The sequence below is a fragment of the Dendropsophus ebraccatus genome, chromosome 5 (assembly GCF_027789765.1).
Source record: "Dendropsophus ebraccatus isolate aDenEbr1 chromosome 5, aDenEbr1.pat, whole genome shotgun sequence".
Lineage (NCBI taxonomy): Eukaryota > Metazoa > Chordata > Amphibia > Anura > Hylidae > Dendropsophus > Dendropsophus ebraccatus.
This window is the reverse complement of record NC_091458.1, coordinates 46,826,017-46,937,649: the sequence shown is the minus strand read 5'-3', so window position 1 is coordinate 46,937,649 and position 111,633 is coordinate 46,826,017. Positions and strand designations below refer to the sequence as shown.

Sequence of the window (111,633 nt, the reverse complement as noted above, 5' to 3'; positions counted from 1 at the left end):
TCCCGAGTCCCAGGCGCTCCTCCAGCATCAGGGTGGCCTGTCTCGGCTGACAGGCCACTCGGCCAATCACTGTCCGGGACCGCCGCGGCCAGTGATTGGCTGAGCGGCCTGAGCTGAGACAGGCCACCCTGATGCTGGAGGAGCGCGTGGGACCCGGGGAGAAGCAGGAGATGAGGAACCCTGCATAGGTAATGAAAATCGTCAGTCGCCGGCCCCGCACCGCTATTCCACGTAGCGGTGCGCGGTCGGTGCCCGACAAATATAGGTCCTAACCTGTATCAACGATCAGCCGGTGACAACGATCATCGGCTGATCGTTGTCTCTGTTCCACGGAGCGATAATCAGCCAAATCGGGACTATTATCGCTCTGTGGAATAGGGCCCTTACACTCAGGTTGCAGATAAGCATAAGTTGCATACCAACACAGTCCACACGTTCCATGCCACCACTTATCACATACAGGCAATAAGACCAGACACACACAAGCACTGCTTTCAAGCAGTTAAAGGGTTAAATACAGAATACAATAGGCAAACTTATTAAGTTTTAATCTTTATTATAGAAGTACAATGCTTAAAAATTACAAAAAGACGCAATAAAATGATACATGAACATGCAATAACTGTATAAAATAAAAGGAAAAAATAAGCAGAAAATGCCTAACTCATACAGTATATCTAGCTTTCTTTTCTCCCCTGGGAGAAAACAAAGGTCATTCAGACTTTATCTGCATATTTAATTGTAGTTATTGGCAATTTCAGTGATAAGAGGGAGAGATCCGTGAATAGGAATTGTATAGACTTTCTTCCAGATGTCAACTCTTGTGTGGCCAGAGACATATTTTACACCCTTTTCCTTACAGTTGTAATGCAGCTACTTTTTGTGTGCATGTGAGTGTTGTTGCCGTCACTATTCTAAAACAAAGCTAGAAATGAACTTGATGTGTCAATGTTGCTTTCAGTGTGAACGCATAGTTGAGGAATATGAAGATGAGCTAATAGAATTCTTCTCTCATGAAAATGAAAATGTGAAGGACAGACTCTGCAGTAAGCGGACAGGTAACTTATTCCCTGCTATAAATAGAAGTATTGCATGTAGATGGCTTTAATTGTGTGGTAGTTGCAAAATGTTCTTTTGTTCACCACTTAAGTTATTTTGCCAGGATTGTAGGGTGAAGTCAAACTTGCTTTAACTTGAATCCTGACACTCGCCCAAGTAGATTGTTGCATATTTATTCAATGATGCAATTCCTAAATGGGCAACAAGGATGACACATTTTGGCCCAGTGGCCTACATCAAGTTGAAGTTGATGAAGGCCACTGGATCCAAAAAAATTCCTTGTTACCTGCTTCTCTGATCAGATAAAGCAATAATCTACTAGTAAGTGCTGGGATTGTTTTCTACACCATACCAGTAGTAGCAGTGACACAGACACAAGGTACTACATGCTGCCATATTGACTTGAATGGGACAACTCTGAGGTGCCTTGCATCATTGCGGTTAATATTAGGGCAATTGTAGGTCCGAGCATTTGTAAACCTAGGGGGATGGTGAGCATTGAACCTCCCTGATCTAGTATTGATGGCCAATCTTAGGGATAGGTCATCAGTTGTAAAACCTCAGATAGCCTCCTTGGAGGTTTTGTGGCAATTTTCCAGTCTTTGAGCCAAACCTAGAAGTGAATTCAAAAGCACTGGGGAAAAAAGAACATTTATTTCCTACATGGGAGGGATAAGCCAGAACCAGACACAACTCTGGCACAGGCTTATCACTCTGAGAACAGTTGAGGTCAGTGGGACCCTCCTCTCCACTAACATTATATGTCAGTGGACAGTAAGGAGGGTCACCATTGGAGGCTTTTTTTGTATGGGCTGATGTTTAGGTCGATTAATACACCTAAAAACACTTGAACAATCATATGTTCAGTTATTCTCCTTCCAATGATTGGCTTGTGAAAATAAGCCTTCCTTCCTGGACTTAATATACCCTTGACTAGCACTTGTCACAGGCAATTCCTCTGTCCCTATAAGTAGGATTTTAGTTAGCATTCTGAAGGTCAATGACAACAGAGCTTCTGTTTTTAGACAACAATGGAAACAACAATGTAGCGTCTGTATCTTCATTATGGTGTTCAACTTCCAGCCACTTTTTCACCCCATATACCTTTGTAAACACATACCTAATAATTAGAGGGTAAGTAATACAATGACATTGTGTGGCTGTCACATGTTACTCACTTTGACATGTGGGACCCAGCCGATTCTTCTCAGGTCCTGTGAACCAGTTGTTATAATCACAGCCAGGTCAAGTTGTCACCTGCTCCTGCAGCATTGTTCCTTGTACAACCATCCACTGGTTCCCTACAGCCTGCTCCTGCTGCTTTACCTCTAGATCATTGAGGGGATAAGAGGGCAGTGTGACGTCACTATTCTCTCCTTCTCATAGTTTCTAACATGGCTTTCGGCCTCTAAATGACCACCTAGATAATCAATAATTGCTATAATGAATATAGCAATTAATGCTATATTCCCTATCGTCCCATTGGCATCACAACAGATGGGGGTTAACTCGCCCCTGCGAGCCCATGGGACGAAGGAATATTTAATGAACATAATTAGCCTAAGCTTTTAATCCCCTCCTACGGAAGTATAAGTAGGCCCCGCCTCCCCAGTATCACCTCGCCAGGTGTCTCTTCGGACACTCATGAGATTTCTGGGCCTTCTCTCCTCAGCTGCAGATGCGGTGCCATGGGCCCTATGGCATATGAGATACCTGCAGCAAGAGGTTCTAAAGACGTGGAATCGCAGTTTGGAAGATCTGGATGCCCTTCATGTACTGTCCACGGAAACAAGGCAGTCTCTAACCTGGTGGAGACAGGTCAGACATGGAGTCTCTATAATCGAGCCTCAATGGATTACGATCACAACCGACGCCTCAGGCACAGGTTGGGGTGCTCATTTGGAGGAGAGGACGATCTCGGGAACATGGAACGTGCAGGAGTCGACGCTCCCGTCGAACGTTCGGGAGCTCAGAGCTATCTATCTAGCTCTTCTACATTTTTCACCAATACTATCCCAGAAAGCGGTAAGAGTCAGGACGGACAACACTGCTTGTGTAGCTTACATCAACAAGCAGGGAGGTACCAGATCATCTCTACTTCTCAGAGAAGTGGAATGTATCTTCAGATGGGCAGAACCCAGAGTGTCCAAGTTAACTGCCATGCACATCAGGGGCATTCACAACACTCTGGCAGATCGGCTGAGTCGAGGATTGACGGTTCCGGGAGAATGGTCTCTGTCGAGAACAGTATTCATTCAGTTAACCCGGAGATGGGGACTTCCTCAAATAGATCTTATGGCATCAGCAGAGAATGCCAAACTGAGGAATTTTTGTTCCCTGTACACAGCAGACAGACCGTCAATCGTGGATGCAATGTCAATTCAATGGAATTTCAGACTAGCATACATCTTTCCCCCAATCTCCATGATTCCGAGGGTTCTCATGAAGATCAGGTTGGACCAGACATCGGTGATCATCATCACACCTTTCTGGCCGAAGAGAGCCTGGTTCACCCTCCTCATGAATATGAGCAGGGGGGAATTCTGGAAACTTCCTTTGAATCCAGACCTAATTTCGCAGGGACATCACCTTTGCCAGGACCTAGCCAGTCTCAGTCTCACAGCATGGAGGCTGAGGGGACCTTATTAGGATCAGAACAATTTTCTGCTAGTGTATTACGTACACTATCTCACGCTAGAAGTACTGCTACTAACAAATCCTATAATCGTATATGGAACATTTTCCAATCATGGGGTTCTGCAAGGCAGATTGATACTCTGAAGCCTTCTACTGCACACCTGTTAGAGTTTTTTCAGCAAGGATTTGACAGAGGCTTGACGCCGAGTTCCATCAAAGTCCAAATCGCAGCTTTATCAGCTCACTTAAATTCTAGACTATTTCAGTTTCCGGAAGTAAAGAACTTCGTGAAAGCAATTACAAGATTAAGGCCAAGAATAACCAGACAAGTGGATTCATGGGACCTCTCATTTGTGTTGAGGCGCCTTTGTCTTCCGCCATTTGAACCATTGGAGGAGGTAGACTTGAAATTTCTCTCTTTCAAGGTTACTCTGCTGTTGGCTGTAACTTCAGCCAAACGAGTAAGGGAGCTTCAAGCCCTTGGCTCAGTCCCTCCTTACATTACTTTCGCAGAAGACAAGGTAACCCTCAGATTTTTACCGGGATTTCTACCTAAGGTACCATCATATGTGAACCTGAATGAACCAGTGGTCCTTCCAGTTTTTTCTCCCACAAGTCATTCTCAAGATGAGTTGGATCTATCTCTATTGGATGTCTCTAGAGCAATTAGAATTTATCTGTCTAGAGTGGCAGATTTTCGTAAGGATGAAAATTTGCTGGTCTTGTTTGCTGGTAGAAACAATGGGAAGAAAGCCTCAAAGCCCTCCATATCTCGCTGGATTTGCGATGCAATTGGATTATGCTATTTGTCGGCAGACCAAACTCCTCCAGAGTTCACAAGAGCGCATTCCACAAGAGCGGTTGCTTCCAGCTGGGCTGAAAGATCATCTGTACCCTTGGAAAGCATCTGCCAGGCCGCCTCCTGGTCGGCTCTATCAACATTTGTCAAGCATTATAGGTTGAATACAAAATTTGAAGCCAGAACAGCCTTCGCCAGATCTGTGCTCAGTGCCGCTGCTCTGGAGTAACCCACCCTGGGGATATCTTGCTAGTTCCCCATCTGTTGTGATGCCAATGGGACGATAGGGAAGCAAAAATTATTAAGTTAATTTGTTTTCCCTGAGACCCATTGGCATCACAAGGCTCCCTCCCTTTTTCTTTTTTTGGTGTTCTTGTCATTAGACTGATGATACTGGGGAGGCGGGGCCTACTTATACTTCCGTAGGAGGGGATTAAAAGCTTAGGCTAATTATGTTCATTAAATATTCCTTCGTCCCATGGGCTCGCAGGGGCGAGTTAACCCCCATCTGTTGTGATGCCAATGGGTCTCAGGGAAAACAAATTAACTTAATAATTTTTGCTTCATGCTATTAATGAATTATAGCTATAGTGAATAAATGCTATAATTTATAGATTGTAAGCCCTCGTGGGCAGTGTCCTCTTCCCCCATGTACCAGCCTGTCTTTTGCCTTCACGTAATGTGTCCTGATCTTGTACGGTTCCTGCTTGTTACCCCTATCTATTGTATAGCGCTCTAAAATTAAATTAATAATAATTCATTCTTTCCTCTCTGTAGATTTGTGTGACCATGCAGTGCACATTCCCCACGATGAACTCTGACCTGCTCCCTCTACCTCTTAGATGGTTCATAAAGCTTCATAAAAGAAGAAAAAAAAATGCAATGTGAATAAGGGCTTAGTACATTTTGTTTCTTAAATATTTTTTACATTAAAATAAAAATTAGTTACTTTTGTCAACATGTGCTGTGTGCATTTAGTTTATTTACTTTTACATTGTACCCCAATCTCTAGACCTAAAAGAAAAGAAAAGGGTTCTATTACATAGAGCAATATGTGGCCAATCAGGCAGAATTGGGAAGATATCGTCCTATGTAATAAAGACAATGATCAGCTGATCATTGTCTTTTAGCATTCTAAAAAACAAACAAACACTGGCTGCACATAATAGGTGGTGTGTGGTCAGCGGCTTATTAACCCCTTAAGGACAGAGCCTGAAATGGCCTTAATGACAGAGACAAATTTTATGAATATGACCTGTGTCATTTTATTCATTAATAACTTCGGGATGCTTTTACCTATCCGTCTGATTCTGAGATTTTCTCGTGACATATTGTACTTTACATTTCTGGTAAATTGGAGTCGATACTCATAACGAATCTTTATGAAAAAACCCCAAATGTGAAAAATGTGAAAAAATGCATTTTTCCAACTTTGAAACTTTTTTGCTTATACAGAAAGTGGTTATACCACATAAATTATATATTAAATAGCATTAGCAACATGTCTACTTTATGTTGGCGGCATTTATTAAACGCTTTCATTTTTTTAGACAATAGAAAGCTTAAAACATAAGCAGTAAAATTTCAAAATCAGATATTTTTAGGGACCTGTTCAGGTTTAAAGTGTATTTGAGGGGCCTGTATGTTAGAAAGCCCCACAAAGCACCCCATTTCAGAAACTGCACCCCCACACTCTGCAAAAGCATATCCAGAAAGTTTTTTAACCCTTTAGGGGAGTCACAGAAATAAAAGCTAAGTGTGTAAGAAATGTGAAAATTTTAATTTTCTGTGCAGAGATTTTATTGTGATCCAATATTTTTCATAATTATAAACCTATTACCAGAGAAATGCACCCCAATAATTACTGCCCCATTTCTGCAGTTTATAGAAATACCCCATATGTTGCCCTATTGCGCTATTTGACACAACCACAAGCCTCAGATATAAGGGAGCGCCTAGTGAATTTCAATGGCTCCGTTATATTTGGTCATTTCTGACCGTACCACTTCAGGTTGGCAGAGGCTCTGGGGTGCCAAAACCTAAAAAACACCCCTAAAGGGACACCATTTAGAAAACTACACCCCTCAAGGAATGTAACAAGGGGTGCGGTGAGCATCTGGACCCCACAGGTGCTTCACACATTTTCCGAACAATATGGTGTGAAAAAAGAAAAAAAACATTTTTTACACTAAAACGTTGTTCTAGCCTTCAATTTTTCATTTTCTTAAAGGGATAAGAGGGAAAAAAAAGACACAAAATGTGTAGCGCAGTTTCTCCAGAGTACGGAAATACCCCACATGTGGCGATTAAGCGCCAAGGGGGTGCAGCAGCCGGAAGTAAACGAGTGCCTATCTCATGGATCTCTGCAGCATATCTATGCTGCAGAGATCTCAATGAGAGATCAAAGCACTTATACTAGAAGTCCCCCAGGGGGGCTTCTAGTATAAGTGTAAAAGTAAAAAAAAAAAGTATTATTAGTAAAAAGCCCCCTCCCCTAATAAAAGTCTGAATCACCCCCCTTTTCCCAGGTTATAAATAAAAGTAAATAAATAAACAAACATGTTTGCTATCGCCGCGTGCGTAATCGCCCGAACTATTAATCACGTTCCTGATCTTGCACGGTAAACGGTGTCAGCGCAAAAAAATCCCAAAGTGCAAAATTGCGCATTTTTGGTCGCATCAAATCCAGAAAAATTGTAATAAAAAGCGTTAAAAAAAGTCGTATATGCGCAATCAAGGTACCGATAAAAAGAACACGTCATGGCACAAAAAATGACACCTCACACAGCCCCATAGACCCAAGGATAAAAGTGGTTTTAAGTGACGTATATTTGTTGGCAATGGTTTGAATTTTTTACAGGCCATCAGATACAATATAAGTTATACATGTTATATATCGTTTTAATCGTAACGACTTGAGGAACATATATAACAAGTCTGTTTTACCCCAGGGCGAATGGCGTAAAAACACATCTCCCCCAAATAAACAAAATGCGTGGTTTTTTTTTCAATTTCACCACACATTTATTTTTCTGGATTCGCAGTGTACTTTATGCAAAAATTCAGCCTGTCATTGCAAAGTACAATTAGTGACGCAAAAAATAAGGGCTCATGTGGGTTTCTAAAAAAAATGCAAGTGCTATGGCCTTTTAAGCACAAGGAGGAAAAAACGAAAATGCAAAAATCGAAATTGGCTCTGTCCTTAAGGGGTTAATAGTTACGTTTAATGTGCACAATAACGTAGTCAACCAAAAAAGAAAGAAATGCTTTTTTTTTTTTTTTTTTTTTTTTTATGGAAGTCAATGGAAAAACTGATCCAAACAGATTGCACACAATTACATCCGTTTTTCTTTTCATAAAACATATACATTAAATGGACTGCAAAAACGCAGTGTAAACACTGCCTTGGCGAGCGCCAGTCTAGCATGGTCCAACCTCAGTTTCATCCCCTCAGTCTTTCCCTGTACATGGGTCTTCCTCTGTGCAGGAAGAATCAGTACAGCAGCACCTTCTTTTTAGCATTGGTGGGGGTCCCCGAGGCAATACCCCTTTAAAAAAAGGCCCACAGATCAGTTTATGTGCCTGCTGTACGGACAAAGGAGCAGTATGTATATAAACTGTCGCCTTCTGGCTAATTAGCTTCTATCTGTACACTGGTCGCGCCTTCTGTTGTCTCTTCTGTTAGAAATGAACAGTTTAACAGCTATAGGCTATTCACCTGTGTAACCTGTTTCTCATAAATCTTGGTCAATGTTACACAACCTACTGCGTTCTATTATATTATGTATACACTAAGGTGTGTACTGATCAGGTAAATAATGTGAGGCCATTGTTTGATGTAGATCACAATGTTGTACCATGGAGATATGATCTTTAAGTTGAATGCAACAAATGTGGCAGTGGTGCTAGATGTTTGACATTTCTCTTTCTACCACCTCTTCATAGGCTTCAATGGAGTGTCCCTGTCCCACAAAACTTGTATATATGGCATAAAAAAAATACTCACCTGCACCTGCTGCATCAGTCCTGATGGTGCCCGACCTTAGGCACCATCCTATGTCTGACTGAGACTTTGGTGGGGTTCTATATTGTGCTTCACAACAACCTGTAAGGGAAATCCTTGTTAGTGGTTACGAGCGAATTTACAGTAATAATGACGCAACGCGCTTTATCTCTGCAATCTGCTCATCAGCCTGCTGCCTTGTAACTCACTGCTGCTCCTCCCTGGGTGCTGGGAAAAGCTGGATACAGAACTGGGAGAAGTTTCCCAGGACTGAATCCAGCTTTTCCCAGCACCTGGGAAGGAGCGGCAGCAGGCTGATGAGCGGATAACAAAGCGTTTTGCTATTACTATAAATTCGCTCATCTCTACTTGTAAGTCATTTTTAGTTTTTGTTTTGTAAATAGATTAAACAATTAGTATAACAACAAAAAAGGGAAACAAATAGACTAGGGTTTTGTTCCAACATTTGCATGTTTGTTGCATTTCTTTTACATAATGAGAACTTGTTTAGGCTGCAATGTGATTAGCAATTTCAGGCCTAATTAGGTCATTTAGGTCAAAGAGAGACTTCTTAATGGGTGCGTTCACACTTAAAGGATCAATGGCAGGTTTGATGGCATAGTATAGGCTGTAAGGCAGGGGTGTCAAACTTGTGTCCCTCCAGCTGTTGCAAAACCAGGGCTGTGGAGTTGGTAAGCCACAGCTGACTCCTGACCCTTCATAAATGGCCAGTCAGACATCAGGGGACACCACTGGTGTAAAGTAGAAGTAACTCAGTGGCTTCTTCCTAATTTCCTACATGATCCTGGGACCTCTTCTGAGTAGATAAGGCAAAGATAAAAAGAGCTTCTCTCCCGTGTGTGGATGCAGCTAGTCTCCAGCCATCATGTCCTGAACAACTCAGAACTAACTAATATTCACCATACACAAAGGAGAACTGCAAACTATGCCAGATACCTGTGATATAGAGTGGTCAGCCATAGTGATATAGAGTTCACACATAGGCCCAGATTTATCAGTGGGGCCATGACGTCACAGGATTGGGAGCCTGTCGGGGCACCATGAGCCGTGATGTTGTACTATGGGGACGGGTAAATAGACCTTCTTTATTATGATCCCACCACCCCTCCTTTTAATTTCTGCCTCTCTCTGAAACACACACACAACCACAGCACACTGATGAAAACACACTATCTTCTCCTAGAGAGAAAACGGCACACTGAGGACAGAGGCTACTGCTACACTACTTATGGCTTCTCCTCCTGCTCTATATTACACAGGATATCTTCATATTACACTGCTGCTCATATACAGTCATCCAGCATCCAGGAAGAGAACAGCACAGATCTCCCCCCACACAATGGACTCTTCCAGCTCAGAAACAGACTGCCAAATAGTGACCGACAACATTTCCCCGACCCCCTTATCTAATAGGTCCAGTGCTTTATTACTGATATATGGAGGAAACTAAATGTATGGGATAAAGTTTTTAGACTGATAGAACATAAAATATATTGATGAGGAACATTTATAACATTCGTATCAAAACTTAATTACTACATTTTTAAAGATTTTTTTTTTTCAAAGCAGGAGTTGGAGTTAGTACATTTTTTTTTTCCCCCACTCAAGCCAAAACTAGTTCCAACTCCACAGCCCTGTGTAAAACTACAAATCCCATCATTCCCAGACAGCCAAAGAGTTAGCTTTAGCTGTCCAGGCACGATTAGAATGGGAGAACTATGAATTTGACACCTGTGCTGTAGGAGCTCTAGTTCTGACTACTATAATAATAATATAATATTTATTTGTATAGCGCCAACAGATTCCGCAGCACTTTTTAAAAAAATATATATGTACAATACAAGTAATATTTATAATACATTATACAATCAATAAATTTAAATAAAAACAATACAAACAATTAGAGACCTGCTCATGGGAGCTTACAGACTAGGATGACTGGAGGTGACACAAGAGGCAGTAAGTGCTTTATTTTGGACAATGTTCAAGTCATTGTACACGCAAAGTGCCTATAGGTGATTGGGTGAGCCAGTCAAATACCATTGTCTGAGTTCAGGTTGAAAGTACATGGCACTAAGGAGGTTATAGAGTAGGGATAGCAGAGAGGAAGACTATATTAGGGAATGTTATAAGTGCGCCTGAAAAGATGAGCTTTCAGGGCACGCTTGAAACTGGGAGTTGGAGATAGAGATGAGCAAACCGGCTGAGGTTCGGGTTCGTATGAACCTGAACTCTCGTCTTCTGATTCCCGCTGTCTGCCCGCTCCGTGAAGAGGGTGGATACAGCCTGAGGACCGCCTAGAAAACTGGGATACAGCCTATAGCCGGTTTGCTCATCTCTAGTTGGACATAAGTCTGAGGTCTTTTGGACCACAATGCCTCAAGTGCAAGACACACCTTCCCCAAGATCCTATTAGGCAGAAGAAAATTAACTCGTAGCCTTCTGTTCCCATTGCCAATCTAGACAGGATATTTTCTTCCCGAATATACAGATTGTCATGTCCCTGTTCTGCAAAAACAGGGATGTTTGAAAGGCATGTTGTGTGTTTCTACTGTCTATTATACACAAACATAACATAACTTCTACTGCAGAATCTGTCACTACAACACCTTGTAGATTGTTTGTCCTGTCTTATGATTATCTTCTGGCCAAGCTGACGGCCCCTGTCAGTCTGTCAGGGGTTGCTCGGTGACTAATGGTAACTATGCACATCTGATTCAGTTTGTCCATTGTCTGAGCCACAGGATTTTATGGACTGTCACAGGCTAGAATTGACTTCTAATGATATGCTTGTTCAGTGGTAATGTCCGTATCTAAAGGCAAAAAATGTTTGCATTACTATGGTGATTAAAGTGTCTGTATAGAAGGAGGGAATGTGTTGTGTATATGAGAGTTATTTGCCACCGTAACTGCTTATTCATCCCTTCCCCATCACTCCTTAAAACCTCTCTTGTCAGGCAGGGATTACCACGTGGTAGGTACACAGAGCCCCATCCTGTCAACCACTTGGCAGTGGATAATGTTAGAAGAATTTGTACTAAGCAAGACCTGAGCATACCAGTCAGATGTGGGCTCATAAATCCAGTGGAGCAGTCCACCAAAGGGCAAAAAATGCACTTAAAAGGGTTATCCAGGGCTACAAAAACATGGCCACTTTTCCCCCTCTCTTGTCCCAGATTGGGCGGGGTTTCAAACTCAGTTCCATTGAAGTAAATGGAGATTAATTGCAAACCACACCTGAACTGAAGACAAGAGAGGGGAAAAAGTGGCCATGTTTTTGTAGCGCTGGATAACCTCTTTAACATGAGCAGAGCTGCAATTACAGACCCAACTGATTCCAGCTCTATTCTCTTTGCAAAAGACGGTACCAAGTGTTGGCATTGCATCGGGCAGTGATTGATGGCCTATCCCCACTTCATTGGGTGGTTTAGGTTGATATTTTAGTGAACATGTTATCCTTTGTCTATAGTCCATGTTACTGTTTGACCAGTAATGCAAGACAAGTATTCTCAGCATTTAGGAAAACCGGACAGGTATATGGGCTGGACAGTGCTGGTCTGAGAGGAAGACAGTTAGAGAAGTTTAAAGCTATTTAATGATATGAACTTTTTTCTTTAACTTAAATCAGTATCTATTAGGCTCACTGGCAGAATTCTCTGCCACGGGATCCCGCCAGCCTCCGTGACATACTGGTAGTCTATGTGAGACTTGCGGGCCTCCACGCTGGAGAATTGACATGTCCATTCTTCCGCACGGAGAGAGAAGGTGCGCGAGCCTCCCATAGACTACCAGTATGACACAGAGGCTGATGGGATCCAGTAGCAGAGAATTCTGCCAGTTTTACTCCGTGTGAAGGTAGCCTTAGGGTATGTTCACACTAAGAAATAGACAAGGAATATGCTGACATAGATGTGAGCTATTTATCTACAGCGCTCCACGACGCGTTAGCATTATATCAACTACAAAAAATAAAATATAAATATTAACAAACCAAAAACTTTACAGATTAGAAAATTTCAAGCAAAGACTGGATTTACATAAAACTCCTGTAAACTGCACTGAAAACTTAAAATGCTCCAAAAAAAAACCTGAAAAAAAGTTTGTTAGTGAGGCCCAGCTGAGGAGCCAGTTTTCACAAAGTAACTGATTTGCACAGTCCTTTTGTTGATCGCAGAAATTTGTTTTAGGGGACAAACACACTTGCCGGATCTGCAGCGAGTCCCCTTGCTGCGTATTTGCAGCGAGACTCGCTGCGGATACTGGCCCTATGCTTTCAATGGTAGACAAAAATCAAAAAGTTCGTCCCCAGCCTGCCCCGTTAACCGCCGGAGCATATGCTTTACCTGATCCCGGCTCCGGCTTGCTTCGGCGGTTTCCAGAGTCTTCAGCAAGCCGGAGTCGTGATCAGGTAAAGTATATGCTCGCTCCGACCGCCCCCAGCAGCCCCGGCCGTCTGATCACCCCCCGCGCAGCCCCGATCGCCCCCCCCCCAGCGAGTTTCTGCTACGAGCCGAGGTCCTGGAAGGCCCCTATCACTACATACAAGCAGTGGTCTGAAAGACCGCTGCATGTATGTAATGCAGCCGCCCTCTTAACCCCTTCGCTGTCTCCATACATTACCTGGCTCTGGCTGCACGGGGTCCCGGGGTCCTGCTCTGCCGCCCAGTTATGTTAAGCGGTCTTTCAGACCACTGCTTGTATGTAGTGATAGGGGCCTTCCAGGACCTCGGCTCGTAGCAAAAACTTTGCTGCGAGTCGGTATGTGTGAAGGCACCCTTAGGGTATAAACCCACACACCGTATACGTAGCGTATTTACTGCTGCGATATGCAGCAAATAGGCAGCAGATAAGATCTTAATAATTGAACACAGCATCAAATCTGCACCATCAAATCTGCTGCGTATTTGTTGCGTATCTGCTGCGTATACGGTGTGTGGGTTTGTACCCTTAGGGTATAAACACACACACCGTATATGTTGCGTATTTACTGCTGCGATACGCAGCAGATTAGATCTAAATAACTGAACACAGCATCAAATCTGCACCCTTACTGTACAAACACACACACCGTATACGCAGCAGATACGCAGCAGATTTGATGCTATGTTCAGTTATATAGATCTAATCTGCTGCGTATCGCAGCAGTAAATACACAGTGTAGGGTACAAACACACGGCTTATACGCTGCATATTTACTGCTGCGATACGCAGCAGATAAGACCTAATTAACTGAACACAGTATCAAATCTGCTGCGTATCTGCTGTGTGTGTTTGTACCCTAAGGGTACAAACACACACACCGTATACGCAGCAGATTTGATGGTGCAGATTTGATGCTGTGTTCAGTTACATAGATCGTATCTGCTGCGTATTGCAGCAGTAAATACGCAGCGTATACGGTGTGACAATCTGGGGGTTACTCACTTGCTGGGATCGCCATCTCCTGGGCCTGAGACGGTTGGCACATCGCAAATTGCAGTCCAGTCAGCGCTGTACAGTTTTATACTGACCTCAGTCAGCTTTATTTATCAGTTCAAAGAAAACACAAGACATAGGCAACACTGCCAATAAAATAAAACCTAGGCCGTCTAGCCACTGACTAACACCACAGCTTCCCTAGCTGTCACTTATGAGCCTAATGCCTAATATCACCAGCTCCACTGGTCTCACCCAGACTTCTTGTCTGTAGCTCCCACAGGCCTAGCACTGCCTGTGTTCTCCCACCCTGGAAGTCTTCACCTGGGAGCCCTCACCTGGAAAGCTCTGGAGTCTCTAATAGAACTCCACCAGGTGGTTTCAGAGCCTCATTAGCTCTAAGGGCCCTTGTACACTGAGCAATTCTCGCGGAATTCCGCCCGAATTCCGCCATAAAAAGCGGGCGGAATTCCACGCGTGTAAATGCAACATTGCTCCTTCCATAGAGAACAATGCGATTTCCGACTGCCCGTGCACACAGAGTAAATTTCCGTCCGGAATTCCGCGCAGAATCCACATTCCGCCCAAAGAATGTACATGTCAATTCTTTGGGCGGATTCCGCTAGAGGAATCCTATAGAAGTCAATGAGGTTTGAATCCTGCTGGTAATTCCGCTTGCATTCCGCTTGATTTCCGCTCGAATTCCGCTTAAATTCTGCCAGAGCAGAATAGGCGAGGAATTTCAAGCAGAAATCTTTCAGCTACAATTCATCGAGAATTGCTCAGTGTGCAAGGGCCCTAAGGCTAGAGTGGAGTATCTGGAGCAGGAGCTCCACCTTAACTCCAATTCCCACTCCAGAGGCATAGAACTGCCTCTTACAGCCCCACCATGCCACAACGGTTTGTGTGTTTGTACCCATAGCAACATTATTAATTTATTTAGTACTTGCTTTATTAGTATATAGAGCTTGGGAGATGGGTGAAAGGTAGCCCTAGCATTATTTTCAGCTTTTAAATGGACTTTTGCCACAGATGGTGAGGTCCAGGCATTGCGTTGGTCTGTTGGATGAGGCTCCAGTAGAAAAAGTTTGAGAAGCACTGCTTTTATCTATTGAGTTGCATTAAAACAGCCCTTTGTTTATACACACATTATTTCTGGACCGTAAAATTATATGCACCAAGTGCATTTTATTGCTAAGTGTTTTGGTCTATAAAAGCCCAAAGTATGTCCCTGAAGAAAATAGCATTTTTTGACCTATAGCCTGCAGCCTAAAAACTACAAAACAATGGCAAAAAATCAGCCAAATAAAAAAAAAAAGTGAAAAAAGGGCTTTAAGGGTATAAACCCACACACCGTATACACAGCGTATTTACTGCTGCGATACGCAGCGAATACGCAGCAAAAACGCAACAAATACGCAGCAAAAACGCAGCAGATTAGATCTAAATAACTGAACTCAGCATTAAATCTTCACCATCAAACTGCTGCGTATTTGCTGCGTATTTGTTGCGTATTTGTTGCGTATACGGTGTGTGGGTTTGTACCCTAAATGCATCTATTTTCAGCAGTTTTTTTACACCTCACTAAGTGGTGTGAGAACATACTGTAGTCTGAAAATTCAAAGCTAATTTTGCTTGTCCATGAAATTAGCCCCAGTACGTCTGAGGTTTTTGATCACTATACGCTGAGCTATTTATCTACAGCCCTCCACAACACGTTAGCATTATATTAGCATTGAACCAAAAACTTTGCAACACTATGCCTAATGCCCCTATTCCACGAGTCGTTTGGAGGAGCAAACGAGCGCTATTAGCGCTCGTTTGCTCCTCGTTCTCCGCTCGCTATTCAACGCGGCTGCAGCGAGCGGGTGAGTGCGGGAGGGGCTGCTCGGAGGATCGCTGATATATGGGAGGCACGCGCTGCTGTTCTCACAGCGACTCTCCGCGCTGAAGAATGAACATGTTCATTCTTCAGCGCAGATAGAGCAGGAGCGCGCGCCTCCCATAGACTGCCATTATGAGAGGGAGGCTAACGGCATTCCGGAATTCCGCTAGTTTTGCTCAGTGTGAACCCTGCCTAAGGTAACAGGTTCATTCTTTGGACGGAGGGAGGAATCCGCCCATGCATAGAATGGAGTCTATAACACGGGCATAAATGTGAAACATTTTTTTTCATCACCATTCCGTAGTGTGCATGTACTCTTACAGAGGAACTCGCTGCTGATCAGGGAAGTGCCCAACCAGACAGGTACACTTTAAGGTGTAAGAGAGCTGTCTTCCCTTTAGAATACTCCAGAAAGCTATGTGGGGGATTTATCAAGCAGCTTTTCTTTGTTGCCCATAGCAAGCAATCAGCTCTGGTAAAATGAAAGCTGAGCTGTGATTGGTTTCTATAGACAACAAAGTACACAATACTCCAAGACAGCTAGATAAATTGCTCCTTATGTGTGAACATAGCCTAAAGGCCCTATTCCACAGGCCGACTGAGAGGAGCAAACTAGCGCTATTAGCGCTCGTTTGCTCCTCGTTCCCCGCTTGCAGCAGACGCTATTCCACGCGGCAGCAGCGAGCTGGTGAGTCTGGGGGCAGGCTGCCCGTGATCCCTAGATCGTCCGGGCAGCCCATAGCATGCAGCGGTCTGCTGCCTCCGTTACTATTCCACAGAGCGACGGCAGCAGATCATTGCTGTTTTGCTTGGCTTCCAACACGTTTGGAAGACAAACGATGCAATGATCAGCCGACATGATCGTTGCTGTAACGGCCGATAATCGTTCCGTGGAATAGGGCCTAAAGGGTCCATTTACACAAAGATTATCTGCCAAAGATTTGAAGCCAAAACCAGGAATGGATTTGAAAAGAGGAAAAGTCTCAGTCTTTCCTTTATGCACACATATAGTATTTGTGACATGATAGGAGTAGTAGTTCACAGTATATGTAGCTATCAGGACACGACAGGAGTAGTTCACACACAGCAGACCTTTAACCTCTTAAGGACCCATGACGTACCGGCACGTCATGGATCACTGTCACTTAAGGACCCATGACGTGCCGGTACGTCATCCCTTTAAATGGGCGCCGCGGCCGGCCGGGTCCCGATCGGGGGAGATAGCCTGCTATAATACATAGCAGGCCATCTCTCCCTGTCAGCATGGAGGGTTGTTAACCCCCCCCATGCCGACGATCGCCGCTATTGGCTGATAAGCCCATAGCGGCGATCGGAACCTTTCCGGGCCATCGGTGGCCCGATGACCCGGAAAAAAATGGCGGTCGGTGCTGTCCGAGGACGGCACCGACCGCCATTACTGTAAAAAGTAATGGTGGTCACGGTACCACCGTCCCGATCGCCGTGAACGGCCGGCCAGCCGGCCGGCCGTTCACGGCGATCAAAGTCCCCACAAGTAATAAATACCTGCTCCGGACCCCTCAGCTAGGTAGCTGAGGGGTCCGGAGCAGGTATTTGTACATTACTCACCTGTCCCGGGGTCCTGATCGGCGTCTTCCGGGTTCCCGGCGTCCACTTCCTCTTGTTGGGACTTCGGCTTCTTCCGTGAGTCCCGATCGTCTCTTTCCGGCTCCAGCGTCGTCTATTTTCGTATTTTTCCGGCTCCAGCGTCGTCTATTTTCGGATCTTGCGCTCTGCTGCCCCCTAGCGGCTGATAAGTGTAATACACGTATCAGCCACTACAGGGATGTTCAGAATGTAGTAAAAAAAAAAAATTTTTTCCCAATTTTTTTTTTTTCTATTTTCCGCACCCTATCGCCGCTGAGTGTTGATCAGCATCGCACGAAAGTGCGCTGCTAATCAGCAACTCCTCCTTTTTGGCGTAGGGTGTTTTTTTTTTATATCCTACTGCCACGGTCTGCTTATAAGTGCCGAACATAAGTGCGGCATTCATCAGCAACACCATTTTTGGCGTAGGTTTTTTTTGTATACTTACTGTAAAAAACACGTAAAAAAACACTACATTACACCACACTACATTGAATAAAGTTTTACACTACACCACTACATACCCCATATACCAATCCCCATATAAAGATGGCCCCCCAGGGTGTTTTCGGTATCGGACGCATACATTATTATTGCCTCCGACACCGAAACAGCCAGTGAGGATGAATGGGGGGATCCTTCTTTCCTCCATTCATCCTCATCCTCCTCATCATCCAGTGACGTGTCTGGGAGTAGCGTAGCGTACGCTGCCCCCCAGACACGTCTTTTCCGCCAGTACCGTCCCAATAAGAGATGACGGTATGGCGTGAAATTCTACAAACTCTGTGAGAGTACCTCAGGGTACACTTACAGATTTAGGGTACGTGCACACTGCGGAATGGCGAAGGATAACCCTTCGTGCATTCCGCAGCTGGCACCCGCCGGCGGACTGATGCAGGGGCGCGTCTCCGCCTGTGTCATAGACTCTATCCTATGCATGGGCGGATTCCATTATCCGTCATTCCATCAACACGTTGGACGCAGAGCGGAATCCGCCCGTGCATAGAATGGAGTCTACGACACGGACGGAGACGTGCGCCTGCATCAGTCCGCCGGCGGGTGCCAACTGCGGAATGCACAAAGGGTTATCCTTCGCGATTCCGCAGTGTGCACGTACCCTTAGAGTGTATGTAGGAAGGGACACCCGAATCCAGCCCCCAGATGCCCCCTCCCCCCCCATCCTCGGAGTTAGTGGGGAGATCGTCCGGGAACTGATCTTCCCACTGCTGGATAAAGGTTACCACCTGTACGGGGATAACCTTTATACCAGCACCCCCTCTTCCGGTCCCTCGCTGCCCGAGCTACTGTAGCTTGCGGCACGATCCGAACATATCAGAAGTAGTAATAGAGCCCTAATATTTAGCAGCCATGGAGCGGACCCAGCGCTTCTGGATATGAGGGACCCCGTATCGCACCAGGACAACATTTTCCAGGTGACGTCCCCCACACTGGAGAACAGGAGACCCCAGAAGAAGTGCAGAGTGTGGGGTAACAGGGGGATCAGGAAGGACACCATTTACCAGTGTGACACCTGTCCTGATCCCCCCGGCCTCTGCATACTGGATCGCTCCAAGGCGCACTACACGTCATTGGGGTTCTACATTATCTAAATTCTGTCCCTTATTCCTATTTCAGGGGTCACGTTGATCCAGGGATTATTCTGATCGCCATTATGGAGTCGGGAAGGAATTTTTCCCCTGTGATGAGGCTACTGTCGTCTGCCTCACGAGGGGTTTTTGCCTTCCTCTGGATCAACACAGGTTGAATTTGATGGACACCTGTCATTTCCAACCTTATAAACTAATAATTGGCCGAATACCCCCAAATAAATTAGAATTGTCCCTTTTCCCCAGCTAAATAGGTATGGCCGCCATTCCCATTAGAGGATGCCATGATGCAATTACAAAGCCTCTGTGCGGCCAGGACAGTAGAAACCCCCCACAAGTGACCCCATTCTGGAAACTACACCCCATAAGGAATCTAACAAGTGGGGCAGCGGGGATATGGCCCCCTGGTGACGGCCACATTTGGGACGTGAAAATGAAAAAAATGGTATTTTTTATTTTCACGGCACATGTCCTACACATGTGCCCATCACTAGTGGGGTCCATATGCTCACTGCACCCCTTGTTAGATTCCTTATGGGGTGTAGTTTCCAGAATGGGGTCACTTGTTGGGGGTTTCTACTGTTCTGGCAGCACAGGAGCTTTGTAATTGCGACATGGCCTCCATCCCCCATTCCAGCCTCTAAATGGCGCTCTGTCCTTTTGGTGACTTGCCCTGTGCCCATATGGCAAATTATGTCCACATGTGGGGTATTTTCGTACTCAGGGGAAACTACCCTACACGTTTTGTGTTCATTTTCTTTTTTAACCCCTTGTGGAAATGGAAAAAAATCAAGGCTAGACCAACATTTAGTGTAATTTTTTAAAATTTTTACTCTAAATCATTGATCTTGTCTTGATTTTTTCATTTTCACAAGGGGTTAAAAGATAAAAAAAAAACACAATGTGTAGAGCAATTTCCCCTGAGTACGGAAATACCCCACATGTGGACATAAAGCGCCATGCGGGTGCAGGGTAAGCCTCCAAAGGGAAGGTGCGCCATTTGGTTTTTGAAGGCTGGATTTGGATGGAATGGATTTCGAGGGGCCATGTTGCATTCAAAAGGCCCCTGTGTTGCCAAGACAGTTAAACCCCCCACAAGTGACCCTATTATGGAAACTACACCCCTCAAGGAATGTAACAAGGGGTGTAGTCAGCATATGGACCCCACTGGTGACGGGCACAAATGTGGAACAATGTGGCGTGAAAATGAAATATTAAATTTTTTACACTATAATGTTGGTCTAGCCTTGAATTTATCATTTTCACAAGGGGTTAAAAGAGAAAAAAACACACAAAATGTGTAGAGCAATTTCCCCCGAGTCCGTAAATACCCCACATGTGGACATAAAGCGCCATGTGGGTGCAGGGCAAGCCTCCGAAGGGAAGGAGCGCCATTTGGATTTTAGAGGTTGGATTTGGCTAGAATGGATGATGAACGCCATGTCGCATTTACAGAGCCCTTGTGCTGCCAAAACACTGTAAATCCCCCACAAGTGACCCCATTCTGGAAACTACACCCCTCAAGGAATCTAACAAGGGGTGCAGTGAGGATATGGACCCCTGGATGACGGGCACATTTGTGCCATGAAAGTGAAAAAATGAAAATTTTCACTTTCACGTCACATTTTTCCACATTTGTGCCCGTCACCAGTGGGGTCCATATGCTCACTGCACCCCTTGTTAGATTCCTTGAGGGGTGTAGTTTCCAGAATGGGGTCACTTGTGGGGGGTTTCCAGTGTCTTGGCAGCACGAGGGCTCTGTAAATGCGACATGGCCCTTGAAATCCATTCCAGTGAAATCCAGCTTCCAAAAGCCAATTGGCGCTCCTTCCCTTTGGAGGCTCGTCCTGCGCCCGCTTGGCACTTTATGTCCACATGTGGGGTATTTCCGTACTCGGGAGAAACTGTGCTACATGTTTTGTGTTTTTTTTTTCCTTTTATCCCTTTGTGAAAATGAAAAATTGAAGGCTAGAACAACATTTTAGTGTAAAAAATACTTTAGTCTTTTTTCAAGCCATATTGTTTGGAAAATCTGTGAAGCACCTGTGGGGTCCAGATGCTCACCGCACCCCTTGTTACATTCCTTGAGGGGTGTAGTTTTCTAAATGGTGTCCCTTTAGGGGTGTTTTTTAGGTTTTGGCACCCCAGAGCCTCTGCCAACCTGAAGTGGTACAGTCAAAAATGACCAAAAATAACAGAGCCATTGAAATTCACTAGGCGCTCCCTTATATCTGAGGCTTGTGGTTGCGTCAAATAGCGCAATAGGGCCACATATGGGGTATTTCTATAAACTGCAGAAATGGGGCAATCAATATTGGGGTGCATTTCTCTGGTAATAGGTTTATAATTATGAAAAATATTGGATTACAATAAAATCTCTGCACAGAAAATTAAAATTTTCAAATTTCTTACACACTTAGCTTTTATTTCTGTGACTCCCCTAAAGGGTTAAAAAACTTTCTGGATGTGCTTTTGCAGAGTTTAGGGGGTGCAGTTTCTGAAATGGGGTGCTTCGTGAGGCTTTCTAACACACAGTCCCTCAAATACACTTTAAACCTGAACAGTTCCCTAAAAATATCTGATTTTGAAATTTTACTGAAAATTGGAAATTTGCTGCTAATGTTTTAAGCTTCCTATTGTCTAAAAAAAATGAAATATAGTTTAATAAATGCCGCCAACATAAAGTAGACATGTTGCTAATGCTATTTAATATATAATTTATGTGGTATAACCATTTTCTGTATAAGCAGAAAAGTTTTAAAGTTGGAAAAATGCATTTTTTCACAATTTTTCACGCTATTTTGGGTTTTTTCATAAAGATTCGTTATAAGTATCGACTCCAATTTACAAGAAATGTGAAGTACAATATGTCACGAGAAAACAATCTCAGAATCAGCCGGATAGGTAAAAGCATCCCGAAGTTATTAATGAATAAAGTGACACTGGTCAAATTCATAAAATTTGCTCCGGTCCTTAAAGGGGTAGTCCACCCAAAAAAAATTTCTTTCAAATCAACTGGTGCCATAAAGTGCCAGAGATTTGTAATTCACTTCTATTAAAAAATCTTAAGTCTTCCAGTACTTATTAGCTGCTGTATGTCCAGCAGGAAGTAGTGTTTTCTTTCCCGTCTGACCCAGTGCTCTCTGTTGCCTCCTCTGTCCATGTCAGGAACTGTCCAAAGCAGGAGCAAATCCCCATAGAAAACCCCTCCTGCTCTCCAGACTGGAAATAATACAACTTCCTGTTGGGCATACAGCAGCTGATAAGTACTGGAAGGCTTGAGATTTTTTAATAGAAGTAAATTACAAATCTCTGTCACTTCATGGCAGCAATTGATTTGAAAGAAAAATTTTTTGGGTGGACTACCCCTTTAAGGCCATTTCAGGCTCTGTCCTTAAGGGGTTAAAGGGGTTATCCAGCGCTACAAAAACATGGCTACTTTCCCCCTACTGTTGTCTCCAGTTTGGGTGGGGTTTTGAAACTCAGTTCCATGGAAGTAAATGGAGCTTGATTGCAGACTGCACCTGAACTGGAGACAACAGTAGGGGGAAAAGTAGCCATGTTTTTGTAGCGCTGGATAACCCCTTTAATGACAGTTGCCCTCATGGCTTTCCCGCCCTCCAGTCACCTGCCAATCAGGGCTGCGCATTGTGTCACGTGGTCCGAGATTGCTGGGGCGGCCTAGGTGTGCGCACTTCGACATCTTAGGCGGCGGCTCAATGACAATAGCCTGAGAGCGCCTCCCTGTCATAACAGCCGCAGCCGCAGGTCCTATCGTGAATCGAGTTGAGTAAACAGCCCGATACTGTAGGTCCTCCCTCCCCTTGACATGCATTAATAACTAAGCCACACGTCAGGTCAGCGGTGACGTGAGCCTCGTAAGATGGAGCTCGCGTCCGCCTACATTTGCCTACTGCGCATGCGCCCTAGTAGGGCTGGATGAGGCAAGGTCAGTATTTTGCCCTTCGTAAGATGGCGGCTTTGCGTGAGCGTGCCGACACCGGTGACGTCATTAAACAGGAGGCGGGGTCTGAGTCCTCTTTTTCAACCTTGTCCCGGCTCCGGCCTTCCAGGCGCCTTCGGCTTTGCCGGTTTCAGTAAAGACGCAGCCAGTCCTCCGGGCCTAGTCACGGCCTCCGCCTTCCCACCGGTCACACACACCGAACTCCAGCCGCCCTCAGCATGTCTCTTATCACCGCCGGACGCCTGTGCGCGCGTATCCTCGGGGCCAAGGTGAGTGTTAGCACCGGGCTGTAGTGCTCACATAGGAAGGTCTCCTGCTTCTCCTCACCACTGCCGGCGGCGCCCCCCCCCCCCCCCCCCCCCGTCTGCTATAGCGGGGAGCCGGTGCGTATCCCAGAACCCCCTGTCTGTAATAATATATATATATATATATATATATATATATATATATATATATATATATATATATTATAGGGCGGTATAGCAGGGCGCCTTACTGCATAGTGACATGTACTGACACTTCTGTAGGGAGCTGCCGGTATAACGGGAATGAATGGAGGCAGCGCCGGTCTGTAGTCTTCCTGTGGAGAGAGCAGCTCTAGCTGTGTGGCTGCATGGTGGTCTGTAGATTGTAATGGGTCATGCTGCATGGTGGTCTATAGATTGTAATGGGTCATGCTGCTTGGTGGTCTATAGATTGTAATGGGTCATGCTGCTTGGTGGTCTGTAGATTGTAATGGGTCATGCTGCATGGTGGTCTGTAGATTGTAATGGGTCATGCTGCTTGGTGGTCTATAGATTGTAATGGGTCATGCTGCTTGGTGGTCTATAGATTGTAATGGGTCATGCTGCTTGGTGGTCTGTAGATTGTAATGGGGCATGGTGGTCTGTAGATTGTAATGGGTCATGCTGCATGGTGGTCTGTAGATTGTAATGGGTCGTGCTGTGTGACTGCATGGTGGTCTATAGATTGTAATGGGTCATGCTGTGTGACTGCATGGTGGTCTATAGATTGTAATGGGTCATGCTGCATGGTGGTCTATAGATTGTAATGGGTCGTGCTGTGTGACTGCATGGTGTGGTCTGTAGATTGTAATGGGTCGTGCTGTGTAGCTGCATGGTGTGGTCTGTAGATTGTAATGGGTAGTGCTGTGTGACTGCATGCTGGTCTGTAGATTGTAATGGGTCGTGCTGTGTAGCTGCATGGTGTGGTCTGTAGATTGTAATGGGTCGTGCTGTGTAGCTGCATGGTGTGGTCTGTAGATTGTAATGGGTCGTGCTGTGTGGCTGCATGGTGTGGTCTGTAGATTGTAATGGGTCGTGCTGTGTGACTGCATGGTGTGGTCTGTAGATTGTAATGGGTCGTGCTGTGTGGCTGCATGGTGTGGTCTGTAGATTGTAATGGGTCGTGCTGTGTGGCGGCATGGTGGTCTGTAGATTGTAATGGGTCGTGCTGTGTGGCTGCATGGTGGTCTGTAGATTGTAATGGGTCGTGCTGTGTGGCTGCATGGTGGTCTGTAGATTGTAATGGGTCGTGCTGTGTGGCTGCATGGTGGTCTGTAGATTGTAATGGGTCGTGCTGTGTGGCTGCATGGTGGTCTGTAGATTGTAATGGGTCGTGCTGTGTGGCTCACGAGGTCAGTGGATGGGGTCGCAATATGTCCTGCAGCTGTTAGGTTGCGGCTGCATTTAGTTCCCTTAGCTGCAGTACAACACCATACTGCACTGACAGGCAGGGCGCCCGCTAAGGCTACATGGCTATTGTGCCGCCAAGGATCCCTGTGGATAATGCGGCATCGCAGTGGGGTAGGTAGGTTTGCTCTGCGATCCAGCAGTTGCAAGAAACCCATCCTAGATGCGACACTAATAGTTCCCCTGTCTAATAGGGCCCTTGGTAAATGGGAACAATCTGTAACTCTTCATACCCCCAGGGTCTCGATTAAATTGGAAATTTATTGGCCAAACAGGTCGCCATCTTCTTGCTCATTCGTAGCCTGATGGGCCCTAAAATGGTGAAGTCAACGTCCATCAGTATTTGAGCCTTGTGTGAACGTACCTATATTATAAAATTATGTTCATGGAGAAGGCAGGTATCCTAGATAGAGGTTGATGCATCAGCACAGGCTATAAAGAGCATTCCCATCCATGTGATTATATTGTCAGGCAGTGTTCACATGATGCATATATTGAAGGTCAGAAATAGACTTTATTCACAAGCAAAATGAGCCCCAGGTTCCCAAGCGTTTGTGTTGCCTATGTGGTATTTATGTCTGTGTTTTATGTATTTTTTTTCTTTTTTATTTGCTCATAAGGTCTAAACAAAGACTTTTGTACAGGCACAAAGTGTGACATCCCAAACTCCCTCCCCTCCCCCCCCCCCCCCCCCCCAAAAAAAAAAGAAAAAAAAACTTTCACTGGTTTATACGGCTGGTGTAATTATGGCCATAAAATTTGTTTTCCAGGATGACAGTGTTGCCCCTGTCCCCAATTATCTGGTAATACAAATAGACTCCATTCACTTTAATAGAACTGAGCTGTAATACTGCCCAGAAACTGTGAGGATGAGAGTGGCCTGGTTTCTGGTAGGAAAGCTATGTTCTTCTTGTCCTGAATGACCCCTTTAAACCACATGTGACCTTTCTGGCCTTTCCCATTGAATTCACAGGAAGGGAGGAGGGAGTTAAAATAGACTTACTAGGCCATTAGAGGAGTGGTCCTAAAGAAGAGGCTTCTACCTATGGGATATGGTTGGGTGGTCTTATGGACAGGTTTTACTGTATAGGCTCTAATCTCCAGATGACAGATGCAGACTACAACTCCCAGCATACACTGAAGGCTTGTTTAGAGTCTGTTTTCTGTGGGTCCTAGATATCCCAGATATGAGATCTGTGACCATTAGGCTCATTAGGCTCAGATATTGTGTGTCTGGATACATTCCATCAGGAAGGTTACATGCCAGTCTTCTGGCTTGTAGGTTAGAGGTCAGTTTATGATGGCTGTCATAGTCTGCTCGGGGCACTTTTGACAGCTGTTGATCTGCCTTGTTTTGGCGAGGACTTGCAGGCTCCCTGGAGACATTTACATATTGCATAGGTATTGCAGGTGAAGAATGGTTCTGTTGGTTAACCTTTCCAGTGACCTGCAGGTTACCAGGGAACTAGCATTGTCTTCTAGAAACAAGCTGAAGCTTGGAAATCCTGTAAACACTGTATACTTGTCAGCTATGATCACCCTGGGCATGTGATGCATGCACTCAGCTGGGCACCTCATGGCAGGCTATGGGGCTATAAATCACTGCATGTAATAACCCCGGCGTGCCCATGTTCTAGAAGGAGTGTTCATTGTGTACTTGGACGGGAGTCAGCAACTTCATTAATCTGTCAGGTATGGATACTAGATCTGATCGGTGCGGAGTGTACATATATCCTAAGGGAATGTCACAGTGCAATGCTATCCTGTGTATGGTGTAAAAGATTCTTCCATGGCTACATCTTGGGAGTCTATCCCTCTTTGCATTTATAACATCTGTAGGATGCTGTAAGAATGCAGAGTTTTGCAACATGGGTGGAGATGTTTAACCATATGTTGCCTGATGGGCTGCTCCTCTCACTTTGTGCCCTCACTCATTCCACAAAGCCTGGAGAAGTCACTTGATACTTCCTTGCAGCCCTGACACACAACAGGAAGAACCCATCTACTGGGGGATGGGCAATGTAAAGTTTTTCTTCTAGTTTCCAAAGTCCTTTATGAAACTTGAGCATCACTGATTGGAGCTTTAAAAGGTGATATCACAGGAGAAGTTTTTAGAGCAGTGTTTCCCATGTATAGGTAAGAGGCTTAGTTATTATGGCCTATAGCAGGGGTGGAACCTTGTCTATCCAGCTGTGGCAAAACTACAATGCCCATTGTGCCTGGACAGCCAAAGCTTTAGCTTTGGCTGTCCAGGCATAATGGGGGTTGTAGTTTTGCCACAGCTGGAGAGACAAGGTTCCCTTCCACTGGCGAACAAGACAAGGCTGCCACATCAAGGCACGCTCGTCCGAGCTTGGTATTTGTTTGAGTATTAGGGTACTCTATGGTGCTTGTTACTCGGATGAGCATCTTGCGATACTCGAGACAATGGCATCTTCCTGCATGCTTGGCGGCTTTTTTTCAGCCAATCATCATGCAGGTGAGTCTTTGGGAGCTCGTAGCATCACGTAGGAACCCTACATGTCTATAGCAGTCATTGGCTGGCTAGATCAGATAACCTGGGCATATAAGAATCAGGTCCCGCGAGGCTCACGTCAGACACAGGCTGGAAGAGATTAGGGAGAGAGCTGCTGTCTGTCAGGGAGAGTGTTAGGGGGGGAATTAGTGTGCAGTTAGGCAGAAATCCCACACAAAGAACCTAACAGTCCTTCTAAGGGCTTAAAATTTTTAAAACATATTTATTTTTGCTACTCTTGGCTGCTGGCTTGGACTTAGTGCAGCTGTCAGTAGTCAATTTGTCCTGTTGCTGACATTCTCTTGGCTGGCTGGGATCTGTTGTTCAGCTATACCTATCCTCACTGTGCATGCTGCCCCTGCTGTTTCCTGTCCATTTCCATGGTGTTTCTATCATTTTCTGAGGTTTCCAGGTTTTCACGCAACCTTTCCTGTGCAGAGCTTTGGTCCCCTGCAAAAATGCTCGAGTTTCCCATTGACTTCAATGCGGTTCGTTATTTGAAACAAGCACCCGAGCATCAGGAAATATTCGCCTTGAGTATTGAGCACCTGAGAATTTTAGTACTCGCTTTTCTCTATTCCAGACCTTTAACATGATCGCCTGACTACAGCAGTTCACAAGAGTCACTGCTATGGTAGATACACATTGTGTAGTGGCAGTGCTGACTTCCATTAAAGTTAATGGGAGCTGCACTGTAGTAATGCCTGGTTCACACTACGTTTTTTTTTGTTTCGCATTAATCTGTATGGCATGCAGTAGCATCAATGTTTAACGTGTTAATTTATATTATCTGTGGATAGGCCATCAATGTTAAATGCCTGGAAAACACCTTTAATGTGAAGCTCTACATGGACATTAGTTAACGGGGACTCCTCCTTTGGACTTCATGCAGCAGATCCAGTCACTTTTATATTTATAGGGTTTGTCTGGCCCTTTTTTTAGTATTGCTGCTGGTGCATATAAAACAATAAGCATGTTATCTTTACCTTCTTACACTCCCTCGGTGTTGTCCTCTAGTGTTGCCAGTGTCCCCGCACTGACTGAAGAATCTTCACTTCCAAGACCAAATTGTCCCGCGAGTGCCAGCCTGCTCAGCCAATCACTGACTGAAACGGGACAGCCCCACGCTCAGTGATTGGCTGAGCACACTGTGAGTCCTGAGACACATTTGTTTCGGAAGTTGAGGCTCTTCTGTCACCGGCGACACCAAGGGAGTGCGGACAGGTAAGGATACTATGTTTATTGTTTTATATACTCCAGCAGCAGTAAAGACAACTGCTGGGGACCACCTTATTAACTGTGGAACAGTTTTACATTGGAAAGATTTTGTTGCTTGGGATCCTTGCTGTTCTATCAGGAGGGGGTGGCGTGAGCTTGGACCCCTGCCAGTTTCTATGTAAAGTAAAAAGGACTGCAGTGCTATTCACTGCACTAGTCATAGATTTATTACAGCAGTTCAGGGATTATCTCCATTAGCATATTCCAGCAAGTTAATATGTATAACCACCTACAGCTTTAAACTCCTTCTCTGAAAACCTATACAGTATATATATTAATGTTTAGGTTCTCAGAACAGAGTAGGAGATCAGAGCCAAATACTTGACATCTTCTGTAGGTGTCAATAGCCTCTTTGTATGACACTTCGGTCAGACTGACATAGTTTCTTGCAGGCAACAGACAGAAAAACACTTGAAGAAGAAATATCACCCGTCCTCCTTCTGTAGCCACAGAGATCTGTGTACTCCTATCTGTGTATGTTTTCCTGCTTCCAATGGGCTTTGGGGGGGATGGGGGGTGGCAGGGATATTTTTTTTTTTTTTTTTGCAATCTTTTAGTTATTGCCCCTTGGTTACATATCGTCATTCACTTTAAAATGCATTTATCCTTTAAGATCCACTTTCGGGTGTAACATAGGACCCGCCTCAGGACCATTAGGGAGGCTAGGCCCTGGAGCTGTGAACGGCTTATGTAAGGGTGAAATCTCTGCCCACATGATTTGCGTGAGGCTTAGTCATCATAGGTCAGACGAGTTTTAACATTTTTTTTGTACGTTGTATAAGTTGATCAGATTCCTCATCTATCTAACGTCTTGTTTGCCAGTGTTTAACATTTACTTACTGAAAAAGGAAGACTTCATGTAGTTTACCTAGGACTTTAAATGGATTATCCCAAGCTGACAGTACTGTATATCCCAGGTTGAGCGATTTTTAGTGGAAATAACCACTGGGGCTCCATTTGCATGGGGAGGACTCTGCTGGATTCCTAGCACCTGTTACTCCGCTGTTTTTGATATTTATTACCTGTCCTCTATATAGGTTAAACACTGTATTCCTGGGATAAACCCCTTCACTGTTGATAGGGTGATCTTTTGGGGTCCAACTCTTTGCATCTTCAGTCAGTGGATTCAAGGGTTTATCCAGTGCTACAAAAACATGGCCATCCCCCTACTGTTGTCTCCAGTTTAGGTGCAGTTTGCAATTAACCCCATTTACTTTAATGGAACTGAGTTTCAAAACCCCACCCAAACTGGAGACAACAGTAGGGGGAAAGTGGCCATATTTTTGTAGCGCTGGTTAACCCCTTTAAAGCTGACACCATGTTCTATTGTACTGCAGTACCAGACACAGCCACTATCAAGGGTCAAGGGTATGGTGCTGTGTCTAGTAAACAATGAAGCTGATTGGTGAACTCCCACAAAAATATTGATGGCCTAAATTGTACATTCTAATGGCTCTTCAGCTGTTGCAAAACCACAATTTCTAGTATGCTCAAACAGCCCAAGATACTGTTGACTGCAGTACAGTCTTGGCCATCCTGCTGCTATTCACTTACATTGTGACAGGCGCTGGAGAGACGCGGATGCATGTGACCCATGTCACTACTTAGTGACCATCAGAACAGGAGAAGCTTTTGTATTCTTGACATGTTCCGCTCAGAGGATTGTCTAGACTGAATATAATGTTAGAAAACTTTACATCTGTCTGTTTTTTACAGGAACAGTCTTGACCTTTATATATGGTCATATTCAATCCCCACTGAAGTTAATTGGAAAATCTGTCTGATCACACAGGGTGGATTTGCAGTTTTTCCACCCCAAAAAAAAAAATTGGGGATGGGAGATTTGTTGTGCAGATTTGCGCTTTGACCTGCCTATAACCAGCAGCTGGTCCTGGTGTAGGTGACTTTAGTCCTTCCCTGACTGAAGTGTCCTTGGCCCTGAAGGTCGGCGTTCAGTTCATCAGTCAGATGGTAGATAAGGTGGTCATGTGCTGGTCATCTGTACTCGACCAGTGTCTGCGTCTACCACTGTATATGTAAGCACAGGGGTCACACGTGCAGCAGTTGTATGTTACTTGTGGTTAGATGTACAGTACTGCAGCTTTCCTGGAGAGCTGACACACATGATGTGTATCTAGTCATATGATGCCGGGGCACGTGGTGTCATGCAGTCCTCAGGGAACACATACGCTGGAAATCTTGAATTACCACATGCATACTCTTATTTCTTCTGTTAAGAAAGTGTTGACCTCCTTTAAGTAGATGTATTGGGTAACATGGCCAATATGTTAATGTTCCTATCTGTCAGTATTTTGTAGTTTGTAGTAGGTCACTTATGTAAATGCCAAATGTTCCTCCTCATCCGGGCCCTGGAGGGCAGCGGCGAGTCTACCGGTCTGCTTGTGCCGGGTTATTGGATTGTACAGTAATCTGTGTTACAGCCAGTTTGTGCTTGAGGTGGATGACCTGAGGGATGAGGATCTGACATCCTGTAGACTGAGCATTTTGTAAGTACAGAGATCTAGAAATGTTTAGTTTTTTTTTTTCTTCTCTTTTGAAAGTGTGAACCAGGGCTTAACTGGTTATTCAGTGAGTTGTATTAGATGGGTGTTGTCTGATTTCTAGGTCAGTGGGTGTGTGAAGAACGTGTTGTATTTGTCATCACTCTGATTAAGGAAACTTTACCAACCGGTAGGAAGTGACTGTTCTGCAAAACTAGTCCGCCGGAGTTGCATAATTAAATATTTAAAAAAAAAAAAAAAAAATCGGCTCTTAAAGTGTACCTGTCACTTGTAAAAATTTGACATGTTAAAAATTTTAGCAAAATGGGTCTGAGGGTTCAGACCTGTACCAGTTGGGAGAACAAGCTTGGAAAGGCCATGTAGTGCAGTCCACTCCCACTCTGTGTTAGAAAAGAGTGGAACTCATAATGTAATGGCCCTATTTCACAGGTCGTCTAGAGGAGCAAACGAGCGCTCTCAGCGCTCCTCGGTCCCCGCTCTCTGCCGCCACTATTCAACGCGGCTGCAGCGAGCGGGTGAGTGCGGGAGGGGCGTCGCGGAGCTGTGGGGGGGCTGCCCGGGGGATCGCTGATCGTCCGGGCAGCCCATAGGATACAGCAGTGTCTGCTGCCGATGCTCCTATTCAACAGAGCGCCGGCAGAAGATTGTTGCTGTATCAGTCGCTTGTTTTTCAACATGTTGAAAGACAAGCGACTGCAACGATCAGCCGACATGAACAATGTCGGCTGATAGTAGCACTCTATTCCACGGGACGATTATCGTCCGTAGCGGCCGATATCAGCCGAATACGGACAATCGTTCCGTGGAATAGGGCCTTTAGTCTGTGGTCCTTTTTTTTTTTTTTTTTTTTCTTGTGGACAGAAGACGTGCTGCAGTGCATTACTCTCCCCGCTCGTTTTTCCAATCTTTTGACATGTCTCCTCCCTGGGTGTTGAAAGAGGCTGGATCCAGTCCTGTGAAACTTCTCCCAGTTCCCAGGACTGGATCCAGTTTTCTTCAGCACCTAGGAAGGTACGGCAGTCAATTAAATGGAAGAAAGCTGATGAGCAGATTTCAGCGATAAGAAAGAGCTTCACTTTATTACTGTAAATCTACTCCTCTCTAGTCACGCGTTAGACCATCATTGAGGTATGGGTATGTAGTTTATTGGAAAAAAAAAATCTATAGTCCTAAAAAATAAATGGGCAAAAAAAGGACTTTCCCTGCACATGCTGGATGAATAAATAGCCTTTCTGCAGGAGTCCGGTCACGCTTGGCAGCAGACTGTATAAATCTGTGAGAAATGCCAATCCTGAGTCATAGTTTCCAGTTTATCCCTCGGTTTTCTGTCTTATTTTTGTGCTATGTTCTCAGGGGTCCATGTTCAGGTTAATGATCTGTTCCAACTGCATGCTGGGGGTTGTAGTTCTGTAACAGCTGTAGAGCCACAGATAGTCAGAAGTGTGCTCCCCTGTACGTGTAATGGCCGTGTTTATAAAGTTAGTTGTGTAATATCTAAAGGTTGCAGTGACAAAATGCACTTTGGAAGATGAAGCTATAAAATGATAGGGGAGGTAGTCAGACATGCACGTGCCTTTTATGGGGTCAAGGTTTTCATTGGTGAGGTTTTATACCTTGTGCAGGGTTATTTTAACTTTCACGTTTAGCATGTGGAATAAAAATGCATCAAAGTGAAGGTCTGTCCTATGTGTACACGGCCATATTATTAATAGAATTGTATTCTGTTTCTTGGGTTCATGTGGACCAATCCAGAAAATGGGGAGCTCAGCCCCAGACAGCTTTAGGGTGTGCAGGTTTATGGCAGTCGCTGCAGCCTCCCCTCCCTGATGTCACATGTAGCTGCTGCTCCCTCCAAGCCTCTTTACAGCACACCCCTTGTGTATGACAGGAGCATCCTGCTGTCTGTGTTATGTACATATCTGTGCATCATCCTCACCAGACCAATCCTTATAGAATGGCGAGATTGACGATGCATCGTGTTTACATTTGCTGAAAGCCATACCTTTCATTAGCCTCCATTATAGTTAACCCTTTAAGGACATGGCCCATTTTCGTTTTTACGTTTTCGGTTTTTCCTCCTTGTGTTTAAAAGGTCATAGCACTTGCATTTTTCCACCTAGAAACCCACATGACCCCTTATTTTTTGCTTCACTAATTGTACTTTGCAATTACAGGCTGAATTTTTGCATAAAGTACACTGCGAAACCAGAAAAAAATTCAAAGTGTGGTGAAATTGAAAAAAAAAAACGCATTTCTTTTATTTGGGGGAAATGTGTTTTTACGCCATTCACCCTGGGGTAAAACTGACTTGTTATGCATGTTCCTCAAGTCGTTACGATTAAAACGATATATAACATGTATAACTTATATTGTATCTGATGGCCTGTAAAAAATTCAAACCGTTGTTAACCAATATACGTTCCTTAAAATCGCTCCATTCCCAGGCTTATAGCGCTTTTATCCTTTGGTCTATGGGGCTGTGCGAGGTGTCATTTTTTGCGCCATGATGTGATCTTTCTATCGGTACCTTGATTGCCCATATACGTCTTTTTGATCGCTTTTTATTACATTTTTTCTGGATTTGATGCGACCAAAAATGCGCAATTTTGCACTTTGGGATTTTTTTGCGCTGACGCCGTTTACCGTACGAGATCAGGAATGTGATTAATTAATAGTTCGGGCGATTACGCACGCGGCGATAGCAAACATGTTTATTTATTTATTGTTTACTTTTATTTAAAACCTGGGAAAAGGGGGGTGATTCAGACTTTTATTAGGGGAGGGGGCTTTTTACTATAAACAACACTTTTTTTTTTTTTTTTTACACATATACTAGAAGCCCCCCTGGGGGACTTCTAGTATATACACTGTGATCTCTCATTGAGATCTCTGCAGCCACTAGACACCAGGGAAACGTTGCCTCCGGTAATCGGAGGCAGCTGTCAACTTTGACAGCTGCCTCCGATTAGCTAATTAGCGGGCACGGCGATCAGACCGTGCCCGCTAATAGCGGCGGTCCCGGGCTACACGCGGCACCCGGGATCGCGGCACTTCAACGCGGGGCCGCCGCGCGGCCCCGCTTTGAAGTGCAAGTGAGGACATAGGACGTACCGGTACGTCCTATGTCCTTAAGAGGTTAAAGGGGTTGTCCAGCAAAAATCTTTTTCTTTCAAATTAACTGATATCAGAAAGTTTTATATAGATTTATAATTGACTTGTATTAAACAATCTCAAGTCTTCCCATACTTATTAGCTGCTGTATGTCATGCAGGAGGTGTGTTTTTTTTTATCAATCTGACACAGTGCTCTCTGCTGACATCTCTGGCCGACACAGGAACTGTCCAGAGCAGGAGAGGTTTTTATGGAGATTCATAGATAAGGCTAGGTTCACACTGCGTTTTCAGCATCCGTTTAACGCATCCGGTTTTTGCAAAAAACGCATGAAAAACGGATTGCAAAAAACGGATTCATTTGTGTGCATCCGTTTTTCCATTGATTTCCATTATAAAAAAAACGGATCCGTTTTTTTGACGGACAAAAAACGTTGCTGACCCTATTTTTCTGGACGTTAAAAAAAACGGATCCGTTAAACGGATGCTGAAAACGCAGTGTGAACCTAGCCTAACCAAGACAGAGTTCCAGTCTTGGCCAGAGATGTCAGCAGAGAGCTCTCTCAGACTGAAAATAAAACATTTCCTGCAGGACATATAGTAGCTAATAAGTACAGGAAGTCTTGAGATTTTTAAATAGAAGTAAATTGCTAATCTAAATAACTTTATGATATGAGTTGATTTGAAAGAGATTTTCGCTGGACAACCCCTTTAAAAACAATCCAGTAAGCATTGGCGCCATCAGTTCAGGACAGGTATGCTGCAGTATACATTGGTGCACCGTTCCGTAAACGTATACCCCTGACATGGGTTCTGTTCACATTTGATAAGTCCCCTATCACTACATGTAGATTACATAGAATTGTTGGAAGTGCAGTAGTGTTATATTTGCCCTTATCTAGTATGGTCATGTTGTTGCTGTGACCAGTGTCAGGGTACGTGTCTGCTCTGGGCGTGTGATCAGATATTACCACCACTCTCCGGGCTCTGTGTTGGCCATTTCAGATAGAACCAGATTGCATTTTGCTAAGTCTTTTTGGATTCTCTGAAAGTATGTGGTATTTCAGGTATTTTATTGTAAACTTAGTACCTGCTATGTGGTGGGGCTTAAGGCAGTAAGTGAGGCTTGGTGTCACCGGTCGAGGCATGTTGTAAGTCTGTTCCCATGCATGGAACTGTTGGAGAAGATGATGTGTCCTCATGTTTTACTGCATGACACAGTACTGCACTGTGTGCATACACACTAAAAATGTAAGCCATCATGTTGTCTCTGCACAGTCATGCATGTTCGTTGGCCTTGTAGGAAAATACAACATGACCTTGTTCCCTGCCAGCACTGCCCCCTTCAGGATAGGTGGGGGTGTGCACTCTGCTGATGCTGAAGTGACTGCGTTCTCCAGAGATGTGATTATATCATTAGATGGAATATCCCTTTCTCTCGTTTGCATCCTACATGTCAGGTACAGTGTGGCTAGAGGTTTTATATGGTAGACTAAAAAATGTACCCGGCGCTGCCCGGGTATAAAGTGTCAGTGTGTTAATTAGATTTGTTCTAAGGTGCCCAGGAGGCCAAGCTAAAGGTATTGTTTCATCTGAGTTAATCAGTGGAATTAGTGTATACCTGTAGTGCATAGTTGGAGGGGTTCTGTATACCCACAATGTATAGTTTTTAGGGGTCTCTCATATCTGTAGTGCATAGTTGGGGAGGCTGTATACCTATAGTGTATAGTTGAGGGAGGTCCTGTATACCTGCAGTGTACAGTTGGTGAAGGTCCTGTATACCTGTACTGTATAGTTCGGGGGTCCTGTATACCTGTAGTATATAGTTGGTGCTGTATACCTGTAATGTATAGTTGGTGGAGGTCTTGTATACCTGTAGTTTATAGTTTGAGGGTCCTAGTTTATAGTTTGAGGGTCCTGGATACCTGTAGTGTATAATTGGTGGAGGTCTTGTATACCTGTAGTATAGTTCGGGGGTCCTGTATACCTGTAGTAAATAGTTTGAGGGTCCTGTATAACTATAGTATAGAGTTGGTGGAGGTCCTGTATACCTGTAGTGTATAGTTTGGGGTCCTATATACCTGTAGTATATAGCTGATGGAGTTCCTGTATACCTGTAGTATATTTGGGGTCCTGTATACTTGTAGTATAGAGTTGGTGAAGGTGCTGTATACCTGTATTATAGAGTTGGTGTAGGTCCTGTATACCTGTAGTGTATGGTTTTGAGGTCCTGTATACCTGTAGTGTATAGTTTGGGGTCCTATATACCTGTAGTATATAGTTGGTGGAGTTCCTGTATACCTGTAGTGTATAGTTTGGGGTCCTGTATACCTGTAGTATATAGTTGGTGGAGGTCCTGTATACCTGTAGTATATAGTTTTGGGGTCCTGTATACCTGTAGTGTCCTGTGTACCTGCAGGGTTGTATTTACCCGTATGGCAGTGTTCAGTCACAGTGTGTCTGTATTGGTCATGTCTGGTATGGGGGTGTTATCCAGTCACAGTATGGCGGTATTGGTCAGGTCTGGTGTGGCGGTGTTATCCAGTCACGGTATGGTGGTATTGGTCAGGTCTGGTATAGCGGTGTTATCCAGTCACGGTATGGCAGTATTGGTCAGGTCTGATATGATGGTGTTATCCAGTCACAGTTTGCCGGTATTGGTCAGGTCTGGTATGGCAGTGTTATCCAGTCACAGTATGGCGGTATTGGTCAGGTCTGGTATGGCAGTGTTATCCAGTCACAGTATGGCGGTATTGGTCAGGTCTGGTATGACAGTGTTATCCAGCACAGTATAGCGGTATTGGTCAGGTCTGGTGTGGCGGTGTTATCCATTCACAGTATGGCGGTATTGGTCAGGTCTTATATGACAGTGTTATCCAGTCACAGTATGGCGGTATTGGTCAGGTCTGGTATGACAGTGTTATCCAGTCACAGTATGGCGGTATTGGTCAGGTCTGGTGTGGCGGTGTTACCCAGTCACAGTATGGCGGTATTGGTCAGGTCTGGTGTGGCAGTGTTATCCAGTCACAGTATGGCGGTATTGGTCAGGTCTGGCAGTGTTATCCAGTCACAGTATGGCGGTATTGGTCAGGTCTGGTATGACAGTGTTATCCAGTCACAGTATGGCGGTATTGGTCAGGTCTGGTATGACTGTGTTATCCAGTCACAGTATGGCGGTATTGGTCAGGTCTGGTATGACAGTGTTATCCAGTCACAGTATGGCGGTATTGGTCAGGTCTGGTGTAGCAGTGTTACCCAGTCACAGTTTGGTATACCTGTTGTGCCCTGTATTTACATGTACTGTATAGATGGAGTAGGGGGTCCTGTATATACATGGACTGTATAGATGGAGTAGGGGGTCCTGTATATACATGGACTGTATAGATGGAGTAGGGGGTCCTGTATATACATGGACTGTATAGATGGAGTAGGGGGTCCTGTATATACATGGACTGTATAGATGGAGTAGGGGGTCCTGTATATACATGGACTGTATAGATGGAGTAGGGGGTCCTGTATATACATGGACTGTATAGATGGAGTAGGGGGTCCTGTATATACATGGACTGTATAGATGGAGTAGGGGGTCCTGTATATACATGGACTGTATAGATGGAGTAGGGGGTCCTGTATATACATGGACTGTATAGATGGAGTAGGGGGTCCTGTATATACATGGACTGTATAGATGGAGTAGGGGGTCCTGTATATACATGGACTGTATAGATGGAGTAGGGGGTCCTGTATATACATGGACTGTATAGATGGAGTAGGGGGTCCTGTATATACATGGACTGTATAGATGGAGTAGGGGGTCCTGTATATACATGGACTGTATAGATGGAGTAGGGGGTCCTGTATATACATGGACTGTATAGATGGAGTAGGGGGTCCTGTATATACATGGACTGTATAGATGGAGTAGGGGGTCCTGTATATACATGGACTGTATAGATGGAGTAGGGGGTCCTGTATATACATGGACTGTATAGATGGAGTAGGGGGTCCTGTATATACATGGACTGTATAGATGGAGTAGGGGGTCCTGTATATACATGGACTGTATAGATGGAGTAGGGGGTCCTGTATATACATGGACTGTATAGATGGAGTAGGGGGTCCTGTATATACATGGACTGTATAGATGGAGTAGGGGGTCCTGTATATACATGGACTGTATAGATGGAGTAGGGGGTCCTGTATATACATGGACTGTATAGATGGAGTAGGGGGTCCTGTATATACATGGACTGTATAGATGGAGTAGGGGGTCCTGTATATACATGGACTGTATAGATGGAGTAGGGGGTCCTGTATATACATGGACTGTATAGATGGAGTAGGGGGCCCTGTATATACATGTACTGTATAGATGGAGTAGGGGGTCCTGTATATACATATACTGTATAGATGGAGTAGGGGGTCCTGTATATACATGTACTGTATAGATGGAGTAGGGGGTCCTGTATATACATGGACTGTATAGATGGAGTAGGGGGTCCTGTATACATGGACTGTATAGATGGAGTAGGGGGTCCTGTATATACATGGACTGTATAGATGGAGTAGGGGGCCCTGTATATACATGGACTGTATAGATGGAGTAGGGGGTCCTGTATATACATGGACTGTATAGATGGAGTAGGGGGCCCTGTATATACATGGACTGTATAGATGGAGTAGGGGGTCCTGTATATACATGGACTGTATAGATGGAGTAGGGGGTCCTGTATATATATGTACTGTATAGATGGAGTAGGGGGTCTACCAGTTATTACTGTGGATGTTGTGAGGCAGCTTCCCTAGCAACCATTGCTCCCTGTGAAAATGAAAGCAGTAATCCTATTGGTTGCTAAGGCTCCAACTGCCGTGTCTGCTGCAGCTAATTATATCACCTGTGTTTGCAGTGAGGAGATTTTCCCATTCATCTCTATGGGGCGCAGCTCTTCCCCCTCCCCCTCCCCTCCTGTACATCTGGCGGGGACGGGACCTTCGCAATAACCTTCCCGGGCACCCAATGTATCTGTGTGCCAAATTTGGGGTCAAACAGTTCAGGCGTTTGGAAGTCTATAGAGGACGGACGGACAGACAGACAGACTTTGATTTTTATGATATAGATGACTACTCCTAGATGCGTCAAATTCTAGAGCTACAGGTTGCAAATATCTGGTGTGCTCTGCAATGCCTCACACTGTTCCTTTTAGCTGAGTATTAGGATGTTATACATGATCCCTTTCCAAATGTAGGTCCTTGTAGCTATATATAACAGTCTTTGCTTCATATGTTATAGTTGCTTTATGTGGTGTCTAGTAAACCTTATACCTATCCCCCCACGGTTACCTGTGTTAGCTCCGGCTTAGGTTTCCTTCCATGAACACCAGTGCAGATAGGAAGTGCCTTTTAAAATCTATATTGTTTGGTTGAGAGCCTGGGAAATGCTGCAGTTGATAGTGTTACTAACACCTCGGAGAATCGTTACGTATCTGTATGAACGCTCTCCCATCCCTTGGGTTTCCTAGATGCTTTTTATACTCTCATTGGCAGGCAACAGCATGTTATTTTCATTTGGTGTTGTCCAAACAGCTAAATAATGGGCACAATCTCTTCTTTATTCTCCAAACAGAACTCCCCTTGTGTTGTGATTGCCGCCCGTCATGCCAGCTCATCTACGGTAAGCTCTGGATCTTTTGTTTCCCCGATGGGTTGATCTTGGGCACATTATTTAATGTGATTGGTGACTCCCACTTGGTAAACGTTCAGGATTTACTGCCTAGCTTTTTGTTTTCTGTTAAAGAACCTGAAAGATGTCCTGTCAGACCTCATTCCCAAAGAACAAGCAAGAATCAAGAACTTTAAACAGCAACATGGGAAGACTGTTATTGGTCAAATCACTGTTGACATGGTAAGAGAAGCCGGAAAAATCTGTATTGTCTGAATTTTTGCCTAATCTGAGCCATGTAGTACTACATAATGCACAGAAACTGCCGGCAGCAACCAACCACTGGGTTGGTTTCTTTATAAGAAAAGATGGTCTGATTGGAACAACCCCTGTGCAAGACTCTTAACATTGACTATACACTTAGCATATACCTTGGTGATCTTTCTTTTATAGTTTTAATCAAATGGTAAATTAAGTTATTAGAATGAAAGACCTGTCCATTTACCTGTCTCCTGCTATATCTGCTCTCTAGGTGTATGGTGGCATGAGAGGCATGAAGGGATTAGTCTATGAAACATCTGTGCTGGATCCTGATGAGGTAAGACTTATAGATAAAAAAAGTATTACCACTCACCCCCCCCCCCTTATACAAGAAGATTATTAACAAACATCCTATTTGGTATAGTTTAAAATTTTATTCACAAATTGGCTAATGAAAATTTATTTGGTCTACAAAATACACACCCTAGGAATATAAAAGTTAAACACTTCGTAATACTTGGACTAAAGCTGCCCATAGAGTGAATGTTTGTTCACCCCCCCCCCACCCACCCACCTTAAAACAAAATGCACATGCATTCTAAACAAAGTATACATGTACTCTAAGGGCCCTATTGCACGGGACGACTATCTGCCCAATCGGGCAGCTGAGCTGATTGTTGTCTTTTAGCAGGTTTAAAAATGGTTGGCTGCCAATCGGGCATCACTCTGTTATAGGAGGTGAGCAGTCAGTAGCTGTTGAAACAGTATATAGAAAATAATACCTGTCCGCACACCCTGGTTACGTCCTGGCTTTTCCCTGCTGACTGCAGTTGCCGCTGAGGCTTGAGGTCATCTCTGAAGCGGCAGGCCGCTGACTGAGCGGCCTGATGGCATCAGAGGCTCCAGCAGCAAATGAGCGTGGACAGTTAAGTATTAATTTGTATATACTCGGCTACACCAACTTTGCTTACTATGTCCATGCAACCCTTGCTGCAGGATCATTGAGCTGTGTAAAACGCTTGCTTACAGCTAAGGTTGGGCCATGTAATACAGCTCTAAACAAGTAGACCTTTTGAAATCAATCCCTCCCCCCGTGATGGGCTCGCGGAGGGGGGATCCTTTCTCCTTCCCCAGCAGGGCCTAAGCATTGGAATGATGCTGATCCCAGCTCTGTATTCTATGTATCTGGTCTGCAGCAGACCAGAGTAATAGAGCACTAATCTAATGGATCAGTGCTCTATTATATACTGGACTGTGCAGGAAAACTCAGCACTCGGAAGTTATGCTCAACACAGGTTTATTCAGCGTACTTAATTACAGCTGCACGCGAAGCGGCTCACACTGGGCCTTTCTCAACAGCTGTTCACAATTGCAAAAACTATTAAATTATCACATTTCTGATCTTGCTTGGTAAACGGCGTAAGCACAAAAAAATTCCAAAGTGAAAAATTGTGCATTTTTGGTCACATTAAATCCAGAAAAATTGTGATCAGAAAGTCGCATATACACAAGTAAGGTACCAACAGAAAGTATATATCATGGCTGGCGCAAAAAATGACACCTCACACAGCCCCATAGAACAAAGGATAAAAGAGTTATAAGGATGGGAATGGAGTAATTTTAAAGAATATTTAGTTTTTTTAAAAGGTTTTCATTTTTTAAAAGCCATCAAATACAATAAATTATGCAAGTTGCATATCGTTGTAATCGCACAGACTTGAGGAGCTTAGTGAACTTAGTTTTACCATAGTGGTAATGGCGTAAACACGAAACCACCCCAAATAAAAAACATTGTGTTTAATGATGAGCGAATAGTGAAATATTCGATATTCGTACGGATATTCGAACAAATATTCGATCCTATTAAAGTCTATGGGAACAAGTATTCGATAATTGAAAAACATCTGCTCGACCACTTGGAGGAAAAAAAACAAGCTAGGGGATTTGAATGCTTATCGAATATTCGGCGAACTATTCGATAGATCGAATACCTTACTATTCGATCGAATATCTATTCGATCGAATAGTATTCACTCATCACTAATAGCATTTTATTTTCAATTTCACCGAACATATAAATTTTTTTTTCTGGTTTTGCAGCATATTTTATGCAAAAATTAAGTCTGTCATTGCAAAGTACAATTAGTGGCACACAAAATAAGAGCTCATGTGAGTCTGTAGGTGAAAAAAATGCTATGGCCTATTAAACACAAGGAGGCAAAAACGAAAACTGGCCCGGGAGCAAAGGGGTTAAATAGAGACAATATTCGTTTATCCGCTTTTGTTTGCTCTTTGTCTTTTAAAGACCATAGCGCTTGCATTTTTTCACCTACAGACCCACAAGTCCTTTTTTTGCCAAACCAATTGAACTTTGCAATGACAGACTTAATTTTCTATAAAATATGCTGCAAATAACACTCTTATTTTTTTGGTCTATGGGGCTGTGTGCCATTTTTTTGTGCCGTTATCTGTACTTTCTATTGGTAGGTTGCTTGCGTATATGCGACTTTTTGAAAGCCTGAGATTTCTCCTCTTTTTAAATCCATTCCTGGCGTTGGCCTCAAATCTTTGGCAGATAATCTATCAGATGATCTTTCTGTGTAAATGGACCCTTAGAATGCGAGATAATTCAGGTGATTCCGCACGCGTCAATACCAAAATTTATTTACAAATTGAGAAAAGGGGGAGATGTAAACTTTTATTATGGAATGAGATTTTTAATTATTATTTTTTATTTAACAGTAATTTTAAGTCCCCTTTATAACTGTACTGATATCTCAGAGATCAATGCAGTATGTACATATACCACATTGATCAATGAGATCATTGCTTCATTACTATGGGCAGAGTAATAGAGTGCCGGAGCACTGGCCCTGAAACAATAACAGACACCCCCCCCCCCCCCCATGTCCGCTATACCACCACTGATGGGCTTTACATAGCATTTAAGTGCAGCTGTCAGTTTTGACAGCTGCATTTAAATGGCTAATTAGCCAGGCGTAACTGTCAGCCCACGCTGGATAACAGCTGGCTACCTGGCCTTTCTGTGTTTTCAATCCACTCCTTTTTTGGTTGCAAAATACTGAGCAAAAATACTGTGTGTGAACATAGCCTTAAAATGTTCTCAGAAATTTAGCTATTCAACAGACCAGAAATTGTGGAAGTGTGGGTATCTCTAAAACATGTAGAATATTTGCCTGGTCCATTGCACATCTGGAAAACCCCCAGATCTATCAGACTAATATATTTAACTCCATACTATTTTATATTTGTTTCCAGGGCATCCGCTTCCGTGGATACAGCATCCCTGAATGCCAGAAGCTGCTCCCCAAGGCACAAGGAGGCGATGAGCCACTACCCGAGGGACTCTTCTGGCTCTTGGTCACGGGACAGGTGCCCACACAAGAACAGGTAAGCTTCCTGTGGAAACCTTGTGTAATCTGCTGACCGTGCTGAGAACTTGAGCCGGCTGTCACAGTAGTAATTCTGCAATCTGTTTAGTGAATAGGGTTGGACAGAATCATTGGTTTAATTTACATTTTTTAGAAGACAACAAATACTTGGTATAAAGCATGAAGGCTGTTCTCTTCGGCATTGCCTGTCTAATTTATCCCATTCGTCCATATTGACATAGTCGAAGAGGATCTCTTGCTGAGGTCCAAAGAGTTGGAAAAAAGAACTGCTCTGTTATAGTCGCTCCTGTTCCGGTGGATTCCAGCTGTCAGTGTGTTTGATGGATGGGAATTCATCAGTAATACTGCATCTCCCTTTAGGCTAAACATTAAATGTCTAGCCACAAAAATTCTCTTGCTGATCAGAACTACAGTGTGAAAAGGTTTGTTTCTGATTACGAGTAAGCTAAATAAAATAAAGGGAATCTGTGTCACTGAAATCTTTCCCCCACCTGAGCTGCTAAATTCTAAGATAGCTGGAGAGACACAGATTCCAGTCACGTCATTAATAGCGATGAGCTGTCACTCCCCCGCAGTAACCCTGCTGATGGCTGTGCTCTGCATCTAAAGGAAGCATCCAGGAATCAATTGTCCGAGATTGTTTATAGTAATTGACTGCACCCCTCGAGAGACACCCTCAAACTGAAAGTAGGGTTTGTTTAAAAAAGGAAACACCCCCATCATCTGCTGTTGACAAGAACTGAGCAGCCCTGTTTCCTTACTGGAGGACGAGCTAGTCCCCCACAGGGTGCTCTTTATAGAGTTATAGATAATTATATCTTCTGGGATACTTTCTCATCAGTCATCCTTATTATAGTAGTCTCTGAGCTTTGTCTTATTTATTACGATGACAGGTTACTTTCAATGATAATTTCACATAATTGGAGGGTAGAGCTGACTTCACTGCAGGCTTCTGTTACACAAGGGTAACATGGAAAGACGCACCAGCTCAACTGCAGGTCTAATGTCACAAACTGACAGCATTGTGACTAGATATGTTTTCGGGTCTCCAGACTTGTGGTCAGGCAGGAATTTGCATCTGTTTTGGCTAGGCTAACACTGGGTTTCTTGTGCCTGTCATTGGGGGGCACAGTACCAGTGGGTATAGGCTACTGCCACTAGGAGGCGACACTAGACTAAAACAGGTGCTGTGTCCCCCAATGAAGCCACAAGAAAGGGATTTTACGGTGAGTACAAAAAAAAATCCTCTTTTCTTGTGCCTGTCATTGGGGGACACAGCACCAGTTTTGGTCTAGTGTCGCTTCCTAGTGACAGTAGCCTATATCCATTAGTCCTGTGTCCCCAATGAAGCCACAAGAAAGGGATTTTACGATGAGTACAAAAGTTTTTTGTTTTTTTTTTGTTTCGCGGTTTCCATTTTAGTAAAAAAAAAAATTATACTTGGTTTTATGTATACATCAAAAAAAAAAAAAGTTTTCCTTTAAGCGTGTTTTCTTATTTTACTGTTATATTCTTGTCAATGCTGCATCTTTTCTGTTTGACAGGTTAATTGGGTTTCTAAAGAGTGGGCAAAGAGGGCTGCTTTACCTTCCCATGTCGTGACTATGCTGGACAACTTCCCCACCAATCTGCATCCTATGTCCCAGTTCAGTGCTGCAATCACTGCCCTTAATAGTGAGAGCAACTTTGCCCGGGCTTATGCTGAAGGAGTTAACAAGGGGAAATACTGGGAGGTAAGAATTCTGCCAGATGTATAGAGTGACCTGTTGTATCTGTTATGATCAGTGTTACACATACTACCAATGAAGGACTTTGCCATGCATCTGCATTATAGGTCACTCATACTGAATAATTGGTATTATCTGAGTTTCTCTATTCCAGACATATAATGGATTTCAGAAAGATTAGTTTACCACCTTTAAAGGTAAACTATGAGGTTAGAAGTGTCTAATCTGCTTATTTCCCTGTAGCGCATGGGGTGCTGAGGATAAAGATAAGTTTCTTATCCTCTGTGCCGTTTTTGTGAGGATTAATTCAATATGCTAATGAGGCGATTTGGTGAATGGGACTACCACCCTCAGTGCACTGATCCACCCTGCCCGGGCCTGCCCTTTCTAATCAGTACTGTGGTGGGGCTATGCAGTGATGTCCCTCTGGCTTTTATAACTGCAGATCGAGGGGGTCGGCTGGCCAAGGTGGATCAGTACACTGAGGGTCGTAGACCCACCCCAGTGTACTAAACCTGCTTATTAGCATATTCATTACACGAAAACTATGCCATCATCCCCTGCACCATAGGGACATATTAGCATTATTAATAGCACAACCACATATAACAGTGTTACTGTTAGCTTTACTATTGACTGTTGATGGGTATTGTGATACTTCTCTTATGTTAAGCCCCTATTACACGAGCCAACATAGAGGAGCAAATAAGCGCTATGTTTGCTCCTTATTCCCCGCTTGATGCTGGCGCTATTACGCGCACCAGCAGAGAGCGAGTAAGTGTGGGGGACGTGTGGGGGGGGGGGTGCTGCCTGGGTGATCGCTAGGTTGTCCGAGCAGCCCACAGAGGATAGCTGCGGTCTGCTGTCACCGCTCCTATTCCACAGAGCGACTGCAGCAGATAGCAGTCGTTTTGTCTTTCAACATGTTGAAAGACAAACGCAAGACAAACGACAGACAAACGACAGCAACTATCAGCCCACATCGTTCATGTTGGCTAATTGTTGCCTTCTATTACACAGGACGATTCTCGGCCTTAACATGTAATAGGGCCTGTATTGCTGTAGGTTTGAGGTTTTTTTTTTTTTTTTTCTTTAAACATTTAGTTTTACCACTGGCCCACACTCTTCTCGTTTCTCTGAAAACTTTGAAAAACTTAAAAAAAAATAAAAATTGTTGCATAAGAGTACAGAAAATTCTGTTTGGGACTCGTAATTTTATTATCCGACCAAATCCATTACGCAGTACTAAGAAAATCCTTAAGGGGGCAGCCCATTACAAAATGCGGACTGTATTTTCCAAGTCTGTTTTTAGAAATCCTCCCTCCTGCTTACAAATCCTAGCTCTTACCAAGCTGAAAAAGCTACGGCTGTTTTCCCTGTACATTTGCTGTATGTGTCGGTGAAATCTAGCTTCGGTTGAGACGAAGGCCGTATCATTTAGATGTGGCATGTTTCAGAGGTGTCCGTGGATCTTCCCCCAACATATACCTTTTTGTGTAAAAAAAAAAAAAAAACCCAAACAAAAAAACAAAACCACTAAATCAATGTGAAGAGGCTTCTGTGCAGGTCCTTGACACGCACAGACACTACTTGATGCATCTGATTCTGAGATGTAGTGTCCTACTAATTAAAAAACAGATGCAAATGTGTGTGATCCGTTTGGATCAGTTTTTCTATTGACTTCCAAAAAAGGATCGAAATGGATGTGTGTTTTTTTTTTTTTTTTTTAACATAAACAAAGTGTTGACTACGTTTTTCTGTCTAAGGGTAAATTCACACGGGCGTATCCGCCAGGAGTTTCACACTCGAAATCCGCAGCTAATCCGCAATACACGTATTATAATTAATACGTGTATGGCGGATTAGCTGCAGATTTCGTGCGTGAAACTCCCTGCGGATCTGCCCGTGTGAATTTACCCTAAATGTAACCAATTAGAAAAACAGATACATTGAACGGATAGGAAAAACGCAGTTTGAACCCAGCCTTAAACAGTGCACATATGAATTATTGGCCATCAAAAAGGAAAAGGATGCCTACTATACAGCACTGTGTGGTTTAGAAGCCTGTACATCATCTGACAGCAGATTTAATGGCTGCTCCCCTACCCATGGATTTTGTAGCTTGCAGAAGTGGTGTCCACCATCAAAATCAGGGGCATTTCCACATCCTGATTTGGATTTAGACAGACCACATATGATTGCGTTTTCCAAATCTCCTCCATGTCCATTGTACAGTAATTTGCTCTGGATTTGCAGTGTGATATCTGCATTGGACACCAAAGCGACTTCTGGTTGCTGCAGTTTACCTCTTTTCCTGTGAGTTTTAGCTGCACAAGGTCGGTCTTGTGTGCCCTTGCATCACCTTCTCCAACACTTTAGTTTGTTTATGAAGGAGGAGCTAGGAGTTTCCATGAACGTTTCCCCCTCTGTCCTTGGCGTTATGACAGGTCTGTCACACATTTACACAGATTGCTGTGTGATTGTCAGGACACTAACACATGGTGCTAGAGCGAGTGGCTGGTCCCGTGCGGAGCCAATTTTAGGTTACCATTGTATAATAGCAGGGCAAAGAGAAACTATTGTTTGTGAATACGAGCCAGCCACTGAAGCTCATGTGACTTCTCAATGTCATCCAGCCCTTGGAGTCTGAGGTAGAATCCCTCCCATTAGCTTGTATGTACACGCTCTGTAAAGGGCATGCAGAGCATTTAATGTATGTGCCGGGCACAGGGAATGACGTACTTTGTGTTGGACTCCTTGACACTGCTCTAAAAAGCACTCATGGAAACTACTCAGAACATGTGGGATAGATAAGCTGTCTGCATGCAGGAAGCCAAGATTGCCCTACAGAAACTTGCTTCAATGCTTTCTGGTTTCTATACCATAATGGAATGCAATGACTTGCAGTAATCCAGTAAACCAAATGCAGTAAACCAAACTCTACTTTAACAAGTAATAGAAAAGTAAAAAAAGATGGAGAATGTGATCGCTGTCTTTCAACATGTCAAAAGATAATCCATTGTCCGTCGCACATGGTTCAGTATAATAGGAGATGTGCACTTGATAGCTGTCGGTAAGTAAGCACCAATCTGGCATATCGGCTTTCTCTTGTCTTGCAGGTCAGACCATGTAATACAGCCTTTATAGTATGCTCAGAGCTATACACGTGGGGAGATAACGGATAGGGAGATAAAACACATTATCCTTCCAAGTGTCGCAGAGGCAGAGCTGAGCTGCAGCATGCATACCTCCTCCCTCCCTGTATGATTGATGTACAGAACTTCCACCACTGAGCCTTGTACATGAATTATGCATGGAGGGAAGAAAGTACATACTGCAGATCAGCACCACCACTGATACCTAAAGGGGTTTTTCAATTTAAAAATACTTGTCCAATATCCACACGATAGGGGGACAAGTGTAAGTTTGCAGGAGGGGTCCAACCTCTGCACCCCGGGAATTTCTCTATAAACATTCCGGCTCCTTTGTTATGAATCGAGCTGCCGGTCAGTAGTCTGGTTTTTTCGGCAGCTCCATAGAAAATGTAATGCAACCGCTGGTCACATGTCCACCCTCAGCTCATAACAAAGGAGCAGGGTCAGTGATGGATAAATCCCTGGGGGGGCACAGAGGTTGGACCTCCTTCAATCTCATACTTGTCCATTATCCTGAGTAGAGCTTAACGAATTTACAGTACAACAAAGTGAATCGCTTTGTATGCTTGCCAATCTGCTTATCAGCCTGCTGCTTTTGTCCATGCCACTCTGAGCTGTGAAACTTCTCCCAGGACTGGATCCAGCTTTTCCAGGCACTGGGGGCAAAGTGGCCCAGACATCAAAGGCAGCAGGCTGATAAGCAGATGGTTGCATTTCTGACGCGATTCGCTTCGTTTGTGCTGTAAATTCGCTCATCACTAATTCTAAGAATAGGGGACAAATATTTTTACATTGTAAAACCCCTTTTAAGCTTAGAAGGAAAACATGGTTTTATCAGCTATCTGCCCATGTCTGCAGATCTCAGCATGATATTCAGCTGACTGATTGCACTATAGATTTTTATTTGGTTCAGGCACATTTTGGAGCTAGTTGAAAGTCTGAGCCAAGTGGATTTGAGATACCCATTATAGAATGTGCCACCCTAAATATGGGTAGGATCTAAGGGCGTGCAGAACCAAAACATTGGTTATATTATCTGCCCCTCACCCCTTTTAGATGCATTTGTTATCCTTATACTTGGATGTTGGCTTGTCACACCCAGGGAATGGGGTCAATGCTTCTCATGTGTGTGACTGGGATGGTGCATCTTGCTTCATAACAAGCAACAGTAAATGAAATAATTTATATAATTTACCTTATATATTCTGTCAATAGCTTTTTAAGCAGTAGACAGTATACATAAGATATTGGTTTTAAGCACAAGGTCCTTGGCTATACATAATTCTGAGTTAAACACTAGTTTGCCTCACAGCTATTTCAGACGATTCCATCATGAATATGCTCAGCTGTGCATTTATGTTTATTTTTATTGGTATAAGGGAATAGGTAGCTACAAGACCCCATTTGTCAGTGGGGTATCCCTTACAAGGAAGCATGAAGAGGAGATCTCTCCATACGTAGCATACTGGTTTCATAGAGATCATTACACTGCCTATTAGACCACCTACACCAGCTTGAAAGTCTCCTAAAGTAAACACATTGCATGCACTTGCAGGAACAAAGGGTTTAGGTTTGTCAAAGTCCAATAAGTCAGTTACCATTTTAACACCATTTTTTTCTCTTCAAAGTTGATCTATGAAGACTCAATGGATTTGATTGCAAAACTCCCATGCATTGCAGCCAAGATCTACCGTAACCTTTACCGCGAGGGAAGCAGCATTGGAGCCATAGACTCCAACCTGGACTGGTCCTACAATTTCACAAACATGCTTGGATACACAGACCCCCAGTTCACAGAGCTCATGAGACTCTATCTCACCATCCACAGGTATTGGGGATTTGTATGGAAACAGATATAGCAGAGTTTAACAGGGCATCTAAACAGTTTTTAGTTTAAACTTCTCGTTGTCTTTAGAAGAGAGGGTACAACTGGATTGAAGTCAGTACTTTGACAATTTTTCCCCCCTTTAAATTCCAGTGACCATGAAGGAGGGAATGTAAGTGCACACACCAGTCACTTGGTTGGCAGTGCCCTGTCTGATCCTTACCTCTCTTTTGCCGCTGCCATGAATGGACTTGCTGGTCCTCTCCATGGACTGGCCAATCAGGTCTGTATATTATCGCACATCTGCCCTGAGTCATTTCTTGTATTGTACAGATTTTTTAAAAATCTACTTTTTTTCTTACAGGAGGTACTAGTATGGTTAACAAGCCTACAGAAGGATTTGGGTGGGGAAGTATCAGATGAGCAGCTCAGAGACTACATCTGGAACACACTGAATTCTGGCAGGGTATGTGCAGGCTGTATTTTCCTATATACATTTATTGTATTTTTATTGTGCCTGTTTTTAGGTTATTGCACACTTTATATTGTTCATGACAGGTGGTACCTGGGTACGGTCATGCTGTCCTCAGAAAGACAGATCCTCGCTACACATGCCAGAGAGAATTTGCCCTTAAGCATCTTCCCAATGATCCTATGTTCAAGCTGGTGGCTCAGCTCTACAAGATTGTACCCAACGTGTTACTGGAGCAAGGAAAAGCCAAGAACCCCTGGCCCAATGTAGATGCTCACAGTGGTGTCCTCCTACAGGTAAGAATATGGCAAATATTACATGACAGCATATAAATGACTTTACTTACAATAGTGACACCTAGTGTTAGTAAAGTGAGTGCCAATTGGCAAGATTAGTGCTTGTTTGCAGAGCTTTTACAAAGCTCAGTTGTGTGGCCTATGAGCTTCATCATAGCCAGGCATTGTTTACACAGGAAGACATGTGAATTTCTAACATTGATATAGATGTGCCCACAAAAGGTGCAATCAGCTGATGATCAATTTCTCGTTTGCCAGCTGATCGCTGGTCCTTTTACAGAGTCCAGTTATTAACAGTGGGCATGCCTGCCAACAATAGACTCTTGTAGGTGGGTCTTATGGGCTATTCCCATCTCGCCTAGTTATCCCCTATCCTTAGGGTAGGGAATAACAAAGCTGATCACTGGCTAAGACCCCACCAATCCCAAGAGTGTGTTCAGTGTGAATGCTGAACTCTGAAGTGTTCAGTGACCCTATAGAGTGTGACTGGAACTGGCGCTGTAAGCATTCTATTAATTGAGGGAAAGATTCTGTCCCCATTTAAGGGATTGGCGGGGATCCTGCTAGTCAGACCCCCAGCGATCAGCTAGTTATCTCCCTTTGGGAAGGGACTATTAAGAGCTTCCACAGGGTGAAGCAGACTGGTTCTTTATAAAACCTAACACTGCAAATTACTTTAGAACTATTGCTGCTGTCTTTGAAGTCTGTGTTGCTCCACTCCAACTTTTCCCAGCACTGGATCCAGCTTTTCCCGGCACCCAGGGAGGAATGGCACAGACTTTAAGGCCAGCCGATCCCAACAAATCGATTCGCTTAAATTTTACTGTAAAGTTGCTTGTCACTAATTGCAACTCAAGGGTTTTTTAAGAAAATATGGCCCATCACTAGATCATTGTGGGTCCTACCTCTGACACCCCCCCCCCCCAGATAGAAGAACTGAGAAGCTATAGTGCTAGGTTCTTTCCATCCACCTCACAGAAAGGGAACTGCAGCATTGTCTTATTAAAGTGAATGCAGTTTCCCGCATAGCCATTTTGGTACAGAAGTGTACAAAGTCCCATTAAAGCAGATACGGTGCCAGTCACCTACAATGTTTAGCTCAGTGTATTTATCCAATAACTGATTATTTTTTTGCTCTTACAGTATTATGGAATGAAGGAGATGAATTACTATACAGTCCTCTTCGGAGTGTCAAGAGCTTTGGGCGTCCTGTCTCAGCTCATCTGGAGCCGTGCACTTGGGTTCCCTCTGGAGAGGCCTAAATCTCTGAGCACAGATGGCCTCATGCAGCTAGTGGGAACAAAATCTGGTTAATAAGAATGGAATACCGAAGGCTTCACTTGAACCAGGTGAAAAACCAAGTAAAAGACAGTACACCTTTCGTTTCAACAGACTGCTTTGCACCCATTGTCTTCTGAGCGCTGACAGGAACACACTTCTGGTTATTTATGCTGAAATTTCATCACAAAATATTCTGTTCATCTTCCTTCCCTGCTGGAGAGTCAGTTCTCCGCCAGGAAAGGGTTCATGTGCTGCCGGTAGGGATCAGACTTGTAATTCAGTGGTTACCTGTACCCTCCACTTTTACTTATTTATAAACAGCTGTGCAGATGTATAGCCTGCCGGACTCAATGTATCTTGGTCTGATCCAAATATACTGTGAAAAATCAGTGGCCTTTGCAGATGCTCTAGCAAAGGAACATATCTTCATAGATGTCTTTTGGTAAACACTATAAGGTAGTGTTGCCTTCTTCAACTTACACAGTTCATCCATTCACCCTTGTAAAAACAAACAACCCACAAAGCTTTACATTGCTGCAACACTACTGTGTGGTCAATGTTGAAGCTGCCCGTTCCAGGCACGTCTGATACATGGGGGGGTGGAATTGTAATGGACAACTCTGACTCCCTGCTGGCTGCTTTTCTGGGATTTTTATATTGTTTTTATATCTGAGAATGTTCCCTTCTCTGTTCATTAGAGAACCAAGAACTGTCTCGCAGCAACACTTCTGCGAGGATGTGCAGCTTTTTATTCCTGGTTCTGGTCCTTTCTTAAATGCAAATTTATTTTGCTTTTTTGTGTGTAGAATCCTGCCTTTCCCCAGATTTATCAGTCATGAATGAATTTTTTTTTCTTCGGTGTATGATAAAAGGTAAAGCCACTGTGATGGAGATGCTTCAGGTATATAAAAGTTTTGTTTCCTGTTTAAAAGCTGTTTTGCATCTATATTAGTCCCACAGCAGCGTGCACTAACCAATATCTAGCCGTGTCTAGGTTGTGCAAGATGCTGAATTTATTATCTAAGTTGCTTTCACACCAGTTTTTTTTTTTTTTTTTTTTTCTTGCTACAGCTGAACTGAAAGTAGTTTCTTGCTGCTACTACAACTGTTAATAAAGAAAGTAATGACAGGAAGTAAAACGATTACTAATGTAATGTGGAAAGTCATATGGCATTATTAGGTATTACTTTATGCTGCTACTATCTCTTTCAAGATCAAACCAATTGCTCCCAACCAAGTAAAACTAGTCTGGCATAGCCATCTTCCTCGGCAGCACTGGAAATTGCCAATAAGCATCTAGAAAAGAAAGGGAATCAGTAAAATGTAACTATATAATACACTCCTCCACCACCCTCTAACTGTGTAATATTCCTGTCCCCCCCCCCCCCCCCCTCTTGTCCGTGCAGGCAGACCATGCCAGCAGATGCTGTGCAAATTACAGATGGATGTTCAGATTCACAATAGACTTAAGGTTGTTCTGTACAAATGCAAAATAAATGTTTTTATTAACTACATCACTTGTGTGTTTGCTTGATTTTCAGCTACTTTCCTCTTAATTGATTGCCTTGGATTTATTTTACTGGTCTAAAGGCCCTATTCCACCAACAGATCTGACGACAGATTATCTGCCAAAGATTTGAAGCCAAACCCAGGAACAGACTATAGAAAGAGAACAGGTCATAAAGGAAAGACTGGATTTCTCCTCTTTTTAAATCCACTCCTGGGTTTGGCTTCAAATATTTGGCATATAATCTGTCGTCAGATCTGTTGGTGGAATAGGGCCTTAAGAACAGTTATAGTGGTGTGTTTAATGTGCTTATTGGAATTGGGCTGGGTTCACATTTGCTGTACTTTTACATTACAAATAGTCATTGGAGCAAAACACCGAAAAGTTGATGTCAGCACGTCCTTTTTACACCAACATGAATGGTACCTAGTGGGCTCTATTAACTTTAATGGTGTTTCCAGCATTCCATTTGTGAATATCCCCTTAGGCCACATTCCCACATTGCAGTCACCACATTCAGGGGTACAATCAGTTGAATTTTTGGCATCAAGAAGCTGCACTCTTTTGATCACACTGCACGGATATGCTGCAGATTTTATGCAGTGGATAAGATAAATTATAAAAATATGCTTAGAATCTGCAATAGGTAGACATGTGGGAACTTACAGTAAGGGTCTTAGACAAAGTGATCTACAGGAGGAAGCGAGCACCTACAGCACCTGTCAGGCCTATAGTAGAGTCTGCTGCTGCCACTGCTGCTGACCAAACTATCTGCATTCGTCTCCCACTGCCTGGCGAAGATGGATGCAGCCTTAAAGAGGATGTACCACCAGGTACGTCGTCTTTAACCTGACACGGATAGAACGGCGCTGTCACAGGGAAGCCGGTGCCACTGTCAGTTTTTCGAACTGCGGCCCGGTTGCCCTGTACGGCGCCGTTCTTTCCACAGTTACCGGCTGGTGCTCAAGCACTGGAGGTAGGCCGGCCTGCCCCCAGTGGGAGAGAATTCCCTCTCCTCTGACGCAGCTCCATTAGAATCAAAGGCGCCGCGTCATAGGGGGGGGGGGGGGGGAATTCCCTTCCACTGGGGGCGGGCCGACCTACCTCCAGTGCTTGAGCATCGGCAGTGGAAAGAATGGCGCCGTACAGGGGAACTGGGCCGCGGATCGAAAAACGGACCGCGGCACCGGCTTCCCCGTGGCTGCGCCGTTCTATCCCTGTCTCAGGTTAAAGGGGAATGTACCTGGTGGACAATGTAGTATGTAATGTAGTGGCAGATAGGTTAGAGAGGGGACAGAACAATGAGGAGGGAGGAGAAGGGTCCTGTGGGGGGAGGATAAGAGCAGTGCATAGGGAGATCCATATGTTGCGGATGAACAGTGGGGATGATTGTAGCCACAGCACAGTAATAAATCCCATTTCTTATAATGAAGCGGTTAAACTCGATGGTAATATAAAGTGTATGGTTACTAATGCCAGAAGTCTAGCCAGCAAGATGGGGGAGCTAGAGGCCTTGGTTCTGGAGGAGTCCATTGATGTGGTTGGTGTGACTGAGACATGGCTGGACTCGTCACATGACTGGGCTGTCAATATTCAGGGATTTACGTTGTTCAGAAGGGACCGGGTGGGCAGAAGGGGAGGAGTATGTCTGTATGTCAGAAATGATATTAAAGTGAGTGTAAAAGATGCAATAGTGGGCGATGACTGTGATGATGTGGAAGCATTGTGGGTAGAGCTACAGAAGGAGGTAAAGAGTGAAAAAAATTTTCTTGGTGTAATCTATAGACCCCCCAACATTACTGAGGAGGTAGATGGCCAGTTGAATAGACAAATAGAGCGGGCTGTCCGGGAGGGGACAGTAGTGATAATGGGGGACCTCAACTACCCAGATATAGATTGGGGTCACGGTTCAGCTAAAACCACAAAGGGGAGGGAATTTCTTAACCTCCTGCAGGATAATTTTCTGGGCCAGTTTGTGGAGGAGCCAACTAGAAGTGATGCCTTGTTGGATCTGGTTATTTCTAACAACGCTGAGCTGGTTGGGGATGTCACTGTCCATGAACACCTGGGGAATAGTGACCACAATATAGTGACTTTTAGCTTAAAGTGTAGAAAAGAAAAACATGTTGGGAGGGCAAAAACTCTTAATTTTAAAAGGGCCAATTTTCCTGGGTTAAGGGCAGAACTTCAGGGCATAGACTGGGAGCGTCTGCTGTCACATACGGATACAGCTAATAAATGGGAAATCTTCAAATCCACATTAAATAACTGTACTGCCAAATATATTCCTATGGGTAACAAATATAAACGGTTAAAATCAAATCCCACATGGCTTACAACCGAGGTTAGAGGGGCTATAAATGAAAAAAAGGGGCATTCAAAAAATATAAATCAGAGGGGTCAGCTGTAGCATTTAAACATTACAAAGAAGTCAACAAAACCTGTAAAAATGTAATAAAAGCAGCAAAAATTCACAATGAAAGGCAGGTAGCTATAGATAGCAAAAGAAACCCCCAAAAATTCTTCAAATATATTAATGCAAAAAAAACCAAGGTCAGAGCATGTAGGACCCCTAAATAATGGTGACTGGGAGTTAATAACTGGGGATCAGGAGAAAGCTGAGTTACTTAATGGCTTCTTCAGTTCTGTATATACAAAAGAGGATGGAGCTGTGGTGGGTGGGGCCAGTACTGAGGTGGGTGGGGCCAGTGCTGCTAACACATGTAATGTACTGAACTGGTTTACTATAGATATGGTCCAAGATAAATTAAACAAACTCAATGTAACCAAAGCTCCAGGGCCTGATGGATTACACCCCAGAGTTCTTAGGGAACTCAGTTCTGTAATTTCTCTACCCTTGTATGAAATATTCCGTGATTCTTTGCTTACTGGTATTGTGCCGAGGGACTGGCGTAAGGCAAATGTAGTGCCGATCTTCAAAAAGGGCTCTCGAACTTCCCCAGGTAACTATAGACCCGTAAGCTTAACGTCCATTGTGGGGAAACTATTTGAGGGGCTTATAAGGGACTACAGCCAGGAATATGTAGTGGCTAATAGTATTATAAGTGATAACCAGCATGGTTTTACTAAGGACAGAAGCTGTCAAACCAACCTAATATGTTTCTATGAAGAGGTAAGTAGAAGCCTGGATGGCGGCGCGGCTGTGGATATAGTGTACCTGGATTTTGCAAAAGCGTTTGACACAGTTCCTCATGGACGTCTGATGGGTAAGTTAAAGTCTTATCGGTTTGGAAAATTTTATGTGTAACTGGATTGAAAACTGGCTTAATAATCGTACCCAGAGAGTGGTGGTCAATGATTCCTACTCCGAATGGTCCCCGGTAATAAGTGGTGTACCCCAAGGGTCAGTACTGGGCCCTCTTCTGTTTAACTTGTTTATTAATGATATTGAGAATGGAATTAACAGCAATGTTTCTATCTTTGCAGATGACACCAAGCTTTGTAGTACAGTACAGTCTATGGAGGATGTGCAGATGTTACAGGATGACTTAGACACACTGAGTGTTTGGGCGTCCACTTGGCAAATGAGGTTCAATGTGGATAAATGTAAAGTTATGCACCTGGGTACTAATAACCCGCATGCATCATATGTCCTGGGGGGAGTTACTCTGGGAGAGTCTCTGATAGAGAAGGATCTGGGTATACTTGTAGATAATAGACTACAGAACAGCACACAATGTCAGTCAGCTGCTTCTAAGGCCAGCAGGATATTGTCATGCATTAAAACAGGCCTGGACTCACGGGACAGGGATATAATATTACCGCTCTATAAAGCCTTGGTGCGGCCCCACCTGGAGTATGCCGTCCAGTTTTGGAACCCGATTCATAAAAAGGATGTTCTAGAGCTGGAGAGGGTACAAAGACGGGCAACTAAACTAATAAGGGGAATGGAACATCTTAGTTATGAGGAGAGATTAAAAGAATTACATTTGTTTAGTCTGGAGAAGAGACGTTTAAGGGGAGATATGATTAACTTATTTAAATATATAAATGGCCCCTACAAGAAATATGGGGAAAAGATGTTCCAGGTAAAACCCCCTCAAAGGACAAGGGGGCACTGCCTCCGCCTGGAGAAAAAAAGGTTCAATCTCCGGAGGCGACAAGTCGTCTTTACCACAGGATCTGGTCACAGCAAAAACAGTAGAGGGCTTCAAAACAGGGCTAGACAAGTTCTTAGACCAAAATAATATAAATGCATATGTATAGAACTATCCCTCCCCCTTCCCTGTATCCATCCCCTCCTTGGTTGAACTTGATGGACATGTGTCTTTTTTCAACCGTATTAACTATGTAACTATGTAACCCCTTAACGACCGCGGGCGTAAGTGTACGCCCCTAAAACCCGTGCCTTAACGCAAACGGGCGTACATTTACGCCCGCGGTTTCCCCCGATCGCTGCGTGTACACACGCAGCGATCGGGGAAGAGGCCTGCTATTATGTATAGCAGGCCATCCTAGCTTGTCGGCACGGGGGGTGGTTAACCCCTCCCATGCTGACGATCGCCGCTATTGGCTGATTAATTCAGATCAGCCAATAGCTGCGATCTGAAGCTTTCCGTGTCATCGATGACCCGGAAAAAAAATGGCCAAGGCCGAGGACTGCACCGACCGCCATTACTGTTAAAAGTAACAGTGGCCAAGGTGCCACGTCCCGATCGCCGTGATCGGCTGGCCGGGACAGACCGGCCGATCACGGCGATATAAGTCCCCAAAAAGTGTTAAATACCTGCTGGGGACACCTCAGCTAGGTAGCTGAGGTGTCCCCAGCAGGTATTGGCACATACTCACCTGATCCCGGCGTCCCGATCGCTTCTTCTGGGTCCCGATCGTGTCCTCTTCTTTGTCGCGTCTTCGGGTATATCCGGGTATGTCCCGGCTTCGGCTCCCCTCGGCAATTTCTGGAATTCGGGACCTACTGCCCCCTAGCGGCTGATAAGTATATAATACACATATCCGTAGCTATATGGTTGAAGAAAGGTGTTTTTTTTTTGTTTTTGTTTTGTGTTTTTTTTTTTTCAGTTTCCGCACCCTATCGCCACTGAGTGCTGATCAGCATCGCACGTAAGTGCGCCGCTGATCAGCAACTCCTCCTTTTTGGCGTAGGGTGTTTTTTTTTCTATATCCTACAGCCACGTTTTGCTGATAAGTACCGCACATAATTGCAGCATTTATCAGCAACTCCTTTCTTGGCGTAGGTTTTTTTTTTTTTTATACTTCATGTTAAAAAGACACGTAAAAAACACTATTACACTATAAGAAATAAAGTTTTACACTACACCACTACGCCTACATATCCCATATACTAGTCCCCGTATAAAGATGGCCCCCAGGGTGTTTTCGGTGTCGGACGCATACGTTATTATTGCCTCAGACACCGAAACAGCCAGTGAGGATGAATGGGGGGTCCTTCTTTCCTCTTTTCATCCTCATCCTCATCCTCCAGTGACGTGTCTGGGGGTAGCGTAGCGGACGTCCCCTCCCCCCCCCCCCCCCCCCCCCCCCCCCCCAGACACGTCTTTTCCGCCAGTGCCGTCACAATAAGAGATGACTGTATGCCACGAAATTCTACAAACTCTGTGAGAGTACTTCAGGGTACACTTACAGATTTAGGGTACGTGCACACTGCGGAATGGCGAAGGATAACCCTTTGTGCATTCCGCAGCTGGCACCCGCCGGCGGACTGATGGAGGCGCGCGTCTCCGCCCGTGTCATAGACTCCATTCTATGCACGGGCGGATTCCATCGTCCATCCAAAGAATGAACACGTTTATTCTTGGACTGAGAGCGGAATCCGCCCGTGCATAGAATGCAGTGTGACACGAGCGGAGACGCGCGCCCGCATCAGTCTGCCGGCGGGTGCCAGCTGCGGAATGCACAAAGGGTTATCCTTCGCCATTCCGCAGTGTGCACGTACCCTTAGAGTGTATGAAGGAAGGGACACCCGAATCCAGCCCCCAGATGCGCCCCCCCCCCCATATCCTCAGAGTTAGTGGGAAGATCATTTGGGAACTGATCTTCCCACTGCTGGATAAAGGTTACCACCACTTGTACGGGGATAACCTTTATACCAGCACCCCCTCTTCCGGTCCCTCGCTGCCCGAGCTACTGTAGCTTGCGGCACGATCCGAAAATATCAGAAGCAGTAATAGAGCCCTAATATTTAGCAGCCATGGAGAGGACCCAGCGCTTCTGGATATGAAGGACCCCGTATCGCACCAGGGCAACATTTTCCAGGTGACGTCCCCCACACTGGAGAACGGGAGACCCCAGAAGAAGTGCAGAGTGTGGCGTAACAGGGGGGTCAGGAAGGACACCATTTTCCAGTGTGCCACCTGTCCTGATCCCCCCGGCCTCTGCATACTGGATCGCTTCAAGTCGTACCACATGTCATTGGGGTTCTACATTATCTAAATTCTGTCCCTTATTCCTATTTCAGGGGTCACGTTGATCCAGGGATTATTCTGATTGCCATTATGGAGTCAGGAATTTTTCACAGTGATGAGGCTACTGTCGTCTGCTTCACAAGGGTTTTTTGCCTTCCTCTGGATCAACACAGGTTGAATTTGATGGACACCTGTCATTTTCAACCTTATAAACTAATAATTGGCCTAATACCCCCAAATAAATTAGAATTGTCCCTTTTCCCCAGCTAAATAGGTATGGCCGCCATTCCCATTAGAGGATGCCATGATGCAATTACAAAGCCTCTGTGCGGCCAGGACAATAGAAACCCCCCCACAAGTGACCCCATTCTGGAAACTACACCCCATAAGGAATCTAACAAGGGGGGCAGCAATTTTCACGGCACATGTTCTACATATGTACCCGTCGCCAGTGGGGTCCATATGCTCACTGCACCCCTTGTTAGATTCCTTATGGGGTGTTGTTTCCAGAATGGGGTCACTTGGGGGGGGGGTGTTTCTACTGTCTTGGCAGCACAGGGGCTTTGTAATTGCGACATGGCCTCCATCCTCCATTCCAGCCTCTAAATGGCGCTCTGTCCCTTCGATGGCTTGCCCTGCGCCATTTGGATTTTGAAGGGTGGATTTGGCCAGAATGGATGATGAATGTCATGTCGCATTTACAGAGCCCTCGTGCTGCCAAAACAGTGGAAATCCCCCACAAGTGACCCCATTCTGGAAACGACACCCCTGAAGGAATCTAACAAGGGGTGCAATGAGGATATGGACCCCTTGATGACGGGCACATTTGTGCCATGAAAGTGAAAAAATGAAAATTTTCACTTTCACGTTACATTGTTCCACATTTGTGCCCATCACCAGTGGGGTCCATATGCTCACTGAACCCCTTGTTAAGATTCCTTGAGGGGTGTAGTTTCCAGAATGGGGTCATTTGTGGGGGGTTTCCAGTGTTTTGGCAGCACGAGGGCTCTGTAAATGCATTCCAGTGAAATCCAGCTTCCAAAAGCCAATTTGCGCTTCTTCCCTTTGGAGGCTTGTCCTGCGCCCGCTTGGCACTTTATGTCCACATGTGGGGTATTTCCGTACTCGGGAGAAACTGCGCTACACGTTTTTTGGGTTGTTATTCCTTTTATCCCTTTGTGAAAATAAAAAATTTAAGGCTAGAACAACGTTTCAGTGTAAAAAATAAATTTTGGGGTCCAAATGCTCACCGCACCCCTAGTTACATTCCTTGAGGGGTGTAGTTTTCTAAATGGTGTCCCTTTAGGGGTGTTTTTTAGGTTTTGGCACCCCAGAGCCTTTGCCAACCTGAAGTGGTACAGTCAAAAAAGACCAAATGTAACCGAGCCATTGAAATTCACTAGGCGCTCCTTTATATCTGAGGCTTGTGGTTGCTTGAGGTCAAATAGCGCATTAGGGCCACATATGGGGTATTTCTATAAACTGCAGAAATGGGGCAATCAATATTGGGGTGCATTTCTCTGGTAATAGGTTTATAATTATGAAAGATATTGGATTACAATAAAATCTCTGCACAGAAAATTAAAATTTTCAAATTTCTTACACACTTAGCTTTTATTTCTGTGACTCTCCTAAAGGGTTAAAAAAAACTTTCTGGATGTGCTTTTGCAGAGTTTTGGGGGTGCAGTTTCTGAAATGGGGTGCTTTGTGGGGCTTTCTAACATAGTCCCCTCAAATACACTTTAAACCTGAACAGGTCCCTAAAAATATCTGATTTTGAAATTTTACTGAAAATTTGGAAATTTGCTGCTAATGTTTTACACTTTCTATTGTCTAAAAAAAATGAAAGCGTTTAATAAATGCCGCCAACATAAAGTAGACATGTTGCTAATGCTATTTAATATATAATTTGTGGCATAACCATTTTCTGTATAAGCAGAAAAGTTTCAAAGTTGGAAAAATGCAATTTTTCACGTTATTTTTTTTTTTTTTTTAATAAAGATTTGTTATAAGTATCGACTCCATTTTACCAGAAACGTGAAGTACAATATGTCACGAGAAAACAATCTCCGAATCAGCTGGATAGGTAAAAGCATCCCGAAGTTATTAATGAATAAAGTGACAAAGGTCAAATTCATAAAATTTGCCTCGGTCCTTAAGGCCATTTTAGGCCCGGTCCTTAAGGGGTTAAGGATTCCTGGAAAAGTGGATACAGACATATCTTTAAGTTCGCTTATCTTCAGCAATAAGGCATTTACAGTAATTGCCAGCAAAATCTGTGGTTCTTGTTATGGAAACACTGTAATTTCCACTGTAGAAAATCTACAGCATATACACCAAAAGTAAAAGCCTAACAATGTCCAAACAAAAAGATACCTCCGCGCAGACCATGTAAACTAATAGTAACTATTTTATAGTGCATATCAACAGAACGCGTTTTTGGAGCGCTGGGCTCCCTTTCTCAAACCTCGAGGATATACTTGAGAATATCCTTAAGTTTTAAAAAAAGGGAGCCTAGCGCTCCAGAAATGCGTCACCTGTGGATATATACATTATTAATTTACAAAAATAAATAGTTACTATTAGTTAATGCGGTCTGCGCGGAGGTGTCTCTTTTTGGTTTGGACATTTTACCTGGATTTCTGTACCCGGATGGGTGACAGTGGATGACCTCCAGCAGCGGCCGACATTTATTTGCTCTATCATTGATGGCCTATTCTCAGGATCACGATCAATCACTGATCGTAGAAAGCTGCCACCTCTGCCGGTCAGTTATTCAATTGCCATGGCAATATTTATATGGTAACTAGGTCTGGAAGCAGTCGGCTGCGTTCACTGTCCAGTGGTCGTGCATTCCTGGTTAATGCAGCTCTGCTCCAGTTCACTTGTGCAGTTTTACTGCAAAATAACTTTCAGGTAAAATTGTCATCTGCAATAAAACAAAAAAAACCACATCAGCGCAGTTTACAGCTGCCACGAGTGTCTCTACCTGTATGCTGTCATGTGATTATGTCACGGTGGAACTTAAGTTCTGTTTAACAGGTTACATAATGAAGGCATATTACTGTCAGCATATCCTAGGATATGGAGGAAGCAATCTCCTCCGGTGGTAGGTGCTCATTAGTCATTCTAGTTCCAGCCATGCAGAGAATGAGGCTAGTTATCTACAGAAATAACATTACCATGTACTAATATAAACCGGGGTTTTATGGCATCACTTGAAATGGTTCTTTAATCATCCTATGATAGAAGAATAAGGAAGGGTGAAGATTGCAACACATGTAAAGTTCAGGATGGTCTTAGCTGCTGCCTGGTTTTCTTGTGGAGTTGATGGATATCATATTTCTGTACAGTATGTCCTTCAGTGCAGATGAGATCTAAGTTTAGTCTATACCCCCCACCCCAGGCCATGTATTACATGAACACTTGCTGCCTTTCAGCAATGTATTACTTTTGCTGCAGCATTACAAATAACATGAACAATAGCTGGGACTAAGGTCTCATTCACACATCAGTATTTTGTAGTTTTTTTTTTTTTTGTTTGTTTTTTAAGCCAGTACCTCAATTGGATCCTAAACACACATAAGGTTCAATAGTAACATGTCCATTAGTCCGTACGGCATTGTATTGATATTTAATAGCTGTAAGAGGTTGTATGTAAATCAGGTTGTGAAATGTACCTAGATGTGACTGTTTAACCACTTCTTTTATTTATAGATACCAATGCCTATTAAGCATTCACCTGCCACTCGGAGCTACAGGTGGTACCCAGCCTTTTTATATTGATGGCCTATCTTGAGAATAAACCATCAGTTTTGAATCCATGATGGTCCAACTCCCACCACCCCTGCAAATCAGCCTCTTGAAGAGGTTACAGCATCCATGGTCTTCTCTCCTCTTCACAATAACTTGGGCTGGGGTGGTTTAAAGGCATTATCCAACACTACAAAAACACAGCCACTTTTCCCCCTACTGTTGTCCCCAGTTCAGGTGCGGTTTGTAATTAAGCTTCATTTACTTCAATGGAACTGAGTTTCAAAACACCACCCAAACTGGAGACAACAGTAGGGGGAAAGTGGCCATGTTTCTGTAGAGCTGGATAACCCCTTTAAAGGGGACATCCAGGGAAAAATATTTTCCATGGCTGGCAGTGTAGTAAAATAAATGAGCTGTAGTCTTCTGTCCAGAATGTTTGGGTGCACTGCTGCCTCTTAAAGCAGCTTGTCGGCAGGTGTAGTGGTAGTCATACTGACAGATCATGTGGGCTCACACATCATGGCCGCTGTAAGGTAACGTGTTGGGCAATTGAACTATGCAGCACTGCAGCATAATCAGACCATTGCTGTTTACCAGAAGTACTCACACAGGGCTTCCTTTCCTTTTATTGCTGCAGCCCTATCACACTGCAAAACATATTTTAAAATAATGCTGCAAATGTGCACTGGGCTCAACAGGCTGCAATGTTCTGGTAGATGGGTTACACAGTACAAGAATATAGATGATTTGTGGTGACTTACTAATGCACTGGCTTTGCAAGGTGCTATGTGATCAGAAAGGAAGGTGTTACACTAAGCACTGAACTGCCAAGATGCTAAGGCGAAGGGGAATTACACAAGCATTCTACAGTATTGCAGTGGATCTACTGCTGTAACAGCTGCCCAGAGTTTTATGGAGAGTCAAAGATGAGAGCTTTGATTTACCTTTCAACAGTGTGGATCTCTAGCAGCATGCCCATCCCTCAGCATGTAGGTACACAGCCTAGGATTTCTAGGCTTATTCTCCCTTCTCCTGCACATAGCACATGTTAAGCCCTACCCTCCACTCTGTTTTGTTCTTATGTAGCTGTTAAAGGGAACCATTCACCCCGTGGCCCCAGGCAGAAACTGACATACAGTGACATAAAGGTCAATATACTTACCACATCGCTCCCGGTCCCGTCCCGGATCCCGTTGTTGACATGGAGAAATCGCTGATTCTTCTTCTCGCGCCCATTATAGTAATGAGCCGAGATGAGTCCAACATCCATAGGAAACGACGGACGAGTCCAACTTATTCATGAGGTCCTCTTCTCGTCGCCGCCCATCCACACCTCCTGGAACTTGATTGACGTCTTCAGCCTTCTGACGAATTCCCGTGCAGGCGCCGTTGCGATGGTCTCGTCACCTCTTCTGCGCCTGCGCGGTGAACAGGATATGTGCTCGAGACAATCTGCACACGCGCAGTAAACAGTGAAGCTGCGGAGCGGCTTCAATTGTGAACTGCGCGTGCGCCGAAAACGACCGTCACGGCGAGAAGACCCGGCATCAATCAAGTGTCGGAGGCGTAGAGAAGGCTGGCGTCGCTCATTACCGTAATGGGCGCGAGAAAAAGAATCTGAGATTTCTCAGTGTTAACAACGGGATCCGGGACGGGACCAGGAGCGATGTGGTAAGTATATTGACCTTTATGTCACTGTATGTCAGTTTCTGCCTGGGGCCACGGGGTGAATGGTTCCCTTTAATAGAGACAGATTTTACCTAACAGGCAATGAATGGCAGATTGCAGGGCAGTAAGACTTTAAAGCTAGTTTTCTCATTAGGATTAATTTTTGGTTAATTAAGTGATTTTACAAATATGTTAGGAATCAAATTTAATAGAACGGTGTCTACCAGAGCAAAGAGTGGATACAAAGAGCATCTCCTACTTTAGCAAACACAACCCAGCTGTGGAAAGGCATAAATATCTCATTGACCTTATTTCCCCCAGGGTATTAAACTGTTACTGCCATGTGCTCTCTACTGTTTGGAGTGGAGATGTGCAGATCACTTCAGGGGACTGGGTTACTGAGGTAGCTTTCCAATCCCTAGCAAGTTCTGTGTGCTGTGGAGAGCAGTGTAGTTGTGACCCTTAAAGGAGAAGTCCAGCAGGAGAGCAAAAAAAAAAAAAAAAATTAAACACAATGGAGGAGACTTATCAAACTGGTGTAAAGTAGAATTGTCTTAGTTGCCCCTGACAACCAATCAGATTCCTCACAGATTCTTTGAGAAATGAAAGGTAGAATCTGATTGGTTGCTAGGGGCAATTGAGACAATTCTACTTTACACTAGTTTGATAACTATCCCCCAATATGCTCACCTGTCCTGTATCTTCCCCATTCTGGGTATGCCAGGAGTGGGTGGGACTGAAAGGCTGAGCAGAGCACCGTCAACTGGATCGTGACTTAGCCGGAAGGGAGCTAAGAAAACAGCCAGCTGGGGTCGAGGAGCGGTATGCGCTGGCATCGGGACAGGTGAATATAACTTTTTTTATGTTCTCCCACCCCCAGCCTGGAAATTTTTTTTGCCCTGCACGGACTTCTTCTTTATAACACTTCATGTTAGTTCCCCTACAGATTATAGATCTTTGAAAGTAATAATCAGAGTTGATTGAACCTTGGAAGGTCCTGGGTTCGATCGAACTCTAACATTCCTGAACCTGCCGCATTAGATTGGTGATGTCTTCACGGTATGTGCGGAAGTAGGAGAGTGCCCCAGGGACCACCTGGAATTCCGGGATGCAGCCTAGGTAATAGCAGTAATTCCAGGCGGTCCCCGGGCACACTCCTTCCGCACAGACCGGGAAGGCACCAGCAATCTAATGCAGAAGGTTCAGGTATGTTCGAATTCGATCGAACCTAGGATTTTTCAACTCTAGTAATAATACCCTATAGTCAGCTTATCAAAGAGGAATTTGATTATGCTCTATACATTTGTTACCCCATCATATCAAGTATTAGTTATCACAAATACGCTGATGTAGATGCATCACAAATGAACAAAAAAGGCGGCTAAATGTTTCTGTAAAACATTGTATTTTCCCTTTATAGTAGGCCCATCTTAGAAACACAGCATAGGCAGACATTTTGTAGACTAAATCTTTATGAATGGGAACACAGCTCACTAGTGACATCAAACAGGTATATAATATATTTATTGCTAACTACAGCAAGAGTCAGCAACACATACAACAGCTACTGACATCCCGGGGGAGGGGGGTTAAAAAAAAAAAAAAAAAGTTACAGCCTTCAAAATGTCTGGCTCCAATCCTGAAAAACTAAACATGACTTCTTAGGATATAACAGCAAGCAGCACCCTGAATATAGATAGGTGGGCTCATGCGCTGCTCACCCGGCCTGGGCACTTGATTGTTAATAGGGACTGTTAGAGGGTGGTAGGACTGTGGGCAAAACTAACTCAGTTGTGTCAAAGGTCAAGCTATTTCGGGACTGGTGGGACTCAGTATTATGTCATGACCTATGTTTGTCCATAACATAAAATCACCCCTCTATCAGTGTACATTTCCATATATGCATATATGTTTTTAATGCTTGTCCCTGTTTTGTTGGTTTGTCAGTCAATATCACCAGTAACAGTTTTATTGAACGACAATAACAAGACGGCACATCGGCAGGAGTTGAAGACAGCACGTTTCACAAAGAGATGGCTCTGCTTTCTATTCTTGAGGTCCCAGTAAGTCAAGCAAGAACTAATACACTAAGACAAATGGTCCCTGTCTTTTTTTTTTTTTCTTTTTTGCACCCAGGAAAAGGCATCAGAGAACTGTAACAAAATAAAAAAAAAAAAAAAGGGATTCCAGCAAGGAGTCACACATCTGTCAATACAACAGTGCAAAAAAAAAAAAAAAAAGTTTGTTCAATAAAGCTCTGATACCCAGTGCTTTTTACTTCTCTAGAATACTTTTCCATTGTGTGCGCTCCTGGTTTATACTACAGCAGCAGGGTGATAGGTGGGCAGTATTGCACTTATTGTAAACTCTTGCACCAGATTTCCATCTCTTTGTGCTTTGGAGACCCAAGAGGCAAGTATATAGTTCTTCAACTTCCCATGTGGAACATACACTCATCCATCTGTAACAGTTCATTGTATTAAAGCAGAATGTCAAGGCATTAATGCAATAAGTGTACCTTTCATCAAGGACGATGGTGGCTGTTGTGGCACTATCACTCTTACATTAACTCATTCTTAACCAGTTCCATTTAGAAATATATAACAACACAGCTCCACAGGTCATTTGGCACAAAGGATCTCAAGTCGATTTTACCCTGCTATTCTAGATGACATTTCTTTGCATAGAACAGAATGCTTAAATGGCATGATGGTTAGTATGACTGTCTCCACCAAGCAGACGCCGATAGGGCTGAGATACCATCATTGCATGTTAGTAAAGAAAGTTAACAGAACACATACAGTACTCTAAATTATTGGGCACAAGAGCTGGTACAATGAATGGAAATGGTCACATGTCAAGAAGAGAACCCAAGTGATCAGTGAATAAGAGGAATGAGCTAACAAAAGGTGTATGTGACACATGAGGGGGTTACTTTGGAATACAGGCCTAGTTTTTGTCAGTAATGCCACTATCGCAGGCATACGATAAAAAGTCCCTTCCCTATAAATGAGCACAGAAGGATGCAGCACCCATCTCTTCATATTGGAGATCGTAAAACAACAATTGAATACACAATGTTAAAATGACGCAGTCCTAGGGTGGTACAGCTTAGTGGCCTTTCTCCACCTCCATGGACACTATAGATAACTTATACAATATATTTCTCAGCACAATCAGATGTGAAATTAAATAAATATGGTTTAAAAAAAAACAAAAAAAAAAAACTAGATGTGGTTCTGAGCTCTTAAGTCCCAGTGCGTGCATAAAGTTTGAGACTCATGTTCCATATTAATTGTGTGAACTTTGGGTTGGCTTGCGCTGATGTTGTGTCACGGTCTCTCCTTAGACAGTACAGCTGATGTGAGGGACATCACGTCTGGTGCACTTCATGAAACATCAGTTCACGTGGAATTGATGTTTCAGGGCCGAAGGTCTTCCCTGCCCGTCTCTCAAAGGCTGCAACCATCTGCTTCACTACTTCATCAAAAAAGACAGTGGCCAGCTGGGAATGCAGCAAGGACCGAAACTCAAAGGATATCTGTAGGAGAAAAAGGAAATCAAGGCTAAGTGCATGGAGATAACGGAACAAAATATTTTTTTGAGAATCTTTCAGCCATTCCGCTCTTCTAAGAGAGAGGGGGGGGGGGGGGGGGGGGGGGGGGGGGGGGGGGGGACATGTTATGCCACATTCACATCATGTGGCAGAATTAGATCCTGACATACGGACAGGCACAAATATTGTTCAATGGGTGAATATAATCAGCTAAAGCCTACGTTTGGGTAATTTTCTGCTACCATATAAGTTTTGTCCCAGGCTCAAAAGCATGGATTGTCAGACAAAAACACATAACTGCCAGGAAAACAACCCAAGCGTAGCCATTCTGTGGTTTTCCTCAGGCTGGGCACATGTGAAGACCCCCCCCCCCCCCCCCCCCCCCTCCTTTTAACAGCTACACAGAGCGTCAATGTCAGATTCCATGCAAAAAAAAAAAGTTTTCAGTTTGTGAAAGATCTTTGATTCATATCCCTGCTTCTTTAATACTATGCAGATCTTCTGCATGAAAATTGACAGCTTATCCGACCAGTATGCAAGCAACAGTAGCCAAAGACCTTCAATAGCTACCACTAATACCCAACCCCATACACATGCACATGCATCTGTTCTCAATGGAAACAGGTATGTAAGCCCCTGTCCGACTACGAAGACAGCAGCTTATCTCCATTGATAACAGAAGGCATGATGAAATTATTAATACAAGGGATCATCTATGTTAGTTTAGTTTTATTATAGGTTCCTTGGTGGTTTTAACAACTTGCAAACCATTTACCCGATAAATTACCTGATTTATCTGATAAATTTTACATACCGAAAAGTCTACAGTGCATGTACGAGGATAACCAGGGATGCCAGGACTAAGGCGCCAAACGGTCTCCAAATGGTTGAAAAGACGACCATCCGTACAAACAGCCTGAAAGCATAATGAATAAAATGAATGTCCTTATTGCAAGACCATGCAGAAGACACACTACGAGCAGACTTGCTTGAAAGCTGGCACTAGTTCCAACTTTCCTGGCATGAAGCAATCTCAAGTAATATAGTCTCCTATTGCATATTGTGACCTTGAAATCTACCTTACCCTTTAACAGACTGCAAAATCTACTTGGCCCATGGCCTAGCTGGCAGAGATCGTATCTGATTTATGTGCAGTGAAGAAAGACAATGAAATCATACTGCAGGAAGATATCCCCTACCACAATATATTACATATCTAGAATAAGGTTAGTCCGTGTAACACAATGTTTTACCCTTTCATGTACTGGTTCTTATGTGTTGATTACATTTTGAGAATAAGAGACAGACAGACGAGTAAATCTACAGTAGAAGCAAAGCATTACATGATATGGGTGCAGGGCTTGTCGCAGATCTTTCTAGCGACAAGCCTTTTACTTGTGCCACTAGGCCATAGCCAAGACAGGTTCAGTAATAGTAGATTCACATTTGGTATCAATTTACACTATGGACAAATCTGTGGCAAAATCGCCAGTAAGGCTACATTCCCACACTGCAGTCAGAAGGCATGCCCCATGTATTCACCAATATTGGCGCAATCAGTCCCAGTAACACTGCACATCTACTGGGGAACACATGGGTGTGTGGTTACGGTTGCATGCTTTCACTGCAATGTTAGAATGTTAGAATAAAAGGCCCTATTACATGGCCAGACCCTGCACAGTGAACAAACACAGATCATAGATCAGCACTAGTTTTCAATGCTGCTCTTATACAGAAGTTTTACAGAGTTTTTGCAGTAGCATCTGCAGAGAAGTAATCTTTGTCCTTTATATTATCCAATTTATTATGATCTTCGCCTGGTTTCGGCTTCACAGCTGCTGCAAATACTAAGCAAAACTTCCCTGTGTAGGAACAGCCATATATCGGTTGAGCATCAGTCAGTGAGGGCTGCAGGAACAATTACAGGACTGTTCGTTTGGCCCTTTGCTGCAGTCAGTTGTCACATCTCTTACTGCACAGGGAGATGTGCAGCCGACAGCAGGTCACAATGACCCAATTGTGGCGGATGTGTCTGGAATGTAATCCTCTAGCCATAGAGAATTTAAGGAAGTGTTGCAAAAAAGTACACTACGAGTCATTGGGGTAGTCCCCAATAGTTTCTGCCCGCTCCACTGGCCTTGACTGATAAATCTCTAAGTATAAAAAAAGATCTATTAACAGTGGCAAGACAATGGGAAAAGCCAAGGACTTCCCAAATGATTTGTGGCTTAGGTAGCATGAAAGTGATGACAGGTTCCCTTTAAGGTGACCTTACACATTCCTCCAAGATGAAAATTCTTAAAGCAACCTAACGCTTACAAAATAAGCAGTCATTCGACATTCTTCATATAGCGGTTTATTCCCATTCCTCCACTGAAGGTATATACTGTACTTTATAATGAATCCAGATACCTGCAGTAGAACAATCTACACAAGGCCTTACAGAGGATCGTACACTTACTTTGACTAGATGAGGACGCACTAGGGTGAGGATAGAGGTGTACCGTTCCAGGATAGGAGGGAAGCCAACCTCCAGCTGTGCTTTAGCATATCCAGTACGCCTAGAGATTACTGTGGACTTTTTACACCAAGGCACAAACTGTTTGTATTCTTCCACAGTGGACACCACTTCGTACATCTCCTGCATGGAGTACCTGAAGATGACATTACAGGTGACAGGTTACAACCAAGGAGGATGCATTGAAATGCACATAATATAGACTGTACATTTTACATATTCATTCAATATGCTCACAAATGTTTTCCTATATATCTGACACTTATGCAGGACGCCACATTATATATCATCATACATTGGACAGGTTGTGGATGTATTTGACCACTGATATTCTGTACTTATATATTTAAAAAAGCGCTGCGGAATCTGTTGGAGCTATACAAATATTATAATTACTGATGGACTAGCTAAATCCTTGTATTAGAAGAAAGCTGGAGAGGCTTCAATGCATCACGAACACAAGTCAAATAAGGTGGAAATGTTTTGGGCGGAGAAGTATGTAATAGCAGAAGCCATGCACTGGCTGCCCCTGCTTATCGTGATCATGTCCTCTGCAGATACATCCTCCTGCTCTACGCTGCGGCCTTCTACCACACATCACCCAGATAATGTAAGCCTCACTTTCACTTTTAGGCAGCGTCGGTGTGATCAGGCTTATGCAGTGTGAATTCGGTGTGATCAGGCTTACGCAGTGTGAATGCAGCCTATCTACACTTAACATATTGGGTTTAAACTTTTGAAAGAACACATTACAACGTATACTTTTTCACGCTGTATACAATAGTGTTGTTGGCAATGCTTCACTGTTTCCTTTTAATACAGAATTGTAAGTACACTTGTGAAGCCATCCTTATGTAATATGTAGGTGGGCCGTCTGCAGGTTTCCTGGTGTAAAGCTTTCCCATACTTGTTTCCTGTGTCAGACATGGGGGCTGGGCAGGAGGGTCTCCCCACAGCAGGGGTCTGTCCAGTCTGAGCAGCTGATATAACTTTGCCAGTGCTGATAAGCTCCAGCGATGGAACCAGCTGCTCACACATCCTGTTTTTTTTTTTTACTTTTATTTCCCTTTAAACAAAGGCCATTGTGGCTGTTAATGTGTTAATGTTATGCGGCAATTTAAATAAGCCATACACAATAGACAAAATCCAAAAGAAAGAGGCAATAGAGAGGGCACTCACCATAAAAAAAAGCAGCCCTAAGGAGTCCTGGAAAATATAAATGCATCCTATGGCTGCATCCATGTTTTCCAGGAAGCCTTCTGCAGCCACCATTAATCCCACACGATTGGGTCCGGACAGACCCGAGGATGATTGAGATTCGCTCATCTCTGCTCACTAGATGAGCATTGATCTGATTGATTGACATCTGTTATGCTAAGTTTACACGTAACGATTATAGGCCCGATCGTACGATTAGCGATGTCGGATTTACGATTTTTTTTTATAACGATCAGCGTTTAGACGGTACGATATATCGTACGAAAATTCGCACTGTGATCGTTTTGTGATTGTTTAAGCCTATCTCACACATTAGTTAAATCGGCGAACGACTGTTCACACGGAACGATTCGCGAATTTTTTGCGTACAATGAACGACGATTTGCTGACCTGATGAAAGATCACGATGTACGATTTATCGTGCGTCGTTCGATCGTTCGCTGCGTTTACACGTACGATTATCGTTCCAATTCGACCGTTATCGCGCAAATTCGCACGATAATCGTTACGTGTAAACGCAGCATTATTGTGCATCCCATGTAATAAGCCTTGAGCCACATTTCATTACTAAAGTGACCTGTGCAGACTGTTTGGTCATCTTCCATAGGATTCAGGGAGCATTCCCGGCATTTCTGATATACTTGACTGCAGCCAGGGTGTGTTTGCACAAAGAGGAATCTATGGCACGGCCACTTATCTATGGACTTATAATGGACAGAATTGTCCATTATGTAACTCCAGGAACTTATATATAGCATGATAATCAATGGACTCAGAGGTGTCCTTGGCATCTACTGCTTCAATTTTTTGTCACACACCTTGGCACCACTGTTATTAACTTATTATGGCCACCAACACTGGATCCTTAAGTTTGTGCAATGTTTATACAGCATAACTCCTTAAGGCATTGTAAGGTTTTTTTTTTAGAGGTAAGCTCCTGAACAGGTGTGCCCATTGTTTAGGAAGAGTATGCCCTGCTTACAGTATCTGTGGCGCAAACCTTTGGTTTCATTTTATTGGATATCTATTCATTACTCTGCATATCAATAAAAGCCCTCTCAGCGATTCAAGAGGAGTCATATGACAAGCCTCCCAACCCCCACAGGAGGACAACCCCAATCCCGCAGGAGGAATACCCATTCTCTGCCCAAACTGATCTTTTAGAAGCCATTTAGTGGGCACAATGTCACCAACCAGTCCAGCTTTAAAATTAGACTGAGGTTTTATTGTAATAGGATACAGGGAATATGGTAGTAAAAGATAACACCACAACCTCGAAAATGAAAAGGATCACTGGCTGAATGATTAAAAAGATTATGTGCCATTTCAGAAGGCTTTTAAAACCCAAAATGGTTTTAGGGTAGCTTCACACATACCGTATCGCAGCAGAATTGAATAAATGGATGAACACAGCATTAAATCCACTGTCAAATCTGCTGTGGATCCGCAGCAGATTTGATGCCGTGTTCATTCATTTAGTCAAATCTGCTGCAGATCCGCAGCAGAAAATCCGATGCAATACGGTACGTGTGAAGCTACCCTAAGGGTGCCTTCACATGTACCAGATCCACAGCGGATTTCACGCTGCGAGTTTGCACGGCAACACTGATTAGCTGATGAGGAGAGAGGGGAGTCGGGAGCTTTACACAGCCGCGGCACCGAGCAGGTAATGTATGCTTCGGGGCGGGGCTGCGGGCGGCTGGGGGTTAAAGGGGCCGGGACACATCTACAGCGGAGTGAAAATTCTGCTGCCGGTATGTGACCCCATAGGCCTTCATTACACCAGGATCCGCAGCAGATTTCACTGCAAACTCGCAGCTTGAAATCCACTGCGGATCCGGTACATGTGAAAGCACCCTAAATCAGATTATCCTTTAGAGTGGAGACGCTGAGAGACCCCCTTCATTGGAAACAGGCTCACAGACTGAAGCTACACAGGCCAGGCTCACTCTCTCTCCTGCACATCGCAAAGACTAAGCCCCACACTCTTCTTCCCTGTGTTCTGTCCTGATCTAGCTGTTACTTTAGACAAGTTTCTCTTATCAGACTTCAGACAGATGTGAAATCTAGTCATTTTGGTAAATGAAATGAGTTACCTACGTTTAGAGAAAGTTGGGAAAAAGGGAAGTTGTGTGACATGACAGTGATTATAGAGTCCGCTAAGATATACCCATCTAAGAGAGCAGAAACAAAGATCCCAGGAATTAATGTATTTTACCCTATGATTCTCCTCTCAGAGTATTCTTTCCTCTTGTTAGTCAATGGCCCGGAGAATCCAAGGAAGCCTCGACTATGCGCCACACAGGGGTTGGTAACATCTTGCAATATTCCTTTTGATGCTCTTGTCATGAGGATGCCGCAGGAAGACAGATGTCTGTAAAAGCACAAAGAGTCAGGTGAGTTGGGCAGTATGTTCAGCTGATACAAGATCTGTAACAAAATGTGGGTCAGAGGAATATCCTGGACAGTCTTTGTCACTTGCACAATGTAATGGAGGAAGGCCCCAACTCCTACATGCAATTCTATTAATGCAATACATACAACTGCTTTTAGCTTCCTGGCCAGAGCTCTTGATTTGGAGATAGCTGCAGGACCCAGAGGTGAGACCCACATCTAACCACACATTTATAGCATATTAATCAACAGGCTACTGAATATTTTTGCACAGAATTCAATATCAATCTGCTCTGCCCCTTCTTCTCTAAAGCAGGATATAGGAGCTCTGAATACTTACTGTAAGCGCTTATATAAAGCATCTGTTTGCTTCTGGCTTCATCAAATTACGCTCTATCCCTTCTCATCCCTCCCCTCTCCATAGACTTGTTTAGGCAGCATGTAACCTAACCCATCCGTGAGCTACTAGTCCTTTTTGTAAATACAAGATGGTTAAACAAAGCTATTTCTTCAGGGCATAGTACAAGGCACAATGTGAGGAGGAAGCAAACATCAACCTGTCAGGTCAGCAATCGCTTCCTCCTAGTTCTCCGCTTGCTGTCTGAGCTATTACACACATTAGGGGGAGGGGCTGCCTGGCCGATCCTTACATTATCCGGGTGGCCTATTGAAGAGAGCGGTGGTCTAGTGCCACCGCTCTTATTACACGAAGCGACGGGCAGCAGACCTGATCGTGTTACTTAACATGTTAAAAGACAACGATCAGCTGACATGCACAATGTCGGCTGATCGTTGTCTTTTAACATGTTAAAGTAACACGTTCATTGCTTTTTAACATTTGCTGTTACCCCAAATGATTATTGACCGATAATTGGCCAAGTACGGGCGCTAATTGTTTGATGTTACAGGACCTTCAGGGTGAATATTAGTTTGGGCATGATGAGCAAGAAAGCAGCCTGATTAGAGTGGACAGAAGCATTTTTCTCTGATAAGATATATTAGTTTCTTATATTTGCTTATACTACAATTAATAAACAGAGATATAGACAGCTATTATACAGGGGAATTATAGTCCAATAATCATCCTGTAATAAGCTCGTACATGTCACTACGCTCGTACATCAGCCGATCGCATGGCTTTGACAAGTTTAAAAATCCTCTTTTATTGGCTGCACATTGCCCTGTGTAACGGGATGTGCAGATGAGAAATGATATAACTAAAAGGCTGCACGAGCAATCCAGCAATATTCTTATGGCCGCATGATAACTAAGCCAAGTAATAAGCTCATTCATCTAGTTGATTGGTGCTCACACTGGACAGTTCTCTGCCTGTCTAATACCACCATTAGTAGTGTTAATTACAACAAATTATCGTGATCCCTTGTGTTCCCTATAGGCAGTATATTTCAAGTGACGGGTGATATGAACATTATGCACAGTGACGGAGATGAGATTTACCACTTACATAACTGGCATATTGCCCAATGTGGCATGTGCCCAAGATAAATGGACCATTCTGACAGTAAACATCTTTAATGCATTATAAACCCTTGAACACAAAAAGCACGGCATAGAAATAGTGCAGCAAACATTAGCATAGTGTAAAGCCAGGGAAGGGCATTGCATAATACAGCATAAAACCAGTCACTAAGATCATCTCACCTTCATATGACCCTGACTAGGTATACTGGTGACAGCCAGGTTATGGAACTGTAGATACGTATATAGCAGCTGACCACTATCCCTATATGCTCTGCAGTCTACATAACCACTATTCTATACAATACACTTATAAACACACACTGCCCTTTAATACCGTTTTGCAGTAAGAAGTTAAAAGTTCTCCAAAGGGCGAATGAAAGAACGAAACCTAAGACTTCCCTAAGGGCAGAACTGTACGAAATAAGTGTGTTCTATAGTAATGGAAGGATTTTTTCCTCCCATAATACAGTGAGTTATATAATAGAGCTCTCCAGCTAAACATGATGCAGATGCTGGGAGTCGCCTCCCCCGCCTGTCGGTTCTTCTCTTGCCAGTTCACTTCCAACTCTGTGGTGTTTACCAGCCAAGGCCTTGCTTGGCAGCACTGCAAGTCCTGACAAACCTACGAGTGTAGATGTAGTATGTGTTACAGGGTGATGACTTCCTCAAATACTGAAGTGACTGGTCCGTGGACAGCGCCTCGCGGCTCAGACAGAAGTTTTCTGAGGAAAAAGAGCTGCAGGAAGCACTAAGACAACCAACTATTCTCCTGCCGCCACCAGACAACGGCGTCAGTACTTGCCGGGTGCTGCACACGGCCATCGCTCACAGCCAGGGGTGTATGAATCTACTGCACTATTCTGGATGGAGATATGCACATACAGCACCAGGAAAAATTATGTAGACTCTATTTTACCTAAATGTCTTACTATCCAGTCATAATACTAAGCTCTCAGAACTCAGGTACATACTGACCACTGAGCTGCTTGCATTTAAAGGGGTGTTTTGGTGGTGCAAAAAATTCCAATTGCCTCTGGGGGCAGAAACCATACTTACCTGCCCTCATCCCTCTCTCCTAGGCCCTACTGCTCATGGTTGCTTTCCAACTCCTGTGACATGAACTCCCTGCTTAGCCAATCACAGTCTACAACAGGTCTCCGCCACAGGTAGCGGCTATCTAGCAGGAAGCTACCAATAGCTGCAGGGGATCGGGGCAGGTAAGTATGTTGTTCTTTACAGTACCCAGCCAGGTATGACATTTCTTTGAGGATGGAATTCCCAAATAGGGTTCGCACGTACAGGATCGCAGCAGATTTCATGGTATGTTTAGTTATTTAGCTACACTGATACAAAATCTGCTGTGGATCCTGTATATGTGAACGCACCCATAGGCTGGGTTCACACTACGTATATTTCAGTCAGTATTGTGGTCCTCATATTGCAACCAAAACCAGGAGTGGATTAAAAACACAGAAAGGCTCTGTTCACACAATGGTAAAATTGAGTGGATGGCCGCCATATAACAGTAAAAAACTGCCAATATTTCAATATAACAGTCGTTGTTTTAAAATAACAGCAAATATTTGCCATTAAATGGCGGCCATCCACTCAATTTCAACATTGTGTGAACAGATCCTTTCTGTGTTTTTAATCCACTCCTGGTTTTGGTTGCAATATGAGGACCACAATACTGACTGAAATATACGTAGTGTGAACCCAGCCTTAAAGTTTTTGGGACTAAAAATTTTGATGCACACTTAATCATATGGTAAAAGGAACCAAGAGCAGAATGATTCTGTATATCATTGCCTTTTTCTTATGTTATTTCCATGGACAGTGATACATCCCTGCTTGTGTGCTATGTGTTTGGATGGCAGGCAGATAGCTCAGCGTCATGCCCACTTCAGTCAGATGACAGCGGTATCATGGGTTCACGTGTCTTCTTTCAATGCTGGTTTGGCTATCAAATATCATTGCTCAATTTTTAGCTGCACGCTGTTAATAGAGGTCTCATGTCAATAGGCTAGACAGCTACATGCCTACTATGCACACCCCCTTGGCTTCTTGCACGACCAAGGTGCAGATGTCACAACTAAAACTTTCAATGATGTAAAAAATAAACGTAAAAAATGCAAAGGGAAGGGGCACATAACCTTCGTTCATATTGGGTCACAAAACTGCAATAAAGTTTTGGCACAATACAAGCCAAGGCCTTGATAACATAGTAAACTTTGATTTGCATTTGAAATCTGTGATTATATCTGTGTGTCTTCTGCCTGCAAACTTGCTCCCATTCATTTCAATGGCTAACAACTTGACAACATACACATGCCCTATGGATATTCTATAAATGTCTGACTGATGCAGTGGCCACCTATGGAGATCAAGAACCAGTAAATTCTGACCTCTATCCTGCCAGGTGAGGTGGGCAATAGGCACAGCACAGGCGATTTTAAGAAACTTTGTAATTGGGTTTATTAGCCGAACAAAACGCATTTTTATCATGAAAGAGCAGTTTGAAGCTCTGCCCCCTGTCTTCATGGTTTTCTAGGGAGAGGGGAGGGGTGGAGGGAGATGGGGCACTAAAAACAGGAAAATAAAGAGTTAATTGAAAGCTACATCACCGGGCTATCTCCTCTGAAGTTAGCACTAACCTCTCTGAACTCTGAATACCAGCTTTCACACAGCTCCCACTGTGTAACCCTTTGTTCTCTGCTGGCAACTAGTCCCCCTCTCCATAGATTAGACAGGGCTGACTGATGTAAACTAGTCCAGATTTCCTGATAATGAGCAGTGAATGAGAGAGAGGAGGGGGGGGGGGGGCGGGAAAGTCTTTTTGACTGCAGATAATGGAATATTTGCCTAATAAACCCAATTACAACGTTTCTTAAAATCGCCTGGACTATTGATTCTTGCATAAAAATGAAAACGACAGTGACACTTTAGACACGGTATCTCCACCTCAAACACGCGCCATTCTTAATCAGCACTGTTTTACAGAGACTTCACAAGGCTCGAGCAGTCATGTGGGCTGTCCCTGCAACCAGCCCTCCTCCGCACATCCCCTATTACACAAGGAGGTGTGAAGACAAGGGCCGAAGGTTTTTCAGCAGAGCAGAACAGCCTTATCAGCCAAAGAACGAGCATTGATTCATTTGTCAGTAGATCGCTAGCTTTCTTACACAGAAAGATATCAGCCGATGCAGCTGATAAACATCCCATGCAATGGGGCCATTACACTGTCTGATCTAGAGGCCCTAATACATGGAGCAATAATCTGCTGTATCAGACGGATTCTGCAGATTATTGCTTTGTGCCAAGTGACGATCATCAGCTGATCGTTGTCTTTCAACAATCATCTGGTGCAGACCATGCATCACTCCGCATTTCCTGCAGACGCCTCTGACCCTTATCTGTACTAACCGTCCGTTCAGCCAACTACTAGTGACGGGGCTGTCCCGACACACACAGTCAGTGATCAAGTGGCTGAGCTGTCTATCACTGAAGAGGCCATAAGTACCAGAGGCGGCTAAGAGGAGCAGGTAATGCGGGGGAAAGGCACTGGGACACCGGGGGAGCCTGGGTATTAACTTTTATTTTTTCTATGTTAAAGAACACAGATATCGCTAACAATATACATACAGCCCTTGGTACACAATCGTCGAGCAGTGTAATAGGCTCAGTAAGTGAGCACCAATCTAGCAGATCGGTGCTCGCTTAGGGTCCATTTAAAATGACTGTACCACCAGGCCCAGGCTGAAGCACTGGAGGCGGGCCGACCCACCCTTGGTGGGAAGAAACCCCAGACCCTCCATGATGTGACTCCATTAGAATCAATGGAACCCTATCATAGAGGGGCTAGTATTTCCTCCCACTAATGTGACACATTATCTGCCAAAGATTTAAAGCCAAAGCCAGGAATGGATGTGAAAAGAGGAGAAATCTCAGGCTTTCCTTTATGACCTGATCTCTGTTTATAGTCTGTTTCTGGCTTTGGCTTCAAATCTTTTGCAGATAATCTGTCAGGTAATCTTTCTGTGTAAATGGACCCTAAATCCATGCTGACAATTTCAGTATTAATTTTTTATTTTACTATCTAAATTATAAAGTAACAGTCAAATATTTCCCAATAACATCCATTTCAAAGGAAAACTGACAGCACAGTTATATGCATATCCATGCGGTGTGGAATGACCCTAAATATAAGCTGGGCCTAAATGTACACTGTATATGAGGTGACTACAATACAATAGAAAAGACTGTCAGCTGATATGTTCCTGTAGCTTTTACAGTGTAACCTTCATGTTACCTCTTATTAAAGCTGCTGGTCCCAGAAGGCAGAAAATACCGGTATACAGCCAGGTTCACACAGGACTGCCTGGGTGTAACCTAATTGCTTCGGATCCATATAATGTTACTAGCACAGCTTCTAGAGGGGAACATGTACCTTTTTTTTTTTTTTTTTTTTAACTGAAAATTCAAAGAATCTTCTTTACAAACACACAATAACAATGGTATAAAACAGAACAGCCCCGGCCTTCCCATCCCCCGGCCTGATACCAGTAACGTCTGGGCTGCTTCTTTTGTTATGTACCATTGTCAGCTGTTTGTAAAGTGTTCTGTGTGACTGGAAAATCCCTTAAAACAGAACAGATTCAGCCTCTGGTCTCAATAGATGATTGATTGATTTTAGAAATCTGACAGACAGGGGTAGGGAACCTTGGCTCTACAGCTGCTGCAAAACTTCAATTCCCATCATTAGACATATATATATATATATTAGACAGATGAAAGGTTCAGTGCTACAGGGGGTCACAATCTGAGGATACCCACAATGCAATTGGACAGGATTTGTCCACAATATAGTTCCTAAAATTACCAAGGGATATGTTTACAATCTAAAGATGTCCATGTGCACCTACCTGCACTGAAAATGCATCACAACTACTGTAAGTAAATGGGGGTTACACTGTAACCACAACCTGACCGTCCATTTCAGATGGATTTCTTACAACCACTGGGTGACAGATGCATATGGATCACAATGGAACCCTATTCACCCACACACATGACATGGTGATTTGTGGCCAGAACCATATAGCCTGGTGGAAGGATGTGCTCACAGGGTTTTGAAGGGGTTATCCTGCACTACAAAAACATGGCTGCTTCCCCCCTCTCTTGTCTCCAGGTCAGGTGTGGTTTGCAATTAAAAGGGTTATCCTGCACTACAAAAAGATGGCCACTTTTTCCCCCTCTCTTGTCTCCATATTGGGTAGAGTTTGGAACTCAGTTCCATTGAAGTAAATGGAGCTTAATTGCAAACCACACCTGACTTGGAGACAACAGTAGGGGGAAAAGTGGCCATGTTTTTGTAGCGCTGGATAACCCTTTTAATTGCAAACCACACCTGACCTGGAGACAAGAGAGGGGGGAAGTGGCCATGTTTTTGTAGCGCTGGATAACCCCTTTAGGGTACAAACACACACGGCATATACGCTGCGTATTTACTGCTGCGATACGCAGTAGATTAGATCTAAATAACTGAACACAGCATCAAATCTGCTGCGTATCTGCGGTGTGTGTTTGTACCCTTAACTACAATAACTGAAGCCAAGAAAAGAAGAGAAGCCTCCTTTATACATGTCCTCCATCTATCATTGGCTTTATATTCAGTAATTGCACTTAAAACCTGATTGTGTGAACACAGCCTAATGCCGGGCACACACAATCCTTTGTTGTGTCAGAGCAAAATCCACTGCGAGAAGCCTCCCCTCCCCCTATAAGAGTAAACAGACACCATGGCCTGAGGTATATAATGCACGTCTATGGCCGGGGTGTATGTGTACTGGGGAAGCCTCACAGCATTATTATTAATCTATATCGCATCACCAGTATGAACTATGTTTGTCCCCAGTCTAAGATTTATAATGCTACTCTTATACTGGATATAGAGCATTCTGTGAAATATAATATAGGGATCCATACAATATATATATTCTGTTTGGACACAACTGACTCCTATAGGGCGACTGCAGCACACCACAGAGTACAGGTGTGAGGAAACATGGCCGCACAGAAACCTGCATGTGTGAACAGCTCCACAGAATAATGGCGGCCATTGTATAGGGCTGTGATCTCCATGGCGGCCACTGTATAGGGCTGTGATCTCCAGCAGAACTACAGCTCCGGGGATGCTGGGAGTTGTAAAGCTGCTGAGGTGGAGGATCACAGACCCCAATCATACACAATCCTAGGTCTTTTGGATCAGTACAGTGGAGTCCCCCATAAAGGCCACTATAATTGCCTCACAATAACACCATCACTAATAATAGTGAACACCCCTCCTGGCTGAACTTATTGGTAACCACTTGTTTTGGTTTCATAACAGAAACCTTCTGAATACTGGAAGCAACCATTACAGTCCGGGGGGAGGGGAAATAATAACACAGCTGATTGCCAGCGCTGCACATTCCTGGCCTCCCACCAGCTGATTGCTCATCGATACACACAGATAATCGTCCCTCAGGCGCTGTCCTCCCCTTCCCCCACACTGAAGCGCCGCAGGACACCCCTCAATGATCGCCTCTCACCCCTATTACTAGTATATTTCACGTGACTGCACCCTAGCCCCGCCCTGCTCCCATACGCGCCCCCCAGAAATGCTCTCACCTGATTGGATGACGCTGCGCCCTCGCCCGGCAGCCCCGGAGCCCCTGGAATGTCTGGAGGCCGACCCAGTCGCTCAGAGAGCGCGCCCCGATACCCGTAAGGCGACCCGCGCATTTGGCGGCCATTGCTGCGAGCCGGTGGAGATCCCGATGAGATCGGAGTGTTGGTTGGGAGGAGCCCGCTGCTCGGCCGGACTCCTAAGTCTGACCTCGGAGAGATGCCGGTTCAGAGCTCCACTGTCACTGGCTCCTACGTCACTTGGTTACCATAGCGACGACTGGTGACGTATTTCTCGTGAGATCACCAGTGACGTGGGCGGGGGAATGGAATGCCGGGAGTTGTAGTTTGTTTGTAACACTATGTTCCCGCTTTTATATTGGCGCACAGAAGTGTTTCCACAGCGTCCTCTCTATATTGGGGTTGGCTGCCAAATAAAGGACAAGAATGGAAACTTATCTTGTTGTGACCCACAAATCCTCTGTTCTAAGTTACTCCAAGAGCCTGTCCTGTTCTAGTATAATGGGGTGTGCGCCAGGAAAACTGACCCCCAACATCCGGGCATCTATAACCTTTCACAGTCATTTATTCTGATTAATATATATATATTTCCTATGAGTAACGTTTGTTCTGGCCCCGCTATATTGTAGACGTCCTTTTCTAGAGACTCTTAAAGGGGTACTCCTGTTAAAGGTAAAAAATAAAAATAAACCAGCTGCAGAAGCCAGAAGCATATAGCATTGCTTACCTGTCTGACCCAGTTCTAAAACTACCAAAAAACTATTTGTTTTGGGGATCTTTGTTCTGTATTGTGTTTCTGTCCTTCCTGGTTGAGCAGTTTCTCAGTACTACAAGTTCCAGAGTGCAATGCTTTCCCTCAGCTGTTCAGCACATCCCCCCCCACCCTGCCCATTCCCCGCCCAAATCTGTTGCAGAACATCTAGGCTGTGTTCACACATTGCAGTTTCATTGTGTTACTGAATTAATTAATTGCAGTACTTTTTCATTTCATTGTAGTCCTGCATCACTTCATTGTGTTCTTGCCCACACAGCGTACTGTTACTACCTGTAACAGCACGCTGTATTCTCTACCTGTAACCCCACACAGCGCTGTATTCTCTACCTGTAACACCACACAGCACACTGTATTCTCTACCTGTAACACCACACAGCGCGCTGTATTCTCTACCTGTAACACCACACAGCACTCTGTATTCTCTACCTGTAACACCACACAGCACGCTGTATTCTCTACCTGTAACACCACACAGCACGCTGTATTCTCTACCTGTAACACCACACAGATCGCTGTATTCTCTACCTGTAACACCACACAGCCCGCTGTATTCTCTACCTGTAACACCACACAGCACGCTGTATTCTCTACCTGTAACACCACACAGCACACTGTATTCTCTACCTGTAACACCACACTGTATTCTCTACCTGTAACACCACACAGCACACTGTATTCTCTACCTGTAACACCACACAGCGCTGTATTCTCTACCTGTAACACCACACAGCACACTGTATTCTCTACCTGTAACACCACACTGTATTCTCTACCTGTAACACCACACAGCACACTGTATTCTCTACCTGTAACACCACACAGCGCTGTATTCTCTACCTGTAACACCACACAGCACTCTGTATTCTCTACCTGTAACACCACATAGCACACTGTATTCTCTATCTGTAACACCACACAGCACACTGTATTCTCTACCTGTAACACCACACAGCACACTGTATTCTCTACCTGTAACACCACACAGCACACTGTATTCTCTACCTGTAACACCACACAGCACGCTGTACTCTCTACCTGTAACACCACACAGCACTCTGTATTCTCTACCTGTAACACCACAGCACGCTGTATTCTCTATCTGTAACACCACACAGCACTCTGTATTCTCTACCTGTAACACCACATAGCTCACTGTATTCTCTACCTGTAACACCACACAGCACGCTGTACTCTCTACCTGTAACAGCACACAGCACTCTGTATTCTCTACCTGTAACACCACAGCACGCTGTATTCTCTATCTGTAACACCACACAGCACTCTGTATTCTCTACCTGTAACACCACATAGCTCACTGTATTCTCTACCTGTAACACCACACAGCATGCTGTATTCTCTACCTGTAACACCACACAGCACGCTGTATTCTCTACCTGTAACACCACACAGCACACTGTATTCTCTACCTGTAACACCACACAGCACTCTGTATTCTCTACCTGTAACACCACACAGCACGCTGTATTCTCTACCTGTAACACCACACAGCATGCTGTATTCTCTACCTGTAACACCACACAGCACGCTGTATTCTCTACCTGTAACATGACACAGCACACTGTATTCTCTACCTGTAACACCACACAGCACGCTGTATTCTCTACCTGTAACACCACACAGCACGCTGTATTCTCTACCTGTAACACCACACAGCACGCTGTATTCTCTACCTGTAACACTGCACAGCACACTGTATTCTCTACCTGTAACACCACACAGCACCCTGTATTCTCTACCTGTAACACCACACAGCACGCTGTATTCTCTACCTGTAACATGACACAGCACACTGTATTCTCTACCTGTAACACCACACAGCACGCTGTATTCTCTACCTGTAACACCACACAGCACGCTGTATTCTCTACCTGTAACACCACACAGCACGCTGTATTCTCTACCTGTAACACTGCACAGCACACTGTATTCTCTACCTGTAACACCACACAGCACCCTGTATTCTCTACCTGTAACACCACACAGCATGCTGTATTCTCTACCTGTAACACCACACAGCACGCTGTATTCTCTACCTGTAACACCACACAGCACGCTGTATTCTCTACCTGTAACACCACACAGCACGCTGTATTCTCTACCTGTAACACCACACAGCACGCTGCATTCTCTACCTGTAACACCACACAGCACGCTGTATTCTCTACCTGTAAGACCACACAGCATGCTGTATTCTCTACCTGTAACACCACACAGCACACTGTATTCTCTACCTGTAACACCACACAGCACGCTGTATTCTCTACCTGTAACACCACACAGCACTGTATTCTCTACCTGTAACACCACACAGCACACTGTATTCTCTACCTGTAACACCACACAGCACACTGTATTCACTACCTGTAACACCACACAGTGCACTGTATTCTCTACCTGTAACACCACACAGCACACTGTATTCTCTACCTGTAACCCCACACAGCACACTGTATTCTCTACCTGTAACACCACACAGCACTGTATTCTCTACCTGTAACACCACACAGCACTGTATTCTCTACCTGTAACACCACACAGCACACTGTATTCTTTACCTGTAACACCACACAGCACGCTGTATTCTCTACCTGTAACACCACATAGCACGCTGTATTCTCTACCTGTAACACTGCACAGCACACTGTATTCTCTACCTGTAACACCGCACAGCACCCTGTATTCTCTACCTGTAACACCACACAGCACGCTGTATTCTCTACCTGTAACACCACACAGCACGCTGTATTCTCTACCTGTAACACCACACAGCACACTGTATTCTCTACCTGTAACACCACACAGCACGCTGTATTCTCTACCTGTAACACCACACAGCACGCTGTATTCTCTACCTGTAAGACCACACAGCACACTGTATTCTCTACCTGTAACACCACACAGCATGCTGTATTCTCTACCTGTAACACCACACAGCACGCTGTATTCTCTACCTGTAACACCACATAGCACACTATATTCTCTACCTGTAACACCACACAGCACGCTGTATTCTCTACCTGTAACACTACACGCACCTGTAATGCTGATATTGGAATAAAGTAATGATCTTTTTTAATAAAAAAAATTTTTCTTTTCATCTCCACGCACATATGTTGAGCCCCACAATAAGGACTTTATCCGATATTATGTTACATGGGATATACTGTTTATGCTTTGTTTTTTTTCTCCAGGTGGGATTGGCAGTGCTGGCCCTGATCATCTGTGCCATTTAGCCCCGCCCACATCACCAGCATAGCCCAGACCCCCTGTAACATCATCGGCGCATAGGCCAGCTCTTCCAATCGCTGCTGAGGAGGCGGGGCTGCATAGCGTCACAGAAGGCCAGGGCTACAGTGGAGATGTGGGCAGGGCTAAGTGGCGCTGTGACCGCAAAGCCTCGCCCAGGTAGCTCAATCCGCAGATGATAAAAGATCACTTTTTACTGGAACAAGCACCATGACGTATGATATAGAATAAGGTACAGTATGAAAACTGCAATATTTACCGTTTGCAGCAGTAGTGCATCCTTTTTGTGAAGATGCTGCAGTACTGCGATGAAACTCTTACATGTGTGAATTAGGGTGCCTTCCCACACCGGATCCACAGCAGATTTCACGCTGCAAATTTTCAGCTAAATCCGCTGCGGATCCAGTACCCGTTCATCCCAATGAGAATACATACTCTGCGTGTATGTAAGTTGACCCCCCCCCCCCCTATCCGCAGCATACATTACCTGCTCCTCGCTCCAGCTTGCTTCAGGGGTTCCCGGCGTCTGCTCGTCCTGCTCAGCCAATCAGTGCGCTGCCCTGCCCTAGCCACTGATTGGCTGAGCGGGACATTCAGTGGGATATCAATCACCATTCTTGTCTCCAGGTTGGGTGTGGGTTTTGTAATAGGACACAGAAACTGAAGAAGGGGGTGGCACTGTTATGCAAGAAAGTAGCTGTGTTTTTCTAATCCTAGATAACCAGATGACAGGTTCATTTTTAGGCGAAGTTTACACGACTTAAATTTTCAATAACGGCCATTGCAACAATGGCCGCTACTTATTGAAAATTAAAATAAAATTGTGTAATATTCAGATGCCAAGAATTCAGGTTTGGATAACATTGCTGGACCCAAACTTTATGACATATCTGCTCAACACTAGTTGTGTTCCCTTCCGCTAGCTGATCAGCTTCAATTCCTGGCATGCCTACAGGTTAACCAATAGGCAGATTAACAAAAGGCCTGGATGGCCATTTGGGGGGTTCCCTATTATAGATTAGTAAACGTTGAGCGCACTCAGGTCTTTCTAAATCCAAATGTGCGGCATTTGATTACCAGTGACTTCAAAAGTTGTATGCATGTCTAAAGCTGCCTGGAAAACATGGATACATCCATGGGCCATAGACTCTATCCATGTTTTCCAGAATTCCCTAGGGCTGCATCGAACTTCTTTAGCCACCGGTGAACAAAAATGCCACACGTTTGGGTTTGGAGAGACCTGAGTGTGTGAGTCTGTGAGTCTGTGTGTGTCTGTGTTTTGTTTTTTTTTGGGGGGGTCCCGCCGGAGTTGTCCTTTAAGGTTCGCTTATCTCTATTGCCCAATAAAAGATAGACCAGACATTGATGAAAAAGAGGATTACCAACCCTCCCCTCCTCCCCTGGTGTGTCTGTCCATCCCCTCCCTTTTCCCTTATCACAGTTCTGTGTGCTTGTTTGACAAGGCTTTATTATAATGTTGTATTGCAGTGCATGTAATGTATAGGGTGTTTTTTGACCTATTGTGTTGGGAATACCTTCTTAACCCAATACAAAAAGGGACAATTAAAGAAAATAACTGCAGTCCCTTTGCTTCCAGTACAGTGGCAGGATTGCCTTTATACAATAGGGACGGTCCCTGCAGAGTTGTCGCTTTTGGCAACTATGCAATTAGATATACTTGGCTTTTAAATTGTTTCCCTAGAGAGTGATCTCGTGGCAACCTTGCTCTCCATATCCTAGTGGTCCCAGAAGGTGGATCCCACAACAGGGCTGCTTTTATAATGTAGCCAACTGAGTTAGTCCTCAGGTCTCCATTAAAAAAAAAAACAGAACTGAAACCACTGGTATTTTTTAGTGGCTTTCTATTGGATGATTGTATTATATTATGTAGGCTTTTTGAGAATTATATGGATAATTTTTTTTTAATCAGAACGGCAGAAAAATAAACAAAAGACGTCTCACAGAACGCAAACAGCGCACATATAACAGTTACATTAAATGTTCATACAATAAAACAGCATGGAAGGTGTCCTTCATTCCTTCCTCATTTTCTAGTTTTCTTACTTTTGTGAATTTAGACAACAAAAAACAAAGTACAATAACTTTTGCATCAACGGTAGATACAGCATATCACCGAATAACACCGAACCAACATTCCAGCCATGTGCGAGTAGTGAGTCTGTACAGACATAAAACCGGCCACCAACTCCCATAGAGCCGTTCAACAACAAAGAACAGCAGCACTCCCCTTTAAGAAAGAGCTGCAATCCAACAACCCAACCCCCCTTCCCCCGCACACACACGTAAACAGGTTAAAGACTATTCAGCAATAATTGCATGGGGTTTCTGCATATCTGTAAAAGGATTACAGAGGGCGGTCCTGGAGTATCTAACCAACAACCCCTTATTGTCTCAAACTTACGGGGGCATTTACATTTAATATATACAGTGGTGCCTTGGATTAGGAGCATAATTCGTTCCGGGACCGTGCTTGTAATCCAAATCCACTCTTATACCAAAGCAAATTTTCCCATAAGAAATCATTGAAATGTAGACAATTGGTTCCACACCCAAAAAATCATTCTATAATCATTATAGCAGCAGTGTTTATAGCTGAGTGTGAGTGCAAGCACATTATAGCAGCAGTGTGTATAGCTGAGTGTGAGTGCAAGCACATTATAGCAGGAATGGAGAGGATGGTAAACACAAGGACTGATGGGAGCATGAAGGAATGAGCAGGGCAGATGTGGACACAGTATAGCAGCACTCTCTGTCCGGGGAGAGAGGGGTTAAAGCTATAAAGAGATTACCCCCACAGTCCTGTACCCTGATGCAAGCCCCAGCCTGAAGTGGATCTGCTATAAATTGGAAGGTGAGAGAGACTTCCTGGGTCAGAGTACTGTGCTGCAGACCCCGCTATGCAGGCCATGCCCCTCCCCCACTCACGCTCCCACCCAATAACAGGAGCTCTTAAACCAAAGCAATGCTCTTAAACCAAGTCACAATTTTGAAAAACTGAGCTCTTCTTGCAAAACGCTCTTAAACCAAGTTACTCTTAAACCAAGGTACCACTGTACTCCTCTTTCTAATCGTATCACAGCGTTTAGTCTGGACACCAGTTACCGCTTGGTAGGAGCCGTAGGGCTTGTCCAATGGTAGGCTATTGTTTCTCGGGCCTGGTACAGAATGCACTCTATGCCAAAGGTTACATGGTCGGTAATGTTTAGGTCATCCAATAAACCCAATAAGCAATGTTCGGCAGTCAAAGTAACATCAGCCAGAAATACTTGTTCAATAAGCTCCACTTCGTCCCTCCAGTAAGTCTCAACCCAGAACATAATGGTAGGTTGCATCTGGGGCAGTGAGAGTGCGATTTTGTGTAATAGAGCTGGAGTCTTATATACCCTGTGTATCAAATACCCTGTGTCTCAGAGCATATACACAGATGATACCAACCTAAACCTGCTCAAATAAAGCAGTAGACTCCTGCTCTGGGACACTGCATTAGCACAATGAAGGATAACTGGACAACAATTAAATTATTATTGCAATGAAGTGATGCATTACTGCTATGATGTGATCAACAACTGCAATTAAATGATACTGTAATGCAATAAAAATGAAATGTGATCTCAGATATATACCCTATTCTTGGTTTACCAGCAGTGTGTGTGTGTGGGGGGGGGGGGAGGACTGAGACAAGACACGCATATATGACTAAGGGCAGCTTTACACGTACCGTATCTCGGCTCATTAAATGAATCAATAAACACAGTATTAAATCCACACTGTAAAATTTGCTGCAGATCAGCAGATTTGGTGGTGCAGATTTGATGCTGTGTTCATTCATTTAGACAAATCTGCTGCGGATCCGCTGCAGAAAATAAGCTGTGATACAGTACGTGTGGAGCTACCCTCAGGGTGCTGCGTTCACACGTACAGAATCTGCAGCAGATTTGATAGCGCAGATTTAAAGCAAATCAATTCTGGGCCATCAAATCTACTGCAGATTCAAATCTGTGCAATCAGATTTGCTGCAGATCCTGTACGTGTGAACGCACCCTAATTTGGAGTTGTTGTTGAGACGGCAGATTTCTCCGGAGTGCTGGAAATAATATGGGATAGAGCGCCAACTTCCTCGATATGCACCATCTATAAGGAGTCACATTATAAGGTACTGATGTTTTGGTACCACCCACCAGAATTACTTCATAAGCTCAATGCCTCCATCTCCCCGCTATGCTGGAGGTGTTTAAGAGAGCTGGGTTCTTTGTACCATATTTTTTGGGAGTGTTCGCTTGTGCAGCAGTTCTGGGTGGACATTTGTGGGTAGTCATCAGCTGTTCTTAAAATGAATATCTCTAGAGAACCTGGGGTCTGCCTTCTTAATTTATTCCCCAAAGGCCTTAGGAAGAAGCAAGCCAAACCGTTGTTGGTTATTTTAACTGACGGTAAATCCCTGATAGTCGGGATGAAAGCAGTCTTCCCCCTCCCACGTTGAGCTGTCTGCATACTAGAGTGCGGGAGCTGCGGTTGAACAATAAGACCGATACCTTTTGATTCTGTGAGATTCCCATTGTGATCCCTCTACTGATACTAGCTGATGTCCTAGACTTCCTTTTCCCCATTTGTCCTTCCCTGATGGGTGTTTATCTTTCTTTCCCCTAAGTCTTGTCTTGTTTGTATGTGTTAATATGTGTTAATTGGAATGTTATTGTAGGCAAAGGATCACTGTTTCTATCTTGTTATGTTATTGGCATTTGGGGGTCTTTCATCTTACCTGCTTTGGTTAATTTGCTGAAATGTTCAATCGCAGATTCTCTGTTTACATTTCTAGTGCTGCGTTTACACGGAACGATTATCGTTCAAATTTGCACGATAACGATCAAATTTGAACGATAATCGTACGTGTAAACACAGCGAACGATCAAACGACGAGCGAGAAATCATTCATTTTGATCTTACAACATGTTCTTAAATCGTCGTTCGTAAAAAATTCGCAGATCGTTCCGTGTAAACAGTCGTTCACCGATTTAACCTATGTGTGAGATAGGCTTAAGTGATCGTTATGCATGTGCATGTAAAAACACAGCCTCAAGATTAAGTCTGCATTCCCATGTTCCGTGTTCCTCACGGAACACGGACGTGGAATCCCTGTAACGGACTCTCCCCCGCCTGGGCAGCATCTTTGATAAGATGCTGGGAGCAGGGGAACTGTACAGATATGCGCCGTACTGTAATGAATCAGCCGCACGGCACTGTCATTACAGCATGGCGCATATCTGTACAGTTCCCCCGCTCCCAGTATCTTATCACAGATGCTGCCTGGGCGGGGGGAGAAGTCCGTTACAGGCATTCCATGTCTGTGTTCCGTGAGGAACACGGAACGTGGGAATGCAGCCTTAGGACCCCCAATCTCCTATGGCCTTGTTGCAGCTGTTGCATGTAATCGGTCAACTGAGAACAGCTGAGTGGACTGTTTTACACAGTTTACATAGGTCCCAAAGGTTGAATAGAGTTAAATAAACAGCTTAGCATCATGAGCCACATTTTTTTATGTAAGTTGTGGAGTGTGGTAGTGCATAGGCTGCATTCACACGTCCTGTAAAATTGTCTGTGGTCACGATCTGCACTGCGAAAAAATAGGACATATCCTAGTGCGGATCGCGGTACAGAGCCCCCCTGGCACCCAGCAGCATAGATGGCGGCTCATATTTTCACCGGCATGGGGGAAGTAGTTGTCTTCTGCGCTCCTGTCATCTCTGCTGCCGGGCGGAGAGGGACTGCACTTATATTGGGGGATCCGTGCTGCAATGCTCCTACTGTCATCGCGGCACTGATCGTGTGAATAAGGCCTTATACATGGGCACTAAGGGCCCTTTTACACTGAGCAATAATCTGCCCAATCGGGCCTATTTGTATTTCCCAGGGAGCAATCCTAGAATTTCACTGTACTGAGTGTTTAAAGGGGTAGTGCGGCGGTAAAGAATTATTCACAGAATAACACACATTACAAAGTTATACAACTTTGTAATGTATGTTATGTCTGTGAATCGCCCCGTGTCCCACCACCCCCGCCCGTGTACCCGGAAGTGTGTGGTGCATTATACATTACCTGATCCGTGTCGAGGGCCGTCCGCCATTTTGTGGCAAACGTCATCTTCGGACGGACAGCTGAATCCTTGCCGCTGTCCCCCCTCCGCTGCATCACAACTGTGCTCAGCCGCTATTGGCTGAGCACAGTTATGCTCAGCCTATCGCGGCTGAGCATCGGATGACGCTGCAGAGGGTGGCCGGCATTCGGAACAGCCGGAGCTGTTCGCCGGCCGGCCGAAGAAGACGTCACTGACTAAAGATTGGAGACGGGTGTCGGCACGTGACAGGTAATGTATAGCGCACCACACTTCCGGGTACACGGGTGGGGGGGGGTGGGACACGGGGAAGGGGGCCATTCACAGACATAACATACATTACAAAGTTGTAAAATTTCAGTGGAGTACCCCTTTAATTATCTGCTATGGCTATAGTGTAACCACTCTCTTCATACTGTTTGTAATACCTGTACTATGACATCATTGTCCATATAGGATGATTTCACCAACTGTATTCTCTGAGTACTGTAACATTACATGATACATTATTCTTGTGGTCTTTGCTCCTCTATTTTGTATATAACAATGAACACAGCTTTTCTCTGCAATACAACAGAGGTTACACAGAACACACGGATACTGAATCTTGTTTTTTTTTATTGGAAATGTAATACTGACAGCGGTACAGATCAATTGTATACAGATCATTTTCAAAAATATTATTTACAATATTATATATCACACAATGATCTTTGTAGAGTATAATTTCCATATTGGGCGGCCTGAGTCTATCTGTAAATAAGTGCTGATCTCAGTGATCTCACAGATCAGTGCTCGTTTACAGACCCTTGATAAGGCTTGATCACTGAATCGTTTGTGTGACCTCTTTTGCTGCAATCAGCCATTGGCCACACATCCCCTATTATATGGGAAGATGAGCGGCCGCAAGTTAATTTGTCGGCTGATCGCTTGCCCTATCCAGTTCTGCAGGTGATCGCTCTGTCTAACAGGGCACTTATTTAATGCTATACAAAATTTCGATATTATTCTTTCTGTAAGGTAAAATACTACTATACTGCAAATACTGGCTAATCCTTTGCAAACCTAACCTAAGGGGAACATTTATGAAAGGTCCGCCAGAGCCGTATACCAGGGAGAAGGCGCCGATTCGCCCCTTCTCCCTGGCGTACTTCTGCCGTATGCCCTGCTCGCCCGATGGGCGGGTAGATGGGGCACAGCAAGGCAGGGAGGAGGCGTGCTTGCAGGCGTAAATCGTGATCTGGTACACCAGGCACAGAATCGGGTGGCCATCTGGATTCACTAAGAGTCTTGATACATCCCCCCCCCTAAATGTACATAAATATTTTGGAGTTGCCTATACAGTCCTTTTGTAAACATCAGGCCAGAGACAGGGATATAGATTTTTTGTTAGAAGATCCTGTGCCAAATTTGCTTGCCATTTTGCAGTAGTTTTAAGGCCATGTTCAGACGCTGTGAGACAGCGGCCGTTCTGTGATATGGCCGTGTCACAAAACAGCAGTTGTCTGTGAAGTTTACCTGAGCCGGTACTGCAGTACCTGCCAGATGAACATCACTTCTTTTGAACTGGAATAAGAGCACATTTGGGTGCACAGTTAACCATAGCAGATAATGTAAAGTACGTCCGAAGCCATACTTTACATTGTCTGCACAGTCAATTTTCGTGCACCCGCACAAAATTGCCACATGGAATCCCGGCCAAAGTGTATACACTCCGGCCGGGATTCCATAGGAAACAATGTGAATTCGCCCTTTCAATAAATAGCAGCCGTTGTAGCACTCTGCAACAACGGCTGTTATTTATTCAAAATACACAGCGTGTGAACGAGGCCCTAAAGAATATTAAATTTATTACCTCTCCCCTGATCTAATATCGAATGTTCCTATTCCTAGACAGGGAGTCCAATAACAGAAGTTATGATTTGGTCCTTTCTGTTCACTCAGTTCTTTCGTATATGAAAGATATGGTAAACCAATATTACAACTATTCTTAAAATAAGCATTTGTTCTACTAACTGGTGTCATAAGTTACTCCTTATTGCTTACACATATCAACAAGTTAGTGTGCTAGATGGACATCTAGCTTAATATTATAAAGCAGCAAGCCAGGTAAAAAGCACATTTGGAAGTAAATACAAATAGGACATGGTGTAGCTTTGACAGCGGCCGATCGCATGAACTACTATGGAATCCAAGCTTCACTGTATACATTCTGCCCGGGATTCCATGTGGCCGCACAGAAAACTGCCATGTCTATTTTGTGTGGCCACTATTCAGTGAATAGTGGCCGCAAAAAATAGACTGTGGACACAATGTAAAGTACAGCTCCCTGCTATACTTTACATTGTGTGCTATAGCTAATTGGAGTGCGGGCACACCCGAATGTGCCGCATTCCAATTTTAAAAAAGTGATGTTCGGCCGGCCAAGTCACAGAACGGCTGATGTTTTGACGTGTGCTAACATGGGCTAAGGTTGCATTCATATGTTCTGTGAATGTTCTGTGCATGGAAGAAGTGCTATGGACCTCCCGGCATCATGTATCATTATGTTGTCTGGAGCTTTAAATTAGTTTAAATCTTTATGGTACTGTACTGACATCAATAGTAGATGTGAAATAAAGCAAGTTTTCAATTTACATTTATTTTTTTTTTTTTTAGTTATCAAGGAAAACACGGCACTTCCTGTGTTTAGACTCTTTAAGAAAATGTCCCATGTTTCCCAGGCCATCTGAGCTCTCACAGAGTAGGCAGTCATGGGATTGATGGACACATTGAGCTGTGACTCTCTGTACAGGTCAGACTTTCGGTTTAGTCTCTTTTTTTTTCAACCAGCACAAGTCAGAAAATCTGCCTTCAGGAGACTGGACCTGGATTTCTAAAGTTCAGCTTTATTTTACAGCATGATAACTAAAAAAAATAATGAATGTTAATTACAAACTTGCTTTATATCACATCTACTGTTGATTTAGATTTTGAAAGTGTGAATGTATCATTATGCCGGGAATCAGTTTGTCTTCGTGGTACTGTACTGACACAGCCATCAGGTCTGTAAATCTTGTTCGTAGCACATCTTTCATGCACGAACCATATTAACGGAACGTTTCAATGGAGCCTAAGGCCTTATTTACACGTTCCATATATTTGCCCTCCATATTTGCGGCAGGTGCAGGTACCATCGGATATACTAAGAGACATTTGCCTCTTAGTAAATCCAGCGGGTTGAATGGGGCGAGGAGAAAGTGTATACATGTAGCTTGGGTTCTGTCGTTTATAAATGTACACATTCAGTTTGTATATTATAAAGATACAATCAAATAACATCATGTAAAACTTTGAAATATACATTCACATGCTACATTATTTGTTACATTACATGGACTTACAGTAGTAAATTACAAAGGGAAACATGAAATATAGTATTTCTTAATTTCACCTTTTAATTTACAAGTAAGAAGATTCCTGACCACGCTTATCTGTCATCTATCTGTTGTAGTCATTAGAAGTCAGCAAGCATCTTGTAGAGAGCAAAATCGAGAGTGCCATCATTGTAAATGTTATTTCTGCTCAGGTTCTGGGTCTTCTGTTGCCTCCTTTGTTTCATCTGAAAGACACAGATACATACATTAAGATCAAACTGTAGCATGAACATTTAAATGGAACTAATCACCAACATTTAGGGGGAGATTTATCAAAGGGTGTAAAATTTAGACTGGTGCAAACTGGCCACAGCAACCAATCACAGCTCCTCTTTTCTTTCACCAGAGCTGAAAGCTGAGCTGTGATTGGTTGCTGTGGGCAGTTTGCACCAGTCTAAATTTTACAACCTTTGATAAATCTCCCCCTTAGTGTTGTGGGTTCAAATAATGTTGCATTATTCTGCAGTTTTTTCTACCATATATGCTGATCATTTCCCATTGTCTCTTCCCCAAAAAGGTAGTTATATTCCTTCCCGCACCATATGCAAATCAGCGCTAACTAGGTATGTGAGCCAGGGGGCAATGTACCTAGGATTTCACTGCATTATGTGCTTTTCCTAGCAGCCGGCAGTGTTGTCGTTTGGCTGGTCTCCCTGAGATCAGCAATCTGTTTCTCTTATGGCCTTACTAGGCATTGCTCCCACCTAGCCAGAATCCTGCTCCACACTGATGAGGGGCAACACACCGAAACAGCTGTATGTGGATGGATACCTGGCCTTGGCTTTTCCCTTGTCATTACATTGACTTTTAGGACCACTTAATATAGTTGTTTTGGTGGATTCCTTACAGGAGCCACCCCTTGGCTGGGTCCTTCCCGGAGGGATATCTGGCTAGTCCTGTGTTTTGAGACTCTTCAATGATTCACTAGGATTTTACTGCATTGAGCTCTTTAACTAGCAGCTAGCAGCTAGCAGTGTTAGGGTTTGGCTGGTCTCCCTGAGATCAGCAATCTATTTCTCTTATAGGTATGTGAGCATCATCTATCCCCTAACTAGTCATTGCTCCTAGGCTATAATCACTCCCCTCTGCCATGTAATCCCTCCTCTCTGGGGGAGGTTCCCAGGTCAGGAGCCTGCTACATCATTCACAGGACTCTCTTAGAGGCAGGATTACAGAGCAGAGAGGCATGACAACAGTCTGGAAGCTGTGACTAGTTTGGGGATAGACGCCACCCAAATACCTAGTTAGCGCTGATTTGCATACAACGCAGGTCAGAATATAACTAATTTTTTACAGAGAAGGAGACAACAGAAAACGATCAACATATATGGCAGGAGACACTGCAGCATGCTTTATGGCAACATTAAGTTACAACACTACATGGTGGTGATTGATTCCCTTTAAGATGGTAATACACTATTGTTAAAGTGTTATTCTGCTCAAAAATAACTTTTCATATGTTGCGGCCCAGGGGATAACATAACAAACAGCCTATTGTTACCCTTCCGTGCTCCCCCAGTGTTCTCTTACGTCATCTTCGAGTCCCCAGCTGGGTGATACCACCTCCACTTCCGAGACTGACTCATCTGAGGATGACAGCCCACTCAGGATTTGGAAGTGGAGGTGGGATTGCTCATCTGGGAACACGAAGATGACGGAGGACACTGGGGGAGTGTGGAATGGTAAGAATACACTGTTTGTCATGGCAGTAACGTAACAAGGAATGGTGAACTACAAGGGGATTCTAGTTGTGGAAGACTATACCTAATCCTTCTTTATTTTTCCCTTTCTTATATTACCTTACACATTACCTTGCCCTTTCCTGCTGTTGAGGATGTCTTGATATTTACTGATATTGATATTTACAAGATGGCTCTGACCTGAGGACAATCATTTATGTTCCTTAGTGATTACGCAAAGAACACTTTTTGTACCTTAGGCAATGAAATGATGACATAAGCCTCAGTGGAAAATCACCCACTATTAATATACAGTGGTACCTTGGTTTAAAGCGACTCCGTACCCACAATCTGTCCCCCCCCCAAACCACTTGTACCTTCAGATAGCTGCTTTTAATCCAAGATCTGCCCTGGGGTCCGTTCGGCAGGTGATGCAGTTATTGTCATAAAAACTATTTTTAATCCGGCAGCGCTGTGTCTTAACGGCCGGGGCTTACATTTGTATATGCATTAGGCTGGCACCACCTCTATGTCCTTCCTCCCCACCCTCCTCATCATTAGGAATGATCCAGGAACATTTACTGCTGTTTGAGCTTTGCACAGGTGTACTAACGATCCAGCCCATATGCCAGGCTGCCACAGCTGATAAATAGGAGACAAGCTGCCTGGAGCATTCCTAATGATGAGGAGGGTGGGGAGGAAGGACAGAGAGGTTGTGCCAGCCTAATGCATATACAAATGTAAGCCCCGGCCGTTAGACACAGCGCTGCCGGATTAAAAGTTGTTTTTATGACAATAACTGCATCACCTGTAGAACAGACCCCAGGACAGATCTTGGATTAAAAGCAGCTATCCGAAGGTACAAGTGGTTTGGAGGGGTCAGATTGTGGGTACGGAGTTGCTTTAAGAGTAACTTGGTTTAAGAGCCCACAGTTTTTCAAAATTGTGACTTGGTTTAAGAGCAGTGCTTTGGTTTAAGAGCTTCCTGTACTGGGTGGGAGCACGAGTGGGGGATGGGCATGGTCTGCATATCGGGGTCTACAGCCCTGTACTCTGACCCAGGAAGTCTCCCTCACCTTCCAAATCATAGCAGATCCACTTCAGGCTAGGGATGCATCAGGGGACAGGACTGTGGAGATAATCTCTTCATTGCTGTAACCCCTCTCCCCCCAGAGAGTGCTGCATGTATGTGCCCCATTCTGCCCCGCTCATTCCTCCATGCTCCCTGCAGTCTCTATCAGTCCTTGTGTTTCCCATCCTCTCCATTACTGTACAGTAACTTATAATATCACATATTCTGCTGTTTCTGAATGTTTTTTTTTTTCATCTGTTCTACATGTTATTCAGAATAATAAATCATTATTTTTGGGGTGTGGAACCAATTGTCTGCATTTCTACGATTTCTTATGGGAAAATTTGCTTTGGTTAAAGAGTGGATTTGGATTACAAGGACGGTCCTGGAACGAATTATGCTTGTAATCCAAGGCACCACTATATATATGAAGTCTATATACTATATATATGTGAAGTCGGTGAGTGCGAGATTCTCTGTCTCATTGTTTCTATTGTCCACTTGGCTTTCTCGTCTCTGCACCGCGACTTGTGTGGATAGGCTACATCTGGGATAGTGGCGTTCTCCCGTCCTCTGTACACACGTACCGAAGTGCGTTTTATCGGTTAGTGCCGGTCGACTTTTTCTCTACCTTACCACTATATATATACTGCTTTCCATCTTTAAATAAAAAAATTACTTTGACCCTGCAAGGTGTCAGCATGGTTCTTCTATGCACGATAAATACTTTTAACTTGTAATCTGGAGCAGACAGTCAAAACAAAGGCATCCTTAGAGTGCTGCCAAAACACTGCATTACAACTTTCCCTAGATCTGTAATTTATTATTTTCAATCTGCTTATGGGGCTCCGCTCATCAAGCCGCTAGCCTTTCAGCGCTGCTCTGCTCCCTGCCACTCTCCTCAGGTTCTGGGAAAAGCTGAATCCAATCCTTGGAAACTTCTCTTAGTTTTCCAGGATTGGACCTAGCTTTTTCTGGCGGGGAGCGGAGCAGCGCTGAAAGGCCAGCGGCATGATGAGCGAAGCGCTGATAAAACCACAAGCTTTTCTTCCTTTAGATAAGCAATTCGCACATCTCTACTTGGAAGTTTTGGCCTGATAGCAGCAAACAGAGGTCAATAGGCTTCCAATCTCCCTATGGGTAAAAAAAAAAAAAAACAGAATTTGGACCCATACTTATATGTTTTTGGCTTATCCTGTGGACACCCTATATTTACAGCTACTCCTTTTTTTGCTATACTAATTGGCTCTCGATGCACAAAATCTAGAAAAGATGTAAAAGAAAAGTTCTTACTGGAAATTCTGTTTCCACGAGTCCACCATGATGGTATCACTGGAGGTTGATCCTTGTCCTCTGTAGTGACAGGAAAATAGAGAGAGTTTAAAAGCTCCTTCTACCAGTTTTCATCAGATTTTTCTACCAGTCAGTCACAGAATGTTACCATGATACAGAACATATCAATGTACTGCAAACTGTTTCGGGAGAAAATTATGGGAACCCCCTAGTGAATTATAAGGACATCATGATGGCACAAGCAGAGAAGCACCGAATCTGTAGAATTCTGGGATGATAGCCTGAAACATTTTCCATCCAAAAGCCAGCTCTAGATCACATTGTGTGTCAAGTCTACCTTAGAAACGACATGCTCTAAGTAATTGTCCATAAGACAGTGCTGCTGCTCCGGTGTAATTGACTCTGATACCTTTGGGCACCTGTTGGTTCTGTAGTCTGTAGCAATCTGATATTGATATTTTTTAAGGGATTTTTTTTATCCCGATTTATACAGGTGACAGAGCCCTGAAACATGACAGGGTCGTAAGACTTCTTAAAGAGCTATGAACACCTTTGAAAAGCTTTGAACACTTTTTTTTTTTGCTTTGTTTATTATCGGTCAAAAAAACTTGCTTCACAGGTATTTCTTAAAAAAAAAAAAATTAGGTTGTATTCTACAGCTTCTGTTATCAGTAAGGTCCATCAGATAAGCAGTTCTCTGACAAGACAGGCTTCTTATTAGCCTTTCTTTCCCCTCCTGAATGAACTTCTTATGTTTGACTACATCATCCATATAGAACAATCATAGAACAATCATTCATATAGACCATGGTACATGATTGATGCCTGCACATCCTCTGTTTACACAGTTTATTACAGTTTTGTATGCCCGTATAGAAGATGAGATCAGTTACAAACCTTTTGTTTAATCACTGGCCATATTTACTAGGCAATAATTGGGAATGAATGCTTGAGCGGGCAACAATTCAGGCAAAAGCCCTTAAGGTCCCCTTACACTTTATACTTCAGTTGGCCAAACCTGCCTCTCGCATACACGTCAATATATATAGTGTATGAAAGGCTCTCATGAGACTCCCCCGGCAGATGATGTTGGCGGAGATTTTCCATCACGCCCAACCCCTACCTCCACTGACATCATTTTTGTTCTCAGAGAGATCAGCTTCTCCCCTCCCAAAAGAGAACACAGGACTTCTAGGCTCTGCCCAACATTCATGTGGAGGATGAGAGAGAAAACTGTTTGGCCAATAGTTATTGGAGGTGTATGCCCATCTTTAGAAGTAAAAAACTAATATTTTGTAGGCTGTGCCACAGATTAGCTGTAAAACATATATATTGCTGAGTATCTGTCATTAAAAAAAACTTTTGATATGTCAAATAGACATAGCAAAAAATTTTTATAGGTCAGAATGTTCAGACCCGACCCTGACAGATCAGTAAACTATGTAAACACTGTTATTCCCATTGTTTGTTAAGATGAGTAAAGTCTGTCACACATTTAACAACTGTTTGTCAAATTCCATGCAGATTCGATGCTGACTTAGTGGCGTACTAGACAGCCCAACATTCCCAAATAAGCGAGCACTGATCTGCTAGATCGGCACTCGCTTACCGAGCCTGCACATGGCTTGATGATCATGCAGCAAGGGCTATATATATATATATATATATATATATATATATACATATATATATATATTGTTAGCGATGTCCGTGCAGCCCTTGCTTTTTACATGGCAAATATATAATAAAGTTTATACTTACCTATGCTTCCCCGTTGTCCTGCAGCCTTTCCTTGCTCACCACTGATGCGTCTGACAGGCTGTTCAGCCAATCACTGAACACAGGGCACCGCTGCTGCCAGTGATTTGCTGAGCCGCCTGTCACCGAAGAGATCCTGCCATGAGCATCAGAGAAAGGGCTGCAGGACAACGGGGAAGAATAGGTAAGTATAAACTTTATTATTTTTACAGTGTCATCGTCCACACACTACTACACAGAGCCATGCACGGCCAGGTGGCTGATGATTTTAAGCAGGTTCACTAAAATCACTGGTACCATTTCAGTCATACAAGTTTTAAATTTCACAAATCCAACCATATTTTGTCTAATCTTTATCAGAGTGTAAACAACTAGTAGAAAAAAACTTGATATGTTATGTATGAATCTTGTTCCTGGGACAAGTAAACTAGATATAAACTTGTCAAAGTGAACTTATCAACGTATCCCTCTAAAGTTAAGCCAAATTCTCTACATCTTAGTATTAGGTTTCCCTTAGTCTGCAGGAAGTAAGGACATGGTTGACACACAACAGAGTAATCTGCAGAAGTATCCTCAGCAGTCATCTGCTCCTGGCTGGAAATCAGTTTCACATTATCCATTTAAAATACTGAGTGTTTTTTTCCACCAGGTCATATAGCATAATAAGCTGTACTATTGTTTCCATCTTCTCCAGTCATTTTCTGTAATCCCTTGTGACTAAGGGAGTTTTGATGACATTTTTAATCTGATTGTAGAAAATAATACATGCCACTGTTTAACATTTTCCAAGACTCAGTTTGTCCTTGGGTCCTGTTTATCTAAAGCAAATAAAAATCGCGGAGGTAATTTATCAATGTGGTGCGGCAGTTTCCTGGCATTAAAAAGTCTAAAATTCTGCACACATCTTTGTGAATTTTTACCTATATGTGCTCCATACTGCACTTTTAGCAAAAAAAAAAAAAAAAAATGGGGGGGGGGGGGGGGGGGGAACAATGCTGTGAACATTTATGGGGCTTTTATTTATGGGGCTAGAAATGCTCCTGCGGCTGATTAGCGGCCAATGTAAAAGTGACAGCGATCAGCCAAGGATGGAGAAAACGCAGATTCTTGGAGGAATATATTTGTGCTGTCTGTTTAAAGATCACAAGCAGCATTGTATACTTACATCTGTGCTGCTTGTGATCCGCTATGCAGGTCTCCAGTCCTCTGGCCGTCAGCTTCAGGTCCCACCTCATCTGGCTGCCAATCATTCTGGTGGGGCCTGAAGATACAGCTGGAGTATGGGAGACCTGGATGGTTTGGATCACAAGCATCGTGGATGTAAATATAGACTGAAGCTTGTGATCCTTAAACTGACAGAACAGTTATATTATTATTCTATATATATAGCTGTGCTGTCAGTTTTCTTTTATCGTTATTGGCCACACATAAACCTGTTAACCCTGGAGGATGTGTGCCCAACAATGATAAATTTTAAAGCCTGCTCTAATGACACGATCAGCCGAGGATCGGGCATTTTCCTGGTCCTCAGCTGATCTCTGTCACTTTTACACAAGGCAACACTCCTGGCCGATAATCGGCCTGTGTAAAAGGCCCTTTAGTCCTGCTCTGACCTTTATTCAGAAGGGATGAGCATCGGTGAACAGAAAGGAACCAAACAGGAACTTCAGTGGGAGCTGCGGGGGAGCGGGGTAGGTAAGTGTGGCCTTTTTTCTCTCTGAATCCCAAGCACTAGCTGTGGCCACTAGCAATTGCTTTTCAATAATAAGACTGTACCTGGACTTGCCAGATATCGCGGAGGGATAGTGGATAGTATATCTGTGAGTAGATTATTTGTCCAGCATTTTTTCTATTTTGTAGGGGATATATATAATATATGCGTTTGGACACCATTTTCATGTGTTATATATTGGAAGCTGTATATTTTCCAGTCACTTGAGATCATAATACTGTCTTGAGCATGAAATTCCTTTCAACTTTTGTTGCTGTACATAAATTATTGGGCAGAGCAATGTTTAGAACACTTGGGGAGTGATTTATCAAACTGTTGTTAAGTAGAATTGTCTTATGCTGCGTTTACACGGAACGATAATTCGCACAATCGTACGATTAACGATGTCGGACTAACAATTTTTTTTTTCATAACGATCAGCGTTTAGGCGGTACGATATATCGTACGGAAAATTTATTTTGCGATAGTTTTGCGATCGCTTAAGCCTATCTCGCACATAGGAAAAATCGGTGAACGACTGTTTACACGGAACAATATGTGAATTTTTTACGAACAACGATTTTAGAACATGTTGTAAGATCAAAATGAACGATTTCTCGTTCGTCGTTTGATTGTTCGCAGCGTTTACACGTACGATTATCGTTCGAATTCGATCGTTATTGTGCGAATTCGCACGATAATCATTCCGTGTAAACGCAGCATTAGTTGCTCCTAGCAACCAATCAGCTTCCACCTTTCATTCCTCACACATTCTTTGAAGAATGAAAGGTGGAATCTGATTGGTTGCTAGGGGCAACTAAGACACTTCTACTTTACACCAGTTTGATGAATCTCTCCCTTGGTGTGTTAGTAAGCGAGAAGTCTGTATCTTGACGATCTTAAAAAAAAAAACACAGTGATTCAACCAACTCAGGTAAGTCTGAGGGCCCAATTACACAGAGTGATAATGTGTTGAGGCTAGAGATGAGCGAACCGGGTTCGAGTCGATCCGAACCCGATCGTTCGGTATTTGATTAGCTGGGGCTGCTGAACTTGGATAAAGCTCTAAGGTTGTCTGGAAAACATGGATACAGCCAATGACTATATCCATGTTTTCCACATAGCCTTAGGGCTTAATCCAACTTCAGCAGCCACCACTAATCAAATGCCAAAAGTTCGGGTTCGGATGGACTCGAGCATGCTCCAGGTTCGCTCATCTCTAGTTGAGGCCAATTCAGCAGATTATCACTCAGCCGATTGTGTCTTTTAATACGGCCTAATAATCATGGGCTGCTGAGCGCTTAACACTATAATAGCGATGCTGATGCTGAAAAAATAAAAATAAATAAACTTTATACATACCTGTCCATGCTCCTAGTGTTCTACCTTCTGTTACCTTATGTCTAAGCCGGTCTCCAAAGTGGACAGCGCTACGGTTAGTGATTGGCTAAGCGGTCTGTCACTTTAGAGACCAGCTTAGAAGTTCCAGTGGTGGCTGTGGGGAGTGGACAGAAGCGAGAAGAACACAGAAAGCGTGGACAGGTAAGTATAACATTTATTATTTTACACTAAAGGCAAGGGCTGAACGGACATCACTAATATATATATATATATATATATATATATATATATATATATATAGATATACAGCCCTTGCTGCACGATTGTGAGCGCCAATCTAGCACATCAGAGCTCACTTATCCGGAGTATCAGGCTGTATAGTACGGCCCTAAGCTGCTACATTGACTGAATGTTTTCACCTCTGCCGAATTTGTGTCTGTGAAATTCACGGGAGTTGCATAAATCGTGTAGCATCAGGAGCTAGGCTGTATACAGTTTCTATTAATAGCCCTTCCTGAGAAGTAAGGAAACCCTTAAAGGGGTTATCCAGCATTAGAAAATCATGGACACTTTCTTCTAGAGATAGCACCACTCTTGTCTCCAGTTCACATGTGGTTTGAGATTAAGCTCTGAGTTGCAAAACCCCACCCAAACTGGAGACAAGAGTGGTGCTATCTCTGGAAGAAAGTGGCCATGATTTTCTAATGCTGGATAAACCCTTTAAGGGTTTCCTTGGACTTCTCAGGAGGGGCTATCAAATGAAACTGTAAACAGCCTAGCTCCTGATGCTACACGATTTATGCAACTCCCGTGAATTTCACAGACACAAATTCAGCAGAGGTGAAAACATTCAGTCAATGTAGCAGCTTAGGGCCGTACTAGACTGTTTTCGGTTTCTTGACCATCTCCAGCTTTTGCAAGCTATTTTTAACCTAAATGGGAATACCAATAAAATTTATAAATCTGGGCCAATAGGTTTATAAGTGATAAAATGTAATCACCTTCTTCCGTTTTCTCATCCTCTTCATCAAATTCACCCTGCTCTCTCTCTTTTCTTGCGGATTCTGGTGGCCATCTCAGCTCACCACTTTCTACATCAATTATATCTGTCGGTTCCACCACAATGGAAGGCAACCTTCCTCTCATTTTCACTGGGACCTCCTCTTCTTCACAAGGGTCTGGGAAGATCTAATAGAAGTGCAAGGAAGACAAAGCATTTAGGAACAATTTATGATGAAGGAAAATGTAAGAACAACATTAATAACACACATTGTTATTGTAACCTTCATAACACATTACATTACTGTGATTTGGACTGTTAAAAACTTTGTCCACACAATGCTGTTATATATGTTACAAAGGAAGGTTGATAGGATGTATTTTATTATGGACTCTGCAATTAGCCCCTCAAATCTCATAATTCAACCATATGATGTGTATGCTTGTCTAATTTTTTATGCATGCTATACTCTAATAGGAAACCTGTTTAGCTAAGGTGCACTTAGGTAAAGCACCAGTCAAAGGTTTGGGCAGAACCTACCCAGTAAAGGGGTTTTCTTTACTTTATATTGTTAACACAGTAAGGCCACGTTAACACAACGTATAATTAGATAAAAAAATGGCCGTTGTTGCAGGTTTGCATCAACGGCTGTTATTTAATTACATCGGCCCATCGCTTTAATTACTATGGAATCCCAGATGGAGTATATATAATGGTAGGACCCCATACACATTAGATATTCAGCTGTTCCCAAGGTTCGGAACTTTTCTCTAATTTGTATAGGTGCCTTTACAAGTAAAAGAAATGAAACTATACAGTGTCCAAAAAAGCTGATACAAGGTAGCTCTCTCACTCCACTGTTTCAAGGCAGTTTTCTCTTCAAGTGATTGCTTGACTCCGACTAGGAGTCTTAGAGCATGACTTGGGATATATGCCAAGCAAAAAATATCTCTAAAAGAAATTGCCCATTACCTGAAAAGGCAGACGGCTATCACTGTGTTTTAGTGCTGTCCCATCCAAGCCATGAATCACTTCATTCACGTCCTCCTTCACTGGCAGACGGAGGACCGACACTTCATTCATAGTGCCTCCTAGAAATATTTCAAAGGTTTTTAGTGTTTCAATGACAATATGACTCATTTTAGTTATTTTGATGAGGTATCATACAATAGCATACATCAATATACATTAGATAGTTAAGTATGTTGGAGGGGTTCAACCCTAACCTGCTGATATGTCCCTATTGTGCAGGAGACGTTGAGGAGGAAGGTATGTCTCCTCCTATAGTTGTTTACTCCATGGTCTGGTTAGACCATTTAGAGCACTGGGGCACTGTTAGGAGCACTGCCCAGCCACTATAGCGCTGATTTCCCCCCCCCCCCCCCCCCCAGCCAGCCAGCCCACCTCTTCTAATGGTAATCAAAGGAGCGAATCGGCCGGGGTTGGGCTGGATCATTGCTAGGGCGGCAGGGCAGTGCTCCTTGCGGTCTTACTGGACCGAGGAGTAAACATCTAAGTGCACGGGAATGGCACAAAGGATAATGGTAAGAGACATACCATCATCCTTGGCACCTCCTGTGAAATAGGGGGATATCAGCAAATTAAATTCGTCTAACCTGCTGATAGCTCCCCTTTAAAAACCTGGTCATTAGTTATTGAGGCCCTAAGAGTCCCCTCCATGGTGCATAGCTATTTCTCTTTTAGCTGGGCTTTTTATTAGTAGTAGACACAGGGCTTCCGTTCCCTTACTTATCTGTCCATTTATAGAACATCATATACTCTGTGCTATTCCATGGCAAAGTGCTAGTAAAAGTGCAATGAACAAGTTGCCACTTGTCACTTAAGGGGTTGGATCAGTGTACAGTATTAGTAAATATACTCACTGCAATTGCTGACAGCAGCTCCCTGTGTACCTCTTGGAGCTAAAATTAGATTTCCCTCCTCCAGGCTGTGCTGTCCCGCTCTGTGGTGATTCAGTCCATGAGATGGCTTAGCATGGAGGAACACGTGACCATGCCCCATCTTCTGTGTCCTCCAGAGACAGATACAGTGGTGCACAATGTGGGCGAGGGTGGGCATGGTCACATGCTCCTCCATGCTTTGCCATCTTAGGGACAAAATCACCACAGCGCTATACAGTAGAGCCTGGAGTAGGGGATACCCTGACATCGAGTAAAAACTTGCTGCAAAAGTATATAGCATTTCTTAACTCCCTTTGTTTTGCAGGTCTTTGTACTATTTGGTTGAGCAGTTGCTCAATACTACAATTCCCACAATGCATTGCTTTCTCTTTGCTCCTCCCACCCTGCCTACTCCGCTCTTCCAGCATTTTTACCAGTTGTCTGCCAACAGCTACAGCACAACACCTCATTTCATTGCAGACTATTGCATCAGTGAGGTTGCAGCACCTGCTGCTTTACCCGTCTGCAATTTCTGTAGCATCATTCAGCACAAGGCAGCATGTCGTAAACACTCCCCACTCTCCCTAAAATCTCATAAAAGAAATATGTGTATATGACAGGGAGTAGTGATGTAAGTTGTAGGGGCTGGTGAGAGGTGACATCACTCAGGGACAGGCCTAGAGCTCAGAAGCAAAGCCTCCTGTGATCCCAGATGATGATGTGTTGTCCAAAGAAAAGAGGGAGGAGCCAAAGAGCTGTAGACAATACACATTGTATACTTCTATTATTTTCAACTTCCTGTTAGGGATAAATCACGCTGAAGCCAGTACTAATCTTGATAACACTATATTAGTAAATTATATAGCTTGGGGTAATACTTTTATTTAAATTCAATTTTCAGATACCAGAATACCCCTTTAAGTTAGGTAAGCTGCTGACTATATTGGGATTGTCATTGTGACATCACTACTACATTTCCATCAGGTAAGCTTCTCTGATATCACAAGTGGCTTTCAGGCAGGTAAGCTATTGTGACATCACAGATGTATTTTCATCAAGTACACTGCTGTGGTATGACGAGTGGTTTTTTTTTTAGGCAGCGCTGTGACACTCCAGCTAGATCTACTATGACATCACAAGCTGACATCAGTCAGTTAAACATAACTGTTTCAATTAACCTATCGTGACATCATAGGTGCGCTATGGCTACATAACTGTCAGAAAGTTAAAATGTTATGACATCACAACTACATTTCAGTTCATTGAGCTCAGGGATGCGGATATATTATCTTTCATCAAACTAGCAGTTACAAATCAAGGCACCCATATACTTCCCTTATCCAAGGGCCTTCTGTTCAGGTCTCATAGTACAGTATATTATCTTTCCTATCAGAAGAATTTTGCACGTCCCCATAAAGCAAACTATTACCTACTACTCTAATGTATAACATTTTTCCATACTACATAAATAGTAGATCTAACAAAACATTAAACAAAAGAACAAAAAACTAAACAGAAGAAGAAAAATCTGATTGTTACTTTATGGGGAAGAGAAATACTGTATTTTTATTTTTTCTAGAACGACCACTGGAACTAAACTTTTCTGTACAAGAGCATCTTTACATACAGTTCCCAGGCTGATTTATATTAAAATCTCCCATTAAAGTGGTGCTCTGACTAGTACCTGTACTTATACTATGATGAGAATTCTCTGCCCGGTATCGATGAAATACTCAATCCAACTACCTCAGAATTCATAGAGGAAGAGGGTTGGAAGTCAAGGACATGATTGTTGAGTAAAATGTGATCTTTTTTTGTTGTTTTTAATATGATTGAAATAAAATATTAGTGAAATTTTCCTACCTCTTAGTGGTCGTACAGTCTCATGCTGGAAGCTCGTCGATCTCTCCCCAGCTGCTCGTAGACTTAAGACGGCTGTGTCCTTGGAGCTAGCTAATCCTTATTTCCCTATGATCCCTGCTACGTCGCTTTCTGTGGTAGCAGCCTAGCTAAGTGCAGCCATTATTGATGGTCTACATTCAGAATGATGGTTTATTCTATATCTAGGACACTAAATTAGATGTAATATTGGTTCCTTTAGCTATATACCTAGATGATTATGCTCAGACTTACAATTAAAGGGGTTGTCCAGCGGAAACCTTTTTCTTTCAAATCAGCAGGTTTTAAAAAGTTATATAGATACGTAATTTACTTCTATTCACAAATCTCAAGTCTTCCAGTACTTATCCACTGCTGTATGTCCTGCAGTAAGTGGTGTTTTCTTTTCAATCTGACACAGTGCTCTCTGCTGCCACCTCTGTCCATGTCAGCAACTGTCCAGAGCAGGAGAGGTTTTCTATGGGGATTTGCTGCTGCTCTGGACAGTTCCTGTCCCGGACAGAGGTGGCAGCAGAGAGCACTGTGTCAGACTGGAAAGAAAACAACATTTCCTGCAGGACATACAGCAGCTGATAAGTACTGGAAGACTTGAGATTTCTTATTTGATTTGAAAGAAAAATATTTCTGCAGGATAACCCCTTTAAGACAGACTATGTTTACACGACATATTTTCAACTCCTGCTGTATATGCCAAATGTTTCTAAAGCAAATAATAGGCCTGATAAGTGTTATTTAAACACTGTGTTGAAAACCATAGTTGACTATGCCTTTTAGTAAAGGGTGACCGTGGGTGACGTAAGGTTACTGCCCTATAAGGCACCATGGATATGTCAGGGAGATTTATATTATCTGGTTAAAAAAACATGGATACATTTCCTTACCCATAGGCTTGTATTGGGCACAGACACCCTTCAGGATGTCTGTTCTGGAGAATAGGCCTGTAAAATATAGATCAGGTCCTACAGCCTGTGGCTGTATCCATGTTTTCCAGGAATCCCTC

At 43.7% G+C, this 111,633-nt stretch overlaps 3 protein-coding genes and 1 long non-coding RNA gene across 6 annotated transcripts in view; 2 read left to right on the top strand and 2 right to left on the bottom strand.

The window, feature by feature from the left end:
• The window catches only part of CNPY2 (canopy FGF signaling regulator 2), a 25,162-nt gene extending 19,709 nt beyond the window's left edge, over positions 1 to 5,453 (top strand). For both annotated transcript variants that reach the window (XM_069970054.1, XM_069970055.1), the window contains exons 5-6: positions 962 to 1,058; positions 5,273 to 5,453. In XM_069970054.1, the coding sequence (XP_069826155.1) occupies positions 962 to 1,058; positions 5,273 to 5,316 (141 nt within the window). In that variant the 3' untranslated portion in view covers positions 5,317 to 5,453. The remainder of the gene's footprint in view (positions 1 to 961; positions 1,059 to 5,272) is intronic.
• Positions 5,454 to 7,850: 2,397 nt separating this feature from the next.
• Positions 7,851 to 22,937, bottom strand: LOC138792514 (uncharacterized). Its single transcript, XR_011363150.1, has 3 exons — positions 22,660 to 22,937; positions 8,502 to 8,600; positions 7,851 to 8,043 (listed from the first exon to the last, which is right to left on the bottom strand). It is a non-coding gene; the product is annotated as an uncharacterized lncRNA (long non-coding RNA).
• A 94-nt stretch (positions 22,938 to 23,031) lies between these two features.
• On the top strand, positions 23,032 to 53,429 carry CS (citrate synthase). Its single transcript, XM_069970052.1, has 11 exons — positions 23,032 to 23,264; positions 39,735 to 39,782; positions 39,906 to 40,013; positions 40,303 to 40,368; positions 43,311 to 43,442; positions 44,989 to 45,177; positions 49,955 to 50,154; positions 50,305 to 50,434; positions 50,516 to 50,617; positions 50,710 to 50,919; positions 52,063 to 53,429. Exons 1-11 carry the CDS (start codon positions 23,214 to 23,216, stop codon positions 52,231 to 52,233), a joined length of 1,407 nt encoding a protein of 468 aa, XP_069826153.1. The 5' UTR covers positions 23,032 to 23,213; the 3' UTR covers positions 52,234 to 53,429.
• A 13,560-nt stretch (positions 53,430 to 66,989) lies between these two features.
• Positions 66,990 to 83,645, bottom strand: COQ10A (coenzyme Q10A). Of its 2 annotated transcripts, XM_069970049.1 has the most exons (5): positions 83,373 to 83,644; positions 75,046 to 75,201; positions 71,553 to 71,745; positions 69,906 to 70,007; positions 66,990 to 69,076 (listed from the first exon to the last, which is right to left on the bottom strand). In XM_069970049.1, the coding sequence occupies exons 1-5, from the start codon at positions 83,495 to 83,497 to the stop codon at positions 68,909 to 68,911; spliced, it is 744 nt and encodes a 247-aa protein (XP_069826150.1). In that variant the 5' UTR covers positions 83,498 to 83,644; the 3' UTR covers positions 66,990 to 68,908. The 2 variants fall into 2 exon arrangements, with proteins under 2 accessions (XP_069826150.1, XP_069826151.1); XM_069970050.1 differs by lacking the exon at positions 69,906 to 70,007 and having other exon boundaries at positions 83,373 to 83,645.
• Between the last annotated feature and the right edge of the window lie 27,988 nt (positions 83,646 to 111,633).

Bases quoted from the DNA above. Each gene is read 5' to 3' on its own strand.
- CS (XM_069970052.1), top strand. From the start codon at position 23,214: ATGTCTCTTATCACCGCCGGACGCCTGTGCGCGCGTATCCTCGGGGCC. The intron at 45,178-49,954 runs GTAAGAATTCTG...TTCTCTTCAAAG, and splicing joins ACAAGGGGAAATACTGGGAG to TTGATCTATGAAGACTCAAT. The intron at 50,435-50,515 runs GTCTGTATATTA...TTTTTCTTACAG, and splicing joins TCCATGGACTGGCCAATCAG to GAGGTACTAGTATGGTTAAC.
- COQ10A (XM_069970049.1), bottom strand. From the start codon at position 83,497: ATGGCCGCCAAATGCGCGGGTCGCCTTACGGGTATCGGGGCGCGCTCT. The intron at 75,202-83,372 runs GTGAGAGCATTT...GTGCTTTTACAG, and splicing joins GCGCAGCGTCATCCAATCAG to ACATCTGTCTTCCTGCGGCA. The intron at 69,077-69,905 runs GTATGTAAAATT...TTTCTCCTACAG, and splicing joins CATGCACTGTAGACTTTTCG to ATATCCTTTGAGTTTCGGTC.